This window comes from Dysidea avara, chromosome 3 (assembly GCF_963678975.1).
Source record: "Dysidea avara chromosome 3, odDysAvar1.4, whole genome shotgun sequence".
NCBI classification, from domain to species: domain Eukaryota; kingdom Metazoa; phylum Porifera; class Demospongiae; order Dictyoceratida; family Dysideidae; genus Dysidea; species Dysidea avara.
The window spans coordinates 32,448,469-32,590,589 of NC_089274.1; the positions used below are offsets into that span (position 1 = coordinate 32,448,469).

General features: G+C 37.9%; 4 protein-coding genes and 1 long non-coding RNA gene across 9 annotated transcripts in view; 2 read left to right on the plus strand and 3 right to left on the minus strand.

Moving 5' to 3' along the window:
* Positions 1-11,982: 11,982 nt before the first annotated feature.
* Positions 11,983-16,097, plus strand: LOC136248463 (uncharacterized). The gene is made up of 7 exons (XM_066040243.1): positions 11,983-12,264; positions 13,886-14,009; positions 14,112-14,165; positions 14,223-14,321; positions 14,379-14,477; positions 14,535-14,632; positions 15,966-16,097. Exons 1-7 carry the CDS (start codon positions 11,983-11,985, stop codon positions 16,095-16,097), a joined length of 888 nt encoding a protein of 295 aa, XP_065896315.1.
* A 6,561-nt stretch (positions 16,098-22,658) lies between these two features.
* Positions 22,659-78,746, minus strand: LOC136250747 (G surface protein, allelic form 168-like). Of its 2 annotated transcripts, XM_066043019.1 has the most exons (16): positions 78,456-78,746; positions 65,026-65,133; positions 64,849-64,905; positions 63,437-63,498; positions 59,165-59,264; positions 57,251-57,466; positions 56,599-56,700; positions 56,489-56,548; positions 50,079-50,140; positions 44,041-44,143; positions 43,280-43,525; positions 30,919-31,029; positions 28,915-28,977; positions 28,299-28,360; positions 27,191-27,272; positions 22,659-22,828 (listed from the first exon to the last, which is right to left on the minus strand). In XM_066043019.1, exons 1-16 carry the CDS (start codon positions 78,702-78,704, stop codon positions 22,739-22,741), a joined length of 1,773 nt encoding a protein of 590 aa, XP_065899091.1. In that variant the 5' UTR covers positions 78,705-78,746; the 3' UTR covers positions 22,659-22,738. The 2 variants fall into 2 exon arrangements, with proteins under 2 accessions (XP_065899091.1, XP_065899092.1); XM_066043020.1 differs by lacking the exons at positions 22,659-22,828; positions 27,191-27,272; positions 28,299-28,360; positions 28,915-28,977 and adding an exon at positions 30,024-30,089.
* Positions 78,747-82,354: 3,608 nt separating this feature from the next.
* On the minus strand, positions 82,355-86,104 carry LOC136250733 (uncharacterized). Its single transcript, XM_066042964.1, has 2 exons — positions 85,054-86,104; positions 82,355-84,804 (listed from the first exon to the last, which is right to left on the minus strand). Exons 1-2 carry the CDS (start codon positions 86,061-86,063, stop codon positions 82,584-82,586), a joined length of 3,231 nt encoding a protein of 1,076 aa, XP_065899036.1. The 5' UTR covers positions 86,064-86,104; the 3' UTR covers positions 82,355-82,583.
* Positions 86,105-128,596: 42,492 nt separating this feature from the next.
* On the plus strand, positions 128,597-137,320 carry LOC136250742 (uncharacterized). Of its 3 annotated transcripts, XM_066043017.1 has the most exons (7): positions 128,597-130,298; positions 130,963-131,048; positions 132,335-136,212; positions 136,264-136,325; positions 136,379-136,467; positions 136,514-136,623; positions 136,676-137,320. In XM_066043017.1, exons 3-7 carry the CDS (start codon positions 135,817-135,819, stop codon positions 137,168-137,170), a joined length of 1,152 nt encoding a protein of 383 aa, XP_065899089.1. In that variant the 5' UTR covers positions 128,597-130,298; positions 130,963-131,048; positions 132,335-135,816; the 3' UTR covers positions 137,171-137,320. The 3 variants fall into 3 exon arrangements, with proteins under 3 accessions (XP_065899089.1, XP_065899088.1, XP_065899090.1); XM_066043016.1 differs by lacking the exon at positions 128,597-130,298 and having other exon boundaries at positions 130,478-131,048; XM_066043018.1 differs by lacking the exon at positions 128,597-130,298 and having other exon boundaries at positions 130,479-131,048; positions 135,861-136,212.
* LOC136250744 (uncharacterized) overlaps positions 137,250-142,121 on the minus strand; it is an 18,796-nt gene continuing 13,924 nt past the window's right edge. The window contains exon 5 of one of the 2 annotated variants that reach the window (XR_010698699.1): positions 137,250-137,489. This is a non-coding gene — a long non-coding RNA (uncharacterized lncRNA). The remainder of the gene's footprint in view (positions 137,490-142,121) is intronic. The other variant, XR_010698698.1, reaches the window with a different exon arrangement.

The window sequence follows — 142,121 nt, forward strand, 5'->3', positions numbered from 1 at the left end:
GGGGGATGAATATCTTTAGTACTTTCTCTTCTTAAGTTAGTGGAGTAGTGATTACCAGTGCTCTAATAGAGCATTCAGTTAGTAAAAAGTGAGGATTGTAATCAATGTACTTGAAATTTTATTGCAAGAAAATTTTGTTAGGCTTTAACTAGCAACATTTTCATTGGGTATCTGATATGCAGTATACACTGAAGATTTCAGTTGAAGATTTACAGTAAACTGTACAAGATTTTATGTATTATTTTTCCTAGAGCTCAATTCAATATGATTTGTTATTCCATTACTCTATATGTCACATATCAGTCAGTGTTGATGGTATCAATGTTTAATGGAAATCATGCTATCCCTATTATCACAACACTCCTCACATACATATGTACATCGTATTACAGTTCTATACTGCTGCTTTATGTTAATGTTCTGTGTAATTGTGTTAGTACCGGGTAAATAAGGGTAATGCATAATTATGTATATAAGTTAAATAAGCTAACAGGTTACCAATTATATGCATATAGCCACAAGTTGTAGACTGTAATTTATAGAATTCATTTGACTTGGTGTATATGTTTATCCTCCAGGCAATTACAACCATTCTTCCTTGCCCAGAGGAATATATCACAATACACATGAGTAAACAAAACAACGTAAATACAAAAACAACCAAAACTATAGCTAGTTACTTGCACAAAGCAAAAACTACACACTCATACAATCAATAGAGTCACAGTACTGCTAAGGGAATCCTTATACTCATTCAGTTGACACAGTTGGTTCACATTGTACTTTGTAGCTTTAAGGTGTGAACTCTTGGACAAAATATTAGAATGTGAGAACAAGATTTTGAGTTGCATGCTATCAATTAAAATTTCTTCCAGAGAAAGAAATTATGAAGATTAGCATGAACAAAAACCTAATATTGGGATGATTGTCCAGCTACATGGTTCATGTATTTATAAATAAAAGTACTATTTCCCTTTTGAAAGAACAACATCTTGTACATAATCACATTATTAGGTGGAAATGTATTCATATACTGATTAACAAGCAACAGAAGCTACTACATTGCTGTAAAATTGATTTTTTCTATGACTGTATGGATGACAAATGTCTAAAAGTATATAATGTACATACGTATATTATACATTGCACACTGCGAATGTATTAACACATTTATATATGTACATATATACGTACATGATTTTAATGTAGAGCAGTTTTATGCACAAATATCATATGTGACTGAATTTGACAAAACAAAGCTTCCACACACATCCACTTTTTTGGCTTTTTTTAACATTGTGACTGCTTTATTAGAGTAATTGACTGCTCTATTAGAGTATCTCGATCTTGTACGCAATTTCTTGAAGAAGGGGGGGTGGGCATTTGCCCCAAATGCCCCCATACTGAGTAGTCAAGTTACAGTTTGGAAGCCTTGTTTTGTCAAATTCGGTCACATATATGCTTTCTATTAAGTGGTCTACATTGATTAAGAGTTGTAAGGATCTGTGAGAGTTGTGAGTAACTAATTCAGCAAGAAAGTGACATACAAAAGATTATGTGTATTTTATTTGCAAATGTTCTTAGCAGGTGCACAGATGATGGTGTTGCAGATGCCAACTTTCATATTCAGTAACAGGGAAGTGTTCTAAATGAAATGTGGTGACTGTTCTATTAGAGTATTTGACTGACTGCTCTATTAGAGTATCACAATCTTTTATAATTTTTTGAGGGGAGGACTTACCTTATGTGCCCCCCTTTCATGGATCTGCCACTGTTCCAGTCTGTTTCAACCATTTTTTACCATCTTGTCAATTGCCGGTTAACTATTAGAGAATAACAAATAGTTTAGAGTAGAACTCCCAATATAAGAGGAACCCTGAAATGTGCAGACTCTATACTGCTTCTTTACATAAAAGTTTTTTGGAATGTAACTTGTGGATGAAAAACTAAAGATGCTTATCTTTTCACTTCTTTTACTTGTTTACCATAGCTACATACTGCCTGTTATATGAAGTGTAACTTGTTAAACAACGCTAATGGTTTGTGTGTGCTTGTGTTATAGTTCACAAGTATAGGAGAGTATGGCTATGCACTGTGTATGTATATAGGACACCTGCATTACAGTGTAGTATAGAATTGTAGGTATTAAATAGAAAACATTATGAATGCAGTGCAGGAAAATATCACATGGGTGGGTTGTATTAACCGTATGTGCAGCTGGTGGAATAAAACTTAGTACCCTCCCAAAGCTCATCCCCTAGGATTAGGATACTACATTGGAAAAGAGTACATACAAACTTAATACTTTATAAGAACATAATAAAAATATATATAAATAGGGAAAATTATGTGGAATTATGGGATTAAGTCTATCAGGGGAGAAAATGCCCAGACATTGAAGGGAGTCTTGTGTGGTAGTCCAGTTTTCCTCATTCCTAAGAGTAACTCTTCAATCTCAAGACTAGCTTGGGATGTGATAGCGCAGGGTTTCATTAGGATTGTTAGGTTGGCCTTAGAAATCCCAAATTTGGGAACCTTAGGTATTTCGCCCCCAAGCTTCATGCAATTGGAGGCCAAACTTTGTGGCTGATCATATCACTGGCCCTATTTGCATAATCATACCATGGAAACCTGCACACCTACCAAAACAAATGGTGGTTGACAAATGAACAATATCAGCTTGAGACAAATGGCTGATAATCATTTATCCAACCAACATTAAATAAAACTGATAATTAAGAATTAAAATTTAGAGGACAGTTAAGCAACTGCAAAATCTGCTGTATTCTTCTCCAACTATATGTAATATGGGTGTACTTGACTGATTAATAATCATAAACAAGGATTCTCTAACTGTTGTATAATGCCTATATATCCTTTGGCAAATCTGTCAGATCTTAGCAATACAATGTAGACAGTGATCAAAGGTCATATTATTATGTGCATATATACATGCCCATCCTCTGACATGTATCAGTACTGCAGTTAGTGAAAAAATTCTGTTACTATTATTAGATAAAACATTTTTATTGAAGCAAAGCATTAAAAGGCATGTGCACTTGCCATGACTTTTAAAACTGTTTAAGTGGTGAAAAATAAGAATACTCTAAACGCAACAAAAATTATTACAATCTGGGGTTCACATTCTTATAATGCTTATTGTATCTTGATTGATTATTTAATTCTCCAGTGATTTTGTTAGATTTAATAGGCCACTGTATACAATCAAGAGTTCATATATATTAAGAACCTTTGATACAATCCATACATAATTTTAATACCCAGAATTTCTAAAGTAGGGGTGGATTCAGGGGGGTTCAAAGGGTTCCATGGAACACCCCTTTTGAAAGAGCCTCTCTTACTCGAAATACTCTAATAGAGCAGTCACACTAGTTTTTTGAGGAGCAGTGTAGCAAGCTATTTATCTAGTTATAAGTAGTTGGTGAGGGCATCTATGGTGAGGGGCAACTATTGTCAGCATGTGATGAACATCTTTTTTTTTTTGGTTTTCAACTTAGCTACAGCTAGGCTGAAGTTGCAATTCCAAAGTGGAACCCCCCTTTTTAAAAGTCTGGATCCGCCCCTGTAAAGATCATATATATTTATGCAAAAATGATATTCTACAACAATCTTTTCTCCTGGTATTATTGTTAGTTCTTTACAGGGACCAGCACTGAAGGTCTAATATCTGCAAAAAGTCACTGTTGCTATTATGTATATCAGTAATTCGAATCAAAACTAGCACTACTGTACTGTACAGTAAGGTTAGCATTTCCCCATAAAAACATATTGACCAAAAAACCCGTTTCGTTTTTCCATCGTGATGATTTGGCAGCATTATGCTATTAATCAAATGTATCTTCAGACAAACTATCCACCAAACCAATTAACTGATGTCTTCAGACAAACAATGGCTAACAGAGTTATTATGTTGCTTTAGTCTAACACATTCCTTTTAGAGTACTTGAGTGGCCATGCCTTTGTCCTTCTATGTGTCATTTGCTTGCAGTGCAAAGATGTTGATTTGTGTGTTGTGCGTCAGTGGCTTTGTGTGTTGTCTATCATGTACATAAAATAAAGCACATTGTGTAGTCATACCTAGCTGCACACATCCAACTGCAGCACATGTATAGAAGTTTGACTAATGACAAATAATGTTATATTATACAAAAAAGTTATCAAACAAATATAATGAATTTTATCATCTACATAGTAGATCATTACCATCACCTGATGTGTATATTTAACTCTTACTTTAGTCAATATAAGTCTAGTTAACTAGTATGGGTAAAGTACGAATCAAATTTGAAAGTCAGGTCACAAGTGATGATCTCCCTCATCAAAGCATTTTATATTATAATGATAGTAAAATTCATTATACACTTGTTTTGCTATTATCATGTGTATGTAGATATAAGTGATTACATCATGCAAAACAGCATCCTAAAGTATGTAGCAGCAAAATCCAGACAGGCAGGCAAACACACAGACATAAAATTACACATACACATGCATGTTTGCATGCACACACAGACACACAGACACACAGACACACAGACACACACACACACATACCTACTACACCACATGCACACAAAGCAAAGCAAAAGCAAAGCCCACAGCAGCCATACGAAACACAGCTATTGCCACCCAACGAATCAGCACTGGGATGCCTGTGCACCACTCAGGCTCTTAAGCCTTGTGCAGGCAAATCCTCCTGGGGGAGGGCTAGTAACTCACAGGAGGACTGTCCAGGTCTAATAGGGAGAGGTCACGGAATCCAAAGTTCTACAATGACCTCAACATCACTAAGCAAGACAAGGACAGTTGGGCATTTGCTTCCCCAGTTAATACCAGATACCCATTTATGTTACAGCTGAGCGGGCTGCTTCCCCAGTTGACACCAGGCCACCAAGTCCCCATTTAAACAGCTGGGTAGACTGGAGCAATGTGAGTAAAGTTTCTTGCTCAAGGAAACAACAACAACACCAAAGTGGCATAGCCGGGAATCGAACCTAGGAACTCTCGATCACCAGGCAGATGCCCTAACCACTTAGTTATGCTGCTTATGCTGCCACACACACACACACACACACACACACACACACACACACACACACACACACACACACACACACACACACACACACACACACACACACACACACACACACACACACACACACACACACACACACACACAACACACACAACACACACACACACACACACACAAGTAAAAGTAAAGCCTTCAGCTGATCACACCTACCCAGTAAAACACTGGGACATTTGTGCACTATTCACTTACTAAGAGTCAATACAGACAAATCCTCCTAGAGAGCAGAACCAGTACCCTAGAAGACTGTACCATGTCTTATTGAGGTATCCAAAGACCCACTTGAATCTCACCCATTTTGATAGACATGGACATTTGCATTTGCTGCACCACGTACCCCAATGAACTGGGTACCCAAATGCCATTGATGGCTCAAGTGGGTGGGATGCTTCTCCAGTGAATACAAGGTGTCCATTCACAGATGAGAAAGTTTCTTGTTCAAGGGAAGCAACAGGAACTGGTCATATAGAACATCTAACCTAAAACTTTGCGATTACTAAGATGGTACACTCACTGCTTGTCTTACTGCACACACACATGCACGCACACACACATGCACACAGAAACATACATACATACGCACACATGCACACAACACACATTACATGGTTATATAGCAATTTACTCAAAATAAGAGATAAATTTAAACCTTAAAGCCATATTTAACTTCTTCTGTATTATTGTACTTTATGAGAAAAGAACAAACTAGCACAACTGATGCATCTGTAGCCATATTTTAATTTGAATAGCTCTATTTCCTATATTCTAGACAGCTAAATGTATAGAAATCAATAACAATATTAAATGGAATTTCAGGGGCGGATCCAGAGTTTCGAAAGAGGGGGGGCACCTTTCTGAAAAACAGTTGAAGACCAAAAAAACTTGCTGAAAACCAGTTGAAGACCAAAAAAAAAAAAAAAAAAAGGTCACAACAATAATAGCTAGTTATCCTTACCAACTATATCACGTCTGTTATGTAAAATAAAATCCTATTTGTAGCTTCATAGGTAAGCTACACTGCCTCATGAACATTGTGACTGCTTTATTAGAGTAATTGACTGCTCTATTAGAGTATCTCGATCTTCTATGCAATTTCTTGAAGGGGGGGGGGGGCATTTGCCCCAAATGCCCCATCCTGGATCCGCCACTGGGAATGAACTTGGTCTTTTATTGTCGGTATTTTCTAGGATGTAGACAAGCATCCACTATACACCTGGTGGGCTGTTCTATGACTGTGAGCTTGTATATATTTGATACACGCAAGCACGCGCGCGCGCACGCACGCACGCACGAACGCACGCACGCACGCACGCACGCACGCACGCACGCACGCACGCACGCACACACACACAAAAAGAAAGAAAGAAAGAAGAAAAAAAAGGCAAAGTCTTCAGCTGCCATGCTAGCATGGTAATGCCTAGTGAGCCAGCACTGTAGGATACCTGTGCGTTACTCAAGTGCTAGGAGTCAGCACAGGAAAATCCTTCTAGGGCAGGACTAGTAATCCACAGAAGGTTGTGCCATGTCCCACAGGTGAAGGTGTGGGCACCTGAACTGGACTTTCACCCACTGTGTGAAACATGGACAGTTGGCATTTGCTACCTCAGTTAATACCAGGTCCCCATTGATTTTACAGCTGGGTAGGCTGCTTCCCAGTTGACACAAGGCCACCAGGTCCCCATTTAAATAGCTGGGTAGACTGAAGCAATGTGAGTAAATTTTCTTGTTCAAGGAAACAGCAATGACACCAGTTTGGTGTAACCAAGCACTGAACCAGGAACCTTTTGATTACCAGGCCGATGCTCAAACCATTTGGCTTTATATATATACATATGCTACCTCACTCACTCACTCACTCACTCACTCACTCACTCACTCACTCACTCACTCACTCACTCACTCACTCACTCACTCACTCACTCACTCACTCACTCACTCACTCACTCACTCACTCACCCACCCACCCACCCACCCACCCACCCAAGATATTTCAGAAGGATGTGTACTGTTTTTATTACTAATGTACTTTGCGGCAGTTAAAGAATGTGCGTGATAACGACAATGATTGCAATGATCATTGCTGGGGGTTTACAGCATATATTTTCTAACTAAGGAACAGGATTGTATTGCCATCATCATCGTGAAGATATAGCTAGCAATGAAACATTCAAATAATGATTACTTAAGCATTGCTGGATGATCATGCAATATTTCACCTTTCAGAATGTGTTTACAAAGAGTATAAGCTGTTCATCATTTTATTATGATATAACATCAAATCTTGTTAGGCGCACTATCTTAATAATAAGGCTATGGATCTTTGTGGTCACAGAATATGATCTCGACACCCTCTCACTACTGTAACAGTGGCCTTATAATGAGGTCATGAAGGCACTGAAACCTACTGTATATGTGGGGTGGCCATGATGGATCTTATAACAGAAATAGTATCAAAAGATATGTAACTCAATGCATATAGCATGAGTATCTTGATAAAAGTGGCACTGAATTCATACAAATACCTGCTATCTAAAGAATTATACTACTCTTACCTTATCGCCTATGTAACTACACTGTACTTACCTTGGCTCATCAGCATACGTTTGTTATCATAAATAGCTACTCCTATAGCATACATTTGTTATCAAAATAATGTAGCTAGTGCTAATTCTGTTTCAGAAGTTAGGAAACAATCACACAGTTTATATATATGTCAAAAATTGTTTACTATCTTTACTTTCAGAATGAAACTAAATGCGTATCCAATTACAGGTCAACATCCTGTTGTCATTTTAATAGCCAAAACCTTTTCTGTTAAAGTAATACCCTTGTAAGAAAGGTGATTTTTGAACTCTAGCTATATGAGTGGGGCAATTGCTTTAAAATTACACCACTGGTCATAATGATATAGCTATACACAGCAGAAAAACATTTTTCATGATTTACCTACCAATAATACCAGTACTCTTGTGTGTCATCAACATGAAACAACTTACATAGCTAGTTATAGCTATAGTTAGCCTATGTAAATAATGGTATGAATATAGTCTAACCATACACCGCAATGGCGGATCCAGGATGGGGAATTTGGGGCAAATTTCCCCCTCTTCAAGAAATTGCGTACAAGATCGAGATACTCTAATAGAGCAGTCAATTACTCTAATAAAGCAGTCACAATGTTCATGAGGCAGTGTAGCTTACCTATGAAGCTATAAATAGGATTTTATTTTACATAACAGACGTAATATATTTGGTAAAGGATAACTAGCTATTATTGTTGTGACTTTTTTTTTTTTTTGGTCTTTAACTGTTTTTCAGCAAGGTGCCCCCCATCTTTCCAAACTCTGGATCCTTGGGTGGAGAATTCATGGCTAGAGGAGATTATGAGGAGCAATTTGATGATTTCAATAATGAAGGACTAATCTGTTAAGCAAAATTAATATTGGTCAGCTGGCTTATGATACGTACCTGGTGATCATGACTCAGATCATAACTCCATTACATGGTTATAGCTACTCAACTCGTAAATCATGTGCCGGAACATAGAGCTATATAGCTACTGGCGTAGCTATACGCGTAGCTATACGTAACTTAAAGCTACGGAGTTATATAGACTAGCTATACGCACCTTGGACGGTTTCTGCTGTTGGATGATTGCAAACAGAACACTGACTGGCAGGTGTCAAATCATCATCGGCTCAATTTAAGGCCATCCTAGTACAACTCATTGCAGATTGCGTTGAATCACGCGTGCTTGGCTCCTGAGTCCACCCATCTTGAGACCGGCCTTTTCAGACGTATAATTTTTTTTTTTTTTTTTTTTTTTTTTTTTTTTTGTTTTTACTGTGCAGAAATCACAAATGATTATAATGCACAGATATAATTACTTAAGTTGTTACAAAAATTATCCAGGGAAGGGGAATTAATTATGTAGGGGGGAAGGGGGTTCCAAAGTTTAATTGCAGAGGGGAAAAAGGAAAATTTATACGAGTCAATGTTTGTCGTCAGTTGCCTGTAGTATCCTTTTCTTAATCGCGAATCATTAGGGGTAAAGTACTCTTTGGGGATATCAATAAGATCATTAATAATTTTATACATCATTATAAGTTTAGCTCTCTCTCTTCTTTGTTGTAAAGGGGGTAAGTTAAGTGTGCTTAGCATGTTAGTAACACTAGAGTAACTTGAAAACTCATTTAGGCAAAATCTGGCCGCTCTTCTCTGTACTGCTTCAATTCTATTAATATTATTTAAGGTATGGGGATCCCATACAGATGATGCATATTCAAGCACTGGCCTGACCATACTTCTGTAGCAGTTACATTTCACAGTGCTTGGACAGTGGCGCAGGTTTCTGTAAATAAAGGCATTGATTTGGTTAGCTTTATTGGTGATTGTTTGGATATGGTCATTGAAGGTAAGCTTGTTGTCGATGGTGACCCCTAGATATTTGGTAGATGGAACTTCCTTAATGGGAGAATTTTCAATATAATATGTGTGCAAGATAGGATTGCGCTGGTTTGTTACTCTCAGGAACTCACATTTCAGGATATTGAATGTCATCTTCCATCTGTTGGCCCATTGAGCAAGTAGATCTAAGTCCTGTTGTAAGCTTAAGCAGTCAGCAATTGATGTTATTCGAGAATACAACAATACGTCATCTGCATACAGTTTGATCTTATTGTGGATGGAAAAAGGTAGGTCGTTAATATAAATCAAAAACAATAGAGGGGCAAGAACCGTGCCTTGAGGTACACCAGAAAGGACCTGGGTGGTATCACTTTTGTGGTTATCTAGAATAACGTATTGTGATCTGTGACTCAGAAATGATTTTAGCCAAAATAGTAGTGATCCTTGTACTCCGTAATGTGCTAGCTTGTGATACAGGAGCGAGTGAGAAACTTTATCAAAAGCCTTCCTGAAATCTAGTAGAAGGATGTCGCATTGTCCCCTTTGATTCAGACATTCGGCAAAATCATTCACTGTGGAAATCAATTGGGTTTCGCAACTTCTTCTCTTACGAAATCCATGCTGTTCATCACAAAGTGTTTGGTGGTGTTCTAAGTGTTTGGATATGGCAGAATAAACAATGTGTTCTAGAATTTTGGAACAAATACAAGTAAGGGATACTGGTCTGTAATTGCTTGGCTCAGTTTTACTTCCTTTTTTATATATCGGAACGACTGCAGCAGTTCGCCAAATATTTGGTAAGTGACCTTGGTCTAATGATGCCTGGAATACAATTGATAAAACAGGAGCAATCTCGTAAGCGACTTCCTTGAGGAAACGAGCAGGTAAATATCAAGCAAGTTCCGCCTAATGGACAGTGTTTAGCTAGTTAGCATCATATGTATAGCTCCGCAGGTGGACAACTAGCTACGTACACGTGGTAGACTATAACTAGTTACCACGTAGTTTAGTAGTAGCTTTCGTATCCACCTACTAGTAGCTATACGTACGTACGAACGTAGTACACACTGAGCTAAGACACAGCTAGTTAATCGTGCAGCCCGTATAGGGCCCCACTGGCTTATCCCGGATCTGCTCAGAGGCAGGCCAGTAGCTATACTACTAGATGAATGTCTGGCCGGCAAATCAAAATCACACTGGTCTCCTGAGTTGTTCATTTTTACTGGTATATAGCTCTATTACACCACCGTACTAATGAATTGTGCAATAACCAATATTTAATGGTGTGTAATAAATAGGAAATGTCACTAAAAGCGTAGAGATTGGTATCAGTAGTGTAAACGACCTATTATCGTCATACATATATCATCGTCAGTTTTGACATCAATTATCGTCATGTTGGTTTACGCAATTTTCCGGGGTGGGGTCTATTCTACGGAACCGAACGGAACGGAATGATGGACTAAACTACGGAACGGAATGCTTTCTCAAATTGAAGCTTGCAGCTTACCATTGCTGTACAAGTTATCGGTGGCACTTCCAGCAGGTAACCAAACGCACCTCAAGAAAGATAAAACGAATTTAAGGATCGATTGTGGGTTATTGTTGGTTGTCATTAGTAGTTGGAATAGCTGACTCAATGTGTTCATCTTCGGATGTATCGAGTAGGGAACTTAATGCATGACTTGTTTTTACTAGTATGTGAGTTGTTTTTGCTTACTTTGACTTTAGAATGTACAGTCTGGGGCCCAGCCTTTCTAATCGGCATAAATCAGTAGACTCTATGTAACTACACTACAAAGGAAACAAGTGTGGTGACAAGTCAGTCTAAGCAGAATCTAAAGGAATTTTGTGCAGTGTGTGAGGAGCAAACATTCAGATACCTCAAGGAGGCTATATTGTGTGAACATCAATGATTCATTAACAGTGCAGTGGACAGAGTAGTGGACTAATGCCAGATATCTCAGCCTGAGTAGTGACAGGATGAGGTCTATTTTACAGAATGGAATGCTTTCTGAATCAAAACTTGCAGCTTGGCTAGCCGCTATCATTGCTGAAATTGCATTTTATCAGTGGAGCCTCCAGGAAAATGTAATAGGATATGAATAATAAAGTATTAATAGCTGTCTCATGCAGTGATTGTTCTACTACCTGATATATCAAGCAGGTCTCTTCAATTCATTTATTGCATGACCAAGGCAAGTTTTGTTACTGCAATACAGTAGCTGATTGGATGTCAGTCAGTTGTTTCTGCTGATCTTGACAAGATAAATAGTTTAGAAGACCACTCAATTTCTTCAGTTTCAGAGCACAATATCCACAGAGAAATTAACTAGAAAGTTACTGGTGACAGGAAAAGGCTAGGCGATCATGACTTTATTCAGTCTAATAAACAGAATATATGGTTGATTGAGTGAGGTATCACTTTCAGAATGTTCAGACGACCAACGATGAGATGCATGACGCTTCAGGACAGGATTTCTGGTAGAGTTATACTCGGAACCAAACCTGGACCTCTCCCTTACTTGAACAAGAATGAAGAAGCCAAGTTGGCAGAGTTTTTGGAGGTAGTGTCTGATGTTGGGTATGGCAAAACTAAAAAGCAAATCAAAAGTATGGTTGAGTCTGCAGCTCGTGACAAAGGAGTGTTAAGAAAAAGAAAAATCACTGATGGATGGTTTCGCCGCTTCATGGAAAGACAACCTCAGCTGAGATTGCGTAAAGGAGATAAAACAGCCTTTGTATGTATGGATGCTATGCAGCAAAAAGAAGAGCTAGACAACTATTTTTTAACCTTGAAATACATATTGGTTGAACATGACTTGATGGACTGACCTGAACAAATGCAGGGGCAGATCCAGAGTTTGGAAAGAGGGGGGGCACCTTGCTGAAGAACAGTTGAAGATCAAAAAAAAAAAAAAAGGTCACAACAATAATAGCTAGTTATCCTTTACCAAATATATCACGTCTGTTATGTAAAATAAAATCCTATTTATAGCTTCATAGGTAAGCTACACTGCCTCATGAACATTGTGACTGCTTTATTAGAGTAATTGACTGCTCTATTAGAGTATCTCGATCTTCTATGCAATTTCTTGAAGGGGGGGGATTTGCCCCAAATGCCCCATCCTGGATCCACCATTGAAATATATAGCGCTGATGAGTCTGGGATGCCCCTTGACCACCAATATCCTCGAGTTGTGGCAAGAAAAGGAAAGAAGAAAGTGAGGTACTGCACCTCAGGTAATAAATCACAAATTACAATAGTGGGATGCGTTAATGCTATTGGCCAAGCAATGCCACCATTTATCATTTTTGACTTAATATGGATTGGACGGAGAATGAGGTCCCTGGTACCACCTATGGATTAAGTGAAAATGGATGGATTGATATCATGATGGAGCTTTTTAAACTATGGTTTTTCAATCACTTCCTGTGTCATGCTGGAGCAAGTCAACCCTTACTGCTTCTGCTTGATGGCCATAGCTCCCACTACAATCTAGAAGCTATTACCCTGGCAAGAGAAAATGGTATCATTATATTCACTCTTGTGCCACATACCACACATGAATTGCAACCCCTTGACACTGCTGTTTTTGGACCATTAAAAAAAAACTGGTATGAAGAGTGCCATATGTATGTCCAATCACATCCAGGAAGAATCATAACAAAATACCACTTTAACGTTAACGAGGTCTTTGCTAAAGCATGACTGAAAAGTATGGTGCCAGCTAATATAATTAGTGGTTTTAAAACCTGTGGGATTTGTCCGTCCAATCCAAAGGCAGTTTAGATCATGATCCTACCAAGGAGAAGTCTACGGAAGTTGATACTTTGTCAAGCACCAGTTCACAAGGCGAACACAGCACTAGTGAAGCAGCAACTTATACTGCAGAAGAAGAGACTCTTTTCGTTAGACGGTATAATAATGGATATAACATACTTGATCCTCGCTATGTATGTTGGGTGGAACTAAATCATCCTGAAGATAGATTGATTGACCACTTTGAAAATGTAACACCTTTGGAACCCTGCAATATGGATTCAGGTTTGCCTCCAGTCACAGAAAGTGCTGTTACAACCCCTAATGCCCTGCCTTCAGAAAGTTCAAGCTTAACGTCAAACACTGAATCTTTATCTCCCCATTCAAGTACACCTGCTACTATACCAGACTCTAATCACACTTAAGGAACTTTATCTTGTTCAAGTAAAAGTAGTGAACCAACCATCACTGTTGTTCCAGAGTCACCACCATCCTTTTCTGGTCATACGGTGAAAACTTCTGAATCTATCACATCTACTGTTACACCAGCATCTCGTCATGAATCAGATACACATGTAGTTTTGATTATCATAACCTAGCATTTATATGAGGTTGTTAATACAGAGTCACCACTATCTTGCTCTTCTGGTCGTGCTACTCAAACTTCAGTAACTACTGCATCTACTGTTACACCAGGATCAACACCATCTCGTCATGAATCAGGTACGCTTGTAGTTTTGATTATCATAACCTAGCATTTATATGAGGTTGTTAATCCAGAATCACCACTATCTTGCTCTTCTGGTCGTGCTACTCAAACTTCAGTAACTACTGCATCTACTGTTACACCAGGATCAACACCATCTCGTCATGAATCAGGTACGCTTGTAGTTTTGATTATCATAACCTAGCATTTATATGAGGTTGTTAATACAGAGTCACCACTATCTTGCTCTTCTGGTCGTGCTACTCAAACTTCAGTAACTACTGCATCTACTGTTACACCAGGATCAACACCATCTCGTCATGAATCAGGTACGCTTGTAGTTTTGATTATCATAACCTAGCATTTATATGAGGTTGTTAATCCAGAATCACCACTATCTTGCTCTTCTGGTCGTGCTACTCAAACTTCAGTAACTACTGCATCTACTGTTACACCAGGATCAACACCATCTCGTCATGAATCAGGTACGCTTGTAGTTTTGATTATCATAACCTAGCATTTATATGAGGTTGTTAATCCAGAATCACCACTATCTTGCTCTTCTGGTCGTGCTACTCAAACTTCAGTAACTACTGCATCTACTGTTACACCAGGATCAACACCATCTCGTCATGAATCAGTTACGCTTGTAGTTTTGATTATCATATCCTTGTATTTATATAAGAATTTTCTGCAGTGTGTAGCAATGCACGTTCACCAGTTTCTGACGCTATTTCCAAGTATCTTGTTCAGTACGTGCCTCCTCCCCCAGTTAAAAAAATGCTGTGTCCACCAGAGTAACTGGATCGAGGGTGTTGACTAGTGCAGAAGGTTATGCTATTTTACTAGAGAAAGAAGAGAAGATAAGGAAGGAAAAAGAAGAAAAAGAAAAGAAAAAACAAGAAAGAATAGAAAAAAAAACGTGAAAAGGAAGAAGCTTTTAAGAGGAAGGCTGAAGAAAAGGCTAAGAAATCTGCAACAAAATCTGCAACGAAATCCAATACCGCTACCAGGAATAGGCGTAAGGAAAGGCACAGAGTGGTGATGATACATTGCCCACATCCACCTCTCTTGATGAGATGATACAAGATTCAAGGCCAGAAAACACACAGAATGAGCCCACTACTTCTGCTGTCAATGATCAAGATACTGATCAAGATTACGAGTGCTGTGAATGTTTTGGAACTTGTGAGGACGATGTCAGGATGGGCAATGGCACAGAATGGGCAAAGTGCATGTGTAAAAGGTGGATTCATGTTGACTGCATCAGTAAAACTTCCCTAGATGAATCTGGAGAAGAAAGGATATGTTCTAACTGTGTGGTTTAGTTTTCATATTGTCATTACGCTTTGATAATACGTTCGTTATTGAATTTTATCTCTGTTGTTACGTGTGTTATTAACTTATTAAATGTACGTGGATGATAGACAGTATATCGATATCGTAGTTGTAGTGGTAAAAAAATAGTGATGGGCTTCTCTGATGAAAATTCCAAAGAGGTGACAATAATAAAGCATAGAAGAATGTACAGGGTTACGATAATACGTACTGGGTGACAATATAGGTCTACTGGAAATATGAAGTGAAAAGAAGCAAATAAAAGTACTTTTAAAAATATGCTATTTTGTTCATATCTAGACAGCCTGACTCATGGTAGTGAGTCACATGGCCAAGAAACTATGAAGTACATAACCACAATTAAAGATGTGTGGCCTCTACTGTGAGTTGTTTACATGTAGCAATGGTTTTAGCCCTGGATTAATATGCAACATCTTATCATCAGATATCACATTTTGCACCATTTTTTGATGTTCCATGCCAGGTAAGTTGATGTACAAAAATATGATTTTAGATTTTACAGGTGTCACTTGTATTTGTTCATCATTGTATAATAAGTATTCCAGGTCAGTTTATGTAAAAAATATTTTTGGGGGCATGTCATACATTCTATTCAGTCCCCACTTGTTATTTAGCTAGCAGGCATCCTAATGTTTGAGTTTAGCTATATGTTTATGCGAGATTCTCCACCAGACATTTCAGTTACTTGGGATACTCTTGTATCAGATATCCACTCTGGTTTTGCACCATTTTCCATTCTTGATTAAAGTTGTACTGATAATTCAGAAAAAAAAATTATCAGTTGTAAATGAATGGGCTATGAGTTACTGTTTTTGGAGAGCTAGTGTCAGCTCTGGCATGTACTTGATAATTTGTTTATGATTCATCGTGACCACAAACCCAACTTGTAACAGTGACAATTGCAGTCCTAGCCCAGTTGTCTGATTAGCAGCTGTACAAGCCCACAGTGATAAAACTGTACTTTTATGCCCAAGTGCAATTAAGAGCCCTACAATCAGGTATTGGTTGAAAAATGGAACAAGCAATATATCAGGTACTGGCTTAGCTTAAAAGTAGGAATTGGTACAAGGTGATTTTCCTGTTGTATACTAGCTAAGAAAAATATTTACCATGTCATGCATTATGTTTGGTGGCCACTTGTTGCTTGACTGGTCTTCTCATGTTCCGTTATCTCTAGTACACCAGATTCACTTAGCCTTAAATAAAACAAAAGACAATTCTAATTGCTTGTATGGTGCATGGCACTAAATAGTGGAGTCTTAACTGAAGATTTATGCTTCCCTGGTGACTGTACATTCTTCATGCTATCACATCTTATTTATAAGACATTTGGCAATTATAAATGTTCACATGTAGCGTGGCACTAAATGGAGTCTAAAGATTTATGTTTAAAATGCCTTTCCTAGGGAGCTTACATTCTTCATGCTTTCACAACTTGTTTATCAGACATTTGGGCTTTTGTCCATATTGTGTCTTTAAAAGTTATTGTCTGGGTTAGAGGTTTGAACAGAGAAAATACGCATAGGAGCAAACCAGAATTAGATAACGTCAGTGATGACTGTACTAACACAGGTATGTTGACTGGTATAGGTGTAACACAAGGTAGAGAAATAAAGTGAAATATGTTTAAATACACAATTTTTTAAATTTTAGAGGGGTCCCAAGAAGACACAACAATTGAAGATATTTTAATTACACAAATCTATTGAGGAAGAGTATCCCAAATGTCTGGTGGGGAACCCACATAAAGTTGTAACCTTAAACATCAGGACACCTCCTGCTAAATAACAAGTAGGCATTGAATAGAATGTATGACATACGTATATGGCCCCAAATACATTTCTTACATGTAAGTATGTAAACTGACCTGGAAAATCACAACACCTGATATCAGGAGTTAATAATATCTCTATATTATGAACTCTTGCTAATATATAGCTAATGAACAAACACAAGACCAAGTCGGTGATACCTACAAAATCTAAAATCATTTCTTTGTAGCTGCATCAACTAGCCTGGAACATTGGTCCAATACCAAAGAAACTTGCTTCGATATCTGACAACACACCCTGTAAAGTAGGCACTAAATTACAGTGGAAAAGTAATACAGGATGTCCAGTTATCTGGATGTCAATAATAGACCTCCATTGTCTGGATGGTCAATTGGAGACAGTGGAAATGGAAACTGTAAATGGAAATGGTCAAATCATCATATAAATGTACCCTAGAGTAAAGCCCTTATTTAGTGGCCACCTCTCAAAGACCAAAGTCCATCACATCTCAAAGATGGTTAAGGCATACTTAATGACCCTATAAATAAGACCATTTCATGGTCATCTATTATAAAGACCAAAGACCACCTCTTCGCATTGTAATAATACATCTATTTAGTGTTTTTCCAGTTCTCAGTACTGGAACTAAAATAATTCCAGTTCCAGCCCTTTTTATTCCAGTCCCAGTTTTAGAACTGGAACTGGAACAATAATTTTGCTTTCCTTAAAACTGGAACTGGAACTATAACTATAATTTTTTTTTCCTCAAAACTGGAACTAGAACTATAAAGAAATTTTATCAAGTACTGGAACTACAGGTGTAATATTGGAACTGGAATTGGTCATAACCATACTGCTTTTGTCAATGAGATTTTATGCTCTTACAAAACTAGAATTTACCTGCTGACAAAAACACACAATGCAGTATATAACTTCATAAAATCTGTATGTATTACAACCATGTATGCATCAGTATGCTAAAACACTGCTTGAAACAACTGATTAGCTATAATATTAGAAGAGAATGCCAAATACAATGCTGGCTCAGTCACATTGTTATGTCTGGTTTGTGCAGTGCTTGATAATTAGCTACAGGTCTTTTAGTACCACCCTATATAGTGTTAGTGTTATAGTTGTTTGTGTAATAACGCTGATAACTACAGTATTAGCTGCATACGTTAAACAATTAAACCAGGCAAGACTAGCATATAGTGAGTATCCATAATTCATTATGGGCTTTTGGTTTTGGTAATACTTAAGTTAAAATAAGTGTTGTTCTAGAAATTGAAGAATAATTCTAAATGTCATGGTTCCTGAACTGGAACTAGAACTGTAATTCTAAAGGTTATGGTTCCAGAACTGGAACTAGAACTGTAACTCTAAAGGTTATGGTTCCAGGACTAGAACTGGAACTGTAATTTTAAAGATTATGGTTCCAAAACTGGAAATAGAACTGTAATAACTAGCTGATAGTGGAACAACATTAATTTATTTCACTGCTTTATCAAAATGTGAATCCCTAGAGTGAAACCCTCACTTAGTGGTCACCTCATAATGACCACCTTTTTGCAAAGAACACTTCTGTACAATGACCACATGTAATTAGGTTCTAAAGATAGCTAAGGAATACTTAATGGTCTAATTGACTAGACTACTTCATGGTTACCTTTTATAAGGAATACCTCTTCACAAAGACCATCTTTGTAAATGGTAATAATTTTTTAATTAGCTATTATAGGAAGGGGTTAACAAGGGCGGATTTTAGGGGGGTGGTTGGGGTGCTGAAGCACCCCCTTCCAAAACTTTACCACGTGCAAGCTAGGAAGCTTCTAGAAATTGCAATACAAATGCAATTGCATCTTATACGTACGCATGGGCAATGAAAAGGTGGAAAGAGAAGGGAGAATGGCTGATCTTTTCTGAACTACTAAGAGGGGTTTTGGTGTGAGACTTAACCTAAAAGCTTGCTAAAAATCGAAATACTCTAATAGAACAGTCAACTACTCTAATAGAACATCCATCATAATGTTTTTTCAAAAAGTTGCCAGTGTGTTTTCTTGACCTGTGCACTGCTATCTTACCATTGCTCCAAAATCCTGCCATATACTAATCACATTCTGAGAACAACTTCTGTCAAATGGTTTAATATAGTAGGTATTTTCAGTTGTTGCTACAAACTTGATGCTTGGGTTGACATGCTTAAGTAAACAGTTAATTTCTTAGCATATATACAGTTAAGAAGGCTGTAACATCTGAGAACTGTTTGTTTTTGCTTTATCAGTACCAATGTTCCATGCTGCATTTATCTGAATCTAGCTAGTATCAATTGAAGCTAATAAAATTTAATCTCATACAGGGTTTGCACTCCCAAACCCCTTGAATCTCAACTTTATAAGTTCAAATGATACTGCAGTATTTACACTGTCACATTATAAGGTGGGTAGTTGTAGCCAAAAACTAGTTGTATATGTAAATGACTTTGGACTCATGCTGTAAAACATTAATATGGTGATGCATGGGGCCATAGTTGTAAAAAGTCAGATTGAAATAGCAACAGAACAGTCTGTGGCTACAGGGGTGTACCGAGGGGGGTTTCCCGGGGTTTCAGGAAACCCCTTTGGATTTTACACACTACTTGAAACATTAAGAAATTGAAACTTCAGGTTTCCAGAATCTGAAATCTGTCATGGAACAGGACACATTTAAGTTAAATAATAGTTTGCAACATGATAGCAACACTTATAGCATTGTTCTGAATTATGATTTTGGTGAAAAGATCGAGATACTCTAATAGAGCAGTTAGGTAATATAAAATACTCTAATATAACAGCCACTTAGCTGTAGTGGAAACCCCTTTTCAAAATTTCTGCATAAGCCCCTGGGCTATATTACAAAGTTGAAGTTATTTTTGTGTGCATTTTATATCTCTACTCTACAATGACCTTAAGATCCAATCAACCTGTGTATACTGTCTTTGACAATCTACTATTATGTACTGCCTTATATAATCCAATAGCATTTAAAAGTGTTGCTAGCTTGTTCTGTTTTTCTAAAATTGCTTACAACTGCACTTATCCATCTTGTACCCACAAATTGCCACAATCTTTCAGCACAATAGAGTATTTGGTTAAAAATAGCTTCCAGATTCAATCTTGTTATAGCTATGTTCCAAAAATTTCTAGAGGAAGCATCACTCCAGACCCTGGCCCCCTAGCTGGAAAATTCTACATATGTGTACTCTACATGCACACTGATGGTGAATGTATACTTACCTTCTCAAGCCCTCTCTTCATTGTTACTGTTTGGATGTTATAGTTTGAACCATGAGACTGTAAAGCACACTAGCTATACTAGCCAAGCAATACACTAAATTTAGCTATCTTATATATTGATATGAATTTACAATATAAATTTTATTAATTCGTGAGTTGATGTAATCAATTAGCAAAAAACTAAAATGCTTAAATTGCTAAATTTAATGTACTGCTAAATTAAGGTATTTTAAACACAAAATTAATGATTATGTATAGCTGATATTCATATCCTTCCCCTTCCTGTTCTTTGTGTGAAGAATAGATTTTTAGTTACTGGCTGTGCCCTTATATGACAACTAATATTACTGGAATAATGGTGTCATTTCATCATTATTACACTTAGGTGACTTTACAAGCATTGTGAATCACTTAAACAAAGTGGCATCATTTTTCAGTCAAAAATATTACCAAATTTTAATACTGAATAGGCTAAATTTGCAAAAATTTTCTGTGGGGGCATGCCCCCAGACCCCCCTAGATAGAACATGCTCTGCATGCTGAGTGTGCTTTGCACACTATAGCTATTTGTATTAATCATCTGTCACTTTTCTTAGCCAACCAACCATTCATATGTTAGCACCCCCCCTTCTGAAATCCTAGATCTGCCCCTGGTCAATATCATTTGATCATTTCCATATTTTGGTCCATACTTCACTCAAGATGTCTCATTGTGAAGGTGTTCTTAAACTTCCACTTGGTTGCTAGGTGATAATGCATTTTTACAGCCCTGCGAGTGACCATGAATGCTCTGCAGTGACTCCCCCCCCCCTCTGCCCACTAAACTGCATAGTACTAACTAATGGCAATAACAACATTACATTTAAGTTAGTCACTTTAGCATGATAACATACAATTCTTAGTTATGGATATTTCTAAGATACGCTAATAGCAGAGAACACTTTTCAAAAATTTAAGGTCTTATTCTACCCTAATATGGGTTGTAATTAAATTAAACTTATAATGCCTTGTTTCAGAACTAAATATTTAATGTGTCAAATCTCCCCCTACCCGTAGGGGTGATTTCCAAAGTTTGGTCACCAATATGCCAGGCTTGTGGATCCTCATGGCTTAACTATGGAGTAACATGTGTAAAAAGTGGGCACTAGATAGAATGTATGATGCACATTTTCTTTATCAAATTTATTTCTGATTGTATAACTGAAACATTGGGCAGAATCCGAGTTGTACGAATAATAGGATGGGTAATCGAAACAAGCAAAAATATATATCAGGTTAAATGTATATCTTATGTAACATATCTGATGGGTAAATAAACTTGGAACATGATGAACCCTGTGTAATTAAGTCTGGTGAGGGGACCTGCATGCCTAAACATGTAGACTAGAATATTAGGACACTACTCAAACAAAAAGTATGCTATCACAGTTGCAACCTGGTCATAAGATGGTTTTCCAATTCATTGACAAAAATAAATGTCGTATATACATGCTCATCGGTAACATTGCATGTGACATCAAATATGTTGTCACAGTAGACATCATAATAATCCAAGAGTGAGACACTTGTAATCTTAAATCAACTTAATATGGCAGAGGAGTCTCTTTACTGATAATTTTATCCACCTAAAAGTTTACAAGTAGTTTGAATATTGCACTTGTGTATGTCACATCAAGTTTCCGGTTGTGACAACAAATTGAAAAACCACAGTATTGCATATTGTTAATTAGCCTATGCAGCTGCCACTCTCCTGGAGGGATGGCAATAATGTAATTGTTGATGGTTTATAGTGATGACAAGGAGCCATATCCTAAACAAAAACAGTACTACATGTTTGTAGTATTGCCTACTTGTATTGAGCTGTAAACTCCATTTGATAACTGTTGGTAATTATAATTAGTAGTTTTGACTCCTCATGACACTAATGTTGTCTGTTGAGTTATTTTCATAAGTATTAAAGTATAACATAGCCAAAGGTCCTGATTCAATACAGCAACATATTGCAATAGTTGTAAAGGCAATACACACATATGGTATTTACTCATACTGTTACATCCCTAAAATAAATCCGGCATGGCTAAGATCACAGTAACAGTGCTTCATCAGCTACATCCTTCGTACTACTATTGTGCACATCCATGTATTTATTGTCATTCTCAACTTCTAACAATCCACACTAATAATCATAAGAATAGTTTGAAAACAACTGAACAGTAGGCAGATATGCATGTATACACCTAACTATGATAAGTCCAGTTAGAAGTAAAAAGTTAAGCTAATAAATAAACATACAGCAACACTGAAAACTATTAGTGTCTAAAACAGTGTATATGTAGCACATGATCATGCCATAAAGGTGACAAGTGCTATCATCAGTAGACCCAGTGTACTGATAGCCTTTATTGTGTCAGCACCACCACTACCCCCGACTGCCTGTAGGTCAAAACACACAGAGTATTAGCATGTTAATAGTGCATATGAATAATTATAGCATGCACATTAGTTGTTTGCCTCATTTTGTGTATGAGATGTGCATACACTTTCAAACTTTCACAGTCATTAAAGTATTAATCAAAATGTACATATACATGCATAATTGTTTATAATGAAATATAAAGCATGTCTTTCCATAAAAGTTTATAATTATTAGTTATAAGGCAATGAAAGTACTTGTGAGTGCACTATTCTTCCACTACTCACTGTACTTTGGTTGCATTGATTGCCATTGACAATCACAATGTTATGTTTTAGGTTTTAGTTAGTTATGTTTGTTTTGTTATGTTTTAGTTATAGCATTAAATGCACATACAATTTTACACATATCATCATTGCATCTGAGCTATCTAAATGGAGAGTTTACATCAGTAATGATGTAGGCCTTGCAGAGTGTTAACTGACCAGATGACTGACCCAAACTAAAACAGATGGTATTTCAATGACTTTTCTATTAGAAATGTTGACTAGTATCTTTAATGTTTCAGTTCTTTTGTAGTTACCTGGTTAAGGGTAGAATACCTAGCTATTTACCCTCTACATGTGCCATTATGAAATAAATACTGTAAAGCTTTTCTTTAAATGCTTTGTATGTTAACGTATGTTACATACAATACCCTTAAAGAGCTCCATCTTGAAAGTGCAAAGAGGAGGAGGGACTGGAATTTGCTCCAAATATCCCAAGTTGAATCTGCCATTGATGACACCGTAATGTTAAAGAATTTTATGATTGATATCACTATCAGCTGCAGTATACTAGCTCATGCACAGTGGATTCTAGGAGAGTATAGATAGTCAGTTGGTTAATAGATCCTAGTTTGTGGCTTTGAATTTTAGCCACATGGGATAAGCCTTAAACAATATCTTTATTTGCTACTACGTTACAAATGGAATTGAATCAAATACATGGATCACTTCTTTATTAATGATAAAAAAATTAAATCACAACTAATACTGCTGCATGTGCAAGTGGTTTGAGCATATGAGGAATCAGGGGCGTAGCTAGCCAGAACATGATGGAGGGGCAGGCATGCCCCCACGAAACGCTCAAAATTATTCATGATTGCAAAAAGGGCTAATGACCCAATGGTGGGCTAACCAACATACGGTGTTATATTATTATAGCTTATACAACTAGCTACGTAACTATTTCAGTACTGATTGCTTATCACGTATCAATGATTCAATGGAGGTATAATTCGTCGAGCATCATCACACGTGCCACAACTGTACTCCAACAAATTCATCCACAGTCCGGTAGAGCTATATTGTTAATATTTTAGTGTTAATACAAATTACTTTACGTTAGCCACAGCTTTTGCTGCAGTCCTAGCACACTGCTGACAGGATGACACGTTCACTCACTTCACTCGGCGAAATCAAATGCCACGTATTGCATGAAACTGATCCCACCTGTCTTTCTTGCTAGCAGAACTTGTAAGCTTGTGGCTGATCCGCCTGACTGACTGATAAAGTAAAAAAAATAGACTACACTGCCGTACAAAGATCGATCTAGTGTGATCAACTCGAGAAAATAAACTTGGTAAAATAAACTTGGTACATTTAACACTTTATCACCTGGTAGGCAGTAGGTTCGTAGCGTCATCTGGTCTCTTTTGTCACTTGTGAGTTGCGACTCCTGCCGCGGCGAGGTCCTTAGAGCGGGTCACTCTTCAGATTCGAAAATGTTCTATCACGTGAGTAATCTAGAAGTGTGTCTCTAATATTTTCGTTTGGTGGATTCACGAGCGAGTTGAATGTTGTGCGTGTGCGTTCACTAGCAACCTCTGGTGATACCGCGTAGTAGCGCACATAATTTAGTCTTTTGCGTGTCGGTTTAATACTGGTAAGCTTGTGACGGAGGTTTAAAAAAAAAACCACTACGGTGATGGGGGGGCAGATGCCTCCCCTTGCTCCCCCTTGGCTACGCCTCTGTGAGAAATATAGCAATCTAATTGGTTAACTTCAGTTATCTTTCCTCCACTGGTAACTGTGAAACGTTATTAATCCATGCTTTCTTGGTACAGTCAGTTAAAAGTTGCAGGTGACAACAGACCATAATCTCACACCCAAATACTACTCCCTGATTAGTTTACACAAGACTCACCTGACAGGCACAAACTTATGGCTGGTAATTAAGTGGCTGTTCAAATGTACAGGTAGTTTTAATCATGTGACATGTGACAAGCATACATAGAGTATACCAATTACACTATACTAGGCTACTAGCAGGTACCTAAGCCAGACAGAATCCATCCTATACTTTGTACTGAAGGTTTAGAGTACTAATTAGATAAAAAGCCAGGAAATTTTGCTGCCCCAAAAAAAAACAAATGAAATAACACAACAATAGCCAAAGCTTTTGCCTTCCAAGCTGAATAGCATCCAAATAGTACAGAATTGAGCTTGGGGGTTAACTCTTTACATTTACTAAAGAGAGACTTATCAAGCTATGTATGTAGTGTATCAGTATGATAGAGGATCAGAGATAGCAAGTTGTGAAGCTACATTTTCACCCGTAACACATGCTAACACTGCAAAAGTCAGTTTAAAAATGGATAGCTACCTACCAACAAAATGTTTTGTGCGTAGTGCTATTAACTGGCTGTGAGCATCTTATGCTGGAAATGACAACAAAGCACTAAAGTGTGGTTGTGATGAAAACCACAACAATACTCTTATATTACGAAGAATGTATCTTAAGAGTTTTAAATATACCTGCACTATAGTGATTTAGCAAAAGCTAAAGTGAAAAAAAATTTCAATTACATATGCCCCAAATAGTTATTTCTACTGCAGCAATAATATACTATATTATTAACATGGTATGCATTCATATGTACCATGCTGACAATCAGTAAGTTAAATTGACAATACTACCAACCTCATATACTGTATACATGCACTTGGGTCTTCTCCATGCTGGTTATGTACACCTGCCTCACTATGTGAGGCCTTCAACCACCCAACCACTGACTCGAAATAAAAGTATTTTAATTTGGGTTGCATATGGGCCAACCAAGGTGGGACACCTTGGCAAGTATATATTGTTTTGGGATAAAACATTATAGGTATTATGGTATCATACATCAGCATTTCAACATACACCAGTGATGGATCTAACACATCAACACATCAGCACACACATGTGCCAGAAAGAACTCATCAACACACACCACACACGTGCTGGATGGTTAATTTGTATTTTTAATGTTGACATTTTCTTTGCAAGCTTCAGGACCCATCCCTTCAGGGGTAGGGTGGGCTAGGATAATTGTTTTTGGAGTGTTCTAATTGCTGCATGTTAACTTTAATTTACTGTAAATGATAATACATTTATGACTATAATATAACTACCTGTGTTTATTATATTGCACTCGTGATAATAGTTCTAGTACATTACAGGACACTATACTTGAGTTTAACAGGGAATGCGAAATGCTGACACACTAGGTTTTTAATAAGTACATATACAATTATACACATTTCATGATATACACATTTATTAACCAGGGCCAGAGCCCAGTGATTTTGAGTGGTCAGGCCATGCATGTATGGCAATGGAGGTCATATAGTCATGCACACACTGTACATCTACTGTGGTATTTAAACCAAAGAAAATCTGCTTTCATGTGATAATCAACTTCATGTGCTATGTCATGCCAAACTAAGGGGGTCTGGGGCATGCTCCCCCAGGGAAATATTTGAAAATAGGTGCTCTGAAATGGCACATGGAGTCTATTTTCACATACAAAGCCAAGTCTCTTTCTCAACATCAAGGATCTTTCTTTTGCTACAGTACCAATTAACTAGTAGTAACTACTAGTTAATTAAATTTTTACATTCATGATACAAAATTTAATAATTCTTTGAGATGCAGAAGCAATTTTGATTGCAATTGCTGTATTGCATAGCATACATGATCAACTAGCCCAAAGCAATGCCATGCAAATGACTCACTGAAACTTTTGAACAGTAATAATTTGACAGTTAACATAAATGCTTAGACCAAGCAGTGTCTGTATAGTTATATAATTTATACTGAATGCTCTATTAAAGTATTATGATGACTATTCTGTTGGAGTATATTGTGATGACTGTTCTATTAGGATATCTCAATCTTTTTACAAATTTAAGTAGCTGAAAAGTAGTCTGGCCAATGCCGGGCCAACCGGACTGTGGGATCCAGCCCTGTTATTAACTAAAGATGTGATTTTCCACTGGCTGACTACTAGCTACACTGGCAATTAATCACACTTTCAGTGCTTCAGAAGGAAACAGACATAACAGTTATTTACTTACAGCACATGTTCCAGGATTATCAATTTCACAAGCAGTAAGAAGTTGTGTGGAAGTGCGCATGGTCATTGAAGCCTGGGAAGCACTATAAGAAACACAATTATAAATAAATATTGTTAAATATATAGAATAGAAGTCTCAGTTCAATATACAGTTTATTTTAACACTGTCCTTTAAACACACAGAATACAACCTTTACCATTAAACTCTGTTAGCTATGTGTATCTCAGATATTAGATTTTGCAATTATATGTGCACAGCCCATGGCCATAATTGAACATTTCAGACATGTCTATGAAACAAATCCATTGACTACCATTGGCTTGAGTGATTGTTTGCCTGCTGTGGGCTATGTATTAGCTTGCAATATACATAGTACATATCAATTCTCACATGCCATCATGATGTGTCTATATATCTCTGCAATCAGGTCAGCCACCTCCAGCCTTTGGGTTGGGTGTGCATGCTCTGGTACAATACAAATTTATGCAATATTACTTGTATGTGTGCATGTCTATATGCACATGTGTGTGTGTGTGTGTGTGTGTGTGTGTGTGTTGTGTGTGTGTGTGTGTGTGTGTGTGTGTGTGTGTGTGTGTGTGTGTGTGTGTGTGTGTGTGTGTGTGTGTGTGTGTGTGTGTGTGTGTGTATTACAATTATATGTATACAAGTATTAGTATGTGTCATGGGCCTGAGTGATTTGCGTGATATGTGCATGCACTTAAGCTCGACAACATGGGTGTACATATCAAGTAAATCATGAGGGCATGTAAAACAACAGATATGTACCATGCCAAATGCAGGCTAATAGCCCACAGCAAACGAGCAATCACCCACACCAATATGAGCACAACCACTGGATTCACTGTAGACATCCTTGCAAAATTTGATTTTGGATCAGTAGCAAATAACGCTGTAACTAAGTTTGTTAACAAGAACGTGTAAATCCTACAAATATCATATAGTTAGAGTTTATCTCTATACCCGTGACTGAATTGATGATTAAAAAGTCCACTAGTATATCTTCAGGTGTCCTTGTTTCACTACTTTTTATTTCTATGATCCCTTATTCTTGTTGTCATAGTTTCTATGCTACCTTGTGCCAACTTACATAATTAAAGAATAATATGGATGGTAGCAGCAACCGGCATCATTTACAAAACGAGTAATTTGCTGCGAAAAAGTAGACACTATATCACATATACATACATTTGAACATTATATTGTACAAAATAAAATAAATATTGTGCTACATCAATTACTAGGTGCTTAGTTAACAAATAGTTTTGCTTGATTTAAATGAATAATATATTATGACTATAAATCACAATGTGTGTGTAGCTATGCCATCACATCTCCTTGTGATTATCTTATTGCACACAATACATTTTATATTATGCCTAGAATATGTTTCTACCAGCTTTGCTTGTAAATTGCATAGGTCTCTTATAGAAGTAATTGTTGTCACCAGAATAGAAAGTAGTACATACATATGTGTTTTGTAAGTGTTACTTTGTACTAGGCTACTGAAATATCATGCAATAATAAAACAACACCATGCAAGTACATATGTAGCTATTTCAGTATGAGCTTACAAATCAGACACAATATGGTATGTGATTGTGTAATTTTTTACTTTACAAACAGGTACATGTGCATGTCATGTCATACAAATTGATACACATAAAGATGTTCCATGACTCCAAACACATCACATGTACACTTACTGCTTTACAGAGTTCAGTGCATGTTCCATCACTGATAAAGTCTGAACACTGTCCTCCTGAAGACTATAGAAGTATAATACAAATACAGTGGGATACTCTTTTGAATTAAAATGTCACATATTGATAACAGGTGCAGGTAAAAAATTATAAAGACAAATTAATTTTTTGGTAAAATATTAGTATACAGTTTGCTGGGTGCATTGTGTGTGTGTGTATGTGTGTGTGTGTGTGTGTGTGTGTGTGTGTGTGTGTGTGTGTGTGTGTGTGTGTGTGTGTGTGTGTGTGTGTGTGTGTGTGTGTGTGCTTTATAAACCATTCATTGTCCAACCATAAAAATAAGAGGATAAAATCTTCAAATAAGCAGTGTGAAAGTGTGGCTTGCCATTATTAAAAATTGACTGATATCAACATCAGTAGTATTCATGTTATGGTTTTTGCCTTACCTTTTTAAACTTTTCTTTCGTTTAAATGCTTTTCTAATAGTTTGGCAGTTTTGTTTTATATTACATTTCTTCTTGTATAATCATACAGTATGATAGTACTGTATATTAGGGATTATGGAGAGGGAGGCTTGGGTTTTTCTGGCCAAAAATATCACCCAAATCCAGCTTCACAACACCATCCTGGCACCTTGGCAGTATTGGTTACGTATATAACCAAGCCCAAAAGTGCCTTCAGTATGACCATATAAATACTACAAATATATTGTTACGAAATTTTTAAAACCAGAAAAGTTAACACTCTGTTTGGTTTTAACATTAGTTAAAACAATAGTGAAACATTGTCACAAAAAATGCATTTTAACAAAACACTTGCATAATTTATCATAACAATTTGTGTTGTTTAACAATGTCAATAACAATAATTGACCTATTTTTATCTCTCGCAATTGTTAAAACAATAATTTTAATAATTCATATGATTAAAACAATAGTTTTAACAATTCACGATGTGCTGCTTGGTGAGTATCTTTGGCTTTATTGAAAGGATAGTTGCATTAAATTAATTGTACTTCTATAACAATTTGTACGGTTTAAAACCAAACAGAGCGTAAACATTTTAATGGCCTCTACTATATAGTGCATGCATCATGGACTTACCTTTGTCCTCCTTTGTGTCCCATTCCATTTTGCTGACAGTCCATCAAGGTGTCAATTCTCGGTAGCATTATGTACCTATGTTTGTAAACGGGAATTGTCCGCGCTTTCTGTGGTGACTGGATTGATTGCAGAGGCACTTCTCTTCATTTGTAATGCAGTGAAATGGGCTAAAAATAGGTGAAAGTGAAGCGTAATGGCCACTTCACTTTTAAGTCAGTAATTGATAGTTTTTTTTTGAAGAGGTGCGAGGACTGTATAAAATGATAGCTGATAGTAATTGATAGTTCAGGCACATGATTCATCTGTATTTTTCATGGTGACTGAGTTAATTGTAGAGGTGCTTCTACTGCTGTTATTCATTTGTAGTACTGTGTAATGGGATGAACATAGTTGAAAGCAAAGCATAATGGCCACTTCCCCTGAGTCATTAAAGGATAGCTGGGGCATGTGTTCAGATAACTCTGGTGCTATCCTTTCTTTGATGCGGCATGCGTGGGTTCACTAGTCATAATAGTGTTACAAAAGAGTAAAAAATAAAAAAATATAAGGAAAAATTAGGAATTTTAAGCTCAATTAGGGATCATAAAAAAATTGGGGAAACAAGGGAGGTTTTCCCACACCTGCAGATATACTAGTGAACATTTAATCCCATGGGTATAGACTAAAATGCTCACTAGTATATCTGCAAGTGTAGGCGACTTTCCTTGTTTCCCTACTATTTTTCTATGATCCCCTATAATCAAACTTAAATACTTGTTAAATTAGCACCAAAATTGACTGTGAGCTGGCTGTAGTGCTGTACCTTTCTATATGGGTGATGATCTAGAGAGTGACCATTACATTGTGGTTGTACTTTTAGGTAAAACATATGTAAGTGTGGATACATGTGTATTGCATTGCTTACCATCAAAGCTGCTGCAACAGTTGGAACATTAACATTGACGTTAATGCAACTTGCATTACCATTTGTTCTGCAGACCACATCAAACTGAGCCTCAGAACCCCTCCGTGCAGCCTGTTGCAATAAAATAGAGTTTATGTTTGTAGATTAGTCATGTATATAACACATAATACATATATAAAGTGTACATTGAGATCAACGTAATTGCCACCGATATACTATATGTATGAAGAAATCCATTAAAAGAACTATGGAATGCTCTCACTATCTGTTACACTTCATTCAGATCATTGCTATTTCCCATGCATTGCCAATTTAAAATTGCTGTGTTTACATGCTACGTTGCAAAGGTATGAATGAATGTACCAATGTTCTTTATAATATGTACAACATGTAGTTTATTATAATTTGTGACTTCAGAAATCAATTACAATGTCACATTTGACAGGCAGATCAGGAGAAGGTATGTGCCCCTTCCCCTTGTTATCTTCAAATCAAAGAAATATTTCATTAAGGATTGAGGATCGAGATAATTACTGCACATGCAATACCTCCATTGAGGATATTTCCATCTGTAATTCTGCAATGCAAAAATACTAATGCAGCGACTGTTCTTTCATTACCGTACACACGTATGTCATAATTAATATTTCAGTCATACTTTGAAATCACCACTTGAACTAATCTGCACAACAAAAGCATTATTTATTGCTGTAATATAGACCTGTGCCAAAAACAGCCCAGCTGTAAAAAAAGGCGAGGCCAAGAATGCACAAGCACATGTTCATGGAGTAACTACAACCAAAAGACATGATATCAAAATCTGGCCAAGAAAGCATTTACAGTATAGGCACTTCTATGCATTCTTTTTTATATGCTTCACATTATCACATCCAGCTAGCTGTACATGTGTGCTTGCAATATAAACAATACTACTGAGACGATAAAAGATGATTACACTGCATTGTTACCAAAATTAATTTAACTAAAAATTTACAATTGGTTTCTACTTGGCCATCTTTTTATTTTAGTGCAAAAAGATGGCCAAGTAGAAACCAATTGTAAATTTTTAGTTAAATTAATTTTGGTAACAATGCAGTGTAATCATCTTTTATCGTCTCAGTAGTATTGTTTATATTGCAAGCACACATGTACAGCTAGCTGGATGTGATAATGTGAAGCATATAGAAAAGAATGCATAAAAGTGCCTATACTGTAAATGCTTTCTTGGCCAGATTTTGATATCATGTCTTTTGGTTGTAGTTACTCCATGAACATGTGCTTGTGCATTCTTGGCCTCGCCTTTTTTTACAGCTAGGCTGTTTTTGGCACAGGATATCACTACTTTTTGTTGAATGGAGAACATATAGTTACTGAAGATTGGCTATTATAATATTATTACATAGGAGACACTGCATGCATGCATAATAACAGCTTCAGTATCAGATTAGCTAGCTAAATCAGTAGCAAAAGCTTCAAGTTCAGTGTTTAGAAGCGCTACTAAAAGTGACTTGCTACGAGAAAACTCGTTCAAACCGTTCAATTTTCCCTCAAAGACTCACGTGATATTTTGCGTGATGTTTCACGTGAAAATAAGAACCGGGGATAGTGACAAAGTCGAGGCTACCATCTTAATGGTTCTTCCTGAAGCGGTGGATTGGTGACATAACTAGTCTGTGTGCGTAACAAGTGGAGGCGAATCGGCTGCGAATTGTTGCTGAATGTACGCCTCGGAATGGACATGAAGGTGCTGAATGCATCACGAGTAAGTTCATGTATAAGTCATTGTAAATGGATATATAACTACCGTTGTAATTTTAGACAGGAATCCCCCACGCCATAGTAGCTTCCTGGGATTATATATATATATATGCTTTTGTAGGCTAGATCCTTGTAGCTGGCTTGTTATAGCAGCTGTGTGGGTCACACCACGAACAAGTTGAGCTGAACCCTAGTGAGAAAACAGCTAAAAATGAAAGATTTTTTCTCAATATTTCAACCAACCAGTGATGACAACGAAGTTGTCAAAAGCAGACAATGCCTACATCAACAGTTCAGAAAGGCTATATACTTTTATGGCTTCCTCTAATGTATGGTGAAATCTTTGGCTATAAATAATGTGTCAGGCATTTGAATGATTAGCAAGTAAGTCAATACTACAAAACTAATAAGTTAATATTTTTGAGGGCTCAGCTCAATGCGTACATACAGTATACCATAATTACTATGCATCAATCGATTAATGTGATGATAATATGTGCAGATCTGAGACAACCATGGACCCTACTATATAGTAACTGGGAAGATATATAGAGTTATGTATACTCTGATATAATTGTTGAGTATTGTAGTTTGCCAATGGTCAAAGCTAAATTAACCATTTTAGATAGCTTTTTGTGATGTTGAAGGTGTCAGGCAAACTCCAGTTAGGGGCAGGCAATAAAAGATTGTTTTCAAAACAGGAGAGGAACATGCTTAGGCCCACAAGGTACAGGCTTACCCCAGTAGATGCACCATATTATATATAATGTACATATCAACGTATTGCCCTACTAACCCCCCTCCCTTCGGGCATATATAGGGCTATATTGGGCACAACCGAATGTTAAATGCCCCATGGTAGGACAAACCTATTGTGTTAAATCCCCACCATTGGCTCAGTTGCAACGTGGGGGATTTGACAGCATAGAAAAAATACTTGGGTGCTTAATGAATGATTGTCAAATGCCCCATAGTGAAGCAGCAGTTTCATGTCAATTCGCCTTGTAAAGCCCCACTTACAGGCTTTACATCCAAGGGGGGTGGTGGGGTAACACATTGGTAGGTGCATAATGAGTTTGCATCATAAACCTTGCGCTAAAATTTAGTCTGTCTTGCTTTTTTCAGCTAATGTGCTTATCCTCAAACAATCAGGACTGGAAAAACTACAAATTGTCTTCTACTTTTATCTATCAACTATCCAATCACTGCTAGTTTATTAAAATTTCCTTTGCTGTTGTAACTTGTTTACCATTATGCTATAACCATTAGTCCCTCCTAGTTTATATGTCTCCTAGCAACAAAAATTGTTATGTCAACAATGTAGGTAAGAACCACAAAAGAAGTCAAGTAATATACTCCAAAATTGGTCATCAATTGCTGCAGTATGCTGAATACATCTTGGGATTGACTATGTTGGATGTTCAATTTAACAATAGTCATAATAGTGGAAGTAAGTGTTTGTTGACATGTTAGTCTGGCTATGATTACATGTTTTTAGTTAGCTGTGCCTTACCATACTGTATCCCTTTCTGTATATGCAGGGTGGATACTGATGTTGTGACTGTTGGCGGGTGAGCTTATGCTCAATGGACAAATCACGCAAATGGTGAAGAAAAAATAATATGTGGTACCAAGACCCCACTACTATATTATGAACTCTTTGTGGTACTTCATTGCCAAACACTAGTGTATCTGGCTTCTTGTGCTATTGTAGTCATTTAAAAAAAAAAAAATTTATGGGATCATAATTTAAATGTTTACTATTACAATACATTATGCTATCATTAAAGAGTTTCTATAATTGTGGGTGGTTGCATGAGGGTCTACAAAGTGCTGTGACTGCCGAAAGGTGATGCGCTGATGCTGGCTTTTCAAGTCAACACTGAAGTTTCACAGGCACTGAAGGGCTGGGGCGGGATTAGAGACGTGCACGGGTAATGTAGCAGTAAATTACTTCAATTGTATCACTACAGCAGGTATGAAACAGCTGGCTATAGCTATGTACGGCCCTGCATGGGCCGGAGTCATGCTGATGAGTCAGTGGAGGCATACCGTGGCAAAATTAAAACAAATCAGTGACTGCTCACAATTAAACCAAGAGTTGACAGCACAGTGTCTATCAAATCAGCCAGCTCGCTATGGCTAATGACCTTGCCCACTTCCACACTGTTTGGGTTTGGGAATTGAGGCGGGCGCCTCACACCTCGACGTCATGGTGGCAAGTTTGAATCTTCAAAGAGCACAAAAGCGATCTCATAAACTAACAAACAACTTTTAGCGAAACTAAATGTACAGATACATTGTGTAAAAAGCCCCTGATAGCCGCAGCCTTTTTACAATACGACTTCATGGTTGAAAGAAAATCGCTTCAATGGGATGCGATGATGAAGAAAATGAAAAAAAGAACGATGCACATTTGAATAAATAATGTAATTAACGCATGGTAAATGGGTGGGCGATGGAACAAACTACTCCAACAATTCGCCTGACTTTTCGTGTGGTAGTTACTCATTATACAAAGGTTACATGCCACTGGTTTCGAGGTGGAATCTTTTAGTAAGCCTGAGATTTCGCCATGCGGATTTTAAAAGATTGCATAATCGATCCCTCATGTAAATGACTCACAGTAGTGGTCGCGTGTTTTATTTTGTGGGTGTGCGCTTTGTGCTTCTTGGCCTCGCGACTCACTACCGTGAATCTTGATCTATTCAAACTTGAAATTCGAGTATAACTATATATATACCACTTTCACACCTCACTTCAAAGGGAGGAGAAGGTGTATAAGTGGTATAATAGCACTGCTATCAGTGCTCAGGAATGCATTAATGACCTCCTATTCTCATTAATGCATTCCAAGCATTCTCAGAAATCATTTGATTTCTTTGATGAAACTGTGTCTGATTTAATATAGCGACACTTCACAGGATCGATAGTTGGTTTTAATTTTGTAAAGTGAGCCAAAGCACAGATCATGGACTTCAGGAAGAAGATAGTTCGTTGTTTTACTGAATGAAGAAGGTCACAGGTTAGTTTATATTGCTGGTTTGATTGTATAGTCACCGGTGGTGATGTCCAGACACTAGGCGTAGCGCTTAATTGATTTGGCCATTAGTGTTAACAATATTATTCACTACTTTAGTTTATTCATGGTTAGTAAATAGTAAAGTAAGTATGATTTTAGTGCACTTGAATCGTCACTGTATTGCTGTTTTGACACCTGGCGCGATGTCACACACGCATAGTGACTGGGCGTGGTGCTTAATTGACTAGGCCATTATATAGCACTGTAAACATATTCACTGCTTTAGTTTATTCATGGCTAGTATAGTAAGCACTCTTAAGCTTCATTATGAGCTGTTCAGCTCGCATTTGGGCTTCCTGTGTTTAATTGCGTACACACAATCGAAGCAATCTACATGCTCGTGTCGATACACTTACGTTGGGCCTCTCAGCAGCGTCTTGTCATTGCTCTTACGACGTTATCCACAATCGAAATTCACATGGTTCCATATAAATACACTCGCAAAGTATTCCTGCAGTTTCCCCACACTTGCAGGTGAGTCACACAAGTGGAATATACATGGGCACGAGTGATTTGCCTGAAATATACGCACTCACACGAGGTCGCAAGAGCAATGACAAGACGCTGCTGAGAGGCCCAACGTAAGTGTATCGACACGAGCATGCAGATCGCTTCGATTGTAGGTACGAAATTAAGGCCCCTATTCGGTGATTATTAGTTTCTCATCCAGCCTTTCTAATTATTATGATGCAGGCAGGAGGGTATTACCATTATGCCATTATTGTATAATATTAACACACTGACATAGAGACCTTGTCCAAATTGTCTTTCTTTCTTACTACAAACATTTCCTTCACCAGCTGATTCTACTTTTCGTGATCGCCAACTGTTTTTCGACAGTCAACTGAAAGCCTGCTTTGATGAAGTTGATAGAGCACGATTGCAACTGGCACTGCAGCAATTTGCTAAGGAAAACAATAGTTCTCCTGGTGATATATAGCGAATTGTAGCGTTCATCAACAAAAAATAACGGTTTGGTATCACGTGTTCTTCTGAGCATGCGCATGCAGAGTAAATAATGGCTTACCATGCGGTAGCTTAAGAAGGATGCGGGCAGTGGATGAGAAACTAATAATCACCAAATAGGGGCCTAATGGCCAAATCAATTATGCGGTACGCCCAGTGTCTGGACACCGCCACGTGCAACATGATCAATATAAACTAACCTGTGACCTCCTTCATTCAATAAAACAGCAAACTATCTCAAGTCTATGATCTATGCTTTGGCTCACTTTACAAAACTAAAACCCACTATCGATCCTGTGAAGTGTCACTATATTAAAGCAAAGGAGGTCACACAGTTTCATCAAAGAAATCAGATGATTTTTGAGAATGCTTGGAATGCATTAATGAGAATAGGAGGTAGTATATACAAGTTATATCCCTCCTAGGAGGGATATAACTTGTATATACTACCTCCATTTCTCGTTAATGCATTCCTGAGCACTGATAGCAGTGCTATTATACCACTTGTACACCTTTTCCTCCCTTTGAAGTGAGGTGTGAAAGTGGTATATATATATATATATATATGTCTAAATTTTTGGGACCCTGCTCTACATACCTACTACCCTGGTGCTTTCCACCCCTTGTCAAATCCTTAGTGACTAAACTCAATACCCAGTACCTTGAATTACACGAAATAATTCAACAGATGCATAATTGACTAACAGTGAATTGTAAAAAAAATTGATTACATATTTCAAGTGTGACATTACTGTTAATTACCAAACTTTGATAAAATTATAGTATCTGAATAATTTTTTCCATTTTGCTGTATGCCATTTTTAACATGGAGATACTATACCCAACAATAAATCTGGTTTGTTTCAATAGTCCTCATCACTGCTTAAATTGCCACATCAAAATGTAGCATGTTATATCATTTAAGCTTTCTAAGCATGTTGTTGTAATATTGCAAACATATTCATACATATTATGACCATCATACATTTATTTTGTCAAATTATGAATGCTGTGGTTAATACTGTACGGTGCATAATATGTTTGAAAATTATGTCTCCACCTTAATTTGCGGTATATATGTATGTATTGTGTACAAATATTTCTATGTTGTGACTGAATTTGAAATCTTTTGTGGGAAAGAAGATTATTACACATTGTATTTCTACTTATGTATTTCATTTGAAAGACATAAGTCTGGTGCCACATGGTTTGCAAACTTCTTGGATATTCCACAGGGGCGGATCTAGGATTTATAAAAGGGAGGGGGGGGGGGGGGGGGTGGGGGGGGGGGGGGGCTAACTCAAGGTACTAATCTCTTGGGTGGAGGTGAAAGCATGCTGGAACTAGGGAAGTCTGGGGGCATGCCCCCCCCCCCCCCCCCACAAGGAAAATTTTGAAATATAGACGCTAAAATACTGCAATTTGGAGACATCTCCACATAAAATGCACATTTCTGCCTATAGTTACTTTATATACTGTCTTTAGATATATATGGCTCTCTGCAGCATTTGCTAATGGAAAGGTTTGGGTAGGTTCAGACAACTAAGTACATGATGCACCCTCTCACAATTGCATGCATGATAGAATAATAATTTTGAAACTGGAAAATTTTGAAATTTGAATTGATACAAGATTGAATCTGAGAACATTTTCAATGAAAATTGTGTACCTGAATTAAGTATACTGGTACCAGTTAGACACCGGCCGATTATGCCAGCGTAATTTAAAGCATAATAGGTGACCAAAAGCATCAAGCATAATGCCAGCATAATAGGAACGATGTTTGAAAAATTAATTAAATGTGCAATACGCGTGCCTGAAAGAAAGCAAATATTCACTGCCAATAGTATTATTAGTGAATTTCATATTAAAAAACACGTAATATAACTTATTAAATCGTTTCTTTGTTGGTTATTTACACTTAGCAGAAATAAGATCGAGATACTCTAATAGAGCAGTCACTTACTCTAATAGAGTAGTCAGGAAAGGCTGATATACTCTAATAAAACAGTCAGTTCTAGAGCATAATCTTGATTTTGAAAGCATAATTTTGAGCTTAATAAACTTAATTATTGAGCAATGCTCAAAAGCATAATAGGTAAAATTTTGGGCATAATAGGCCGGTGCCTAGTACTAGTAATAAATACACAAGTAGATGAATCAAGCCTTTTGACCAATGCACTTCATTGTATGTATAGGCACAGGCAGAAAATCCCATAACAGAATCAACTTTTATGCTTACACAGAATGTTCTATTAGAGTAGTTAGATGACTGTTCTATTAGAGTATCTCGATCTTGTACACCTCCAATGCTGATCTGGGTCCTTGTTGCACAACCTTTAGCATAAATCCACTAATAATGCCTTGGAAAGATGTTTATAAGGTGAGTTTATGAGTATTTTTATTATTAGTGATCATATAATTATGCGAAGACAAAATTTCATTATAATCCTCAGCATATTGAAAAAGTGAAGGGGGGAGGGGGCTTCAGCCCCCAAAGCCCACCCCCTAGATCTACCCCTGTGCCAGTCTTAACACAGAAGGGCACAAGGCTATAATAGGCCTACTTTATTGATTGGTTATGCATGAAGGTTCGTCCTTGTATAGTGGAAAGCTCACTTTTTGTTCACTTATACAAATTCTTACATAATAGCAAAAGAAATTGTAGTTATTAGGCAGATTCTGTAAATTTTATCATACAGATCAGTTCTTAAATGCAACATCACTGTGTGTTAGAGTTAAAGCACTGCCGTGCGTGTGTACGGAAAATACAGTACGAAAGAGTGTGTGTTGAGAGGCTAATACAGCACGAGGCGAAGCCGAGTGCTGTATTTGCCTCGAGACACTCCCCGAGAACTGTATTTTTTGTACACACAAGCTAGGCGGTGTTATATTGTACTTCCTGGTCGCGTCTGGCTCGGAGCGATTTTCTCTAGTACTCAAACCGCTGCGATTTTCGGTGACAAGGATATCAGTGAGTGTTTAACTATTCTATTTCTAGTCGTAGAATGAACTAATAGGATTAGTTTAGCTAGTTCTAGCGATTTACAATGTCACTCACGTGATCAGTCGTGCTGTCTTAGTGGAGTCGTGTTTTAAATCCTCCCCGATCTCTAGCTAGAAGTTAAGCCTAATTTAATTTATAAAAGACAAAAAGCAGAAAAAAGCAGCTAAACTTACAGAGCCTACACAGACCTACAAAAACACCACATGGACCACCAGCATACACAGAGCAAAATCCCCAGACAGGGGCCTTAAGTCGTGTTTTAAAAGCTTCGTGATCAGACGATCAGTAAGTGTTTATACGATCTATTCCTAGTCGTAGAACGAACTCGTTGGATTAGTTTGGCTGGTTTTAGCGATTTACAGTGTTGTTTATGTAACATACCACAAATAAATTCTCCGCATAACTGTACTGCATTTGCCCAAGTGTGCTGTATTTGCCCAATTAAGCGCATAACTGTACTGTATTTTCCCAAGTGTGCTGTATTTGCCCAATTAAGCGCATAACTGTACTGTATTTGCCCAATTAGCTGCATAACTGTACTGTATGACTCATACAGTACAGTTATGCAGTTGATTAGTACTGTATGGACAATATGATACGCGGCATCGCTTTGATCCTCCACGCAAAGTACTTTAAGAAAGAAGTACAAGTCTTGTCCTACTGAACACAATCTGCTCCGTATCAAAACAGCTGAAGAAACCCTTCAGGCTAGCATTCAACAAGCTAAGGCCAACTTTGAAGCAAAACTGGTAAGCAATTTTGCTTTTAGCAATGACTCTAAAATATTCCAGTATGTGAGAAACCTGCTTCCATCCCTTCCACAATATTTTATGACAATACTTCTGCCTCTCAAGACTTCGACAAAGCTAATTTATTTAACAAATACTTCTACTCAGTGTTCTCTCGAAGTACTTATTCCCTTCCTAATTTTGAAAATATGCCCCGAGCAAGTGTGTCCCTTGACTCAATTTACATCTCTGAAGAAGACGTTTACGATGTATTATTATCTCTGGATCCTCACAAGGCAACTGGTATCGATGGAATCAGTCCAGCAATTCTAAAACACTGTGCATCTGTTCTAGTCAAACCTCTGCACTATTTGTTTTCATATACTATCCACTACTACTTACTATACCTTCTGAATGGCAAATTCACTGTATTACTCCTATCTTTAAATCTGGTGACAAAAACAGTGCCACCAACTACAGACCTATATCTCTGCTTTGTGTTGCATCAAAAGTACTTGAACGATTAATATACAACAAAGTTATAGCCTCCATTTCCAATGTCATCTCTATGTGTCAATTCGGATTTATGAAAGGCTGTTCAACTTTACAACAACTTCTCATATTTTTAAACAGTATTCATGAACACTGTAAAATTCAAACAGATGTAATATACTTAGACTTTGCAAAAGCATTTGACAGAGTTCCCCACAATGAATTACTTTTAAAACTCTGGAAAATCGGTATCACTGGCAACCTTTGGTGGTGGTTTAGATCTTACCTCAACAACGGACAGCAATGCGTTCGCCTTAATGATTCATATTCCACCTTCTTACCAGTCCTGTCAGGTGTGCCTCAAGGGAGTATTCTAGGACCACTTTTATTTCTTATCTACATCAATGACTTATTTTTATCTGTCCGTTCCTCTAATGCTCTCTCCTTTGCAGATGACACAAAATGCTATAAACAAATTCTTGAACATCTAGGCTCCATACAACTTCCACAAGACCTTGATTCAATGGCAAACTGGTCTAGAGATTGGAACCAATTTTTTAATACCAGCAAGTTTATACATCTATCATTTAATACAAAATTCCCCACATCCTATTTCATAGACGACACTATAATCAAAACTAGTAGTACTCACCGTGACCTCGGTGTCATTTTATCAACTGATTTATCTTGGAAAAATCATTATAACCATATATCAGCTAAAGCCTATAGAACCCTTGGACTACTGAGACGTACCTTCAGCCACTCAGTTGACATTCCAACCAAGAAAACTTTGTATTTAGCATTAGTTCGATCACAATTACTTTACTGTTCTCCTTTATGGCACCCCTACCTTATTTGCGACATCTCTACTTTAGAAAGAATCCAACGCCGGGCAACCAAATTTATTCTAAATGACTATGTAACCGATTACAAAACACGTTTTAACAAACTTAACATACTACCACTGATGTACACCTATGATCTTTATGACATACTCTTCTTCGTAAAATCAATCCAGCATCCATCTAATCATTTCAATATCAATAACTATGTCAACTTTTGCCGCAATCCTACCAGATCCTCCACCAGTAACAAGCTTCAACACAATTTTACATCATCCAACAAACAAAGTAACTTCTACTTTAACAGATTACCAAGAACCTACAATAGTCTACCAGTACTTGACTTAAATCAACCTTTTCCCACCATTAAATCACAGTTACTCAAGATCTTCTGGCAGCATTTTACAAACAATTTTGACTCTGACAATCCTCACAGTCTGCACTTTGTTTGCCCTTGTAGTACCTGCCCCAAGTCTCCTCGCCCACCAAACTTTAGCAGTAATTAATAATTTTTTTTCTTGCTCTCTCTTAAAATAAGTACTTAGCTATATAAGTAAGTTTATTATTAAATACACATGTAAGTTTTAAAATTATAGGATAGTTCAACTATATATCAAATGTAAATGTATGTAATAACTTTAGCCAGCTAACTTAATTTGATTTCTAATTTTATACATTCAATTGTAAATGTAAGTTGTACGTATACTTTTTCTGGCTGTGGGCACCAGTTGCCCACAGACCATTAATGCAGGCCTTGCCTGCATTAAAAAGCGGTTAAAATAAAATAAAAATATGTTAGAGTTAAAGCACCGCCGCGCGTGTGTATGAAAAATACAGTACTTGGGGGGTGTCTTGAGGCAAATACAGCACTCGGCTTGCAAGGCGGTGCTTTAAGTGTTATATTGTACTTCCTGGTCGCGTCTGGCTCGGAGCAATTTTCTCTAGTACTCAAACCGCTGTGATTTTCGGTGATAAGGATATCAGTAAATCTATTTCTAGTCGTAGAACGAACATAGGATTAATTTGGCTAGTTTTAGCGATTTACAATGTTACGCACATGATCAATCATGCTGTCTTAGTGGAGTCATGTTTAAAAGCTTCGTGATCAGACGATCAGTAAGTGTTTATACAATCTATTTCTAGCCGTAGAACGAACTCATAGGATTAGTTTGGCTGGTTTTAGCGATTTACAGTGTGTTGTTTACGTAACATTCCTTAAATAAATTCTCCGCATAACTGTACTGTATTTTCCCAAGTGTACTGTATTTGCCCAATTAAGCACATAACTGTACTGTATTTGCCTAATTAGCTGCATAACTGTACTGTATGACTCATACAGTACAGTTATGCAGTTGATCAGTACTGTATGGAGAATATGATACGCAGCATCGCTTTGATCCTCCCACGCAAAGTACAATATATTACATATAAACATAAATCACATGTATATTGCAATCTACATGCATGCTTTTATGCAGCAACTTACAGCTTCATCGATACACACAGCAGTATTGCGTATGAGATTCCTGCAAGTCCCGCCGCACACTGTAACAACATCACTTTCTGCTAATGGACGGCCACTCTCAAAGTCAACTGCAGAGCTGGCTTGAGCACTTGCACAAGTTGGATTAGCTGCTAGTGCAAGTTGAGCATTTTCACAAGGTGTTCTAGTTGGCATCGGCATTGCAGTTGACATGACTGCTGATCCAGTGGTGGAGGTGGTTGGCATAACCTGATGATCAAGCATAGCAGGTCATGACTTGCTACATCGGTAACCACCTCATATATGTGAACCTTATTTTTGATGACAATTTTTCATAAAAATTACAGTTGGCATATTATATGTAACATATAAAAGTAATCAATAATAGCTAAAACCCTACCAGTCTAAACCATTAAAAGCTGAATGTTGATAATTGAAGTTCTTTTGCCTGATAGAATGAATCTATATTGATTTGTAGGCTAAAATCAAAAAAGGCAATTGTCTTGGGTAATAGTTTAGATTCTGTAGGAAAGTACAATCCATGGATGTACATACCACTTAAAGGATTCAAAATGCTGGCAGTGAAATAGCATGAATGAATATGTTGTATTATCTACATCTGAATCTCAGTGATAAAGCAACCATTAATGTACCCCAACTTCTATGTTGGTGGTTTCTGTCCACTATTTCTACTTTTTCTTTATCATACTGTATGTGTGTATGTATGTATATGTACATAATTATGTACATGGTTATTAACCTACCACTCCACATTGTCCTGGATCTGTAACAGAACAGGCTGAGTATAATTCACTTGCACTTCTAATAGTTGTTATTGACCCGCCACCAAATGTAAGTGCATGTAACCTAAGTGGCAAAGGGCACACATGTAATATACAAGTATAGTAGTTACAAAATTTTAACCAATTAGTCTAATTACATATCACCTTCTGTGTATCATCATCTATAATAATAATATGTGACCGGACTTGTGAAAAGGTACCTTTTCCACACATTTTACATACCAGCAAACAAAATAATGTAACACTTGACTCCTTACACTGATTAACTTGCTCTTAGTATAAAACTGCAGCCAAATACTGTAGCTGCACTCATGGAAAGTTTCAGCCAATTACATGAAATGATCAAAACGTTATGAAGCTTCAAAGTTCAAAAATGGGTCAAATTTTGTGTGTGAAAAAGGTACCTTTTCGCAAATCCAGTCACTATTAATGTAAGTAATTGTTGTCTACAGTTTTTTTGTCATACAGTTTATTCATTTTATTGTTGTTACAGTTGTATTGCCTCATTTTTTGGTTTGCATTTTGTGTAATCTGACTAGCTTGTGCACACCTCAAATTTTTGATGGAAAATTGTACTTATTCAATTAATAACAACTAATAGCTCAAGTTAAATACTGCTATCCCAATTATTAGGGGTTTATTTGAAGAACCATGTACAAAACAGAGAGGTGAAAAGGATGGGGCGAAGTTAGTGTTTCACTTAGTGGTTGTTTCTAGCTTTGATACTATTCATGCAACAGATTTTTACTCTAGTATGTAGTCTATACACTAACACAACCCTGTGGAAGGGAATATCATAAAGTTATGATGCAACACTTCAGAGTTTACCAGTTTGTCATTAACAAAAATCATTTATGTGTATGAGAGGCAACTAAGTAACTTTAGCTCCCAGACTTTTTCACAGAACTGCAAATGTAGATTTAGACAACAGTTTTGAAATGGACCATTTGTGCATATGACAGTACTAGTTGTGTGTTTTGGACAGTATAAACAATTCTTGCATTATATGATTTGTCAAACATCACAAATGACAACACCACCTCATAGTTATGCCATAACTTCACAATACATCTTTTAACAAGGGGTGTGGAAGCAGGATACTCACCTCACCCAAGCCAGTGTAGGCTAATAGCCTGCAACATGCCAGGTGATCAAACACCCCAGTCAGTAAGAGTCCATTGACATTTTGTAGACATATCTAATGACTTTAATAATGGATGGCAGCAGGTATCATTGCTCCTATATTTATTAATATGAATGGACAAGTCCCAAGGATATAAATATGTTTACTAAGTCCATAGTCGATTGTGAACAAACTCAATCGCTAGAAAAAGTAAGAGGAATCCTACAAACAAGTTCACTATGCCAAACTATATAATGAATTATGCAGGAGTTCCTTTAATTTGTTGTGTGCATATGGCGAGTTAGTATTTTGTGTAGTGCATGTTAATTACAAGCCATACCTATATATCATATGAACCATGGCTACTTTGCTGTATTGCACTTAAATATACCCCTCATCCTCATTCATCAAAATTTACTGTTGATAAAACCCTTACTTTTGTCTGGGGATTATCAACAGTAAATTCCCTTGGCTTTGGATTTGGGATGTATGTAAATGTAATACACCTCATAGCCATGACAAACAAGTATAAGAATAAACCGGGAATTTTAAAGTAGATTAACAGCATATCACTAAACACGTCTTTGCCACATTTGTGAGCTAGGTTGCCACATCTTAGTTGACTTCATGCATACCATTCTACAAGCAATCAATTTCCTGGTGGGAGGAGACATCTCGTTTACAATGAGAACAGCTCACTGAACTCTGAAAACACATGTATTCCAATATATTGGTGCAATAATATTGTGTAGCAATGGTATGCCCATAGATGAAAGTTTGACTGATGGCTATAGTAAAGAAGGATAAAAGGTAACACATGCATTGTATGTTTATTAATATATGCCAAATGTTTTTTTTTCCCTTTAAGTCAATTCAAAATGTTTCTGTGAAAGAAGTAGCTATAGAGCTGTAGTTGTAGCCAGTGCTCTGTTATGCTTGACTAAATGCATCAGTTTGATAGGTAGGTAGAAAATTTTTGGAAAAAAATTCTGTATCAACTTGATGGAAATGTTTTGAGTTGGATCAAAAGGTTTTTTGGGCTTGATTTTTACCCCACCAGTACTGTCACATTGGGAAATTGAGGGGCGATATTTTGGTGTGGTCCATACCAAATCTTGCTCATCCCCACTATACAGTACTACTATACTGTATGGTATATATTCAAATTGGTGATTTTATGTATTTGTATGACACATTATGGTTAATCATATGCGGGTCATTCCATGTCAAATCACCAAGAAATAGTAGGGTAACCTCTCGGATTTTGATGAAACTTGGTGTGTTTGTAGTACCTATGGTGCTCATCACCCATACCAATTTTCAGCCTCATATACAACATAGTTTCTGATTTATGACCACAAATATTTTGAATATTTCATGAAAAATTGGTCCGTCTTGAGTTACAAAATCAACTGTAGCTCACCACTGTGTTAATATTTTAAAATAAAATTTTCAGTGATTAAAGGCTGTTAATTTATAAACTATGGGATATAAATTTAATTAAGGTTCCAAAAGGCTCCATTAAAAACTTTAATCTTTAATATTTCAAAAGGCGCTACTTCAAATTCTTTGAATTTTTTTAGTACACAATAATTAGATTGTGGTCTATTGTTGGTAAAACTTTTGTGGTGGGGCCACAATGGGTTCAAGAGATATAATTAAATATGTTGTGGTATGTAGTGGAATTTAGTAGTCTATTATTGCTATATGGGAGTGTACACCTCTAATAACCACTCATGATAAGGCCACGCCAACTTTGTCTTACACAATGAAGGTGTCCAAATACAGTGCAATCTGTATTAGTGACCACCTGTATTTAAAGACCACCTTTGTGCTGCAATTTATTTAGTTGTATAGTTTTCAAATGCAACTTTATAAAGCTTACATAGCTTGCAAAGGCAGTACAATGACCAGCTAATGACACCACGTCAGTTGTTCAATTGAGCATGTAGCAACATAACTGCTGCTTACTTTGGGTATTATAACAATGACGATTATTCAAGACAACAGGAACGTTGCTTTCAACTCTCACGTACAATCCATGCTACGAGAAAACTGCACTCTTTTGTGCCAATCTCAGATAGCAGAGTAGAAATAAAATTTTACTCATAATCTGATGTTTTCAGGAAAGAGAGAGTTGCTCTAGCAAAGAATGAAGCTTCACCAGAATCGATTGCTGGATTTATCACTTGTTTACATGAAGAGAATCGGTAGTTAGCTTGTGTGCTTGAAGTTTGCAGTGACACTAGTAAGGAAGTGAAGCTGACATTTCTGTATCCACACGGTCCATCAAACTCGTTCAAGTACCCAGAGCCCCAGAATATCCACACTATACCAATGGATGACATTCTAACTCTTGTAGACCCAAGGACAAGAAGTGGCTGTGTGTACTCTGACAATAAAGAAATGACTTTTGCTACCAAACAGCATCACACTGTATCACCACAGTAACAAACTTGTATTACATGCCTTCGTCACAGCCTGTTTATATATGCATACATTTAACTTGCAGTTGAATCAAAGAGTCTTGTGTGTCTGCAAACCTAAATCAGCAGAATGGGTTTCAAGGTGTGCAATACTGCATGGGATATCTACTATAATACCATGAACACCGCTAGCTACCTATCTCATAATCCCATAGAGACCCCACACTGAAACTTTTGCAACTAATAGGTGAATGTTTGACAAATATTCACAAAAAATTCTAATTAGCACTTTTTGGTAGAGTAAACGTCAAAGATTAGGAGACATGGTTAATTATCAACTTAATCAAATTAAGCTGCTTAATATACCAAACGAAAGCTTTTTCTTTGAGCTTTAAAGTGGTGCAATTCATTTTAAAAACACCCAAGTCACGATGCTTTGAATGATCACAAGTACAGCGAAAACAGAACACTAAATAAGCCATACACATTAAATAAGCCATACAAGCAATGGATGAAGGGACACATATGACCACATACTTTGGATACCCACATACCAAATTTCACCAAATTCTGAGGGGGCCATGTGCAAAACTTTGGCGAACTGATATAGAATCACCCATACAGTAAATCCAACTAAATAAATTGCAGCACAAAGGTGGTCTTTCAATACAGGTGGTCACTAATAGATTGCACTGTACTTGGACACCTTCATTGTGTAAGACAAAGTTGGCATGGTCTTATCATGAGTGGTTATTAGAGGTGTACACTCCCATATAGCAATAATAGACTACTAAATTCCACTACATATCACAACATATTTAATTATATCTCTTGAACCCATTGTGGCCCCACCACAAAAATTTTACCAACACTAGACCACAATCTAATCATTGCTTACTAAAAATTCAAAGAATTTGATGCAGCACTTTTTGGAATATTAAAGATTAAAGTTTTTAATGGAGCCTTGTGGAACCTTAATTAAATTGATATCCCATAGTTTATGAATTACTTGAAAGATAAATTAACAGTCTTTAATCACTGAAAATTTTATTTTAAAATATTAACACAGTGGTGAGCTACAGTTGATTTTGTAACTCAAGACGGACCAATTTTTCATGAAATATTCAAAATATTTGTGGTCATAAATCAGAAACTATGTGGTGTATGAGGCTAAAAATTGGGGTGGGTGATGAGCACCATAGGTACTACAAACACACCAAGTTTCATCAAAATCCGAGAGGTTACCCTACAATTTCTCGGTGATTTGACATGGAATGACCCATGCGCTTCATGTACTTTTGTCTGAGGTGGTAAACTAAACCTATTTTTGAATATTCGATATTACTAGTTTTGGGGGGCTTAGGTGTACATAAACATATACTAATTATTATATGAAACAAAAACAAATGCTATATATAGTTATATTATAACATGCTTATGAGAGATATGACTGAATTATGTGCATGATCCCTTGAAGTGCTCAAAGGAGAATGCATATAATGTTTTAGTCACTATATGTGTTACCACTGGTATATCCCAGAGCACTTTTTGATGGATTACGCATTTGAGTCTTTAGCAGTTCCATGCCCATCTACTCATGATTACTGAGTTATCCATGAAGAAGACAAGAGTTTGTCAACAATCCTTTCAGCAGTCCAGGTGAATAATCATATAACTGTTAGTTGATTTAGTTATTTACCGGTTAGGTGAGGAGTTTGTGGAATAGGTGAAGTTACACCATAATATATGGTAAGTGTAGCCACAAACTGTGATATATATCATTTAGTTATATACCAAGTGGCATATTGGTTATATAGTACAGCACTTTCGATCTTCACCACAGGTGTGGTATATATAACTGATTGTATAGTTATAACATGCTTATGAGGGATATGACTGAAATATATGCATGATCAGAGTCCCAAGAGTGCACAGCGCTTGAGGTAGAGTGCAAATATTTCAGTCATATCTCGTGGTATAACTGGTATATTCTACACCCCAGTTATAGTAAAACAGTATCTGTTTAAGATCAAAATCAGTGAAAAATGATTAACGGATCAGATATTTCAGAGTCTTTAGTGTTGCCACACCCATCTGCTCATGATTAACAAATTATTCAAGAAGGAGACAAGAGTTCATCGACTATACGCTGAGCTGTTCAGGTAAATAATCGTAGGTAGATTTAGGCACTTGTTATTAGAGACTTGTTTACTGTTAGGTACGGATTTCACAGAATGTGTGATGTTACACAATATATGGTAAGCATAGCCACAAAGCATGGTATATCACTTGTATACCAAGTTTGCCGTGGTATATCAGTTATATATTATAGTGTGGCACTTTTTGTCTCCACCAAAAGTGTAATAATATACAAAGATATATATAATTCATGTTTGACAACCATCATTACAAACTTTATTGCAGCAACAAGATAATTAATAACAACTTACCAAACAACATCAAACAGAGGAGTAAAACAACATCCTAAATTATCACGTTGCATGGTAACGGTCTACAAAGACATTTATAAAAAGTACACTGAAGACATTTATAAAAAGTACACTGATTTATCAAATTAAATATACAAGGTGTTTATAAATTGTGAAGTACAAGTAATCATGTAGTAGTAATGAAGTTTTTTGATATACATGTAAAAAAAACACATTTAAATGTCGTCACTATTACATCAAGACACACGATAGTGTGTCGTGCGGCCCAAGAGGCCGGCGCGCCACACCGTGAGTATATTGACAGGAAGAACGAAAACGTCATTTTCACACCTTTGTATCTCGGTGATCACTTATCTGATTGGAACCAAATTTGCTACACAGTTGTCCGCCAGCCAAGGGAGTCTACATTCCAAATTTGAAGGAAATCGCTCCAGCCATTTCCGAGATACGAGCTGCCAAAGTTTCGTTTTTTTTTCTTCGTTTTTTTTTTTCTTCTTCGTCTTTTCGCACGCTTGCAAAAATTGCTATAACAAGCAAACGCGTACTCCGATCGCCTTGAAATTTGGCACACAGAAAGGGAGTCCAAAGGCGAATCCTAGCATCAAATTTGGTACAAATCCGATGAATGGTTCAGGAGTTATGACCGATTATTCGCGTAAAACAAGATCGATTTGTTGTCACGTTTACAGGGTAAACCGCTTCATGGAATGAGTTGAAAATTGCTATGTAGATGGAGTAACCATCGTAGGAGTGCCTTTTGGTGGTTTGAAAGGAATCGAGATAAAGACCACGGAGATATGACACAAAACCCAACCTGTGTCACAATTACGCGGTCGATTTTTATGAATAAAAAAGTATTAGTTTTCACGCCTACTAGGCAAACCGCTTAGAGCAATGAGCTGAAAATCGGTGTATATCTGGAATAATCTTCATAGAAAGTTCTTGCAGTAGTACAGAAGAATCGGATTACAAACCACTGAGTTATGATTCGAAAGCCAATTCCGTGTAGCAAATGCGAGATCGAGATACTCAAATAATAGAACAGTCACCCTAATAGAGCGTTCGGCTAATTTATTTACTCCATTATAGAATTTTATTGCATCACAAGTTATTCTGTAGGGAGTTCAGCTGCAAACAGTTAATCTTATAGACAATTCAGCAAGAAGACAGTCACCATGTGGAGAGTTAAGCAAATATATCACTATAGAGATTCAGAACATTACAAGTCACACTGAAGAAAGTTCAGCTATAAACAAGTCATGCACTGTGTAGAGAATTCAGCTACAATTAAGTCACTCTCTAGAGAATTCAGTTACACAGAATTCAGCTACACACAAGTCACTGTGGAGAGAGTTCAGCTACAAACAAATTACCCTTTAGAGTGATCAGCTACAAACAAAACACTTTGCAGGGTGTTCAGCTGCAACAAATCAACCTTTAGAGCGATCAGCAATGAACAAATCAACACAAATCTACCTGTAGAGAGATCAGCTAGAAACAAATCACCCTGAAGAGAGTTCAGCTACAAAAAAATCACCCTGTAGAGACATCAGCTAGAAACTAGACACAATGTAAGGAGTTCAGCTACAAGCAATCAACCTGTAGAGAGTTCAGCTAAAACAAATCAACCTGCAGAGAGATCAGCTACAAACAAATCACCATATAGAGAGTTCAGCTACAAACAGATTACCTGTAGATAGATCGGCTACAAACAAATCAACCTGCAGAGAGATCAGCTACACACAAATCACCCTGTAGAGAGATCAGCTAGAAACTACACACAATGTAAGGAGTTCAGCTACAAACAAATCACCCTGTAGAGAGATCAGCTACAAACTAGACACAAAGTAAGGAGTTCAGCTACAGGTAAAATACCCTGTAGAGAGTTCATCTACAAACAAATCAACCTGTAGAGCAATCAGCTAGAAACAAATCACCCTGAAGAGAGGTCAGCTACAAAAAATCACCCTGTAGAGAGATCAGCTAGAAACAAATCACCCTGAAGAGAGGTCAGCTACAAAAAAATCACCCTGTAGAGAGATCAGCTACAAACAAATTGCCCTGTAGAGAGATCAGCTACAAGCAAAACACCCTGTAGAGAGTTCAGCAACAAAGAAACCACCATGTAGAGAGTTCAGCTACCAACAAATTACCCTGTAGAGAGATCGGCTACAAACAAATCAGCCTGTAGAGAGTTCAGCTAAAACAAATCAACCTGCAGAGAGATCAGCTACACACAAATCAACTTATAGAGAGATCAACTACAAACAAATCACCCTGTAGAGAGATCAGCTAGAAACTACACACAATGTAAGGAGTTCAGCTACAAATAAATCACCCTGTAGAGAGTTCAGCTAAAACAAATCAACCTGCAGAGAGATCAGCTACAACCAAATCACCTTTTAGACAGTTCAGCTACAAATAAATTACCTTGTAGAGAGATCGGCTACAAACAAATCAACCTGCAGAGAGATTAGCTACACACAATTCAACTTGTAGAGAGATCAGCTACAAACAAATCACCCTGTAGAGAGATCAGCTAGAAACTAGACACAATGTAAGGAGTTCAGCTACAAGCAAATCACCGTGTAGAGAGTTCAGCTACAAACAAACCAACCTGTAGAGCGATCAGCTAGAAACAAATCACCCTGAAGAGAGGTCAGCTACAAAAAATCACCCTGTAGAGATATCAGCTAGAAACAAATCACCCTGAAGAGAGGTCAGCTACAAAAAAATCACCCTGTAGAGAGATCAACTAGAAACAAATTACCCTATAGAGAGATCGGCTACAAACAAATCAACCTGCAGAGAGATCAGCTACACACAAATCAACTTATAGAGAGATCAACTACAAACAAATCACCCTGTAGAGAGATCAGCTAGAAACTACACACAATGTAAGGAGTTCAGCTACAAATAAATCACCCTGTAGAGAGCTCAGCTAAAACAAATCAACCTGCAGAGAGATCAGCTACAAACAAATCACCTTTTAGACAGTTCAGCTACAAATAAATTACCTTGTGGAGAGATCGGCTACAAACAAATCAACCTCCAGAGAGATTAGCTACACACAATTCAACTTGTAGAGAGATCAGCTACAAACAAATCACCCTGTAGAGAGATCAGCTACAAACTAGACACAATGTAAGGAGTTCAGCTACAAGCAAATCACCGTGTAGAGAGTTCAGCTACAAACAAACCAACCTGTAGAGCAATCAGCTAGAAACAAATCACCCTGAAGAGAGGTCAGCTACAAAAAATCACCCTGTAGAGATATCAGCTAGAAACAAATCACCCTGAAGAGAGGTCAGCTACAAAAAAATCACCCTGTAGAGAGATCAGCTAGAAACAAATCACCCTGAAGAGAGGTCAGCTACAAACAAAACACTTTGCAGAGAATTCAGCTACAAACAAATCAGCTTGTAGAGAGATCAGTTACACACAAATCAACCTGTAGAGAGATAAGCTAGAAACAAATCACCCTGTAGAGAGTAGCTACAAGCAAAACACCCTGTAGAGAGTTCAGCAACAAAGAAACCACCATGTAGAGAGTTCAGCTGCAAACAAATCACCTTATAGAGAGTTCAGCTACAAACAAATCACCCTGTAGAGAGATCAGCTAGAAACTAGACACAATGTAAGGAGTTCAGCTACAAGCAAATCACCCTTTAGTGAGTTCAGCTACAAACAAATCAACCTGCAGTGAAATCACCTACAAAAAAGCACCTTGTACAGAGTTCAGCTACAAACAAATTACCCTGTAGAGAGATCGGCTACAAACAAATCAACCAGTAGAAAGATCAGCTACACACAAATCAACTTGTAAAGAGATCAGCTACAAACAAATCACCCTGTAGAAAGATCAGCTAGAAACCAGACACAATGTAAGGAGTTCAGCTACAAGTAAATTACCCTGTAGAGAGTTCAGCTAAAACAAATCAACCTGCAGAGAGATCAGCTACAAATAAATCACTTTACAGACAGTTCAGCTACAAACAAATTACCTTGTAGAGAGATCGGCTGCAAATTAATCAACCTGCAGAGAGATCAGCTACACACAAATCAACTTGTAGAGAGATCAGCTACAAACAAATCACCCTGTAGAGAGATCAGCTAGAAACTAGATACAATGCAAGGAGTTCAGCTATATACAAGCAAAATCACCCTTTAGTGAGTTCAGCTACAAACAAATCAACCTGCAGTGAGATCACCCACAAAAACGCACTTGTACAGAGTTCAGTTACAAACAAATCACCCTGTAGAGAGATCAGCAACAAAGAAACCACCATGTAGAGAGTTCAGCTGCAAACAAATCACCCAGTAGAAAGATCAGCTAGAAGAAGTTACCTTGTAGAGAGTTCAGTTACAAAGAAACCATCATATAGAGAGTTCAGCTACAAAGAAATTACCCCGTAGAGAGTTCAGCTAGAAGAAGTCACCTTGTAAAGAGTTCAGCTACAAAGAAACTATCATGTACAGAGTTCAGCTACAAAGAAACTACCTGTACAGAATTCAACTACAAACAAATTACCCTGTATAGAGATCAGCTAGAAGAAGTTACCTTGTAGATAGTTCAGCTACAACAATTCACCCTGTAGAAAGATCAGCTAGAAGAAGTCACCTTGTAGAGTGTTCAGTTACAAAGAAACCATCATGTAGAGAGTTCAGCTGCAAACAAATCACTCTGTAGAGAGTTCAGCTACAAAGAAACCGCCATGTAGAGAGTTCAGCCTCATACAAACTACCTTGTAGAGAATTCAACTACAACAAATCACCCTGTAGAGAAGAAGTTACCTTGTTCAGCTACAAAGAAACCATCATGTAGAGAGTTCAGCTACAAGGAAACCACCTAGTAGAGAGTTTAGCTGCAAACAAATCACCTGTAGAGAGTTCAGCTAGAAACAAATCACCCCGTAGAGAGATCAGCTGGACGAAGTCACCTTGTAGAGAGTTCAGCTACAAAGAAACCATCATGTAGAGAGTTCAGCTGCAAACAAATCACCCTACAGAGAGTTCAGCTACAAAAAATCACCCTGTAGAGAGTTCAGCTAGACGAAGTCACCTTATAGAGAGTTCAGCTACAAAGAAACCATCATGTAGAGAGTTCGGCTACAAAGACACCACCATGTAGAGAGTTTAGCTGCAAACAAATCACCTGTAGAGAGTTCAGCTAGAAACAAAATACCCTGTAGAGAGACCAGCTAGAAGAGGTTACCTTGTAGAGAGTTCAGCTACAAAGAAACCATCCTGTATATAGTTCAGCTATATTTCAAGTCACCCAGTAGAGAGATCAGCTGCAAAAAAATATCCTGTGGGGAATAATGGGCATTTAATAAATATATGTATATAATTTGTATAATTACTAATGAAATCAAAAATAATTGAAGTACTAAAAGTCTTCTTTAAGTTCTTTTCTTCTTCCTGTAGTAAAGAAAAAAACACATGGGTTAAAAAAGCCCCAAAGCCAGCCATAGGCCGGCTTTGCAGTATACAAATATAAAAAGAAGTGATATCTAATCAAAAACAGCCAAGCTGTAAAAAAAGGTGCGGCCCCCAAAAGGCCATGGTGAAAAAAGATGTGAAATCCAAGGTGGCGGCCAAGAAATGGCTGTGATGGTAGGTTAATGGTTACATTTTAATAACGACAATTCAGGTGAATTTTGTGCCGCTTGGTCTTGGCACCAAATTCACCTGAATTGTTGTTATTAAAATGTAACCATTAACCTACCATCACAGCCATTTCTTGGCCGCCACCTTGGATTTCACATCTTTTTTCACCATGGCCTTTTTGGGGGCCGCACCTTTTTTTACAGCTTGGCTGTTTTTGATTAGATACAAAATAACATGTAGATCCTCAGTTTCTATAACTGTATAACACATTACATTTTGGTTCCAAAGATCATGCATATATAAATATCAGTATTGTGTATGACCCAAAAAATATGAAATCAATAGAAATAACAGTTGATCTGTAAACTTAATTGTATACGTAATATTAGATACGAGATTGGCTGTTATGACTTGAAAATATTATTGTAATCATGTCTTTGTAACATTGCATAATCATGTCTTTGTAACTTTATACAGTTGTAGCATTGTGCAGAATGTAATATGGTGGTACATATCACTAAAATATTGAGGTTTATATACTCTTTTTAGCATGCTGCCAATTTTATTATATACTTATAAAAACTGGGGCATACTTTTATTGATACTTACAATGATGATAAAATATGTAGTCAGATAGATACATATTTAGACAGTTTAACAAATTGATATGTAAATACATAAATATACATGCATTCACACAAAACCTTAGCACGCATATAAGTAATATTTAGTAGTTTTTTGATTGCGGTTTACTTATTAGCATGCATCCTCATTACGATTAGGTAACCATATACACTTACAGTTGAACAACTTGAAGGACATTGGTTTGCTCCACTAACAAAATCAGCACAGAAAGCTCTCTATAATGATAATAAAAACATGACCACAATGTATAGCACCAGTGACTTACAAACTGAGGAAAGAGGGAAAGAGGGACACTTGTTCCACAGCTGTTTGCTCCATTGTATGTACAAGCTAGTCTACGTGCTGTGTTTTGTACAATAGCAAGATCCTGCATAAAATACACAGACATAAAAATCTTTAATCACATATACACAACCGTACTTTATTTTATATAGGTGTAGTACAAAATAATATAGCTGAAATCATTGCAAATGAATTAGTGGATTGTACATATATTGGATCTGCTATATATCCTGTTACCTACTTGTAAGCCATTTGGATGACTATAATATGACAATTGATGACTTAAATCAGGGAAGAAGTTGTCTGGGTAGGTTCTTTAGATGGATAAAGTGCATCTTTTGTGTGGTGTGATATAGGATTACGTCAGGGTATAGCTATAGGGGTATGAGGGCATGCCCCCTCAGTTGAAGATAGATACTAAAAAGGTTGAATTTGGTGACATTCCAGTCACTAAAGATAACACAAATTTTTAGGTACTGAAACTGTGACAGATATTGTGGACCTTTTTACTAAAATTGTTGAGCATTTTTTGAAGAGGGGGGTCTTCAAAACCCCCTGTTTCAGAAACCCCTGTCTACAGGCCTGCTTAATCAGTAATGTATAAAATACATCTTTACGTAGTTGTTATTACTCACCCCTCTTACGCAGGCATTGATTTGGTTCATGATAAGATTTCTGCATGTATCATTGCATCCATATTCAGCTGCTGCAGCTGTTATGCTTTGTCCATTAGGTATATTGCTAGCAATTTGCTGAGCAACTTGAGTACACATTGTGTCTTGAGACAAGCTTGATATTGCTGCATTACAAACGTTTACATCAATCAGCTCTGCAAGTGGAGGTGGAACATACTACAGAAACAACAACACAAAAGTAAATATGGATAAGAAGTTGATTAGATGGACATTTATATGCATATGCATGTGATTAGTTTGAATAGCACAAGAATTTTTAAAAGCTTACAAGCATAAGGAAAAACTAGGAACTGGAAGTAAGGATTAAAATTTAATGTACACTAGTATTTCTGCAGGTGTAGGCAACCTACCATGTTTCCCTACTTTTTTCCTAATCAAACTTAAATTCCTAATCTTTCCTTGTACTTGTTTGTTCATGGATTTTTTGTAACATTATTGTGACTGGTGAACCCATGCATACTGCATCAAAACAAACGATGTGTTTGCTTGTTTGTTCAGGGCACAGCTGAAAAACAGCTTCGCTGATGCTGTCTCCCCAAAAAAAACAACAACAACAACATGATGGCACCAGAGTCTGAAAGCCTCTCCAGCTATCAATTACTGATTCAAAAGTGAAGCAGCCATTACGCTTTGCTTAAAGCGATGTTTATTCTGTTACACAGTGCTACAAATGAAGAACAGTATTAGAAGCATCTCTGCAATCAATCCAGTTACCACGGAAAACATGGACGATTTCCATTTACAAACATAGGAAAGCCATGCATCGTGCTACCACAAATGACACTTTGGGCTGTCAGCAGAAAGAAATAGGGCACAAAGAAGGACAAAGGTAAGTTCATGATGCATGCACTGTATGTACTGTGGTATGACAAAAGGCACACATCGGGATGAAGTAGCATCGAACAGTAAAAGAATCAAACCCGTAGCCTTAGCTGGCAGGCAGGCAGGCAGGCAGGCAGGCAGGCAGGCAGGCAGGCAGGCAGGCAGGCAGGCAGGCAGGCAGGCAGGCAGGCAGGCAGGCAGGCAGGCAGGCAGGCAGGCAGGCAGGCAGGCAGGCAGGCAGGCAGACAGGCAGGCAGGCAGGCAGGCAGGCAGGCAGGCAGGCAGGCAGGCATTCCATTACATAATTTTTAAAAGAATTTTGTGACAATCTATTGGAATCATTTAGAGTCATACTGAAGAGGCTTGCTAACCATGCTGCCAAGATTCCAGACCGGATGGTATCGTGAAGCTCGTTACCTCCATGATTCCTAATATATTGTACTACTGTACTGTATGATAGTAAGTCATTGACTTAATAACTAATAGGTTTGTATGGAAAAATTGACTTGTTTCATTTATTGTATGCATAGACATGTGTGGAACTATCAAGCAAAATAGATACTGAGTTGTGTTATAGTTGTCAATTTCAATCATATTCAGTAAGTAATGTTGCTCATTGACAAAAATAACAATGGTGCTTGCAAGATCGTCATGTCTGCATGTTTTTAAGACTTTCAAGTAATGTACAAATACGTGGCTATATATATATATATATATATATAGTTGTTATATAGAAGAAACCATCACTGCAAAAAGATATGTTTCCATGACATCTCTTTAACAAAACTTTAATTTTTAGTTGGGTGCCATATTGTCTGGTTGATGTACTAGTAGTAAAACAACCAACACTATTGGATCATCATGTTCCTTTGCATGCACATTTTATGCCTTCCATCAACTCTATTATGTGTTTAAGTCTATTGTCACATATGTACATATTATTGTGTACTTTGCAAAATGTGTGAATGTTTTATGACGATTTCTATGGTCTGTAGTTTCCTTATACTGTAGTGCATTCTATAAGTAACTTACCACATTTGGACATGTTGAAGTACCATCATTTCTACAAGTAGAATACCATTCAGCTGCAGATCTTCTGTTAGTTGTCCCAATAGTTGCTGCAGCTTGTACACTGCAATGCAGATATCCATATACAGAGTTACTATATACAGTGTTACCGTACATGTGTAGTTACATAAAATGGCCACATGCTTGTACAATACAGTGGTGCGGCATAGCACACAAAAAATGGCCATTTCGTGCACTTTGTGATACAATTATGAAACTTTCCACACAATAGCACTCCTTGTGATAACTATTGATTTTTGATATAGAGCCATTGCAGATTTGACCTCTGGTGACCTTTACAGTCATTTTGTCACTGAGAATTCATCATTTTTGTCTTTATCTCTCTGAGGCATTATTTTACACTGTTTAAACATGGTTACAAATTAAAAGTCTTGCTGACAGAAACTACACAATTTTTGAAGTCAATAGGTGGTTTTATCCATAAGTTATGATAACTTATATTAGCCATGAAATTCTATGAGGTATACTGCCCATTGGTAATTTATACCCCAAGGGCAACACATTTTACAACTACTTAAAGCAATCATAACTTTGTGGTGGAATGAGCTATTCACTTCAAACGAAAGTTGCACTGTTTCTTAGATCAACACCTTTATGTGAAACCGTATTTTAACAGTGTAAAATAATGCTTCAGGAAGATAAAGACAAATATGATAAATTTTAAATGCAAAAATGGCTATAAAGATTGCCTAAGGCCAAATATGCAGTGGCACTATATCAAAAAAATAAATATCACAAGGATTACTATTTATGTGGAAAGTTTCATAATTGTATCACAAAGTGCATGAAATGTGCACTATACCGCTCTACTATATGGTGTATACTATTGCAGCAAATCCAATTGCTTAATTATTAATCAAAAGCTTATTTTGCTGGCCTTGTAGGATACAAGCAATAAAAGTGAAGGTGTGGTTAAAAACAAAAAGCAGTCCTATATTTTTCTTTCATGGCAAATGTGGTTAGAAGAAAGCACAATATACTAATCATAATACTTCATCTTAGCAACTTAATATATTTATATGCCAATTTATTATGTACTGGTGAGTTATGTCTTGTTTGCAAATTTCATAACACAGGTACAGTTTGTTTTCATGCCAACCAAACAAATAGCTTACCTAAGGGCCTAAGCACTTTGGTTTAAGGGTAGGGTAGAGAAACAACAAAAGATGGCTATATTAGTGTGTGTGTGTTTATGTGTTAGACAGTAGCACATTAAGTTCATCTTGTGGATAAGAGACCATGTAAACATAGGTATGAGCAGTAGAAATGAGGGAATAGGGAGTCTTGGACCACACACGCACACACGCACGCATGCACACACACGTACATATGCATGCACATAATATTATGCACACACAAATTTCTTTGGGTTTTGCTGCTTGGAATACATAATAGATCAAAATACTCTATCAGAGCAGTCCCAATATCATGTCCTCTAATTGTTACAACATTGTGATAATGGCCTAAACCAACTGAGAGTTTCTAAATTATGATCCCCCAGAATGGCACGTAATGCTTATAGCAAATTATGCACCTCTGTAAGGGAAGAAATTCTTTGTAGTTCCTTTTATTGTACTATACATAGTAATCATGTTTGTGAAGTTCACTGTATACGGAGTTCTGTATATATTTCATACTGTCCAATTTCATTCAATGATTCAATGTTTCTTTGAATTATTGCTTGATTATAAGGTCATACAGAAAATGCAGGACATGACCAAAATTAATGTTTTTTATTTTTTTTTGTAAGAGCGAATAAACAATACTTCAATTATATTCTAGTTACGTATCTTCTTTGTATTGTTCATCTCAATTGTTTTAGTTTTCAAGAATGAGTATAGGTGATCTGTTTCTTGTAGAACAAATAAAGTTAAAAACCCATGCAGATGATAAAATAAAGCAGGTTGCTTTAATTTTATAGCAAACTTGAAGATTAAACAAACTGTATGTCATTTTTCATACAGTAGAGATCTTAACAGCAGTGCTTTATGAAATTTATAGCTTAATTATTATTATTTGTTAATAAAGTCCATGGCCAGCTATGACAGTAACAGATCAACAGCCCCAGACCAGCTAGGAGATGACTAAAACACGGAACGGACTGGGAAAACGGACTAGCAAACGGACTGGGAAGAACTTGCCTGAAAACGTTTTTTGGCCATAGAAATTCATTTTATAGCTGCTAGAAAGAGTATAACACGAAACAACGACCTGAAACAAACCTCTGAACTGCTCTGAACACGATGTCGAAGTGTGCTCAAGCCGATGTTAAGCCCTGCGCTTAAAGATAGTCTGAAATTATATTCATTTTTTGTTTAATTAAAAGCGCACTTTCCATTTCGCATGTGTAAACAAGACAGGACACAAGCTTTAAGCCTGTTAAGATACTATGTTAGACTGGGAATTCGTGGTCTGGTTAATTGCTGCAATTAATTTGACGGCTGATCTTCAGTTTTACAGGTGACAGCTCGTGACAGGTAGGCTTCGTGGTGGAACCACGTCGTTGTATTTAATCAGCTGGCAAAGCACTGCATGGCTACTACAAATACAGTCTGTGTTATTTTGTTCACTTAAACTGTAGCTAACCAACAACTTCGCTGTCACAGGGCTCACACTGGCAGAGTGGCACTTTGTAAATTATCCCAGGGTTTAATGGTGGCTCGAGCACACGTTTAGAGGTTTGTTTAAGGCTGTTGTTACGTGTTATATTCTTTGTAGCAGCGATTTAGTGAGTTTCTATGGCAAAAAAACGTTTTCAGAGAAGTTCCTTCCAGTCCGTTTGTGAGTCCGTTTTCCCAGTCCATTCCGCCATGTTTTAGTCATGTCCGACGAGCTAGGCAGCACTGGAACTCAGTAATCAACAACTTCGTAAATAATTTAAAGCATGCTTACTTGCTCATGCTTTCTGAAATCAATGCTTATTATTATAGCACACAAATTTGCCTTGTACTATATAGTATCTCTGCCATGTGCCTTATGCTTTATTTTCTGTATAGCACTCACGACAGTGCTTTAACATAAACACACTTTCACAAGTGTTTTTATTGTGTTCTTATTTTCCACACAGCTACTTTATGGCAACTTAAAACTTTGATTCTCCCATGCAGAGTACAATATTCAGTACTATTACTGTAGCATGAGTTCCGCATGGCATATGTTAAAACATTGCTGTGAGTGCTATATGGAAAATAAAGCATGAGGCACAAGACCAAGATGCTAATAAATTAAAATGCAATATCAAACTTTCTGAGAAGCTTAGTCCAGTGCTTACAATGTACTAACGTGGCACTAGACAGTGCTAGTCCAAGTGCAAGTTACCTTTTGATTAGCGCAATCTTCATAAACTTAATTCAAAAATTTCTGTTGACATACATAGCTGCTGGTTACTGAATACTGGCTGGTACTGCCTGGCTGTTCTGGGTCTGTTGACACCAAACTGCCAATGCATTACATTTTAAGTACTGCATGCAACAGCTATATATACTATCTATGAAAAGGGGTCATATAGCCTTTCCAAATTTCCACGTTTGACGAGTCATAACTCATCATGTGTTTAAGCTATTGTCTGATAATTACATCTAGGAATAGTGCTATGTTAGGAGTGTAAAGTGACCAAATTTCAGGTTGGTACCATACTCACAAGTGAAGTTATGGATTGCCAAGTACGTGCAATGGGAAAGGTTATAAGACCTCTTTTCACAGATCTGGTCACAGTCATTAACTTTGGCATTAATTTTAACTAGCATACCATTGGTCTGCTTAAGACGAACACTGTGAAAAAGATTACCAGAAAGTACAAATAATGTACTTAAACATTGTTTGCTTAGATTGTATGAAAATTGTGAGGTGAAGTATATTAATACAGCACTCAGCCACTTCATTTTATGCTGTAATAGTGTCGCTTGACCATGCTTTATTTTATATACAACTTTGTCACAATTCTTTAAGTAATAAGCAATGAATGTTTGGTTTTGATTAGAGTATATATTCATCTCAATGAGATGGTTATTAGCGGTTAGATATATTTTGTAAGCATCTAAATTATTTACTTACAGTATACAGAAACCACTAATTTTGCATATCAAGTAATACACATAATCAACAACCATGTTGTATACCCATACAGCAATATTGTTAGCCCTTTTATGGAAAATAAAGTATATTCAGGTATTATCACTTTCACTACATAATTATTACTTAATATAAAGTTTTTACCTGGCAAGATTATAGTATATGTTTACACAGCATCCCATATTACGAATGGCAGTAGATAGACTCTAAACAGTTAGAAATTTACAAGTAATGATAAATTCCTTATGCCATGTGTATGGTTATTGTTATGTATTACATGACACCAAACCACATCATATACAATGTCTTATTTTATACACTTAATATAACTATTAAATTGATGGGCAAGATTCCCTGACGGAAACAAGGCTGCAGGGAACTAGGATGCAGGCTTTCCACAGTGCCCATACTTGATGTTAAAAAAGTATCCACTTTTAAAGACTACGATGGTAGGTACAGGCACAACTAACTAACTTCAGCAAAGCATTCCACATTAACTACAGATTTAAGAAAAGTTACACCATAACTTAATACTTCACATTACAGAGACTAACTAGTTCCTTTCTTACAGTTCCCTTTTAGCATTTATGTAATAGGTTTGAAGTTTGAAATAACACAGGTTATAACTGTACATAATATATGTACTAAACTCAAGATCCTTTATCATGGGGCCAAAGACCCTAACACAGGCATTAAGACTTGATTTCTTTACCAATATATGGAAGAACTCTCTAATTTGTAGTTGCTGTCAAAGAAGCAATAAAATATGCATTAGATCGACCATCTTAATTGTGATTCTCACATGTCTACCTGTCATTGCTACAAGCATAGCATTAATGGGGATATGACAAGCTTTTTGTGGTATCAGTTATCAGATCATCTGTATGCCTGTCTAATAGCAAATTTACATTAGGGCTAGCTGTGTGATAATCATGATCATTGATTGTTACAAAAGTTCACTATCATTCTCATGAAAATTTAGCTATCACATAATCGTGATAATAGTACGTAAATTTCAAGATGCTACTACAAACTACAGGAAGCCATGATAAAGCTATTAAAAGCCATATTGAACCTCCAGGTATAGGAGGGGTCTACTTCCCTGTCCACTCATATTTCCCGTGGATCGCAAGATCAAAACCACAGGATCTAACACAGCAATACCTGGGCCTACCATCTCTTCTACTTGTAGAAATCCAGAAAAGCCACACAAGATGTTGCCCACAGCTTTGCGGTATTTGACCTGCACGGGTTCTTCTTTTATGTTAAGTATGCCAAAAAGCATGTATTAAAAGCAACATCTAATGGTGAAGAAATTAAGCCTGTAGCATTAGTCATTACTGAGTAATGCTATTCTGAAGCAAACAGTCAGCCAGCCAGTCAGTCAGTCAGTTAATCAGCCAGTAAAATTAGGTGGCATATTTGGTACAAAACCAATAATCTATTCAAGTCATCATAAAGTGAGGCTGGTTTCAATCGACAGAAAACACTAACCTAACACAACCATACTATATGATTTTGCTGCTCACTCATGCTATACAAACAAATATACTCACACTGTTACAAGTTGAAGTACAACTGTTCTGGTTGATAAATGCCCGACAATGTTGCACCTGAGTAAAATAGAAAATATTCATTGCAAAATGCATGTAAATGATACAGCAAATTTAAATATGCAGGGTTAATAGAAGTACATACAAAAGTGCATGTTAATTTAAAATATGGCAACTTACAAGATTCATCGTAAAAAATTCATACACATTTAAACCACAAGTATCTCCATTTGCATCTCGTGAGCAGGCTGTTTGAAGTGTTTGATTAGACAGAGTTGTCTCCATTTCCTATATATATATATATATATATATATATATATATTAAAAAGCATCAAGTAACACTGGTGTTAAACTATGGACTCATAGTTTACATGAGCGAATACTGTAATAACTGCACAACAATATAACTACATACACTGCGGTTAGAACTTAGAAACAGTGCATGGAAATTAATTATAATATTCTAATCGCACAATTATCACACATAAGTGCCAAAGTAGGAGTGCAAGCCATTTTACTGTAAATAAAAATAATTTAAAAAAATTAAAACATGGGAATAGAGATCACTGAAAAATAAAGAAACAATAGTCAAACAAGCCAGCATATTAAACACAGAGAGATCTCAATTCAGACTCAGTGGACATGGTAGAAACTAATGAAAAAACAGTACTTTCCATAAATCAGGTCGATTCAGGTGGGTTCATTCAGCAAGTGGACTCTCCTACAAGGAGTAATATTATACATTTATGCTACCAACAGACCATGTCTTTACAGGAATAATCATGAAATGATCAAGGTTACATCAAATTTATCACCTCACTCAAACTAAAGGAACATAAAATTTACTCATGGAACAAAGCTGATTTTAACCAGCTATGATAAAGCATGATCAACTCAACTCCATACTGATTGGATAGCTCATAAAAATCTCAAAAAGCAAGTGCACAGAGAATGCAGACAGGCTCACTATAAATATGTGTCAAATATGATTAACCCTGATAAGAAATAAGAAATTCTGGTCATATATCAAATCTAAAAGAAGCAAACAGTGTAGAATATCTTCATTAGAGAAAAACAAACAAGTTGTTACAGATAATTTGTCTAAGGCCAATATTCTGAATGACCAATTTACATCTGTTGTCATTGTTGACAATGATGGCAGCGAGCAAATACCAGCTCTTGAGGTGCCTCCTTGTCCAACCATTCAGCCCATTCATATTGAGGCACAAAGAATTCACACACTCTTATCTGAACTGTTTTCCCACGAGGCCTGTGGCCCAGATGGCATACCAACAAGATTTTTAAAGGAGTTAGCTTATAATTTTGCACCGGTTCTTGCTCTCATATTTAATGGATCCCTTTACCAAGGTAAATTACCCCTTGATTGAAAGTCTGCCATGGTGGTACCTATGTTTAAGAAGGGCTCTCGTACCAATCCTTTTAATTACAGGCCTATATCTCTAACTTGCATATGTTGTAAAATTTTTGAACACATTATTTCTTCAGCAATATTTAAGTACACAAATTTTCACAACATCATATGCATTGAGCAACAATGTAGGAAACATCGATCTTGCAAAACACAACCATTGGAGACCATTAACGATTTACCTATGACATTGAACAGTGGAATACAAACAAATCTATTACTTCTGGACTTCTCTTTTGACAAGGTGTCTCATCCAAGGCTATTGTACAAACTCCAACATTATAGCATCAATGGATCCTTGTCCACCTATCCCTTGTTTAACTGGATTAAAGATCCAGTTAAACAAGGGATAGGTGGACCCTTATAGGTGGACCCTTATCCTAGATGGTGCTTCCAGTAGTTCCTCACAAGTTTTTTTTCAGGTGTACCTCAGGGTTCCGTTTTAAGGCCTTGTTATTCCTACTATATATAAATGATTTAACAACAAAAATATATTCTACCATCAGGCTGTATATTTATGATGCCATTATTTATAGATCTATTGTTTCTACTGAAGATGTGTTACAGCTTCAACAAGATTTGGAGATATTGTTACATTTGGCTAAGGACTAGTTAATGTTTTTAACTTATCAAAATGTGAGCATTTAACTATAACAAATAAACATTCACCTTATTTATGTGACTATCACATTGATGGCTGTATTATTATAACAAGGTTAGTTCCTGTAAATATCTTTGGGTCCAGGGGCATACACAGGAATTTTGAAAAGGAGTTTCCACTACAACTAAGTGACTGTTATATTAGAGTAGTTTATATTACCTGATTCTTTATTAGAGTGTCTCGATCTCTTCACTAAAATCATAATTAATGCTATAAGTGTTGCTATTAGGTGAGAAACTATTAGCTATTTAACTATGGTAAAAGTTTACATTGTGTCCTGTTCCATGATAGATTCCAGATTCTGGAAACCTGAAGTTTTAATTTCTTAATGTTTTAAGTAGTATGTAAAATCCAAAGGGGTTTCCTAAAACCCCTGGAAACCCCCTTTGGTATTCCCCTGGAGTCACTATCACTAACATAGGCATAGCAAAATATTTTTAGATGAGGGCTCTAGACTCTTGGTTTAGTAGGGCACAGTGTTGAAGAGCAAAAAAAACAAACAAAAAAGGTCAACACCTTCTAAGAATGGCTACCCCTCCAACAAATATAGATTGTATCACTGATAAAGCACATAAAAATCCTTATTTACAATTTCATAGTTTGCTACACTGCCTCTCTGAATACTGTGACTGCTCTATTAGAGCAATTGACTGCTCTATTAGAGTATCTCAATCTTTTTGCAATTTACAATCAGAAAGTTGCAACTTGTCCCCCAGGTTGCTATGCCTATGACTAATAACCTAAGCTGGAGTAAGCACATTGCTAATGTTGTGAATAAAGCACACTCAGTCTGAGGTTTTCTTCAAAGAAATCTAAGGCATATGTTCAATATCAGTGAAATCAAAAGCTTACCTAGCATTTGTTTTTAGCCAGCAGTAGAATATGCATCTGTTAATTTGGTCCCCTTACACAAACTGTGACAAAACTTCCTTGGAAAGGGTACAGCGTAAAGCTGCTTGATTTGTATGCAATGACTTTTCAACCTATTCAAGTATGACATCAATGCTGAATAATCTAAAATGGAAATCTCTGGAAGATAGAAGGACTCAGTCAAGATTTGCTATGTTCTATATACTATGTTCAATAAAATTATTCATAAGATAGTGGAAGTTAACTTTAACTCCTATCTGCACCCATATGGAACAATAACACCAGCTCAACTCAAGCAAGGATAAGCTCACATCATCACTCATTTCTGCCAGCCTCTATACATGAATGGAACTCTCTACTGAGAGAAGTAATTATTTCTTCTAGTTTACATGAATTTTCAAACAATTTGTCCAATTTATACATGCACACATACACTCATATTTGAGTTCTGTGCATTGCAATAAATAAATAAATAAATAATACAGAACTCAAATGGAGTTAGTTTAGCTCTAAAATATTGCACTCTACATGTTTATAAATAATTACCAAAATGCAAATGATTACCAAAAACCACAATCAAAATTTCCAATCATGTAGAGTGCCTAAGAATGGATATTTAGAACTAGACTAACTCCATTTGAGTTCTGTAATATTTCTGCTGGTTTTTTTTTGTTATTCTTGTGTGGAATCAATGAAATAAAATAAGCACTGAGTATATGGTATTATCTATGATTGCGTCCAAATGGCGTGCACTGCATATCAAAACATATGTATGGGATTTGTCAAATCAAGCATATTTAGGTGGTCAACATTAAAAGTTTTCAAAACATTGTAATTGGGTTAAACCCTTAAAATTTAAGAATTATTCATTTAATATATCTAATATTTGCTTAATATCTTTTGTAACCTCAGCTTGGTAAAACAGGCTGATCATAAAATCTCATTACTCTTTGCACGGTCTTTTGTTGTCCAATGCAAAATGCATGTAGCTATTTGCGCTACATGCAAAACACTAATTTACTTTAACTCACAAAATCTCTACAGCACACCATACAACAAAAGAAAGTCCTTCAATTTCTATATCCATGATGAAACGCGCTCCATACATTATATTGGCTTGAAAGTTTAATTATCTTGGCAGTCAATTTATCCTCAACCAAATTTGCTAGATTTGGTATCATTCTACGCAGCGAAGAATAATTAATAAGACTCTGACTGTACAAGTTTACAGAGATATGTTATGTTACGACAGTTAGTTTACAGAGATATGTTGAAAAACATGTGTTTTTACAGGCATTCTTAACACGTAAATTTCACGGTACTCCTTTTTAGTTTCCCCTTCGTTACAACACAAAGAACTTACACATGAATCAAATTGCCTTTCACTGAGGAATCTGATAGACCAAACCTTGTGTCTGTCAATCACAAGTTATGGCACTTTGGTTAGAAGACATTGTTATTTTATATGAATCAGGCATAACCTATTCGGAAATCCGGCTTATAAAAGCTTTATTTTCAAGATAAAAAAAGCTTACAAAGTTTTTGATATGGACTTTTTCCAAGAGACTGAAGAAAGCTGCCTGCACAGATGAATGCGATTGAAGAGTTTCCAGCAAGAATCAGTAGAGAGGCAGACCAACATGTTTGACTTGTAAAACTGGGTAGTGACAATTGGTGGATTATAATTATGGCCTCAATAACAACAGATTCATCCTATGGATGAATACAATCAAACAAGGGTGTAGCATGACTTTAGAGAGGTAAAGCATCACGTTTGGTGTGCAAAGTTTCTTTAACGCGGTGTAAATTGGTTAGCCTATTGACAAAATTCTTCGGCATTGGCATTTGGCAGAGTTTGAGGTTGTTAGAAGAGCTGCCAGACCAACTCTATGAATGAAGGCTACTATACGGACTGACTGACTATGGGGGGTCTAACAAGCTTTTAGAAGTAAACTAGCACATCTGGCTTGCAAAAGTTTCTGTAAATGGATAAAATCGGCATTTTGACGAATTTTTGACAGCCATCAAGCTCAGCCAGATGGCAAACAATTTTGGAATTCGATGATTTGGTGTGGTAGTAATTGGACACATTTGACCTGGGAGGATTACTTTGGCATCGCTGCTGTGTGTTCCGGTGGCATAAAAACTTTATTTCAAGTCGGAAATTTCATTTTCATGATGCTGCAGCTGGAAATTGCTCCAGATAATGCAGCCACTCGTGGTTTTAGTAAGGTTGAGAGTGCGTATTGCAGACATTTCCTTGAAGATATAGCTAGCAAAAATCTCATAATTTGTAGCCAATATCATCATATGCACGACAAGACGTTAATGAAAAATAGCGTGCCAATCTGTAAGTGGTAGTGTAAGTCGCCAATTATCAGCAGGTACCAATTATTGGCACTTTTAAATTATACAGGTTACAACCATTTCTTTGTCAATTTGTCCTTATAACCTTCACAACTGTCTCAGCCATATTATGAATTGCAGTCTTTCTGATCCATCTTGGTGCCAAGCCAGTTTGCCTTTCCGCCTAGGTGGTTTAGGTCTACGAGAATCCACCCAGTCTGCTGCAGCTGCTTTTTTGGGTTCATGCAATAGCATTGATGATTTAGCTTCTAGACGCCTGTTTAGGCCAATGAAACTTGATTAGCAGTTTCACGTCATCGCCCGCATGCTTTTGATACACCCGCATGGAATTTCATTATTGGTATTTCAGATCGAAATACTCTAATAGAACAGTCACTTTTACTCTAATAGAGCAATCAGTTATACTCTAATGGAAAAATCACTTGTTATAGATTAGTAACATACTTTAGCTATTTAATGCAAGAGTAATCAGTGTAGATCTCACTGTTTTTTTGGCAGAAATCTTCATGTTTGGATGTGTGTTGTGCTTTTGGAAAAATAATGAATAATGAATAATAACCCCCCGCCCGCATCAAATTTTCAAAAATCTGAGCGAGAAACTGGTAATCAAGTTTCATTGGCCTTATTGCTTCAGATCAGCTTCATTTCCCTGATGAAGATGCTGCTGCTGCAATGTTCTCTGACATTCCCATTTCTTCAGCTTCGCAGCATGATCTGCAAGCCCTTTTAGATCAGCATCAGTTCAGTCATCATTTTGCTTCTTGCAGTATTCGGGACTGTGCTTGGTTGACTGCCCTTTCTCACTCTGCTGGTACCAGTAGTGGCTGGCTTAAAGCTATTCCTTCAATCTCTCTTGGTTTAGCTATCCCTGGTCCAGAGTTCATTGTTGGATTGCGTCTATGGCTTGGAGTTTCTCTGTTTCCCATTTGCCCATTGTGTACATGCCTCTATTCTATAGATTGCTTTGGTGACCATCTTTTAGGCTGTTCTCATGGTCCTATGCAGTGTTGGGAGTAACGCGCTACTTATGTAACGCGTTACGTAATAGTATTACTTTTGTGGTAACAAAGTAATATGTGACTGTCTCTGGGAAAACCGGTCTTATCGCCCATTTAAAAGTATCGAGAAACGTCGGTTTTAAATATTCTGTGTGTTGTAGCTGGCCAATGGTGGTAGCTACGCATACCAAATTTTCACACGTTTCACAACAATTTCTTACCTTCCTGATCATCCACTGAAGAAGTAGCCAACAGCTAAGTTTCCCGCCATTTTAGATAGTTTTTAAACTGAGGTTGTCTGTATCAAGCGAGCTCCAGAAGGGTGGGCGAGCTCCAGAAGGGTGGGCGAGCTCCAGAAGGGTGGGAGGCGGGGGCCCTGGAAGGCGTGCAAGATGGTGTTCAAAAATTGAAAAGAAACGTGCTGGGATGAATTAGGCCAAGTTATAGGCCATTCAGGGCTCAGAACTAGCTAAAATGAAAGGAAATTTACAGCACAGGTCATTGTCCAACACCACAGAGCTGTACAGCCACACACAGCCATCTCCTGGTTGGCCAGGGCTCCATCAAGACCCCAGACCACTCGTACGGCTCGCCACTGTGCTCTAGAAAAGCAGCCAGCAAAAGCAGACCACTTTACTCTGGTCGACTGTGGCAGTGAAACTTGATAGTGCATTCATTAAGCTTTGTGTTTGTGTGAAAAAATCAAACTTCCTGTCTTGGGCGATAAGAACGGTTTTCGTAGATCCAGTCACATATAACGAAATACGCTATGAAAACAGGTAATATAACACAAGATACTTTACTTACAAACGTAACGCGTTACCTAAGTAATATAATTACTGTAACGAGTCTAATATGATGTAATATTATTATTAAAAGTAACGAAGTTACTAATCTCGTTAGTAATCCTCTGAGTAACGCCTAATCACAACGAAGTAACGAGGCCTACTAAATGAAGCTTATTCACTAGCTTCTTACTTATAACCAAGGTTTGCACATTGTCCAACAACGCAATCATGTCACGTGATAAGGTGGTAGTTTCACACGTGACAGCTTAAGGCTGTGGTCACAAAGTAATATAATATGTAATATTATTACAGTTATTTTATTTTATGGGTAATATGTAACTGTAACTAAATAGTTCTGTTGCAAGTAATATGTAATATGTAACTAGTTACTTTTACCGTCAAAAGTAACTTGCCCAACACTGGTCCTATGAGAATCCGTCACCATGATGCTTTAGTTAACATCCTTCATCACGCCTTTTTACAAGACCATCTGGGAGTTCTTAAAGAGCAACATGCCTCTTTTGATGACAGTTCACATCCAGGAGACATTTTCCATCCTGATTATTAACTCAGTCATCCTGCCTATTTCGATGTCTCTGTCCACAGCACTACTTGGCCTGCTCATATTCTTCCTGTGCTTCCTGTGCTGGGGTGGCTATTGCAGCTGGAGAGGTGGCTAAGGATGCAAAGCACCTTGCTATTGTGGAGAAAGCAGGTGATTTCATTCCACTAGTTGTGGAAAGTTTTGGGATAAGGACACCTTTTGCTTTATCAGTTCTTCATTCTATTGCTGATTGCACCATGCACCACCCGTAGTGGCACCCTTCAGCGAAATACAAGAGAACAGTATATGTAGCGGTAAAGCTGCACTTTTTAACAGGTCTAAGAAGTTTAGGGCTTTGCCAACCAGCAGCAATCAACATTCACCCTGACCTCGACCCTGACTGCAGTGGAACATTACACAGAATTCTTAATGCAGGTGTACCAGACCCTAGTCAGGGGCGTAGGGAGGGGGGGTTCCGGGGGGTTCAGGAACCCCCCTGTAAAATTTAGACTTCTGCAAGCAGGATCCTAACACACCATTTAGTGTGGCAGGACAAAATGAGTAAGCAATATAGTGTAATGGCACAGCACAACAATTGATAAAACTTACATTCATCTCTCAGGGAAGGATTTACATAGGTACCGTAGCATGAGCCCTCTTCAAAACTTGTTTAAAAGATCGATATACTCTAATAGAGCAGTCAGGTATATACTCTAATAGAGCAGTCAGGTATACTCTAATAGAACATGCATGTAAATATCCATGTCCATATGAAGTTTTTCAGACATTCCAACATTAAATGCAAAACTTAGCATGACCTTATACTGCTATAGCTTTGGTGTGCAGTGTTTAAAGATATAGAGCTCCAGTAATTTATCACTTGTGTTACGCAAAATGAATTCATGCTATGCATATTTGTATAGTTATATTGGCCCACTTGACTTATGAAAGCCGTCTTGAAATTCTGGACCTCTATTCTCTGTATTGCAGACGTCAAAGGGGTGATATGATTGAAACATATAAGATACTTAAACGACATTATGATTTGGACCCATCTACATTTTTTACTTTAAATACTGCTACCACCAGGGGCCACTCTCTTAAGCTTTTAAAAGAAAGATCAAGGTTACTTGTTAGGCAGAACTTTTTTACAAATAGAATAGTCAATCTATGGAACTCCTTACCTGACTTTATCATTTCAGCACCAACAGTTGCAACCTTCAAGCTGCACTTGGATAATTTTTGGAAGCAATCTAGATATGGGCACCTTCAAAGGCCTGTGGCCTAGCCTGGCAAGTTAGCTTGCCTTGGCATCTACAAGCCCATTAAATAATAATAATAATAATAATAATAATAATAATTGTTTTGATTGTCATTTGCATCAGTGGATTCATGGCCCCTATACCACAGTGAGATATAACCATCACTTACAGATTACTATATGTGTCTCTATGTGTTATGCTGTCTGTTTCCACTAGGTGACTTTATCTGGTACTACCTTCATCCCATGGGCACTTAATGCATCATAATTAATGTACTTTTTGCATAAAATATAGCAATTTGCTGAGTTTTGATTTATTAAAATACTGAAAGTCTCTCAGCGGCTGGGGGCTGCGCCCCCAGACCCCTGCTTCTAGTAACTCAATGCTGGTGCTGGAACCCCTTCAAAAATCCTGGCTACGCCCCTGCCTAGTCTCGTGGCGCCTGACCCTAAAAAGAGGATCTGGTGAAACTGTACAAAAAGTTTGGTGCTGCCGGAATGTTGGAAGCCCTAATCAGATTGCTCCATTTCAAATTGATTATGCAATGCATACATTTCAATAGATTCGCAGCTTACGGTTAATTACATCCGGTGACTTTGCCGCTTAAAATCGTTGAGAAAACGGCCATACAATTCTGTTGGGTTCGTTTTAATGTTGAACAAATAAAGTAGCACCATTAGTTTGGTGATGCTGTAAGCAGGTCTGGTTGAATGGATGTTGTGACGTAAACATTGCACTTACATAACACGTAAACGTCATCCAATAATCATTCCAGAACTCAAACTTTTTGTACAGAGTTCCACCAGACCTTCTTTTTAGGGTCAAGCGCCGCGAGACTAGCCAGACCCTTTATTCCCGACGCCCACAAAAAGCGGGAAAAAAGCGGTCTGCCGGGCTACTCGAGACTACTCTGCAACAAGGGGGTGTCACGTAGGTACGCACTGTAGGTAGATCTGCGACTGCGGTCAAAGTCTTGACCGGCCAAAATTTCGCTTTGACCTGTGACTAAGAGCCTTTTTCGACCTTTGACCGGCAACTTAGCGATGATATTTCGATTGTGGGTTGGAAGCTTTTACCCTTGACCGTTGAATTGGCACAATTTTGGTGGCCTTGACCTTTGACTTGGGCTTTGACCGCGGTCGCAGATCTACCTACAGTAAGTGCCTGTGTGTCACCCCCTTGTTGCAAGGTGGTGATGATGACTTTCCCCCTTCCCTGTAGTTGTTCTTTCTTTGTTGTTTCCCTTTCCCCGTAGCTAGTTGTATTTTATTTGTTGTGGTTATATACGGTTTGTTTTGTAGATTCTAAAATATATATATAGACCTATATTAAGTTGTATGGAATATAGCTATAATAAGTTATAGCTAGGCCTGTGCCTATTATACCGGCATAATCCTGAGAATAATAGGTCGCGCCAATTCATGAGAATAATTCTGGAATAATAGGATGGTTACAGGCATAATTTTAGAATAATCGGTGGGAAAAGGGGCGTGTCTCTTCTTGATTACCTAGAAGAAAAAGTTAAGCTACTACAAATGATATAAAGCTGACGAGTGCTGGCTGAAAGGAGCTAAAAGATCGATATATTCTAATAGAACGCTCAAATACTCCAATAGGGAAGTCAGATCGTTGCATGTTAACAATCTGCAGCTAGCATCAGAGATTTAACTGCATGATTATCTGCAATTCTGAAACTTGTACATCTTATATACCAGTGTATCTTCTTCAAGTCTTTGAGTATAATTATCTACCTAACTTAGTAGCTATACAGTAGTTACAGCATATTACACTAATAATTAAATACACTTGAATTATCACTATAGATAGCTATTCTGAGTCTGCTGTAACTATTATGGATAGAAAAATGATGAATAAGGTGAAATACTTCATATATGGTTATTAATAATTCGGACAAAACTACTTATAGCAGCATCTTGAAAACTAAACGACTAGCCGCAGATAGCTATATATGAGAATATTTATGGAATAATAGGCTGGATACAAGAATAACAAAAAGAATAATAGGATAATTTTTTGGGAAATTCTGGAAAGAATAGCTAATAGGTAAAATTTTGAGCATAATAGGCTCAGGCCTACGTAAAATATTTTTGTATTCATAAACCAGTATGCTTTTGCGTCTAACCATAGAATATACTATCTACGGTCTAACCTGAATACCTCTTGAACGGCTGGCCTCACCTTCGTAAAACTTCTGTGAAACGTGGCGGATCCCATAAAATTAACCAACAAGGCAGCAGGGAGTTACTTACGAATTCGAAAAATCTGCCGATAAGTGGTCAAACACTGAAGTACAGAGTGCCGTTGCGCTCGGCAATTCAGTGTATTCGTGGGGCACGGTCTTCCATGGGTGTTTACACCAGGACTCCACAGTCAGTGGACTTAGTGACTGTGGAATCCCATTTGTCTGCTTAATTTTGTTCAGTTGACCAGCACTTGCAATCTGTGCTGGGGGTGGTAGGAAAGGGAAAAAAAAAATACGTATCTCATGCCGATAATTGGCACACGATATGCTTTGCGATTTCACTCATAACAGGACGGTCACGTGTAAAGGATCTATGACTCACGTGAGATAATTATAATTTTTTGGTGTACAGAAGTTTGCGGAATGTTTGCAACAAAACCGTAAAGCGATGACCGAAAACGTGATCCATCAACTTTGATAGGTCACGTTTCTGGTGACTTCCTGTATTGCAAAGATTCCGCAATCCTCTGTACTGACTACAGCAACCCTATAGATACAGAGGATTGCGGAATCTTTGCAATACGAGTCACCAGAAACGTGACCTATCAAAGTTGGGTGACGCATTTCAAAGTTAATGGATCACGTTTAAAATTTCTCATTTGGCGCTTTACAGATTTGGTGCAAACATTCCGCAAACCTCTGTATCATACAGTAAGAGACCTTGCGCGACAACAAAAACAAGCGAAATCACGTACACAAGACTTCGTCCAATCAAATCAATTCGTTTTTGAAGTTCAAACCAAGGTCGTAGATTCGCGATTCTTTCTATGTCTTATCTCGGGCCCGAGATAATTAAGTTAAGGCTATTCTTATCCAGAGCCCAGGATAAGCAAATCACGTTCGCTTAAACTGGGCCCGAGATAAGAAAGAATAATGTTACGAACCGCGTGCCATACACCTGCCCGCATGGTAATATTAAAACCGCATGCAAATTTATTATTGCATTTGATAGTCGCGTGAACCAAATCAGTGTATTGCTACTGGCAGGGAGTTGTGTGGTCATGTCATTGGGATGAAGACTAGTGTCATTGGATAGGTGGACTCTGACGCGAGCTTCGGAAGTTATTTAGTACATGGCTCCGCCTAGCAGTGATTATATAGCATGTGTCACCACGAGCATGACAAATGCCTTTCTGGCTGCGCACGCGGAAACACGAGGGGTCTACAACACTTCGAATTTATAACCTTCTAGGGGTTTGAATCTATACAGTAAAATCTTTCAAATCACAACTAACCTTGAATCTAGCTCTCCTGAATCTAAGAAAGAAGTGACTAGGAGTTAGCTAATGCACTGTTAAAAATAAAGAGTAACCACCACTCTGAAGAGTTCCCAGTGTAGGGAGGATTTAACACCCCATGGAGAGTAACCAACACTCTAAAGAGAATAACCATTACTCTAAAGAGTAAGTGACACCACCTTCAGAGCATGTGTTACTCCCCAGTTACTCCTTTAGAGTAATGGTTACTCTCCAGGGGTGTTAAATCCTCCCTACACTGGGAACTCCTTGAGAGTTGTGGTTACTCTTCATTTTAACAGTGTGGGCTCCCTTTAATATCCTAGATTTTATCAATAATAGCCGCCCGCCCCGGTGCATCATGCATGGTGTTGTCTGACTAGGACGGGAAAGTTCAAGGCTGCCCAGGTCCAGTCATGGATTTTTTCTCCTTTCTCCACCTTTTCAAACGCACTTTATGTAACAACTCTGGATAGGCTGTAGGACCAAGTGTCCTACAGACCTTCAGCACTTGTGCTGTAAAGCCTTAATAAATAAACTAATGTCCTGGACTCCATTTGGTTCCACAAGGGGTACTTTGGATAATAAGTCACTCTCTAGAGTTCCTATGGATATACATAGCTACTTGAAATTGACAAGGAGAAAACATCCTGACCGCCTGGCAGACTCCTGTAAGTGTTCGAGCGTTAATCGGATGGCTGCAGGTTCGAGGCTGCCCAGGTCCAGTCATGGATTTTTTTCTCCTTTCTCCACCTTTTCAAACACACTTTATGTAACAACTCTGGATAGGCTGTAGGACCAAGTGTCCTACAGACCTTCAGCACTTGTGTTGTAAAGCCTTAATAAATAAATAAAATAAAAGAAGGAATTAACAATTGTTGGCCTAAAGATACCGTATACGTGACGCCTTGTTGTGGTGCGAGGTCTCCCTAGAACTGCTGTAAAGACTACTTTATTGAATTGTTCAAACCGGAAGTTCGGTATACGTCATTCTGGTACAGAATGTATTCACTAGGCGAAATAGTGCCGATAATTGGTGACTTACGCTATATATACACCTATAGCCTAGCATTCGTGGGTGGTTTGGTAGTTGATTCTCGGAGATTGAAATTTCACGGTGCGGACCCTAGCTATATAGCTATGTGTGTAGCTATGTCTATGCTATATGTACACATATATAAGAACTAGCTTACCCCTACTTCTGAGGCACATCTGTATACCATCTGCAGGACGGTATGAGCGCACGAATCAGCACACAAAGTGGTTGCATCGGCGTTAGAGATGGTCGATGAATCTAAAAGTGCAGCACGCACTCTGGTCCAGGTCGTGTTGCATGTACTCATACTCCCCAATACTGTTCTAGCATCAGCGCATGACATTATTGGGCTTTGGCCATGAGCAATACCAACTAGAATTAATCCAAGAACCAATTGTTGGATCATCCTGGCTAGCTATCTAATAGACGCAATTAGAACAATTTGTAAGCTGCGATTTTAGCATGACTTTTAGATTCGTAGCTACCTCTATATGTAGGTCAATGCGGTTGCATGCATGCATGCATGCATGCCTCTCACATAAAACCTTGGTTGCATAACAGTAATGAGTTAACATTGAAATGAAAAAAATTTTGGTCTGCAATCCGCAGTATTCAGTATGTACATGTTGAGAAATAACTATGTATATATGATTAGTTTGTAGCAGTGTAATTATATAAGACAAAAGCAAATGTTAGCCTCTCACAATATTTTATATTGTGCGCACATATATAATATACATATAGTACATGCAGCAATGTGTTAACTTTACATATACATATACTTCAACTGGTATTCCATTCTTGGATGGCTATAATCTACATGGTTTTGTATGTGCATGCGTGCGTGCACATGTGTGTATGCATGCATGTAGTACTATCCCAGTAAAGGCATACTTCAAAAGAATTTACATGGGCAATATGGTATAGTTATTGTCCAGTAAAATATTAAACACCAAAAAACTATGATGTACAATATTGGCAATTTAAAGGTAATGCGGTATCAGCATAATTATGTTTATGCAAGCTGAATATGAACCATATACATCAAAGTGCCTACAGCATATTACTTGGATATAAGCCAGTTATATTACAGCAGTTATAGATATTAATAGTGGTTAATAGTCACGGAGTCCTTACCACTATATGAAGCCATATACATCATGCAATGTACTAATAGTCTTTACTTGGATATAAGCCAGTTATATCACAGAAGTTGAAGAATATCTTAATTATTAACACTTGTCCTTGGCTTCACCTCAGACTGGTGTCAGTAACAAAGATATTCTGCAATATAACTATAACATCTTGCAGTTTAGAGCATGGATGTTATGTTGCATGGAAGTCATCAGGGCATGGCTAGCAGCATGTATAAACAAACATGCTGAACCTATAGTGACCACAAGAATTAATTGAGCTCTAAATCTATTAATAACTTAATGTTTATTGCTAGGCACATAATGTTGCCATACACCTGTGTACACTCCACAACCACATTCATTAAGTTTTGTGTGGTCTCTTTACACTACACATATATCATCATGAGCAATAAATAAGATCTACTTAATACATAAATAGTTAACATGCATGCACACATGATTTAATTGTTAGTTTGTAAACCACAATAGTAAGTCTAATTCAAAACATACTTTTAAAGGTGGAATTCCATGCTGCTAAACATAAAGAAGGTAGTTATGGCCTGCAATGATCATAAATTTTATTTTCTCAAACAAAATCTAGTGATTGCACAAATAATATGATGTAGAATAGTTGCAGATTGTGAATTGCATGCAATATTAGTAAATATGTAAGAGAAACTACAGTGTAGCTGATGAATTGTGGATGTCAGCAACATCATACCCAAGCTTTTGTCCACAGTGTAAACGGTGCCACCACAATGATATGTTACTATAAATATTCCATACCTTATACAGTGTAACCACAATGAAAGCATCTTATCATTACAGCCACACCCAATCTTTGAGCTAAGTCACACCTTATATTTGGATCCCAGCCACACCCCTATTTGAATATAGTGACACCCTATCTTTAGATTGACTGCACTTTCTATAACATACCACCATAAGAATATCTACATCCCATATTAGTAGCTACATTGCGGGGTATACTCCTGCACCAATTCTCATATATATTGTCAAAAGCTACTAAGCAATTTGCCACAATTCTCCATGGGATATATATGTAATGATACTATACACATGATGTATTATCAGAATACATTACATATAAAAAGTATCATCAACACAATCATGTTGCATTATAGGTGAAAACAACTATTGATGTTGGATAAATCCATTATGTTAACAACCTTAATTATATGGGCACACAATTTACAACACTATACTACTCTTCCTTGGTGCATGAAAAGTATGATTATAGTAGCTACAAGGAAAAATTAGGAATTTTAAGGTATCATAAACCAAAAATAATGAAACGCATGCCTACACCTCAGCCAAAAAAATGGCCGCAATGATGTTATAATTTTAATAATGACTGAATTAAGTAGGAATTAAATTTTCACTAGTATCCGTATCTTCTGCAGGCCACCTTTCTTTCACTGCTTGGCTGTGATTTCTTAAAATGATCAACTACTGTTGCACAAACTATTTCTTGGAGTAGGTTATTTATTCCATGGCTCAACAACTCTTGTAAAAAACATTTCCTGGTACCTGTTCTTGTTAAATAGCTTAAATGTATGACCTCTGGTATTGATAATGGGTGAAAAAGTTAAAAAGTCAGAATAATCTATACTTGTTGTGTATAGCATATTATAGACAGCAATATTGTCACCTTTGTAACGTCTATAATGTATGCAGTGATGGTAAGTTAAGTACTTTCAATTGTTCCTCATAGTCAAGATAAGAAGTCTTGTAGATTTGATCATTCCAGTGGCTTTCTGCTGAATTTTTGGACGTCTGCTTTATAGTAAAAGGTCCCAAGTTACCATATTCCAAAATAGGACATACTAATTAATGATTTGTATAGATATTAGACAAGTAAATGAATCTGCAGAAATATTCAAAAAGGTCCATTTAATAAGGCCAAGAAGCCTATTAGCTTTGTTAACCACTAGCTGTCAAACACTGATTATGAAACTTAAGATTGTAATCAGTCAACACCCCCAAATCCTTTTCCTCTTTTACCTTAAATTAACAATATCCACCCCATCATCTTATAATAATATCTTGGATTAAACTTGGCCTATATGTAGTATTTTACATTTAGAAATATTGAAAGGTATGCTGACCATTCAACGCGAGTGTTAATATCTTCTTGCAGGGAAGATATTGGGTTAGCATGACTAATGTTGGAATAAATTTTTGTGTTGTCTGCAAATAAAAGAACTTCATTCCTTAATAATGATGGCAGATCATTGATGAAAATAGCCAAAGACCCAAGACTGATCCTTGAAGTATTCCACTTATTACTTCACTCCAACCATGCAGACAATGAACTATTCACAGAAACTCTTTGTTTGCATCCTTTCAAAAGGTATTGTATCCAATTAAACAGACCACCTATAAAATCATATGCATAAATCTTTTTGGGTAACCTTTCATGAGGTACAGAGTCAAAAGCCTTCTTAAAAAAAGGTACAAAACATCCTTGAAATTGGGATAATATAGTTGTTAGCTACTTTCCAGTCCTCATTCCAGTCTAAAAGTAGTTTACTCTCACTTAGCTAATAGCTTCTTAAAAATTATAGAGGTAGAGGTATGCTTATATCAGCTGTTGCTTCCTCCAACACTCTGGCTCATCAGGTCCAGTTGCTTTACTATAAAATTAAAATCACACAATTTTTCCCTTACAATGTCTACTACATCAATTGATATGTCATCGAGACAAGTTACAAATTCACGGTCTTGAAACTCAGGGATATTATCTGATGACTCTCTGGTGAGTGTACTAGTAAAAAACTTGCTCAACATTTCTGCTTATCTTCATCAGTTGCTACTTCAATATCATTAGGCCAACATAATAAGATTCCTTGTTTCCCGTCACCTTGAGAACAATCAACTAGTGAGGGCGGGAGGTTATTATTATTAATAACTAAAATTTTATTATTTTGTACATTAATGTTTTAACAGCTATACAGTGTACTTTCAAACCTTTGAAAATGACAAACTTATAAAAACTGTAAAACACAAGTTAGTATCTCTACAATATATTTCCATACAATACACTCAAAAGTAATAATTTACAAGCCTGTTTCAAATACATCTCTACAATACACTTTTTTGCTTACACATAATTCTTTCCACAAGTTTTAAGTGTGTTCCTTAGTCTTGGGTCTCTTGATGGGTGTTTTCCCTTCTTCCTTACAGTCTGTGCACATTGGAAGATTAACAATGCCTTCTGACATGACTTCTATTGCACAGTAACAACATATCAGTTCAAATCCACAAGAATAATAGAGTTTTTCGATATGATCACTGCAAGCATGGTCCTTAACACAAACACCGTTTAGTCTGCCTGGAAGATTTAAATCTGAAAATAAAACACCGCATGTATATGACACATCATCAAGACACTTTGCAAGTGTTGCAACCTCTTGCCGATTCAATTTGTGCCTACAGAACATTAACCGCCATTTATCACACTCTTCACACTGAACTAACATCCCCACATTCTTTACATGTTGCTGGCTAGGGGTAAAGTCAATCTTTCGTCTGACTTGTCTAGTAAGAGAAGGACGATGTTGTTCGGTAGTAGTGGTCTGTCCGTAGATCTCTGAGAAACTTTTATAGTGATCATCATTTTCGGGAATCGGATCTGGCAGGTATGCTAGTGTTTCAAATACCTGTGCATCCATACGCACTGGTTTACATATAGTACATGAAGATTGCCCACACTTTTTGATTTGAAAAGAATAGTGCCTTACTTGACAACAGTGCTCAATAAATTTGCACATTGCAGTTTTTGTTTTCAGCAGTTTTTTAGTAGTGGTATCCATTGTAACAGTTGTATCAATTAGTAGTAGTACAGACCAAAACTCATGAATCTCCTCATCAGTAGCAACTGCATATGAATCAAAAGCTTCTCCTTTTAATTCCAAACGTATAAAAATACTTTTCAGTAAATCAATAGCAGGCTTTAAAGTTGATGCAACATCTTCCTTCCTTGAAGAAGCAGCTTCTCTCAATTGTTGTAAATTATTAGCATTGCTAATAGCTGACTCAAAATCATCCGACAGTTTTGTCCTCATCAACCCCACGCATTGTAATCCGACATTTAGTAATGACATTATCCTTTCAACTGGGTTTTTCCATGAATGATTAGGTGCAGTCCTACAAGCAACTAAAAAATCCAAATTAAGATTCAAAAACAAAGCAATAAGAGATAACTGTACTGAAACGTAAGTAAGCCTGTGATCCGGCCCTCCATCACAGTAAATAAATAGAATAGTTTTAAGACCCAAGGTCTCCGTAAGCACACCATAAAGCTCACTAGCATGACGCAAAGGTGAAGAAGATTGAAAGACAGCATCTTTTAAGCCTATCAACACTTTCCCCCTGTACCATGAGCCCTCAAAATTTTCAGGTATGTTTATCTGTAAGACAACACTAGGGATTAAGGAAAACTTGGTAAAATCATGGTCTCCTACTGCAAATATTTGTGATTGTGATACAATTACTTGCCTGCCCCGTTCTACTGCAGCAACTGGGTATCCTGGTTCTCCTATTTTTATGCGATGTTTATCATCAATAGAAATGAACACAGAGTGACTTCGGTATTTCACAGCAAGTTCACGCTGATACCTGAATAGTGCTGCACAGTAATGCTCATCTGGATGAGACTTTCGAACCAACCTCTTTTGAACAACATGCTTCAACTTTAGTTTTCCATGATAATGCATCGAAACCTTTGCACGGGGATTTTTGGGTGAGAAATTCAACTTGACCCAGGCTTCAGAGGGAATGGGAGCATCTGGGGGGCACTTTTGTTTAACCTGGCTAATCATATCTCGAACAGATATGGCTGTTGCCATGTAACTTATTTCTGAGTCACCATGTCGTCGGTCATGCACTGCTGAGCACTCAGCAATAAATTCATTGCATTTTGTCCAGAAGACATCATACTGTGCAGCACGACCTTCATTTTGATGACGCAAATCAACAAGTACATCGTCATCTTCTAAGGCAAGTGCTTCACTTATCCTCTCATCAATATGTTGCTCATCTAATGTGCGTGATGCACTGCAATCATTAGTCAACTCACGATATACAGTCCTCAACTCATATGGTTTGGCTCCTTGCATGAAGTGACCAAAATGATGTATAAACTCTTGTCTCATTGCTCTGGTATGGTAAACTGGCATATCATCATTCAACTTTGATATAACCTTTTGATTTACTGACAAAGACTCTTGAACAGAAAAATTTTCTGGAACCCGCCACACAAATATTTGATTCATTACAGAGCCTCCAGGGGTGTATGTATAGATCAGAATAGGTACAGAAATTCCCTTTTCCAAAGTTTGAAAATACCTGCATAATGACATAATATTTGAAAACTTAAATTACACATGTAGATATGCAACATTCATTAGATATTAGGTAATTGGATTATCATATAAATACTCGTATCCATTATTTACCCATGGCCATTTCTATGCTATTGTTGAATTATCTCCTAACAACCTAGAGAATACCATCCCATTAAACATAATATTGTTTTAACATGACATCACACTATATTAAACAAGCCCCCATGCACACGCACGCACACACACTTACTTGTAGCGCTGCTTTTGATTTCCAGGAGCAAAGCTTATCATAGCAATAGGCTGATAAGGTTCTTTACTCTGTAGAGCTCTATCAATGGTTATCATTGAGCAAGGTAGCTCTGAGGATATTTTAGGAATATATTCAGTATGTGACGACTCACTAGGAGTTGTAGATGGACAATTCATGGCATGATGAAGCTTTTGAGCCTTGGTTTTCTCTTGTAAATAAGTGGCATACACACTTAACGACGACATTAACTCTGTAGTTGCTGCCTTTAAATCCTTGTATGACTCCTTTTTGAACCAACTAGCTTGCAAGCAGTCTTGTAATGCTAGGGAATGTGCTGAAATTTCAGAGCGGCTCAAGCTATCTTTAGTTCGTTTGCGATGTTTATGCTTTTCAGGGCAGTTGTATCCAACAAAACGGGAAAAAATTTCAGGAATTCCTGGTGCCCTATCATTGATTGTGTCCTGATGCCCGTCAATGTACCAAAGTACATCACAAAGAGTTTCTAAGTACGGAACACCGTATCTTTGAGGGTCTGTCCATTTAATTCCCATTGCTTTCATTAAAGAAATAGCATCATTATACAAACGATCTTTACTACTTTTTATAGCCTTCTGAAATGGCAACCCATTATCTGCAAGTTGGACTCGCCGCTGAGCAGCCATCATCACATCAAATGCATTTGGCCGTCCACTATTAACTGACATCATTTCTTCTGAGGTGCTGGGCGGTATTAGCTCTACAGCAAACTTGACGTAGATACCAAATTGTGAGCAAACTGGTATGACACACTGGTCAATTCCAGACACTATCAGTTCATCTATCTTGTTCCCTACAAACGTTCTTAATAACCTCGCCTTCTTTAATTCCTCTGATACTTCAATATGGTATTTTCCAGCCTTTATACAACAAAAGAACTCACTGAAAGTTAAGTTTTCTTCGTGGAAATCAACAATAGTCCACGGAACTACCACTCTACCCAATACTATGGTAACTTGTACGCTTAGGTACATTTATAGAGTTTCTTGCGTATATACAAGCCACGTGGCAAAGAATATTCTCGAACATAAAGCAAAAATCACCGTAAGAACACGGAAATATTTCGTATTTCTAAATACTAAATTACAATAATAATTACCAATGCGGCAAGTAAAGTGGTATGCGGGCGGGTGACGGGAAACAAGGAATTAATAAATGCTGGCCTTAAGTTACTCATAACAGGGTAGGAATCAGCGTTGAAACCGGGTCGGGTCATCCGGGTCATCTGGGTCATTCGGGTCATCTGGGTCATCCGGGTCACATTTTCTCCGGGTCATCCGGGTCTGACCCGGTTTACAATTTATCCGGGTCTGACCCGGATTGGATCACGTGAGAAACGAAATTGTTCGTTTGACGACGTGGAACTTATAAACGCTATAGCGTAGCTCTTTCGTGAGCCACGCCCACTTATCGCATTACCAACATTATTATTATTATTATTATTATTATTAATGGACAAAAATTGCTTGGCAGTACAAGACTGTCAAGCTAGGCCGCAGGCCTTTGAGAGTGCCCATATCTTGTTGTTCTCCATAAATCATCAAGATTCTTCTTAAACAATGCCACAGTTGGTGCAGAAATAACATCTGCTGGAAGAGAATTCCACAAATTAACTACTCTGTTGGTGAAAAAATTATGCCTCACTAGCAGCCGAGATCGAAATTTAAAGAGTTTACGGTGGTGACCTCTGGTGGTATCCGTATTACTCAAAGTGAAAAATGAGGTAGGGTTGATGTCATAGTAACCATTCAATATCTTGTAGGTCTCAATTAGATCTCCCCTTTGACGTCTACAATACAGTGAATATAAACCAAGTCTCTCTAGACGAGTTTCGTATGATAAATCAAATAAACTAGGTAATAACTTGGTGGCACGTCTCTGTACTTTCTCTAGGAGATCAATACATATGCTCAGCCACGCCTATTTGTTAGTAAGTGCAGTATGTAGCACGAATCTGAGGGTATCTATGGTGAGGGGTAGCTATTGTCAGTAGGTGAAGACCCTTTTTTTTTTTTTTTTTTTTTTTATTTTGGTCTTCAACCTACAGCTAGGCTGAAGTTGCAATATTTACTCAACACGAATCGAACGCTCAAAATGTAGACTCGTTCGCTCACCCGAGACTAGCCGAAACACGTCTCGGCTTTAATTAATCCGGGTCAGTGGGTCATCCGGGTCAGCAGTAGTGGCCCGGTTTCAACGTTGGTAGGAATGGAGGCTTTAACTTTGACCTTAGAGTTTACATATCGCCAAAAAGCTTTAGGGTTGGTCTTCACTTCCTCAACAATTTTCACCTCAAATATAGATCTCAAGTCATGAGTAAGGCTTCTAAGAGAATTTCTTACTGTATAGTAGGACAATGAAGGTGTGCGTGCTACATGCAGGCGTGCCTGGATCCAGACTTTTAGAAGGGGAAGCTCAGCTCATAATGGTGGACTCCCAGCAATGTTTCATTGTTAAATCTTATCATTTAGGCCTGCAACTGAAGCCTTTAACAGTTGCTTTAGAAGATAAAGGCGATAATTATTTTTAGAAGCACTTATCACAGAAAGAGCAGTTTCAAGTGACATTTGAAGTATTATTACTGTAAACAAAGGTAGTTTTGTCTTGTACTGATAATTATAAACTGATTTTAGTATCGAGAAGAAAAATTTGTCAGCAGCTAGACTCAGTCTAGGTGTCTGCCAATTGGGGGTTCTAACCCTTTGAGCCCAGCAGATATGCCCCTGCACTAGCTGCTTCTCTTGTTCGCTTCATCATTATCCAGACTGGTAGCATATTTTCCTTCATGACTTTCTTTGAGTTTCAAGCAAACTGTCACATAGCTAAGTGCTACTATTACCATGTAAACAAAGTTAGTAAGATAACTTGACAAACTTCAAAGTGAATACAGTTTAGCAATAATAATTACGTGGTGTGCTATACATTTAGTTAATTGTCAAAGATTTTTGACTACTTACATATACTCGTATAGTGCTGTCATTAACTATATAATTGTGTAATATTGTGACCGGTTCTATGAAAAGGGGTCTTCCCACGTACACATCTGATTTACCAACTTTATTCATAGCGTCAGACAAATTGAAGGAAATTAATGACATCAAATCTGGTCAATAGTTAGCACCAACATTGCTCAGCCTAAATGGATAAAAAAATTTAGTTCTATATATATAGCTCCTATGGATGAATAGCTCCTATGGATGAGTGTTAAAGACCTGTTTACAAAAGTCAGTTAAATTAATTTGTACTTATTTACTATACAGTGTGTTTAGTGGTCATGAACTTACAGAAAAAGTTCACAAACAATTATAAGAAAAATTAGGAATTTTAAACTATAGAGTAGGGACAATGTAGTACCACGATAAAAAGTACTGAAACAAGCTGGATTGGAGTAGTATGCAATGTCCAATTGCTGTAAACAATTATCCCTACTGTGCTGCGAAGATTGAAACGCAGTGGGAAATTTGCTTCTTATTGTTTTACAGCAATTGGACATTACATACTACTCCAATCCAGCTTGTTTATGTACTTTTTATCGTGGTACTATGTTGTCCCTACTCTAGTTTAAAATTCCCAATTTTTCTTATACTTGTTTGAGTTAACTTAAGATGATCTAAATGATTACCAGTTCTATGGAACCTTTTCCATAGTGTTTTCTTCTTATGTTTAAGATCAATTACTTTATGATTAATGGTAATATTCTGCATTCAGATTTATTGTGCCTTGGGATAGAGCATTCCATAGCAGACTTAAGATGTTGCATAAAAAATCCCAGCACTGACATACATTTCTTGTAATTCTGTTGTCCAGGCAGTTTCATTAAGGGTTTAAGCTTCATATAGTCTCCTCAGGGCGGATCTAGGATTTATAAAAAGTAGGGCTAGCTCAAGGTACTAATCTCTTGGGTAGAGGTGTGCGAAGCACACTTCCCAGCATACAAAGTGGAACTAGGGGGGTCTGGGGGCATGCCCCCCAAGGAAAAATTTGAAAAATAGATGCTAAAATACTGCAATTTGGAGACATTTCCACATAAAATTCATAATATGTGACCAGATTTGCGAAAAGGGGTCTTCCACACGCATCCAATTCTGTGAACTTGGGAGATTATAACTTGGTGTTCAAGTATCATGAAGTCCTGAAATTTCTCCACCCAATCAACCTATGTCGGTGCGTACCACTGACCAAGTTTCAAGTTAATACCCTTTTCCAATCTAAAGTTATGAATTGTCAAAGTTTGTAAATTGAATGTGTGTGGAAGACCCCTTTTTGCAAATCCAGTCACATATTTTCTGCCTGCAGATATTCTATATACTGCCTTTAGATTATAGGTATGGCTCTCTGAAGCATTTTGTTTATGGAAAAGTGTGGGTAGGTACAGCCAACCAAGTACATGATGCACCCCTCTCACAATTGCACAATACTGAATAGATGCATGTTAGAATAATAATGTTGAAAGTGGAAAATTTTGAGATTTGAACAATACAAGATTGAATCTGAGAGCATTCTGAATGGAAATTGTGTACCTGAATTAAGCATTGCCATACATATTAACTACACAAGTAGATGAATGAAGCCCTTTAAACAGACCAATGCACTTCATTGAATGCATAGGTGCAGGCAGATTTGGAAAAATTCCATAACAGAACCAACTACATGTTTCCAGTGAATTTTCTATTAGAGTAGTTAGCTGACTGCTCTATCAAGGCACACGGTAGTGTGTCGTGCGGCCCAAGAAGCCGGCGCGCAACACCCGTGAGTATATTGACAGGAAGAAAGAAAACGCAATTTTCACACCTCCGTAGCTCTGTGCTGCCTTGATGAAACAAGCCGATTTTTGCTGTGAACATGCCCTTCAACTTCAGCACTCCACATTCCAAATTTGAGCGAAATCGCTTCAAGCGTTCCCGAGATATGCAACTTCAAAAATTGGCTTAGTTTCTTCGTTTTTTTCTTCTTCCTCTTCTTCTTCGGTGGGGTCTATGATTATGATTATGATTAGATACTGGAAAGACAGCACTCAGTGCTGGTTACATCCAGGAGGGGGGGGGACCCTCAAAACAAAAAGGGGGTTAATTACAACAAATCTAGTCCAAAAATACAATTATTAAACTGTTCTAGTGACTCTGTATCGATGATGTGATTAGGGAGGTTATTCCATTGCTTGATAGTTCTTGGAAAGTAACTCTGTTGGTAAGCAAGTGTTCTAGTTGGAGGAATTATATATCTGTATTGGTGATGCAATCTAGTTGGATATGAAGTAGGCTTGAAATACTCAGGAAGCTGGATAGATGGCAAAGCGTGATGTAATACTCTATATAGTAAGTTCAAACGATCAATACATCTTCTGCTCTGTAGGCTCTTCCAATGCAGTTGATCCAACAGGTAAGTGACACTGCTCATTGGATTGTAATCCGATGCTACCCATCTTGCAGCACGACGTTGTACCTTCTCTAAAGTATTAATTAAGTATAGCTGGTGAGGGTCCCAGACACAACTAGCATATTCCAGCAGAGGACGTATTGATGTTAAATAGGCTGTTATCTTAACTTCTTTGGAGCATTTACTTATATTACGTTTAAGAAAGTTGAGACTTTTAGTTGCTTTGCCGTAAAGATGATCGATGTGGTGGGACCAAGACATTGATTGGTGGAATATGACCCCTAGATATGGATGCTGACTCTTCAGTTCCAGAGCTTTATTGTCAATGCTGTAGGCGGTGAGCATGGGAGTTTTGCTTCTTGAACAACGTAGAAAAACACACTTTTCAACATTTAGTTTCATTTGCCAAGTTTTATTCTACGGAACGGAACGGAACGGAATGATGGACTAAACTACGGAACGGAATGCTTTCTCAAATTGAAGCTTGCAGCTTACCATTGCTGTACAAGTTATCGGTGGCACTTCCAGCTGGTAAACAAACGTACCCCAAGAAAGATAAAACGAACTTAAGTATCGATTGTGGGTTCTTGCTGTTTATCTTCGGATGTATCAAGTAGGGAACTTAATGCATGACTTGTTTTTGCTAATATGTGAGTTGTTTTTGCTTACTTTGACTTTAGAATGTACAATCTGAGGCTCAGACTTTCTAATAGGCATAAATCCGGAAGTATGTAGCTACACTACAAAGGAAACAAATATGGTGACAAGCTGAATCAACTCTGTCAGGCTAATCAGAATCTAAAGGTATTTTGTGCAGTGTGTGAGGAGCAAACATTCAGATACCTCAAGGAGGCTATATTGTGTGAACATCAATGATTCATTAGCAGAATAGTGGACTACATAATGTCAGATATCTTAGCCTGAGTAGTGAGTTTAATCCGGGATGGGGTCTATTTTACAGAATGGAATGTTTTCTGAATCAAAACTTACAGCTTGTCTAGCCGCTATCATTGCTGAAGTTGCATTCATCAGTGGAACTTCCAGGAAATGGAATAGGATAATAATAAAATATTAATAGCAGTTTCATGCAGTACATTGTTCTATTACCTGATATATCAAGCAGTCTCTTCAATTCGCATTTATTGCATGACCAAGGCAAGTTTTGTTACTACATTACAGTAGCTGATTGGATGTCAGTTGCTTCTGGTGATCTTGACAAGATAAATAGTTTAGAAGACCATTCAATTTCTTCAGTTTCAGAGCGTAATATCCACAGAGAAATTAACTAGAAAGTTACTGGTGACAGGAAAAGTCTAGGTGATCATGACTTTATTCAGTCTAATAAACAGAATATATGGTTGATTGAGTGAGGTATCACTTGCAGAATGTTCAGACAACCAGCGATGAGATGCATGCATGGATTCATTGAATTTTTGTTACAGTTGGAGACATTAAATATCCAAAAGCAAACTGACTGTATAATATTAATTCACTTGCTCTATATTTTCTCAATTTTGAGCCTGTATAGCTACAGATAATTAAATTTTTCTCAGTCCTAGAATAAGATGGGAGAGAAAATTTATCTTTGTTTACCTATACTGTACAACTTCAAAGGAAATGAAGAATAAAATTAGTAAAACCACAACAAGGTGAATTACAGATTTAAATACTAAATATGAATTAGAGCCTTTAGATAATTATTGTTCCAAAGCAAAATTGTAGATGGAAAAGACAAGGACTGGTGAGATCTTGGTTATTTAATGACAGCAGTTGGAGATTAAAAGGGTGGTAACTTCTTGAATATGTTGCAAAGTGGAGGTACAAATCAAAATGGGATATCAATTTCATTATGAAAAATGTGTATACTTAAATAATCTAGCATTACTGTCTTCATTTGTCCTCCACTTTAATATGCTACAGCAGTGTCGGTACATTGGCAGTCTACCTTGAAATCTCAACTCTAGAGTAGATCCAACACAGAGCAGCCCACACTGTAACAAATACATGTGATCCCACTGTAATTTCATGGACCATGCAGCTGGACTGGGAATCACTTGAAAATAGATGAACAAATTTAACCTGTTTTGTTTGAAGTGAAGCATGTGAAATGTTACACTTAAGAAATCCTAGGATTCTTAGGTGGTATGTAATTAATGTGAGTGTTCCATTTCCGGTCTGACTAGATACATTGAAATTACACACACATCTTGGTCCAAATCACATTTGCCTGGTGGCTATGGGCATGGTTTGCATAGCTAGGCTTATAAGTGAGATTTGGTTGATCTTGGAGTTTTGGCATTTGGCCTGATTCAAGGCTAGAAGTCAGACACATCCTTGAATTTGTGCAACAGAAAAAATCAGTTCACTATTGAATACAGCATTAGTACACTGCACCGGCTGTTAATAACTCCATGCATACAATTCAGTGATGTTCGCAGAATATAGCCCCTTTGCGATCTGCCAAAATATTTGCTCCTCTCACACTGCACAAAATTCTTCAAGTTTTAATTCAGCTGGCTCTTTCCTGTTACTAGTGTCTTCCTGCTTGCTTTATTTGTACACTGACATATGACTTGAAAAGCCGGTCCAGACTGTTATCTAAAGTCAAAATGAGCAAACCAGCTCACATAAAGTGCCCTTCTTGGTATATCTGTAGATGAACCAAGGATGAACATCACTGATACAGCTCATCCCACAATTAATACTTCGTTACTAATGACAACCAACAAGAACCCACAATCGATCCTTTAATTCTTTTTATCTTATGTTTAATCACCCACTGAAGGTGCCACTGATAACTCGTAAGGGCAGTTTCAGCAATGGTAAGTTGCAAGCTTCAATTTGAGAAAGCGTTCCGTTCTGTAGTTTAGTCCATCATTCCGTTCCGTTCCGTTCCGTTCCGTAGAATAGTCCCCACCTTCTTATTTTTCTTCCTCTTGTCGCACACTTACAAAAACTGCTATACAACGCGAAGGCCATATCCGATTGCCTTGAAATTTGACACACAGAAGGGGAGTATAAAGGCGCATCTCGGTACCAACTTTGGCTGGAATACGATAAACAGGCAAAGAGTTATGAGCGATTATTCACGAAAAATAACACCAATATGTTGTCACGCCTACAGGGTAAACCGCGTATGGGAAGAAGATGAAAATCGGTAGGTGAATAGGTTAACTATTGAACCTCAAACCTTTTGTGGTTTGAAAGAAATCGAGCTAAAACCAGGAAGATACAACGAAAAAACCAACAGTGTGTAACAATTACGCAATCGAGATTAGCTAATAAAAAAAAGCGACTACTTGTCACGCCTACCAGAAAAACTGCTTGGGGTAATGCTTTGAAAATCACTGTACAGATGGAGTAATCATCTTAGAAAGGCTCTTCACTGGTGTAGAAGAATCAGACTTAAAGCCACGGAGTTATAACACGAAATCCAACTTGGTGTAGCAAGTGCAAGATCGAGATACTCTAATAGTGCAGTCACCCTAATAGAGCAGTCACCCTGTAGAGAATTCAACAGATCAGCTAGAAACAAGTAGCCTGTATAAAGATCAGCTAGAAACAAGTCACCCTGTAGAGGGATCAGCTAGAAAAATTCACCCTGTAGAAAGTTCAGCTAGAAGAAGTTACCTTGTAGGGAGTTCAACTATATACGGAAAGAGATAGTTCAGCTAGAAGAAATCACCTTGTAGAGTTCAGATACAAACAAATCTCCCTGTAGAGAGATCAGCTAGAAGCAGTTTCCTCAGCTACAAGCAAATCACCCTGTAGAAAGATCAGCTAGAAGAAGTAACCTTGTAGAGAGTTCAGTTACAAAGAAACCACCATGTAGAGAGTTCAGCTACAAACTAGTGACCTTGTAGAGACATCATCTAGTAGAAGTTAGCTACCTTGTAGAGAGTTCAGCTACAAACAATTCACCCTGTAGAGACATCAGCTAGAAGAAGTTACCTTGTAGAAAATTCAGCTACAAAGAAACTATTCTGTAAAGAGCTCAGCTGCAAACAAATCACCTATACAGAATTCAGCTACAAACAAATCACCCTGTAGAGAGATCAGCTAGACGAAGTTACCATGTAGATAGTTCAGCTACAAACAAATCACCCTGTAGAAAGATCAGCTAGAAGAAGTCACCTTGTAGAGCGTTCAGCTTCAAAGAAACCACCATGTAGAGAGTTCAGCTGCAAACAAATCACCCTGTAAAAAATTCAGCTACAAACTAATCACCCTGTAGAAAGATCAGCTAGAAGAAGTCACCTTGTAGAGAGTTCAGCTACAAACAAATCACCCTGTAGAAAGATCAGCTAGAAGAAGTTACCTTGTAGAGAGTTCAGTTACAAAGAAACCACCTTGTAGAGAATTCAGCTACAAACTAGTGACCCTGTAGAGACATCAGCTAGAAGAAGGTATCTTGTAGAAAATTCAGCTACAAAGAAACCATTCTGTAAAGAGCTCAGCTGCAAACAAATCACCTATACAGAATTCAGCTACAAACAAATCACCCTGTAGAGAAATCAGCTAGAAGAAGTTACCTTGTAGATCGTTCAGCTACAAACAAATCACCCTGTAGAGAGATCAGCTAGAAGAAGTTACCTTGTAGAGAGTTCAGCTACAAGGAAACCACCATGTAGAGAATTCAGCTGCAAAGAAATCACCCTGTATAAAATTCTGCCACAAACAAATTGCCCTGTAGAAAGATCAGTTAGAAGAAGTTACCTTGTAGAGAGTTCAGCTACAAAGAAACCATTCTGTAAAGAGCCCAGCTGCAAACAAATCGCCTGTACAGAATTCAGCTACAAACAAATCACCCTGTAGAGAGATTAACTAGAAGAAGTTACCTTGTAGATCGTTCAGCTACAAAGAAATCACCCTGTAGAGAGATCAGTAGGGACCCGCCGATTATGCTCATAATTTTACCTATTATGCTATGCTGCACTGCTCAAATATTTACCTATTATGCTTAAATTTATGCTCAATACTTACCTATTATGCTCAAATTATGCCCAATTATTTATGCCTCAGTTCTCATGCTCTGCTAATAATTTCCAGTTTATGGATAAATAACAAGTGGCTGAAGCACAAACTTACTTGTCAAAATGCATATCACAGAAAAGATCGATATATTCTAATAGAACAGTCAGCTATGTGATTGTTCTATTAGAGTTACTGACTGTTCTATTAGAGTATATCGATCTTTCCGTGATAGCTATTTTGATAAGCAAGAATTCATACTATTATACAAATATTCTGCCTATTATGCTAGCATTATGCTCAATGCTTTCAGGCACTTATTATGCTCATAATTATGCCAGCATAATCGGCGGGTCCCTAGATATCAGCTAGAAGAAGTTACCTTGTAAATAGTTCAGCTACAAACAAATCACCCTGTAGAGAGTTCAGCTACAAAGAAACCACCATGTAGAGAGTTCAGCTACAAACAAATCATACTGTAGAGTCAGTAGAGAGATCAGCTAGAAGAAGTTACCTTGTAGAGAGTTCAGCTACAAAGAAACCATTCTGTAAAGAGCCCAGCTGCAAACAAATCACCTGTACAGAATTCAGCTACGAACAAGTGATCCTGTAGAGAGATCAGCTAGAAGAAGTTACCTTGTAGAGAGTTCAGCTACAAACAAATCACCCTGTAGAGTGATCAGCTAGAAGAAGTCACCTTGTAGAGAGTTCAGTTACAAGGAAACCACCATGTGTAGAGTTCAACTAGAAACAATTTACCCTGTAGAGCGATCAGCTAGAAACAGTGATCCTGTAGAGAGATCAGCTAAAAGAAGTTACCTCGCAGAGAATTCAGCTGCAAACGAATCACCCTGTAGAAAGATCAGCTAGAAAAAGTTACCTTGTAGGTCGTTCAGCTACAAACAATTCACCCTGTAGAGAGAGCAGCTAGAAGAAGTCACGTTGTAGAGTGTTCAGTTACAAATAAACCACCATGTAGAGTTCTGTAATAAATATATGCATTATATATATAATTTGTACATTTATTGATAAAATCAGAAATATTTAAAGTATTCATCTGCTTCATCTTTTCTTCTTCCTGTAGAAAAGAAAAAAATAGGTTTAAAAAGCCCCAAAGCTGGCCATAGGCCGGCTTTGGGGTATACAAATACAAAAAGAAGTGAAATCTAATCCAAAACAGCCAAGCTGTAAAAAAAGTGTGCGGCCTTCAAAAAGGCTATGGTGAATAAAGATGTGAAATCCAAGGTGGCGGCCAAGAAATGGCTGTGATGGTAGGTTAATGGTAAAAATTTTAATAACGACAATTCAGGTGAATTTTGTGCCAAGACCAAGCGGCACAGTAATTCACCTGAATTGTCATTATTAAAATTTTTACCATTAACCTACCATCACAGCCATTTCTTGGCCGCCACCTTGGATTTCACATCTTTATTCACCATAGCCTTTTTGAAGGTGGCGGCCAAGAAATGGCTGTGATGGTAGGTTAATGGTAAAAATTTTAATAACGACAATTCAGGTGAATTTTGTGCCAAGACCAAGCGGCACAGTAATTCACCTGAATTGTCATTATTAAAATTTTTACCATTAACCTACCATCACAGCCATTTCTTGGCCGCCACCTTGGATTTCACATCTTTTTTCACCATAGCCTTTTTGAGGGCCGCACACTTTTTTTTACAGCTTGGCTGTTTTGGATTAGATTAGAGTATCTCGATCTTGTACACCTCCAATGCTGATCCGGGTCCTTTTTGCATAAACTTTAGCATAAATTCACTGATAATACATTGGAAAGATGTTTATATGGTGGTTTTATGAGTATTTGTATTATTAGTGATCATATAATTATGCTAAGACAACAATTTCATTATAATACTCAGCATATTGATCAAGTAAAGCCTATATATGAAGGGGGGATCCGCCCCTGCTTACATAGCATTGATTAATTGACTTGGTTGGCTTTGTGTCAATTTTTCTTAACATTATTTTTTGCTATAAATGGCAGCAGAACGTTTAAACAGTGAACTAGACTGGTGCTTTTTTTTGGTTTTTAATTTCATTTTAGTTTTCTAGGATTTGTGTATGTATTTAATAAAAACTTATCCGTCAGGAGTTTTTTTTGTATATTTCATACAGCTTTAGTTTAAAGGTTCTACTAAGAGTAATTAATGGAAGAGAGAGTATCCAACTGCCATATACTGCATCAAAAATGAGCACATCAAGTAGAGAAGCCATCCTGTAGTGCTTTCAAAGAAAGTGTTGAATGAAGTAATCAACGCCTTCTAGCTCAGACTATTCGAAGTGCACATGCATGATTTAAAACTTCATTCAACACTTTCTTTGAAAGCACTACAGGATGGCTTGTCTACTTGACATGCTCATTTTTGATGTAGTATATGGCAGTTGGATACTCTCTCTTCCATTGGTTCTACTAACAGGCTTTATAGCCTTCTCACACGTCCCTAGTGGGATCAAGACACACGGTAGTGTGTCGTGCGGCCCAAGAAGCCGGCGCGCCACACCGTGAGTATACTTACAGGAAGAAAGTAAACGCGATTTTCATACCTTTGTAGCTCCGTGATTCCTTATCCGATTGAAACCAAAGTTGCTACAGAAGTTCTGACTAGGTAGGGGAGTCCACATTCCAAATTTGAAGAAAATCGCTCCATCCATTTCCGAGATACGATCGGCCAAAGCTTGGGTTTTTTCTTCTTCTTAGAGAGTTCAGCTACAAACAAATCACCTTGTAGAGAGTTAAGCTACAAACACATCACTCTGTAGAGAGATCAGCTAGAAACAAATCACATTGCAGTGAGTTCAGCTACAAACAAATTACCCTGTAGAGAGATCAGCTACAAACAAAACACCGTGTAGAGACTTCAGTTACAAACAAATCAACCTGTAGAGATTTCAGTTACAAACAAATCACCCACTGTAGAGAGATCAGCTACAACCAAATCACTCTGTAGAGAGATCAGCTACAACCAAATCACCCTGTAGAGAGATTAGCTACAAACAAATTACCCTGTAGAGAGATCAGGTACAAACAAATCACCCTGTAGAGAGTTCAGCTACAAACAAATCACCCTGTAGAGAGTTCAGCTACAAACAATTCACCCTATAGAGAGTTCAACTACAAACAAATCACCTTGTAGAGAGTTAAGCTACAAACACATCACCCTGTAGAGAGATCAGCTACAAACAAATCACCTTGCAGTGAGTTCAGCTACAAACAAATTACCCTGTAGAGATTTCAGTTACAAAAAAATCACCCACTGTAGAGAGATCAGCTACAACCAAATCACCCTGTAGAGAGATCAGCTACAAACAATCACCCTGTAGAGAGATCAGCTACAAACAAATCACCGTGTAGAGAGTTCAGTTACAAACACATCACCCTGTAGAGAGATCAGCTACAAATAAATCACCTTGCAGTGAGTTCAGCTACAAACAAATTACCCTGTAGAGAGATCAGCTACAAACAAAACACTGTGTAGAGACTTCAGCTACAAACAAATCAACCTGTAGAGATTTCAGTTACAAACACATCACCCTGTAGAGATTTCAGTTACAAACACATCACCCTGTAGAGAGTTCAGCTGCAAACAAATCACCCTGTAGAGAGTTCAGCTGCAAACAAATCACCCTGTAGAGAGTTCAGCTACAAAAAATCAACCTGTAGAGAGATCAGCTATATAGACACTAGATACAATATAGGGAAATCAGTTACAAGCAAATCACCCTGTAGAGACTTCAGTTACAAACACATCACCCTGTAGAGAGATCAGCTACAAACAAATCACCTTGCAGTGAGTTCAGCTACAAACAAATTACCCTGTAGAGAGATCAGCTACAAAAAAAATACCTTGCAGTGAGTTCAGCTACAAACAAATCAACCTGTAGAGATTTCAGTTACAAACAAATCACCCACTGTAGAGAGAGCAGCTACAACCTAAATCACCCTGTAGAAAGATCAGCTACAAACAAATCACCCTGTAGAGAGTTCAGCTACAAACAAATCACCTTGTAGAGAGTTAAGATACAAACAAATTACCCAGTAGAGAAATCAGCTACAAACAAATCACCTTGTAGAGAGTTCACTTACAAACAAATCTACCCGTAGAGATATCAGATACAAACAAATCACCCCCTGTAGAGAGATCAGATCACCCTGTAGAGAGTTCAGCTACAAACAAATCACCCTGTAGAGTGTTCGGCAAGATAACAGTCACCCTACAGAGACATCAGGTTACCCTATAGAGAGGTCAGCTAGAAGAAGTCACCTTGTAGAGAGTTCAGCAACAAAGAACCCACTCTGTAGAGAGTTCAACTAGAAACTAGTTACCCTATACAGAGATCAGCTATATATAGAAACAAGTCATCCTGTAGAGAATTCAGCTACAAACAAATCACCCTGTAGAGATTTCAGCTACAAACAGATCATCATCCTGTAGATAGTCCAGCTATAGATACAAGTCACCCTGTAGTAGAAGTCACCTTGTAGAGAGATCAGCTAGAAACAAGTCACCTTGTAGAGACCAGCTACAAAGAAACCATCCTCTAGAGAGTTCAGCTACAAACAAATCACCCAGAGAGTTCAGCTATGAATAGATCACCCTGTAGAGAGTTCAGCTATACAAGTCACCCTGTAGAGAGATCAGCTAGAAGCAAGTCACCTTGTAGAGAGTTCAGCTACAAAGAAACCATCCTGTAGAGAGTTCAGCTACAAACAAATCATCCTGCTTAGTGTTCAGCTGCAAATAAATTACCCTGTAGAGAGTTCAGCTACAAAGAAACCATCCTGTAGAGAGTTCAGCTACAAACAAATCATCCTGCATAGTGTTCAGCTGCAAATAAATTACCCTGTAGAGAGTTCAGCTACAACAAATCACCCTGTAGAGTGTTCAGCTAGATAAAAGTCACCCTACAGAGAGACCAGGTCACCCTATAGAGAGATCAGCTAGAAGAAGTGATCTTGTAGAGAGTTCAGCTACAAAGAACCCACTCTGTAGAGAGTTCAGCTAGAAATAAGTTACCCTATAGAGAGATCAGCTAGAAACAAGTCACCCTGTATGGATTTCAGTTACAAACAGATCATCCTGTAGATAGTTCAGCTAGATACAAGTCACCTTGTAGAGAAATCAGCTAGAGGAAGTCATCTTGTAGAGAGCCAGCTAGAAACAAGTCACCTTGTAGAGAGTTCAGTGACAAAGAAACTATCCTGTAGAGAGTTCTTCTACAAACAAATCGCCCTGTAGAGAGTTCAGATGCAAACAAATCACCCTGTAGAGAGTGCAGCTACAAACAAATCAACCTGTAGAGAGTTTAGCTACATTTCAAGTCCCTTAGTAGAAAGATCAGCTGCGAACAAGTTATCTAGTAGGGAATACTCCCTTCTAGTAGGGAATATTCCCTACTAGATAACTTGTTCGCAGCTGATCTTTCTTAAATATCTAATCCAAAACAGCCAAGCTGTAAAAAAAGTGTGTGACCCTCAAAAAGGCTAAATTCACCTGAATTGTCGTTATTAAATATTTTTACCATTAACCTACCATCACAGCCATTTCTTGGCCACCACCTTGGATTTCACATCTTTTTTCACCATAGCCTTTTTGAGGGCCGTACTCTTTTTTTACAGCTTGGCTGTTTTGGATTAGATTTCATTTCATTTTGTATTTGTATACCCCAAAGCCAGCCTATGGCTGGCTTTGGGACTTTTTAACCTATCTTTTTTTTTACCACAGGAAGAAGAAAAGATGAAGTAGATGTACTTTAAATATTTTATCAGTAAATGTACAAATTATATATATAATACATATATTGATTACAGAAATCTCCATGGTGGTTTCTTTGTAACTGAACACTCTACAAGGTGACTTTTTCTAGATGCTCTCTCTACAGGGTGAATTGTTTGTAGCTGAACGATCTACAAGGTAACTTCTTCTAGCTGATCTTTCTACAGGGTGATTTGTTTGTAGCTGAACTCTCTACAAGGTAACTTCTTCTAGCTGATCTCTCTACAGGGAGATTTGTTTGTAGCTGAACTCTCTACAGGTGATTTGTTTGAAGCTGAACTCTCTAAATGATGGTTTCTTTATAGCTGAACTCTCTACAAGTTAACTTCTTCTAGCTGATCTTTCTACAGGGTGATTTGTTTGTAGCTGAACTCTCTACATGGTGGTTTCTTTGTAGCTGAACGCTCTACAAGGTAACTTCTTCTAACTGATCTTTCTACAGGGTGATTTGTTTGTAGCTGAACTCTCTACAAGGTAACTTCTTCTAGCTGATCTCTCTACAGGGAGATTTGTTTGTAGCTGAACTCTCTACAGGTGATTTGTTTGAAGCTGAACTCTCTAAATGATGGTTTCTTTATAGCTGAACTCTCTACAAGTTAACTTCTTCTAGCTGATCTCTCTACAGGGTGATTTGTTTGTAACTGAACTATCCACAAGATAACTTCTTCTAGCTGATCTCTCTACATGGTGATTTGTTTGTAGCTGAATTCTGTGTAGGTGATTTGTTTGCAGCTGAGCTCTTTAAATAATGGTTTCTTTGTAGCTGAACTCTCTACAAGGTAACTTCTTCTAGCTGATGTCTTTACAGGGTCACTAGTTTGTAGCTGAATTCTCTACAGGGTGGTTTCTTTGAAACTGAACTCTCTACAAGGTAATATTTTCTAGCTGATCTTTCTACAGGGTGATTTGTTTGTAGCTGAATTCTGTACAGATGATTTGTTTGCAGCTGAGCTCTGTAAAGAATGGTTTCTTTGTAGCTGAACTCTCTACAAGGTAACTTCTTCTAGCTGATGTCTCTACAAGGTCACTAGTTTGTAGCTGAGCTCTCTACATGGTGGTTTCTTTGTAACTGAACTCTCTACAAGGTGACTTCTTCTAGCTGATCTTTCTACAGCGTCATTTGTTTGAAGCTGAACTCTCTACAAGGTAACTTCTTCTAGCTGATCTCTCTACAGGGAGATTTGTTTGTAGCTGAACTCTCTACATGATGGTTTCTTTGTAGCTGAACTCTCTACAAGGTAACTTCTTCTAGCTGATCTCTCTAAATGGAGATTTGTTTGTAGCTGAACTCTCTACATGATGGTTTCTTTGTAGCTGAACTCTCTACAAGGTAACTTCTTCTAGCCAATCTCTCTACAGGGAGATTTGTTTGTAGCTGAACTCTCTACATGATGGTTTCTTTGTAGCTGAACTCTCTGCAAGGTAAATTCTTCTACTGATCTCTCTACAGGGCGATTTGTTTGTAGCTGAACTCTACAAGGTGATTTCTTCTAGCTGAACTATCTCTTTCCATAGTTGCATGAACTCCCTACAAGGTAACTTCTTCTAGCTGATCTCTCTACAGGGTGACTTGTGTGTAGCCGATCTCTATACAGGTTTCTTGTTTCTAGCTGATCTCTTGAATTCTCTTCAGGGTGACTGCTCTATTAGGGTGACTGCTCTATTAGAGTATCTCGATCTCGCACTTATTGCACCAAGTTGGATTTCGTGTTATAACTCCGTGGCTTTAAGTCTGATTCTTCTACACCATTGATGAGCCTTTCTAAGATGATTACTCCATCTGTACAACGATTTTCAAAGCATTAACCCAAGCGGTTTATCTGGTAGGCGTGGCAAGCAGTCGTTTTTTTTTTAAATTAACTAATCTCGATTGCGTAATTGTTACACAATGTTGGATTTTTCGTTGTATCTTCCTGTTTTTTAGCTCGATTTCTTTCAAACCACAAAAGGTTTGAGGATCAATGGTTAACCTATTCACCCACCGATTTTCATCTTCTTCCCATACGCGGTTTACCCTGTAGGCGTGACAACATATTGGCGTTATTTTTCGTGATTTTTTTATTTTATTTTTTTTACAGCTGGGCTGTTTTTTGGCACAGATACTTATTACTACCTACGTACTTAACTTAACCGGGTATCACTCTTTTCACCCTATTTCATAAACCCTATAGAACTTAGAAAAATAACGGTGAACCAAAAAGTCGAAAAAAAAGTTTAGTATTGAAGAAGGATCGAACCCAGAATCCCAGTGTGATGGTCCAGTGTGCTACTGATTATGCTGCCGCTGCTAGCTCCCTTGATTCCCTTCTTTTGTATCTTATAAATGTGACTAACGAAATAAGCTGTATATAGACGGGTTGCCTATTTAGGGCGTGTCCCTTGTGTAACGCGAGAAAACGCGACTTTCCGTTTTACGCATGATTACAATGTTGGTCAAGAAGTCAACAAAAAACCCATTTTTTAAAATAGTTTGACAAACGTTTTTGATTCTTCAAAGGTACAAGGTGAGTTAAAATCAGCCAGTCTATCATTCTAAGTAGTAGCAAAGTCTTACAAAGAATGTTTTCAGCGAGTTTTATCGCTTTCCAAAAACCCGAGATTGAGAGAAAATCATCTTCTCGCTCAGCCTTCACCTTACACGCTGGATATGTTATAGCTCGATCTTTTCTCTATAACATACTTTCTGTTCTGAAGGCTGGCTAACTCTTGCTTGCTAAAGTTAACCGAAACGTTCATTTTCTCCAATAGCCGTAATACATTTTTGACTTAGCAAACTCGGAAAGTATGTGGAAAATTTACGGCAAAACGACCACGCCTTAAAAAGGCAACCCGTCTATAGTAAGAAGAACCTAACCTGAAGGTGAAGAAGAAACCAAAGCTGAACTCTAACCCTAACCCTAACACTACTAGACGCTTCCCCTAAAGTCTACTACTCGTGGCAACTACTGGACGCTTCCCCTAAAGTCTACTACTCGCGGCAACTACTGGACGCATCCGGATGCTTTTGAACTTAATATTACGTAAGGGTTATGAAAGGTGGTGAAAAGAGTAAAACCCTAACTTAACCAATGTAGCTCATGAATAATCGCTCATAACTCTTCAGCTTCTTCAGCTGGGCTGTTTTTGGCGCAGGTACTTATTACTACCTACGTATACTTAACTTAACCAATGTCGTTCGTGAATAATCGCTCATAACTCTTTACCTGTTTATCGTATTTTTTTTTTATTCCGGCCCTAATGGCACTCCCATCCTCCCCAAAGTTGGTACCATTGCGCCTTTATACCCCCTTCTGTGTGCCAAATTTCAAGGCAATCGGATGTGGCGTTCGCGTTTTATAGCAGTTTTTGTAAGTGTGCGACAAGAGGTAGAAAAAAAAACGAAGAAACTGAGCCAATTTTTGAAGTCGCATATCTCGGGAACGCGTGAAGCGATTTCGCTCAAATTTGGAATGTGGAGTGCTGAAGTTGGAGGGAATGTCCACAGCAAAAATCGTCTTGTTTCATCAAGGCAGCACAGAGCTACGGAGGTGTGAAAATTGCGTTTTCTTTCTTCCTGTCAATATACTCACGGGTGTTACGCGCCGGCTTCTTGGGCCGCACGACGCACTACCGTGTGTCTTGATATTTATATAATTACTGATAAAATCAAAAACAGTTGAAGTATTAAAAATCTTCCGTCTTTTTATTCTTCCTGTGGTAAAGAAATAGGATAGGTTAGAAAGCCTCAAAGCCAGCCTATGGTAGGGTCCGCAAACCGAAAAACGATATCTTCAAATCGACTTACAAACTATAGTCATGTGTAGGGGTAGGTATAATCAAGAAAACACTATAGTGGCAGCAAATTTCGTCCATCTCTTCTAGTGAAAATAACGCGAAATACCTTGAACTCGATCGATTTTTCACCGTCGTAATTTGCAATGTTATTCTTTTGGGCCAAAACTCTCTCTCAAGCTTTGAGAGGTTGTCCACTCTTACTATGGAGTATAGATAGTTTAAATAGTATTTGGTGGTGGCGTCGCGCACATAGCCGATCGGCGAAGAAAAAGACGTTTCCTGATCTGGAGCACAGCAGACTTGCAGGAAATACTGCAACATTTACTGCAGTGATCACCTCCGAGTCAAGTACCTGTGTGCAGAATATGGTGTGGATTGAAGTTTGTTGACCATCTGGCTGAGACCAGCCTCACCCGATTTAGCGAAAAATTCCTCCATGATCCAACAAATACTGCAGTCTCGTGCAAATTAACACCTTTAAGTGTGCCGGAGTATGGAAATGATTGCTCAGAGCACGTATAAACTCACATCGATGGCTTGATTACTGACGGTAAATTTTACAGTTAGCTGATAATGCAATTTATTGTGCAAAACTAAAACTCTTGTAATGAAAGTTTTACGGCACTCAGCATAATATTGCTGACTTGATATGATTATAAATCACTGTGAGTACAGTAAGAAGATCATTTCTGTAGCAAGGATCAATGGCGGATCCAGGATGGGGCATTTGGGGCAAATGCCCCCCCCTCTCCACCTTGTGGAGGAGCCAGCCATGCTTCTGATTAAAACAGCTAGTAAATTTTATGTCAGGCCAACCAAGATCAGTTTAAAACTTACGAAAATATGCACATTTTACTAGCATTTATTACAAATTCACCTGAGACCAAAGAGAACCGAAGTCAAACTAACTGTAAAATAGTCACCCTGCACCTTCGTGCGTACTAAGCGCCTCTAAAAATAATTATCGTGTTGCTGTTGTTTAAGACATTCAGAACCTTTAAAACAGTTTTAAGACTTCACAACCATCTGAAAAGGCCAAAATGGCAAATATCAACAGTGAGAAACCACTAAGAGGTGATTATTTTCTGCTTTAAAAAAGCAGCACTGAACTATAGAGAATATGGTTCTCCCCATGCATGCAACCACCTACAACTTACCCTGTTTGTGCCCCTCCCCTAGCCAGCTCCTGGATCCGCCCCTGAGGATGGAGTCCAGAGGTTTGAGTGCAAGCCCAGACCTGTATAGCTATGTACATGCAGGTCATGCAGCATAGTTATAATCATGTACACCTTTTTATAGTTAAATCAGAGCTTATGATTATTGATCATCTATTTTCATGTGATACTCAGATGCAGTAGCATGCAAGGTCAGATGGTATGCTCCCCAGACAAGTTTTTACATGCCTAGATATCACATCTGCATGAAAAACTATATTATACAAAGCCATGATATTTCCTGGTAGCTAATTTTGTACTAAAGTACCAACTTATTCAGTCTCAATCATGTATAGTAGCTATTATCATATCCTGTGCAAGACATTAAAAACATAGCATTACTTCCATGACACAAAATCTTTAAAACTGAAGTTTAGTTATTTGTGATTTGGAAGAAATTTGATTTTAATTGTTATAATGAGATACCAATCAGATGATTTGCTGGAACTTGAAAATTGACATATAGTTATAATGGATTAGATCAAACATTTAATAAGAGCAGTAGTGATATGTCACTGAATTTAGAGTAATTATCACAATGACTTTGTTGTGTTAATATATTAAGATCTTTTCGCAAAATTCAAATAGTTCTATGGAATTGGAGCTACTATAATTATTTCTAATACTGCCCCCATGCATAAGTGGGCTCAGTATATACATACCAAAATAGTACATTGCATATCAAAATGAAAATGCAGATGGTATGTCTAGACTATATACCTTTTAGCCCTGTTGAGTATGAGGAAGAAGATATTTTTCAGAAAAAGTCACAATGATTTTATTATATATAGCAAGCAATATGCCAGCATTAAATTATATAGGTCAATATATACCAATACAACATAGCTATGTATAACTTGAAGGAATCTCTCCAATAAAGCAGTCAGATATTCTTATAGAACAGTAAGAAATTGATTTTTCGTACATAATGTCACTTAAATTGATCAACAATCACAAAAATTATTATTTAACTACACTCAGAGTAGTTGTCTAGTATATTCCACAATATTTTTGTAAAATTATATCTAATCCAAAACAGCTAGCTGTAAAAAAGTGTGCGGCCTTCAAAAAGGCTATGGTGAAAAAAGATGTGAAATCCAAGGTGGCGGCCAAGAAATGGCTGTGATGGTAGGTTAATGGTAAAAATTTTAATAACAACAATTCAGGTGAATTTTTGTGCCGCTTGGTCTTGGCAAAAAATTCATCTAAATTACCGTTATTAAAATTTTTACCATTAACCTACCATCACAGCCATTTCTTGGCCACCACCTTGGATTTCACATCTTTTTTCACCATAGCCTTTTTGAGGGCCGCACACTTTTTTACAGCTGGCTGTTTTGGATTAGATTTCACTTCTTTTTGTATTTGTATACCCCAAAGCCGGCCTATCCGGCCATAGGCCAGCTTTGGGACTTTTTTAACCTGTCTTTTTTTCTTTTCCACAGGAAGAAGAAAAGATGAAGCAGATGTACTTTAAATATTTCTGATTTAATCAGTAAATGTACAAATTATATATATAATACATATATTTATTACAGAACTCTCCATGGTGGTTTCTTTGTAACTGAACACTATACAAAGTGACTTCTTCTTGCTGCTCTCTCTATAGGGTAAATTGTTTGTAGCTGAACAATATACAAGTAACTTCTTCTAGCTGATCTCTCTACAGGGTGGTTTGTTTGTAGCTGAATTCTATGCAGGTGATTTGTTTGCAGCTGAGCTCTTTACAGAATGGTTTCTTTGTAGCTGAACTCTCTACAAGGTAACTTCTTCTAACTAATCTTTCTACAGGGCAATTTGTTTGTGGCTGAATTTTCTACAGGGTGATTTCTTTGCAGCTGAACTCTCTACATGGTGGTTTCTTTGTAACTGAACTCTCTACAAGGTAATTTCTTCTAGCTGATCTCTCTACAGGGAGATTTGTTTGTAGCTGAACTCTCTACAGGTGATTTGGTTGCAGTTGAACTCTCTACATGATGGTTTCTTTGTAGCTGAACTCTCCACAAGGTAACTTCTTCTAGTTGATCTTTCTACAGGGTGATTTGTTGTAGCTGAACTCTCTACAAGGGAACTTCTTCTAGCTGATCTCTCTACAGGGAGATTTGTTTGTAGCTGAACTCTATACAGGTGATTTGTTTGCAGCTGAACTCTCTACATGATGGTTTCTTTGTTGCTGAACTCTCTACAAGGTAACTTCTTCTAGCTGATCTCTCTACAGGGAGATTTGTTTGCAGCTGAACTCTATACAGGTGATTTGTTTGCAGCTGAACTCTCTACATGATGGTTCTTTGTAGCTGAACTCTCTACAAGGTGACTTCTTCTAGCTGACCTTTCTACAGGGAGATTTGTTGGTGGCTGAACTCTCTACAGGTGATTTGTTTGCAGCTGAACTCTCTACATGATGGTTTCTTTGTAGCTGAACTCTCTACAAGGTAACTTCTTCTAGCTGATCTCTCTACAGAGAGATTTGTTTGTAGCTGAACTCTCTACAGGTGATTTGTTTGCACCTTAACTCTCTACATGATGGTTTCTTTGTAGCTGAACTCTCCACAAGGTAACTTCTTCTAGCTGATCTCTCTACAGGGAGATTTGTTTGTAGCTGAACTCTATACAGGTGATTTGTTTGCAGCTGAACTCTCTACATGATGGTTCTTTGTAGCTGAACTCTCTACAAGGTGACTTCTTCTAGCTGACCTTTCTACAGGGAGATTTGTTTGTAGCTGAACTCTCTACAGGTGATTTGTTTGCAGCTGAACTCTCTACATGATGGTTTCTTTATAGCTGAACTCTCTACAAGGTAACTGATGTCTCTACAAGGTCACTAGTTTGTAGCTGAACTCTCTACATGGTGGTTTCTTTGTAACTGAACTCTCTACAGGGTTACTTCTTTTAGCTGATCTTTCTAGAGGGTGATTTGTTTGTAGCTGAACTCTCTACAGGTGATTTGTTTGCAGCTGAACTCTCTACATGATGGTTTCTTTGTAGCTGAACTCTCTACAAGGTAACTTCTTCTAGCTGATCTCTGTACAGGGAGATTTGTTTGTAGCTTACCTCTCTACAGGGTGATTTTTTTTGTAGCTGAACTTTCTACATACAAAGTGACTTGTTCTAGCTGGTCTCTCTACAGGATGACTTGTTTCTAGCTGATCTCTCTGTAGGGTGACTTGTTTCTAGCTGAACTCTACCGGGTGATCTGTTCGTAGCTGAACTCTCTACAGGATGATTTGTTTACAGCTGAACTATCTACATGGTGGTTTCTTTGCAGCTGAATTCTCTACAAGGTGACTTCTTCTAGCTGAACTCTCTATAGGGTGATCTTCTCGTAGCTGAACTCTCTGCAGGATGATTCGTTTGCAGCTGAACTTTCTACATGATGGTTTGTTCATAACTGAACACTCTACAAGGTATCCTCTTCTAGCTTATCTCTTTACAGGATAACTTGTTTCTAGCTGAACTCTCTACATGGTGATTTGTTGGTAGCTAAACTCTCTACAATTCGATTTGTTTGCAGCTGAACTCTCTACATGGTGGTTTCTTTGTAGCTGAACTCTCTACAAGGTAGCTTCTTCTAGCTGATGACTTGTTTCTAGCTGAACTCTCTACAGGGTGATCCTTTCGTAGCTGAACTCTCTACAGGGTGATTTGTTTGCAGCTGAAGTCTCTACATGATGGTTTGTTTGCAGCTGAACTCTCTACAAGATAACTTCTTCTAGTTGATTTCTCTACAGGGTGACTTGTTTCTAGCTGATCTCTCTACAGGGTGATTTGTTTGTAGCTGAACTCTGTACAGTTTGATTTGTTTGCAGTTAAACTTTCTACATGGTTGTTTCTTTGTAGCTGAACTCTCTACAAGGTAACTTCTTCTAGCTGATCTCTCTACAGGATGACTTGTTTCTAGCTGAACTCTCGACAGGATGATCTGTTCATAGCTGAATTGTCTACATGGTAGTTTCTTTGTAGCTAAACTCTTTACAAGGTGACTTCTTCTAGCTGATCTCTCTATAGGGTGATTTGTTTGTAGCTGAACTATCTGCAGGGTGATTTGAACTCTCTACAAGGTGATGTTTTCTAGTTGATCTCTCTACTCAGTCTGGATGACTTGTTTCTAGCTGAACTCTCTACAGTGTGATCTGTTAAGTTTCTACCTGATCTCACTATAGAGTTATATCTTGTTTGTATAGCTGAACTCTTTTACATGGTGGTTTTTTGATTGGTTGCTGAACTCTCTCTCCACGGTGACTTGTTTGTACTACAGAGTGACTTGTTTGTAGCTGAACTCTCTACAGAGTGACTTACTTGTAGCTGAACATTGCATAAAGTAACTTGTTTGTAGCTGATCTAGATGAACTCTCTACTAGGTAGCTTTTTTTGTAGCTGAACCCTTTACGCAGTGACTTGTTTGTAGCTGAATTCTCTACAGAGTGACTTGTTGTAGCTGAGCTCTCTACAAGGTGACTTGTTTATAGTTGAATTCTCTTCAGTGTGACTTATAATGTTCTGAATCTCTACAGCAACATATTTGTAGCTGAACTCTCTACAGGATGACTTGCTTGTAGCTGAATTGTCTATAAGATTAACTGTTTGTAGCTGAACTCCCTACAGAATAACTTGCAATGCCAAAGAAATTCTATAATGGAGTAAGTTATAAACGTAGCTGAATGCTTTATTAGGGTGACTGTTCTATTAGAGTATCTCGATCTCGCATATGCTACACGTAGTTGGCTTTGGAATCATAACTCAGTGGTTTGTAATTCGATTCTTCTGTACTACTGCAAGGACTTTCTATGATAATTATTCCAGCTACACACCGATTTTCAGCTCACTGTTCTAAGCGGTTTGGCTGGTAGGCGTGAAAACTAATAGTTTTTTTTTATTCATAAAAGTCGATCGCGTAATTGTGACATAGGTTGGGTTTTGTGTCATATCTCGATGGCCTTTAACTGGATTCCTTTCAAACCACAAAAAGGCACTCCTATGATAGTTACTCCATCTAAATAGCAATTTTCAGCTCATTCCTTCAAGCGGTTTACCCTGTGGGCGTGACAGACCTTCGACCTTATTTTACGCAGATAATCGGTCATAACTCCGTGAATGTTCATCGGATTCCTACCAAACTTGGTACTGAGATTCGCCTTAATAAGCCCTTTAAGCGTGCCAAATTTTATCCCGATCCAAGCACGCATTCGTGTTTTATTTCGGATTTTGCAAAGTGTGCGAAAAGAAGTAGAAGAAGAAAAAAAACGAAGAAAAAAACCCAAACTTTGGCCGCTCGTATCTCGGAAATGGCTGGAGCGATTTTCTTCAAATTTGGTATGTGGACTCTCCTATCTCGCCGGCATTTCTGTAGCAACTTTGGTTTTAATAGGATAAGGAATCACGGAGCTACAAAGGTGTGAAAATCGCGTTTACTTTCTTCCTGTAAATATACTCACGGTGTGGCGCGCCGGCTACTTGGGCCGCACGACACACTACTGTTTGTCTTGATATTAGCTACGAGAGGCTTGGTGTTATGAATAAATCACGTTTCGCATGCCATATTCGTAATCTAGCCTTCGCTGGAAGTTTGTACTTGTGCTGAGTAATCATTTCCATAATTCAGCACATTTATAGGTGCTTATGTGCACGAGACGGCAGTATTTGCTGAATCGCGGAGGAATTTTCGCTAAATTTGGTGAGACTGGTCTCAGCCAGATGGTCAACAAACTTCAATCCACACCATATTCTGCACACAGGTACTTCACTTGGAGGTGATCACTGCAGTAAATGTTGTAGTATTTCCTGCAAGTCTGCTGTGCTCCAGATCACGAAACGTCTTTTTTTTTCGCCGATCGGCGATGCGTGCGACGCCACTACCAAATATTGATCAATTATTTTAAACTACCTATACTCCATAGTAAGAGTGGGCAATCTCTCAAAGCTTGAGAGAGAGTTTTGGCCCAAAAGAATAACATTGGAAATTACGACATCGAAAAATCGATCAAATTCAAGGTATTTCGCGTTATTTTCACTAGAAGAGATAGACGAAATTTGCTGCCACTCTAGTGTTTTCACTGCGAAAACAAAGGTGTTTTATGGGGTTTTCTAATTTAAAATACTTCAGGTGTCTATAAGCTAATCTGTGTTATTTTGGAGTAAAGATAAACTGTTTCAGAAAACTCCATAACAACAAAGGAAGCCAATAACAGTTTACCAGCTTTGGTTTCCTGCTACAGGTATTTTCATATTATTCATTGAAAACGTAAAAGTGCATCCTGTGTGCAATTTTCTGAAGTAAATGATTGTGCAGATTATCCAGTTGCTTTCTTCCTATGTTATTGGTTATCTTTGTTGTGTAAACAGCTTCTACATTGCTTGATCATCTAGCATGTGGTCATCCAAGTATCAGCCTTTGTACAGTGTATTTCACATGTGTATTGAGTCAGTACATAGCTAGCTAGTTGTTTAGCTTAAGCACGTGCACTGACTTAAATTTTTAACCACACACATTATTATATGTCCTAGAGTAAGCATGTAATAGCTACCTAATATCAAGAATCCATAATAATGCTATAGAGGAGAGAGACCTACTCCCATATATACCTCTGTGTATAGAAGGCATATCGTAAAGTGATGATGTAACAGTTCCGAGTTCGTATGTTTCTCTGTGTATATATTTAATGATGACATTAATTGAACAAGATATCAATTGAACACCTGCCTGGCGATGCCACTAGCAACTGAATAAATTCGAGCTCTAAGTGTTTCTTTCCTAACTAATAGCCCACCATTCGAGAATACGGCTAGCTGTTGCGGACGTCACGAGTGTAATGCAGTGCTACTGATTATTGCACTTATGAGGCTGCCGTTGCATCACAAACCACAGTACCTTGTTGCTGCATCATCACTTTAGTCTTTACAATACACCCTTCTACAGGGGTACATGTCAGACCCGGTTGATAGAAGTCAAAGATAATTACATGCACACATTAGTAGTAACAACAAGATGACAAGAATTACATACTAAATTAAAAGCCATGCTATATTGTTAACGTCATCACCCACTAAGAGTACATTGTCACTACCCAACCTCCTGCACCACAGTCCGACTGTAAGTCAGACCCGGTTGACAGAAGTCAAAGGTAATGACATGCACACATTAGTAGTGACAACAAGATTTTACAGGAAAATTATTATACTAAAAGCCATGCTATATTGTTTACGTCATCACCCACTAAGAGTACATTGTCACTACCCAACCTCCTACAACACAGTCCGACTGTAAGTCAGACCCGGTTGACAAAAGTCAAAGGTAATGACATGCACACATTAGTAGTGACAACAAGATTCTACAAGATTATTATACTAAAAGCCATGCTATATTGTTTACGTCATCACCCACTAAGAGTACATTGCCACTACCCAACCTCCTACACCACAGTCCGACCTTGTAAGTCAGACCCGGTTGACAAAAGTCAAAGATAATGACATGCACACATTAGTAGTGACAACAAGATTCTACAAGAAGATTATGATACTAAAAGCCATACTATATTGTTTATGTCATCACCCACTAAGAGTACATTGCCACTACCCAACCTCCTACACCACAGTCCGACTGTAAGTCAGACCCGGTTGACAAAAGTCAAAGATAATGACATGCACACATTAGTAGTGACAACAAGATTCTACAAGAAGATTATGATACTAAAAGCCATACTATATTGTTTATGTCATCACCCACTAAGAGTACATTGCCACTACCCAACCTCCTACACCACAGTCCGACTGTAAGTCAGACCCGGTTGACAAAAGTCAAAGGTAATGACATGCACACATTAGTAGTGACAACAAGATTCTACAAGAAGATTATTATACTAAAAGCCATGCTATATTGTTTACGTCATCACCCACTAAGAGTACATTGCCACTACCCAACCTCCTACACCACAGTCCGACTGTAAGTCAGACCCGGTTGACAAAAGTCAAAAGTAATGACATGCACACATTAGTAGTGACAACAAGATTCTACAAGATTATTAGACTAAAAGCCATGCTATATTGGTTATGTCATCACCCACTAAGAGTATATTGCCACTACCCAACCTCCTACACCACAGTCCGACTGTAAGTCAGACCCGGTTGACAAAAGTCAAAGGTAATGACATGCACACATTAGTAGTGACAACAAGATTCTACAAGAAGACTAAAAGCCATGCTATATTGTTTACGTCATCACCCACTAAGAGTACATTGCCACTACCCAACCTCCTACACCACAGTCCGACTGTAAGTCAGACCCGGTTGACAAAAGTCAAAGGTAATGACATGCACACATTAGTAGTGACAACAAGATTCTACAAGAAGATTATTATACTAAAAGCCATGCTATATTGTTTACGTCATCACCTACTAAGAGTACATTGCCACTACCCAACCTCCTACACCACAGTCCGACTGTAAGTAAGACCCGGTTGACAAAAGTCAAAAGACATGCACACATTAGTAGTGACAACAAGGTGACAAGATAGTACAAGAATAAGTTAAGCTTTAGTTGTTCAAGTATGTCATACTAATAGCAATTACAACATATTAATTTTTACGTCATCACTCACCAAAGAGTACATTGCTACCATTCAACCACATAACACACAGAAGGGAAACAAGATAGTACAAGAATAAGTTAAGCTTTAGTTGTTCAAGTATGTCATACTAATAGCAATTACAACATATTAATTTTTACGTCATCACTCACCAAAGAGTGCATTGCTACCATTCAACCACGTAACACACAGAAGGGAAATATGTAGCTATACAATCAGTGTGTCTGACAGGGGATAGGCAGACACATGCTAAGGGTCTATGTATGTCAAATGAGCACAAACGTGACAACATACAATTTCATACGTGCAGAAACTGTGCCCTTAGGCAAGCTCAATGAATACACATCCTAACTATAGCTATGTAAATATACACTGCTGTTTATGCAGTAAAGAACTACACCTAATGCTATGTTTACATCATGTGTAAATGATTGTATTGTGGCTATACTTTAACACCACTTAGTTTGTAATTATAATCAGTTATCAGACATAAACATAATGAGCTGGGGTAAAGCATAATTAGTTTGAACAATTGAATTATAATACTTTGCTATAATGTATATGATTGTGGTGCAAAGAATTTGGAGCTATAGCAGTATACCCATACTTTGTTACACATTTGAAAATAAAGATATGCTAATACTGGATTTTACAACTTTCACAATTGTGGATGAGTAGCATCATGATCTGTATATGGAGACCTGAAGAACACATTCGTAATTATGCTATCCACCACTGCATGCAACAATTATGCAAATGCATACAATTATATTTCACTAAACATTGCAGTATCTAGCTTTACCCACAAGCAATTAAAATTAAGACACAATCACTTGGATATTGTACTGTGCATGCCAACTACCGCAAACGTTGCATTTAATTAATATCAAACATTGACATAATACTGGATAACTTCAATTTGAAATGGATAATACCTACTTTAAAGTGCTGCCAACATTATAAAATGCATACAATCCTACAAAACTTGTACGTTCTCCAAGAAGAATTTGTTAAATTAAAATAGCATCAACAATTCTTTCATATCAAAACCCTGGATTTGCTGTGGTATATAGCTATCCTTAATACCAATAAGGCCACAGACTAGATACCAAAATACTTTGAATCTTATTTACAATCACGACAGACCCCAGAAGTCAATAATTCAGTAATTAATAATAAATTGTTATGCCTGCCTGCACTAATACAACTCGATAATACAAAGGAATAATGTGAGTGGATAAAGTATTGAGCATTTCACACTAGCAATTTATAGTCTCATGCCTGACTACTTTATTCCATGTATTGGGTGCGGAAAGAGACACAGGGATATAGCTAGTTCTTATCAACTTTACCAGTTAGGTACTGGAGGGTGTACACAGAAGGCAGAGCCTGTTCGAGGTATTTGCCCATAGCCTAGGAGCCTAAACGAAAATCTTCAAACTAAATATCCTAAAGTGAAACGGGACAAATACCTAGCTAGACATTACGCAGATCGAGGGTTTGGCGTAACTCCAAAATAGCTGTTTTATTCTGAATCCCTCAGATTGCTTGAAGGGCAGCATACAAGCCGCCAAGCAATGATAGCAATTATGGTTTCTCATTTCTTGCACCTGGTTTCAGGAATCACTCAGATTTGCTCAAAACATGCTGATGTAAGCGTCTACTTTGTACTTTGTTTGCTACCCTTCTAACAATCACCAATTGCAAAATCTGGAAATCAGACAGAACGAAACGACTATTTGAGTTACACTTCCTCACCCAATTCATGGAAAAAGTGGTCTGGGTACCAGACTAAGCAATCTATGGAAGCAATTGACCAATTTAAATATAACAGTTTGATGTGTAGCAACCTCGGTACAGTAGCTATATATGCTAAAATTTGACATAACTAAAATGAATTCTAAACAGCAACTGCAAAGCCTAATTGTCCATTTAGCTACTGAAACACTCAGGCTCCACTTTTACGACATAATGCCAAAATGATCCTGGGAGAGAGAACCATTATTATTGAAATGAGAAAACACAATATGTAGAGTTAGCTTACAGTATGTGCGACCACGGTCTCGTGCGACCACAATCAGATCGTGGTAAAAGATCTGTGTGGGCACGGCAAGGTAAATACAAGAATAAAACTGACAAACATACATGCATACCGAAAGCAAAACAAAACAAAAGTGATTAGTAGCTAAAAATTTAAGGGGACCACTCACTACAGCAGATGGCATAGACTGGCTGAACTAAGTTAAGGTTGTTTTGTAGTTAAGGTGCATGTAGCTAATTTTGTAGTTAGAGTAGTTAGTTTGGTAGTTGAGCTAGTTAGAATTTTGTATGGCATAGTTGGGTCCCATTATTAATTGTAGTCGTGTAACTTTTAAGGTTAAGTTGGTTGGCGTCCGGTACATTTTGTACGTAACGGGCGCCATAGATCATAGTAAAAAGATAATATCTATGGTAGCTAACGCCCCATGCAAAACTGTCTTGGTATTAACACTGTTAGGTATCAGCTGATCAGTGGCCAGTACGTATATAGTGGTTATTTAAAGGCTGACCTCCATTTCAGCTCAGCTGGACGGCCCGATGCTCCGCTTTGTGTATATAGCGTTTAGCCAACGCTCACGACTGACATGCTCATTTCAATCACTAAGGAATAAGTACACTCTTCTATCGCATCTTCTCACATTGCACCAGTCAAACGTGTCACCCGCCATGACCCGCGTCTCCCACGCACACGTGATACATACTGTGAATGCATCATGGAACCAAGCACATTGAAGAAAGCTAGGCATAGACGAAAGCGTTGTGGTCACTGCAATGAGGTTTTATCTTACACAGCTTATAGAACACATAGACTGCTGTATTTTGATGAAGCTGAGTGTAAGTGGCGGACAGACGAGAAATCTCCAACCGCGGCTGTACCCGCTCAAGACCTAGTCTGTCGGCGCCCGCCCCTTCGCATAGAGTAAGGGTCTGGTATGCTTAGTATAGTGGAGTTGTACCGGATTACCAAAAAGTGGTGCAACCAATCAGAACGCTCCACGTTTAATCAGCGCATTTTTGTTTATGTTACGTCAAAAGAATGAATCAAATGCCTTAACAGTACTGAAAGAAACAGAAGGAGTTAGCTAATAAAGAACAACGAGAAGAAAGTGTTATTTCGGGAAGGGCTTTTCGCCTTGTTTGATACGCGAAAAACCCGGGTTACGCTCTGATTTCCTAGGTAGGGAGACATGTGTATTCTATAAAAGTAGACCAATCCACTTTCGCCTGTGTAAAGGCAAAGAAAGTTCAATATCACTGCCACAGTTTTGGGTGAAGCACTTCCGTTATGACCATTTTCGTTACGTCATTACATTCAAATTAAATTCCTCCAGAACAACTCGGTGATACTAAGTGTACCAGACCCTTACTCTATGCGAAGGGCGGGCGCCGCCAGACTACTCAAGACGGGGATTTCACCTGTGAAGATATGGATGCTGACTACTCTGACTGTGTGGAGTATAACTTTAGTGTCAACGAAAACACAGAACTAAGCCTTAGTGCCGCAGACAACTACACCAGCTCGCAGGAAACGGTTCAGCGGACTCAGTGAACCCAATGGAGGTAATTGTAATTGTCATGTTTAGACAGGGAGTCCACTCAGTTTCAGTGGAGCACTGATAACAACAGCATACAAAATATAATACAACACACACATTAAACAAAGGTTCGTTAGCTATATCAGCCATATACAGCCGGACATAGCGGCGTATAGCAAGTAGAAACTTTTATATAGATAAGACGAGGGTAAGATAGGTACGTAGTCAGATGCACATACCAGATCTTGTGCACATTATCTATTTCAGTTGTCATAATGATACTGGTATATTATAGATTCTCTCCAAGCAAATGCAAATGATTGTGAAGTCAATTATCCCAGCTCTGAGTCTTCCACAAGTGAAGGTACAATAATAATGTGTGTATTAATAAATTTGTGTTCAATAACTATGGCTATATAGAACTTTACGCGATATAGAGTCATTTATCGATTCCCAGGTGATTTTATATCTGGGCAAGTGTCCTAAATACTCCATAACTATGATTTTTATAGCATAGGAGGATCTTGGTGTTAGCACTTTACATACCAAAGTTTAATGAAATCAGTTGAAACAAGCGGGAATGTGAAGCCTTGCCTGACAATAAAAATGACTACGTTGTGATAATGTCGATCATGATGCAGATCTCCATGTAAGCATGAATTGCTAAAACGGTATTGAATATAATAGTTAACTTCACAAATCATAATGTTAATGTCATGACCGCCAAGAACAAATACCAGTTTCAGAGGCTTTATGTCACAAGTTTCCCAAATAGTTTTCCCATGTAATTGTTACCAGGACTGGCTGAATGGTTTAGTAGGCACTTAGAGAGTGAAAAACGAGTGACCCTCAACAATGAAACCATGCAGTTGGAAAATTTGCAGTTATTTGTATAATATTGACTTTGAGTCAATTAATGCATGTATATTGAATTCTTAAACATGTCTATAAGCAGCTGTAAGTAAAAGGTAAGATCATTTGAAAGTTCTACAGATTGTAATTGCAAACACGTTAATGTTAAGATTTTGCAGTTGCTTTTATTGCTTTTTAGTGTGAGTCAGATTTGCTTGACAATCTGATTGTTGATGATTCAAGCGATGATGAAGACACAACAGATTTGACAACGCTAGCTTCGCTAAATAACAAGCTAGTGGGTTTGGTTGTTGCATTCTGTCTAACATTCAGAATCTTTTACAATATACCAGATCGTGCTATTGTTGTGCTTCTTAGATTTTTCAGGTACATATTTCAACTAGTCGGTAGCATGTTTCAGGTGAACATTGAAATAAATATTCCATTATCTTTGCAAAAATGCTATGCATTGCTAGGACTAAGGAAAACACCATTTACTGAGTATTTATCATGTCCATCCTGTCATTTGCTATTTAATTCTGATGCATTATTGGCTACAAATATCCGACCTGAATTGATCACTTACCCTTTTGTGGAATTCCCTAACCACCCTCAACAACGTTTTAGATTGCCATGCAATGCCACTCTTTTCATTAAAGTACAGAAGAGAGGTGAGATAAAATTTAAACCTTGTAGGGTTTATTACTATTATGGACTGAAATCTGCCTTTTGTGTGTTATTAAATCGTCCTGAGTTTCTCCTGAAATGCAACCTTTGGTCTGAAAGCAGAAATTCCAGGAGAAACTTAAGCAGATATTACAGATGGTAGAATTTGGCAAGATATGATAAAAGACATGTCAAGCCCTATCAATTTTCTTGGTATTCTAATAAATATTGATTTCTTTCAACCCTTTAAACACGTCTCATATTCAGTAGGTGTCATTTATGCTGTAATAATTAATTTGCCAAGGCATATACGCTACAAACAAGAAAACGTGATTATTATCGGAGTTATTCCAGGTCCTCATGAGCCAAAGAAGCACCTCAATTCTTATCTTGGTCCAGTAGTTGCGGAGCTTCAAGAATTATACACCGGACAATGGTTCGACACATCAATCGGCAGGCAGTTTATAAGGTGTGTGCTAGTTGGTCTGTCATCCGACATTCCAGCTTCTAGAAAGGCGGCTGGTTATCTTGGTCATATGGCAAGAAAAGGTTGCTCACGTTGCTTAAAGGAGTTTCCAAAAGTTGGCGATAGCACTAATTATTCTGGGTTTGAAAGAGATGTGTGGCCATTACGCAGTCATGCAGTCCAATATGGCCAGGCCTATCAGACACTTGAAGCTAACACTAAAGAAGCAAAGAAGAATCTAGAAAAAGAATTTGGTTTGAGATATTCCGTTTTTCATGAATTAACATATTATGACTCAGTCAAGTTTTCAGCTATTGATGCAATGCATAACTTGTTTCTTGGCTCAAGCAAACATGTAATGAATATATGGAAAGACAATGAACTCTTAACAAATCATCATTTTGCAGTAATGCATGATAGAATTGGAAAAATAAATGTTCCAATGGATGTAGGACGTATTCCTCATAAAATAGAATCATCAATAATGGCAAAACTGACTGCTGATGAATGGAAAAACTGGACTTGCATATACTCTTTATTTGTTCTTCATGACATCCTTCCAAAAGAGCATATAGAGTGTTGGTGGCTTTTTGTCCAAGCATGTCGTTTACTATGTAAACCAATCATTACTCCTGAAGATATCACAAGAATTGATGAATTTTTATTAAGTTTCTGTAAAAGTTTTCAGCATCTCTATGGTGATAATGCATGTACAATAAATTTACATCTGCATTGCCACTTGGCAGAATGCTTGCATGACTATGGGCCAGCTCACGATACTTGGTGTTTTAGTTTCGAAAGGTATAATGGAATCCTAGGAATGACACCAAATAACAAGCAGTCTTTAAAAATTGAAAAAACTCTAATAAAAAGATTTATTCAGCAAATGGAATCATATAATGCTCATCCACTCTTTTTACAAGAGTTGGAGAATTTTTTCCCAATAAATGCAGCTGGTGCAGTTAATGAAACCAAAATTAGTTCTGAAATTTATTTGAAACGTGCTAGCTTTTCAACCACAATTTACTGATCTACTATTTGATAACACCATTGTTGAACCAGTTGGACCAAAATCACTGTATGTGTTGCCTCTTGATGAACTAAACTATGTAAAAGAAATGTATGAAGCAATGTTATCTAACTCTGAATATCAAGTGTATCATGTAAGTACATTATGCTATCAGTTCAGCAGATTCAGGCTAGGAAGTCACCTTCTTTCATCAACAGTAGCCCGGAGTGATCGCTCAAGCTACATATATGCAAAATGGTTTCGAAATAATTTAAATACCAATATTGAAAATGAATGTAACTACAGAGCCGGATGCATACAATTCTTTTTGAAGCAGGATGTTATAATAAAGAAAGATGAGGAGGACTCTGAGATAATCATTCAACCTACAGTTGCATTAGTGCAGTGGTATAAAATTCATCCAGAGAAAGATTATTTACTATCACCAATTACATTGTGGAGCACCGACTTTGAACCCCTTTGTGCAGCTTCCTTTGTGCCTGTCAATAGAATTGCAGCAAGATGCGCACAAACACAATTACATTTTGATTTCAAAGATAGGCCACACAACAGTGGACAAACAGTTGTAATAATACCTATTGAAAGTACAGAATAGTATATAGTTAACATTGCAAATGGGTTTACATTAAAATTTTTACATGGTATTTCTTTTTAGTTGTAGTTTTATAGCTTCAATGTTGGGACGTTCATTCCTATTATATTGTAAACATTTACTTGATAATTCTTCAAATAAAGCATTCTTTAATTTACGCTCATTAACTGTTGATGTAATTTTGCCAAACGCATAAATGTCAGAAAATACTGACTGCTTGGAAGCACCATCTCTCAAATCTGGAGCAATATGTGAATGGTAAAGCTTATAAATTTCTTTTTCTGTCACTGACAGAGTATAATAGTTTCCTTCTGAGATCTTGCATGCTTTGCCAAAGTCAATAATTACTGGCTGTATTTTGTTAGATGTGCTGAGTCCTAAGACAACATTGTCACTTTTCAGATCACTGTGGAGTACATGTTGCTTTGAGTGTAGATGTTCTAAGCCACACAAGATTCCCTTGATTATGTCAATCCAGGCAATTTCAGCAGTTAATAATATATCTTTCTGAACTTGTGATTTAGGAAAGAGAGCAGAGTGGAGACTAACAGCATGGTTACCAATAGCATGATAGCTGAGTACTAATGCCTTGTACGGGTTGATGCATACTCCGAACAGGTAGGGAAAATTAGGGTGAACGAATTTGGAAGTTATGTTTGCTTCACCCTCAAATGAAGATCTCTTCATTGGATTAACCAGTTTTACGCAAACCTGGAAATGGCAAAAACTTTTTAAATGACATGTACCATATTGTCCAGATCCAATAAACGTGGCATTTGTTTCATCAAGATCATTTGGATGGATAATCTTGATAGTTTTGAGTAAAGGTATATCATTTCCTGAGTGCATCATATGCCCACTAGTTCCAGCAGTGGTATATTTTCGCAGTTGGTATGGTTTCTTTGAACAACTAGTTGAGTTATGGCCTTCTCTCAAAAAGGCATTCTCTAGTTCCACTTCTCCCAGTTTCCTATAAGTACATTATTATATTTTATTATATTTTATAATTGTAAGACTCATATGCATGAGCATAGTACAATGATTAGTTACAAATTAAATTAGAATGTAAGTAAATAAGTAAGTAAATTAATTAAGTATAAGTAATTAAGTAAGTAAATTAATTAAGGATAAGTAATTAAGTAATTGAAGAGATCACTAGTGTACAAGTGTAGAGAATTGTTGTAGAGTTGGTGCATTTACAGTGACACTTGGTAAAGCATTCCACTGAGGGACTACTCGTGGAAAGAAAATGTAGTTTAAAAATACCTTTAAACAAAGTTAATGTTGAACTTGATGGCGGCCTCGAGCATTCACTCTTAGACACGAGACATTAATAAGAATAACGACGCACTAATAAGAATCCTAGCACATGCGCAGTAGCACGTGGCGTTAGTTGTTGTTAGACAAGTGTTATCAATTGTTATTAAGATGCCTACGAAGGCAGTAGGAAAGAAATCGAAATCGTCCGTAAAGAATGGAACAGGAAAAAACGCTCAGCAGAAGAAGAAATCCCCGCCTAAGAAGCCTCCTGTTAAAACTAGATCATCCGCTGTCTCGCCCGCCAACGAATCTTCCGCTAAGGCAGGAACGAAGCGGAGAAGACAAGCTGAAAGTCCCGGAGCCCGACGAGAGAAGAGATCAAAGACGCGTCCCTTAACAACTGCTGACATTCCGGACATCGTGTCGGCGGTGGTCAGGGGCATGCCACAGTCTGCGGAGGCCACCCCAAGTTCCTCTACACGCCAGAAGAGAGCAAGTCGTCACAAGCAGAAGAACACAGACCAGCCTAGCCAATCAACCCGTCGTCACGTTACTCGCACGACGCCTACTCCTGAGACGGACGACAGTTCCAACGAAGGAGACGCCGACCACGAGGATTTTGGTAAGTTATGTAGTAGTGCGTGTTATGTCCGTGTAATGTTTCGTTTTACAAAATAATAAAGTGCACTATGCAAAGCCTTCTGTATAACGCGCACCATGTAAAAGCTTCTTGTAAGGCGCACCATGCACAAGCCTATGCTTTATATGTACACCATACTTTATGTAGCCCGCACCATGTTCTAGCCTTCAGTTAATAGCCATCCTTATTACGCCATGCCTAAGCCTCTTACTGTTCCTCCAAAAAAAAAAAAAAAAAAAAAAAAAAAAGGCCTTCCAATTGTAATATGCACCATGCTCTAGCCTCGTTCAAGGGGTATCTCATAATACCATGCCTAAGCCTCTTACTATGTTTACTTAATGCGGGCCATATAATGTTAAAAAATCAGACGTTATTCAATCCCCACCCCACCCTTCTCATTGTCTTTTGTGTCCTGTTCTGCAGACGAGTCCACTGATGGCTGTGAACTCCCTCATATCCGGCAGTTGGAAGTCCATCCAGATTCCGATGATCTCCTTAGCATTAACAGCCATGATTCGGATGAGACATCCCCTTCAGAGAAGTCACGCCCACCAGTGTTAATAAGTAATGGCCTCCCTCCCATCCCATCCAGACTGATGAAGCGCGTGGAGGATGGATTGTTTGTTGAGATGGCAGAACTTCTGCCAAGCCACCTGGACTCAGCTGACCTCAACGTTAATGAAGGGCATGTCGCATCATGCAAGCGACTTCCTACAGTGACAGATATAATTGATTGGATCCAGTGCTTTGCAGTATATATGGCAATTATTTCCCGCCATAAACCCAAGAGGATTGCTGACCTCCTAGGATACCAGAGCCTAATAATTGGGGCATCAATGGACTGTCGTGAAGGCAAGTGGGTTATTTATGATCGTCGCTTTCGCCTAAAAGCATCGGCCTCTCGGAATGCTCTATGGTCTGTTATAGATGTTACACTCTGGAATATGACTTTCCCAGAAAGGGCTATTCAGAGTCGTCAGCAGGCAGGCTCCACCCCCTATGCTTCAAACCCCTTCCCAACGGTCACAACGCCAATATCAATACCAACCAATTTGCCTGGACTGGAACGAAAATCCTAATGGATGCTCTCGGTCGCCCTGCCGCTTCAAGCATATTTGCTACCGATGTGTTCATAATCCCAGAGCCCAAGACAGGAATCACAAGGCCTCCCAGTGTCCATATAGGCAGAAGGACAGGCAGCACAACCAATCTTGACTTGATTGATTTGTTGTTTTTTCCTTTTTCTTTGTTAACTGACTTTAGGCCAATACTGATAGTAGTTTCTTTTCTTTCCATATGATTTGTTGTGCAATAACACTATTTAGTCAATATAATATTATGCAATATTATGTGTGGTGATAAGTATGCACAATGCTGACAGTCTAATTATCGACACCTTATCCCCTCACAGTGGTGTCGGAACAACATATTATTGGTGTGCACACTAAGGACTTGCGTTGTAACTACAGTGACTGGATCTCATCTTGGACCAATCACCTGAGCCACCAGCTATCTGATGTCAAAGTACCACCTGCGGTCAGGGCAGTCAACACACCACTAGATGCAAGCAACTGGAAAAAATTGCTGGTAGATCACCCTAACAGACCATTGGTCAACTTTTTTATTTCCGGTATCACAGAGGGCTTTCGCATTGGCTTCAAAGAGCAATCAACTCCATTGAAATCTGCCAAGCAAAACCTGAGTTGTGCTCTTCAACACCCTGACACAGTAGAGAACTACCTAACCGAAGAGATTGCACTTGGCCGTGTTGCTGGCCCATTCCAAAAGTCTTCGGTCCCACAAGCACATGTTAGCAGGTTTGGGGTCATCCCCAAGCACCACCAACCAAACAAGTGGAGGCCGATTGTTGACCTCTCCCATCCGACCAGTGGCAGCATCAATGCAGGGATCCCTAAGGAACTGTGTTCGCTGAAGTACATCACAGTGGACTCAGCTATTGACCAAATTAAGTGCACAGGCCGTGGAGCACTGCTAGCCAAAATTGACATCAAAAGTGCATTCCGCCTCCTTCCAGTTCACCCAGCCGATCGCCACCTTTTGTCTATGAGATGGAGGAAGCAGATCTTTGTTGATACTTGCCTACCCTTCGGGCTTAGGTCTGCCCCCAAGTTGTTCAACGTTCTGGCCGACCTACTGTCTTGGGTCCTGGAGCAACAGATGGTGACACCAGTCCTGCACTATCTGAATGATTTCCTTACTATTGGCCCACAGGATTCCCCTTCGTGTGCTAGTAATCTTCAGAGGATTAAAGATACTTGCTCCTTGTTAGGAATACCTCTTGCCCTAGAGAAGGTTGAAGGCCCTTCCCAATCTCTAACCTTTTTGGGAATCTCTCTGAATACTCAACTCATGCTGGCCCGCCTACCTGATGAAAAACTCTCAAGAATCCGGAACCAAGTTTCAGCTTGGCTATCTCGCAGAAAAGCAACAAAAAGGGATATCTTACCCCTGGTAGGCTTGCTGCAGCATGCCACCAAGGTGGTAACACCAGGAAGGACCTTTGTGTCCAGAATGTACAGACTAGCAGCTCGCCTCAAAAAATTATCTCACTTTACGCGTCTCACAAGCGGCTTCCGCTCAGATCTTAGGTGGTGGCACCTCTTCATCACACATTGGAACGGGCTCAGTTTTATCAACGGCTCCACTCCAGACTATATAATTGCCTCAGACGCATCAGGGTCCTGGGGCTGTGGAGCAGTATTTGGATCTCAGTGGCTGCAACTAGCATGGTCAAAAGACTGGGCACAAATCGACATAATGGCGAAGGAGTTAGCACCAATTGTCTTAAGCTGCGCTATTTGGGGACCACTACTATCAGGCAGCAGAGTGGAATTCCACTGTGACAACAGCAGTGTTGTTGACTCCATTACCAAAGGATCCTCAAAGGAAATAATGGTCATGCACCTCTTACGCTGTCTCTGGTTCTTCTCAGCTCATTTTGATATAAAGATCTCAGCTTGCCATATTCCAGGCACGTCGAACACTGCCGCAGACCAGTTATCCAGAAACAGATCAACAGAATTCTTAAAGCTGCATCCTCACACCTACCGCTCCCCTGCATCAATCCCAATGTCACTGTTGAAGCTCATATCACCCCGGAGACAAGACTGGACTTCTCCCTCCTTTCTTCGTCACTTCAAGCGAACCATCAATACACTGCAAGGGTCTCCACCTGCAAGAAATAAAACATCACATACTTAATGAGCTCACATAAAACAATGCTACAACATAATTGACCACACATTTGTTGTTCAATGTAATTTATGCTGTTCATTGTAATTGCTGTATGATTAACTTAGCTGATAATTCATTTGCCATTCTTGTTACAAAATCCCAATAGACACTTGCAAACAAGGCCACACATACATACTTAAATTCCATTTGTAGACCTACCAGGGAGTACTCACCTCAACAAGCTACTGAACAAAGCCCAAAAGCTACTACATCATGGACTGGCCAAATCCAGCAGAAACACCTACACGGCTGGACGAAGACGATATGTTAACTTCTGCAAAATGGCAAGGATTCACCCGATCTCAACATCCGAGTGCACCCTAACTCTGTTCATATCGCACCTAGCTACCTCCAACATCTCGCAGGGAACTATCAAGGTGTATCTATCAGCAGTTAGATACATGCATGTATGCAAGGGGCTTCATAACCACTTCAACCGCCAAATCACTCCTAGGCTCCATCTCATCTTAAGGGGAATCAAAAAGCGCCAAGCAGGCATGCACTCAGGAAAACCCCGACTGCCGATTACCATCCAGATGCTCTATAACATAAAAGCCCTCCTATCAAAGAAACCTCCTTCTTATTATAATACCACACTCTGGGCTATGTGTTGTCTTGCCTTTTTGGGTTCTTAAGAGTCAGCGAGTTTACAATTCCTACAGAAGGCTCCTATGATCCATCACGACACCTATCTCTCAAGGATATTGCAGTTGACAACAGGAAGAAACCCCGTCTCCTGCAACTGTCCCTCAAAGAATCCAAAACAGACCCATTCAGGCAGGGTGTCAAGGTGCACATGGGTGCCACAGATAGCTTGGTATGTCCTATAAAAGCAATGATTTCATACCTTGGCAGAAGGAGTGAACAACCAGGCCCACTCTTCATCACTGAAGAAGGAAATGGCTGGACGGGAGCCATGTTTCGTGCAGGCCTCCAGTCCCTGATGGTCAGCCTTAAACTCGATAAGCGCCACTATAACACACATAGCCTTCGGATTGGGGCAGCAACGTCTGCGTCTCTAGCCAAACTGCCAGACTCTCACATATAAATTCTTGGCCGCTGGAAAAGCAACGCATTTAAAAGGTATATCAGACCTCCTCCCAGTGAGGTAGCAAATATGTCCAAGATCATCGTAGCTGGTCATCACTGACTCCTTTTTGACAACCTCAGCATGTAATTGGTGTATTATATGTACTAAGGACTGTCTAATAGTACTGCATATGTCATATTGATAGTGTTGTACAGTCACTTCATGTTGCTACCGTGCTTGTCTTGACACTACCGCAAAGTGGCTTCACGCTATAACGGTTGACCTACACAATTTGTTGGCATGCACACCTGCCATAAGCGCTGTTCCCAAACAGCCGGTATCTCCAAAACACATAATCTAGATACTTGGGTGAAAGGTCTCTCCCCCCACCCACCTGTGTGCCTGGTGGGGGGGGGGGGGGGGGGGGGGCTCACCTTTCTATGGCTTAAAGGAAGGCCTTTGGTGCGTAGAATGCCTCTGGGCACCAAAGTCCTTCCCTGCCCAAGTATCAGCACATCTGGAAAATAAAAATATAAGACCCGGTAGGCAATTGATCCCAAAAAGAAATCTTAGGACAGAAAATTCTTTAAATCAAACCCAGCAACCGGGACCAGGTACACATACCAAAACCACCACTACCAACAACAGTTGGTCGGTGGCGAAGAGCGACCAGTACTGCACCTCCCTGGACACGTCAAAGGTTAGTCAAGTAATTAATATTAAATGTAGTTTAAAAATACCTTTAAACAAAGTTAATGTTGAACTTGATGGCGGCCTCGAGCATTCACTCTTAGACACGAGACATTAATAAGAATAACGACGCACTAATAAGAATCCTAGCACATGCGCAGTAGCACGTGGCGTTAGTTGTTAGACAAGTGTTACCCTCCCATCCCATCCCTCTTATGCACAAATACCAGTTTTCACAGCAACGTCATGCCTACAACAATAAATTCCAATAAAAATGTACGTGGTCGACCCACATACAGGGTATAGCACACACACATATATACATATACATTGCACTCCACCCTCTATTAATCGCTTCAGTGGTAGCACTCCTTCGAGCAGGCACACTGGTGGTGATACGACTAGCCAGTACTGTGCCTCTGTTGTATTGTCATCACATGATGCTATCATACTTGTGCATTGATGTACTTATTAGCTCCCTGCAGGTGAACCTATTATACTGCCAATGCTAAGTGGTAGTATAGCCTGGAGACTATCATGGGCCATTACCAAGCAGCGATGCCAAACGCAAGGGAGTGCCTGGCAGGAGACTGTATCATGGACCAATACCAGAACTTCCACAGCTCTGCCATGCCAAAGCTGTTGCAGTTATTAGCCAATATTGCATACTGTATTTTCTGTTTGTTGTTACAGCTACTGACACACACGATGCACTCCTTTGCTCACTGCAGGCAGGGAGTGCCTGGCATGTGACTCCCATGGGTCAATGTCACCTCCCCCAACAGATGTAATTCAAGCAAGGGAGCGCCTGGCATGCGACTCTCATGAGTCAATGTCACCTCCCCCAACAGATGTGATACAAGAACGGGAGTGCCTGGCATGTGACCATGAGTCAATGCCACCTCCCCCAACAGGAGTCTTGGCACGCAGCTCTGCCACAGCTGGTCAGTGTCAGCTCCTCGTTGCGAGGAGTGTAGCACACTGCTTCTTAGCAAATGCTGCCTCTTCCACACTTCTCAGAATCCAGATCAGCATTCGGCCGCCCAGTGCCAATGCTGGTCTCGCCATTCTGAAAAAACAGAGCTTTTTAAAAGCTCTAGCTGCATTCGCAGCATCTCCATTCCTGATAGAGGGAATGTGATAGTACCTGGTCTCTAGGATGGTTGTTTTAGTATTCAGACCCAATCATGGCTTAAAGGAAGGCCTTTGGTGCGTAGAATGCCTCTGGGCACCAAAGTCCTTCCCTGCCCAAGTATCAGCACATCTGGAAAATAAAAATATAAGACCCGGTAGGCAATTGATCCCAAAAAGAAATTTTAGGACAGAAAATTCTTTAAATCAAACCCAGCAACCGGGACCAGGTACACATACCAAAACCACCACTACCAACAACAGTTGGTCGGTGGCGAAGAGCGACCAGTACTGCACCTCCCTGGACACGTCAAAGGTTAGTCAAGTAATTAATATTAACTGTACTTATAGCTATTAACTGTAGAAGATATTGTAACAAATCTTTTGTTGTGACCTCTAGTGATAAGAGAGTTTTTAATCATACATTCTGGGAGTGAAACATCTATTAAACCATTTAAGATTTTATAAAGGACACATAGAGACTGAATATCTCGTCTTTTCTTCAAGCTGTCCCACTGTAAAGTTGATAACATTTCACCAACACTGCTGTATCTGTTAAAATCAGACATCACATATCTAGCAGCTCTCCTTTGAACAGATTCTAATTTGTTAATGTTAATGTTGGTATAGGGGGACCAAACAAAAGCTGCGTACTCCAAAATTGGTCTGACATATGTACAATAAGCATCAACTCTAATATTCCTCTGACAGAAATGAGTGTTTCTTCTTATAAATGCTAGGGCAGAGTTAGCTCTTTTACAGATACACTCAATATGCTTGTTGAAAGTAAGTTTACTGTCTAATGTAAGTCCTAAGTATTTAGCTTCCTGTACATGGGCAAGCATTTGATCATACAGTGTGTAGTGTGTGACAGTTGGATGCACTTTGTGAGTAATTGTTAAAACAACACATTTAATTGGGTTAAATTACATAAACCATTTGTTTGCCCAATGTTCCAGACAATGTAAATCATTCTGTAGGACATCGGAGTCATGCTTAGAGTGAATTTGGCGATACAATAGACAGTCATCTGCAAATAGGCGACAAGTAGATTTGATACAGCTGGGTAAGTCATTTATAAAAACAAGGAACAGTAAGGGGCCCAATACAGAGCCCTGAGGTACTCCACTGGTAACACTGACAACTTCTGAAATAGAACCATCACAAACAACTTGCTGTTTACGGTTGGTTAAAAAAGACTGAATCCAGTTAATTGTCTCTCCGGTAATTCCGTAGTACCTTAACTTTAACAGCAAGAGTTTATGGGAAACTTTGTCGAAAGCCTTGCTGAAATCCAGCAGTATGCAATCAGTTTGTGCATTGTCATTTAAACTGGATGCTAAGTCATGGACGGTTAATAGTAGTTGAAGATCAGCAGAGCGTTTTTGGCGGAAGCCAAACTGATTGGTTGAGAGGATATTGTTACGTTCTAAATGACCCATCACATGCGAGTAAATAATGTGCTCTAAAGTTTTACATAATAAAGAAGTGAGTGAAATGGGCCTGTAGTTAGCTGGGTCGGATCATGATCCTTTCTTGAAAATAGGTGATACTGTTGCTTTTTTCCAATCTGTAGGGATTATGCCTTGTTTAAGGGAAGCTGAAAACAAAATGAACAAACATGGAGTCAAATCTTCAGCAAACATCTTCAGAAATTTAGCAGGGATGTGGTCGGGTCCTGCAGCTTTTGATGGATCAAGATCTTTTAGAAGCTTAGTTATTCCAGAGGCCTGTAAATTGATTTTAGAAATACTTGAGAAAGGAGAGTCCGCAATGCTTGGCAGGTCTTCATCATTTCTGTCTGGTGTAAAAACAGTACAGAAGTACTCGTTCAAGATCCTCGCTTTTTCTTGACTTGTTGTATAGGATTGCCCATTTCTTTCTAAGGAGGGTATACCAGTATGATCAGATCTTAAAGATTTGATGTACTTATAGAACATTTTCCGCTTACCATACACATAAGGATTGTGGATAGTCTTATACATATACTGATTGAAAGCACGTCTAGTTTCCCTTTGCATAGTTCTCTTAATATCTTTAAACCTATTCCATTCAGAAATTGAATTTGAGGATCTTGCTTTGTTGTAGTACCTCTGCTTACGCCTCCTTAGCTGTTTGATGTTGCGACTAATCCAGCATTGTTTGTGGTTTATACGGATGGTTTTAGATGGGATGTAATTGTCCATAATATCCAGTAAGTTATAATGTAAAACATTCCAGAGAAGCTCAACGGGGGTATCTTCAGTAAATACAGATGTGTAGTAGTTCTTAAGTGCCAGTAACTTAGTTTTTATGTCATTATGATTCAAGGAATTCCACAGGAATATTTTACGAGCTGTATTTTCTTGGTAGGATGCCTTCATTTGAAATGTTGTGAGAATGATGTCATGGTCACTAATTCCAGGAACTGGACCAGATCGATGTATTAGGGTTGGCCTGTTTGTAAAAAGTATGTCCAATAGGTTTGATCCTCGAGTTGGGAGCTCAACCATTTGAGTAAACCCACAATCAGAAACTAAGTCCAATGTTATATTATTGATCTCCAGAGGATATCTATATCCACAAACGGAGCTGGTGCTCCAACATATATCAGGTAAGTTTAGGTCACCTGCACAAACAATCACTGCCCTTGGATAGGCTAACACAATGCTATAGATAGCATTACAAAGTGAGTGGTAATTAGATACATCTCTATTAGGGGGTCTGTATACACTTATAAGTATCATTATGTCACTAGAGTTTGAAGATGCTTTCACTTTTACTGCGCATATTTCACAGTGGTTGTCACAGTCAATAAGTTCCAATTGGTACTGCCTTTTTATACCAATTAGAGTACCTCCATAGCCATCACTTCGATCTTTCCTATAGATTCTATAATTTTCAGGGAGAACTTCACTGTCAAAAACTGATTGGGATAGCCATGTTTCGCAACCAGTAATGAAATCAGGTTGGTACAAGTCAATAGATTCCCACAAAGCTTGCTTTTTACTAACTACGGATTGTATGTTTACTGAAATCAATGTTAATTTTTTAGAAGGTAGATTAGATGTAGGTGTACTATTAACAAGGTCAGGAACAATTGTTAGAGGGAGGTGGGGTAGCAAAAGTAATGAGTAGCGATTGATCCATGGCTTGAATTTGAGTTGGTGGTGCAGATGTATGGGCAGTAGTAACGGGACCAGGGTTATTATTAACTGGCTTGCTTAACACTACTATTTTGTTATTTCTTATTACCAAGTTAGTTTCTCCACTTAACTTCCTTCTTTTTAATTCATCTCTGAGCATTCTAAATGTATCTCTCTCTTGTCTTGTTCTATCAGGTGAGATAAACATGTTACTGAAGTCTTTGTGGCGGTGAAGATTATGAGCATTTCTTAGGATTAGCAGCTTCTCTTCTAGATCTGTGACTGTTACTAAGAGAGGTCTAGCTTTGTTGCTAGCAGATCTACCTAATCGTAGTACCTTAACTATCTTTATGTTAAGCCTGAGACCCTCTTTACAGACGTGAGCAAAAGCATCACTATCTTCATCTGATTCTGATAAATTGTATACAACAACATTACATTTACGACGTTCCCTTTCTGAATATTCTCTGATGACATTTATGGCTTCTGCAGCACCGGTGGAAGGTGGAGGATGTGAAGGAGGTTTGGTTGTAGGAACACTTTTGTCAGATTTAGACTGATCATGTGCAAGGGCTTCAACCTTTGATGATAGGGCTACTAGACAGGCAGATAACTCTTCTATCTTGGAAGCTGTTTCTTGTAATTTTCTGCTGACTAGCTCATGACCTTGTTGAAGATTAACTGTAATACTGTCAACACTATTAGTAGATACATCTGTATTTCTGACCAACTGCTTAAAACGTGTTTCACAACCATTCAACTTGCAGCAGTAAACAAGGTTAGGAATACTTTTAGTAACCTCTGCAAGCAGTTTGTACTGCTCCTTACTTAGACCCTCACAAGCTGTGTGGACCCAAGAAAAACAAATATCACACTGAGCTGCCTCACTACCTTTACCCTTGGTAGTACACTTCTTTTTACAATGGTTACAAATATCACCTGGCATACTCAGTGCTTTTGGTGGGGTGTTATCTTCTGCGCGTCCCCGCTTGACTGCTGGTGTGGTCATCTTGACAATGAAAGGTGCCAGACGTTGAAACCTGCACAATAACAACAACCACGAATGTTCCTACCAAAAAGATGGCTTGCCTTCACAGGTACCGTTATTTACTAGAGCCACGGTACAACAGCGTGAGCGTTTAGGAGACAGTAAGACTGTCGAACGGCTGTACCAGCCGTCCACGGCGTCACCTTCGAACTCCGACGAAATATGCGGTTTGAGCAAGGCAGTTTAAGGTCAATAGTAGCACTCAAAAGTCCATGAGAAGGAAGGTGAAAGTGGAGAGGATAAAGTAGACGCCATCCACAATCGAAAAATTTTTTTACATGTAGCAACATGCAGTAGTTATCATTACACATGTATGCTATGCATAACTATTCTGAACCAATGGGTAGCCAATGCCTTGGAATTATCATACTGTACACCATGTGATAAATCCAATTAGAAAAACACAGAAATCCTAAAATCAAAACAAATGAAAATGAATCGATCATGAATGGCTAGGACATGAAACAGCATAAGAGCAACTGCACAGGTAGCTAGCAACCTCGCTAAAACAAATCATTGAAATAATTTTAAACACAGGACTTTCATATGTACACCATTGGGTGATTTGCATGGACACTGACTACCCCTTGCTCTGAACCTTTATATTCACTTGCCAAAAGGTGTTACAACACATATCAACATGCATGTGGTGAAGTTAGTGAAGAGAATACTACATCCCAGAGGTGAAACACTGAACCGGCTAACTTTTTAACTCGTTTCTGCTCAGTAATAGCTTTATCCAGACGCTGTTTTAATGCAGCATTGGTTGATTTGAAGCATTCGGCCTCACTAGCCTTTAGTGTTGCAGCATTATATAAACGCTCGATTTTACCAGGTCTTTGGTTTCGACATTTGGTTCGTTTCTTCTTCTTTCGACAACTCTTTCTTCGCAATTTAGCCGTTTCCTTGGTCATATGCATCTCCTTTAGAGAATCTGACTTGTCCATCACACTGATTACGTCCGTAGCTATCAGCTGTCACTAGTGGTTTTATTAACTGCGTAATACCATATAATACCATAGTATTCTTTATGTCTCACGTGATCGCTTTCTGGCGGGATCTTTGAAGTTTGGAAAAGATTGCTCGGTGTTTCTGAAGCCCAATGGCATTTCCGCATTACTCAGATGGTGATAGCATGCCAAGCAGGTAATACTATATACAGCTAGGTTGTTGCAGTTATTACAAGAGCTAGCTAAACGCCATTTGTCCGCACTGCGACACTGGCGAGTAAATGCAAACTGAAAGTTTTTGTATTCACCATAAAGTAGCTTTGTATATATATAGTCTAGTAACGTAGGTGATTGTGATGACTGATGCAATATGCCAGCAGTATACAATAACTAGCTGCCAAGTATTTTTTTTAATATATAGTAGCTATAGCTGTGAGCCTGTGTCTAATGTATCGTGTCGATCTGACGGTTGCTACATACACTGTGTATGAGATACTCTAATGGCTGCGTTGTGTGCATGTAGTTTCATTAAATTTAACTGACTGAGTTCGTCACTTTGTCTAAGGGTCACCATAACTAGACTACAGGAGTAACAAATTTAATTACTCCTTACGGGCTTCAAACTCTATAAGGAAGAGATTCGTGCATGCTGTATTGCTATGAATTTAGATAAATGCTAGGTGATAGCTAAATGCATTTCCTCAGTGTGATATGCACATGCACCATAATTTGAATTTTCTTCTTAACTCATTTAGGTACCTGCATCCGGACTCTAATGGAGTAAATCCTACTAATTTTTATGGCAATAGTGGAGGTACATTTACTAGAGGCGATCAGAGAGTTACACCATCTCGTCATCACACTTCTCCACCATCTCGATTGGAATACAATTCTTCCAATCAAGATCAAGCTGTGTTTATGTCTATGCTTCAATCCATGAGCATGTCTCTCAGTGGCATTCAAGCTCAGTTATCCACCATGGACCAGAAATATGAAAGACAGGAAAAGCAGCTTTCAGAGCTGAAAAGCAGCGTTAAAATTCTAGGAAAGCAAAAGCAAGCTGTCACAGTACAACCCAAATCTCGAAAGAGTCCTCGTGGAATAAGTGTAAGTTGTCAAGTGAATTGTTAAGTTGTTTATTGTCTTGCAATAATATAGGCTTGTGTACGCAGTGTACATGCCACGCTTCTTGAAAGAGAGCAATTCAAGGCTGATGAAAGGTGATACCTCAATTTCATTGCTACTAAATCTTAAAATACATGTATGTTGACAGTGCGAAGTCACCACATAACAAAACAACAATCGAAACCCTTGTTAATAAAATAAAAGGGCAAGATTATCCTGATAGGACAAAGATTGCTTGTGAGTTAAGTATGTGCATAAAAATTGTATTTATTATTTATTCTAGATGCTGCTAAGAAATACCATGAATATTTGGTAAGGCTCCAAAAGCCCATATCAGAGGAAGAAAAACTTGTCAAAGAGAGAAAATCAAGAGTTCTTCAGAGGCAACAGCGGGTATGCATAATAGGTTTAATATAATTTTAGTTTAAATATTATATATTAACAGCTTCATGAAAGACGTAGTCGATATGCTGTTGGTAGTGAAATTAAAATCATGAGCTTGCTAAGTGAGAAGTTTATGTCAGATGAAGAAACTGACCCTGAGGATGATACAACATTCATTAAACGTACACTGTCGTGGAGGTCACCCAAACTTACCAAGATGATAATGAAACTTGATAAAAGATATAACAAAAACAAAGATGATTCTAGGCCACTGAAGCCTCGAAGGAATGGTGAATACTCTGCATGGTCAATTCCCAAAAATGCTCCATCCTGGGCTATCTGTGCAAGTTCAACTGAATTAAGCTTCCCTGACCACGATCTATGCACCACCAGCCCTGAAATGGGACCACTGCCAGTTAGTGAGCCAGAGAACTCTGATACCAGTAACAGAGAAGACCAAACATTATCGTCTGATGAAAGTGATGACAGTTCAGATGAAGAACTGAATGAATGGCTACAGAGTGCTACTGGTGTATGTGGGACAATAAGTGACTGACAACAGAACTGATTCAGAACATTATTTATCTTGCTAACTGGAATTTAGCTGTAGTACTGTGTGTGTTTGTTATCTTATATATTATTCATATTTAATAATTAGCAGTATAACATATTCATTGGCTAACCATTATCAAATTATAATATTATGAACAGTATTCTAGTTCATGCTATTAAAATTAATGGTAAGTAGTCTGAAGTATTATGTGTGATACTATGTAAATTTCAGTTAAATTATGTTCCATAAGTCTGAGATATTCTGTGGTAATTCTGCCCTTAGACTATTTCAGAGTTTGCATGTGAACTTCCTCTGTAGTATTCTGCAAACAATAAAACAGATTATTGTAGCAGAATATCACCAGGTAAACAGATATTTCCTAAGGGTAATCTGGACAGATTACTCCTGGAGTTTTGCAGTGTTTTCTTGATTATACCTACCCCTACACATGACTATAGTTATTATTTTAGGGGGATGAATATCTTTAGTACTTTCTCTTCTTAAGTTAGTGGGGTGGTGAATACCAGTACTCTAATAGAACATTCAGTTAGTAAAAAGTGAGGATTATAATCAATGTACTTGAAATTTTATTGCAAGAAAATTTTGTTAGGCTTTAACTAGCAACATTTTCATTGGGTATCTGATATGCAGCATACACTGAAGATTTCAGTTAAAAATTTACAGTAAACTGTGCAAGATTTTATGTATTATTTTTCCTAGAGCTCAATTCAATATGATTTGTTATTCCATTACTCTATATGTCACATATCAGTCAGTGTTGATGGTATCAATGTTTAATGGAAATCATGCTATCCCTATTATCACAACACTCCTCACATACATATGTACATTGTATTACAGTTCTATACTGCTGCTTTATGTTAATGTTCTGTGTAATTGTGTTAGTACCGGGTAAATAAGGGTAATGCATAATTATGTATATAAGTTAAATAAGCTAACAGGTTACCAATTATATGCATATAGCCACAAGTTGTAGACTGTAATTTATAGAATTCATTTTACTTGGTGTATATGTTTACCCTCCAGGCAATTACAGCCATTCTTCCTTGCCCAGAGGAATACATCACAATACACATGAGTAAACAAAACAACGTAAATACAAAAACAACCAAAACTATAGCTAGTTACCTGCACAAAGCAAAAACTACACACACATACAATCAATAGAGTCACAGTACTGCTAAAGGGAATCCTTATACTCATTCAGTTGACAGTCAGTTCACATTGTACTTTGCAGCTTTAAGGTGTGAACTCTTGGACAAAATATTAGAATGCGAGAACAAGATTTTGAGTTGTGTGCTACCAATTAAAATTTCTTCCAGAGAAAGAAATTATGAAGATTAGCATGAACAAAAATCTAATATTGGGATGATTGCCCAGCTACATGGTTCATGTACTTATAAATAAAAGTATTATTTCCCTTTTGAAAGAACAACATCTTCTACATAATCACATTATTAGGTGGAAATGTATTCATATACTGATTAACAAGCAACAGAAGCTACTACACTGCTGTAAAATTGATTTTTTCTATGACTGTATGGATGACAAATGTCTAAAAGTATATAATGTACATATGTATATACATTGCACACTGCAAATGTATTAATACATTTATGTACGTATATACGTACATGATTTTAATGTAGAGCAGTTTTATGCACAAATATCATATATGCTTTCTATTAAGTGGTCTACATTGATTAAGAGTTGTAAGGATCTGTGATCGAGAGTTGTGAGTAACTAATTCAGCAAGGAAGTGGCATACAAAAGATTATGTGTATTTTATTTGAAAATATTCCTAGCAGGTGCACATTTGATGGTGTTGCAGATGCCAACTTTCATATTCAGTAACAGGGAAGTGTTCTAAATGAAATGTGGTGACTGTTCTATTAGAGTATTTGACTGACTGCTCTATTAGAGTATCCAAATCTTTTATAATTTTTTGAGGGGAGGACTTACCTTATGTGCCCCCCTTTCATGGATCTGCCACTGTTCCAATCTGTTTCAACCATTTTTTAACATCTTGCCAATTGCTGGTTAAGTATTAGAGAATAACAAATAGTTTAGAGGAACTCCCAATATAAAAGGAACCCTGAAATGTGCAGATTCTATACTGCTTCTTTACATGAAAGTTTTTAGGCATGTGACTTGTGGATGAAAAACTAAGGATGCTTATCTTTTCACTTCTTTCACTTGTTTACCATAGCTACATACTGCTGTTATATGAAGTGTGACTTGTTAAACAACGCTAATGGTTTGTGTGTGCTTGTGTTATAGTTCACAAGTATAGGAGAGTATGGCTATGCACTGTGTATGTATATAGGACACCTGCATTACAGTGTAGTATAGAACTGTAGGTATTAAGTAGAAAACATTATGAATGCAGTGCAGGAAAATACCACATGGGTGGGTTGTATTAACCGTATGTGCAGCTGGTGGAATAACACTCAGTACCCTCCCAAAGCTCACCCCCTAGGATTAGGAGACTACATTGAAAAAGAGTACATACAAACTTAATAATTTATAAGAACATAATAAAAATATATATATATATATAAATAGGGAAAATTATGGTGTGGGATTATGGGATTAAGTCTATCAGGGGAGAAAATGCCCAGACATTGAAAGGAGTCTTGTGTGGTAGTCCAGTTTTCCTCATTCTTAAGAGTAACTCTTCCATCTCAAGACTAGCTTGGGGTGAGATAGCACAGGGTTTCATTAGGATTGTTAGGATGGCCTTAGAAATCCCAAATTTGGGAACCTTAGGTATTTCGCCCCCAAGCTTCATGCAATTGGAGGCCAAACTTTGTGGCTGATCATATCACTGGCCCTATTTGCATAATCATACCATGGAAACCTGCACACCTACCAAAACAAATGGTGGTTGACAATTGAACAATATCAGCTTGAGACAAATGGCTGATTATCATTTATCCGACCAACATTAAATAAAACTGATAATTAAGAATTAAAATTTAGAGGACAGTTAAGCAACTGCAAAATCTGCTGTATTCTTCTCCAACTATATGTATGGGTGTACTTGACTGATTAATAATCATAAACAAGGATTCTCTAACTGTTGTATAATGCCTATATATTCTTTGGCAAATCTGTCAGATCTTAGCAATACAATGTAGACAGTGATCAAAGGTCATATTATTATGTGCATATATACATGCCCATACTCTGACATGTATCAGTACTGCGGTTAGTGAAAGCATTCTGTTACTATTATTAGATAAAACTTTTTATTGAAGCAAAGCATTAAAAGGCATGTGCACTTGCCATGACTTTTAAAACTGTTTAAGTGGTGAAAAATAAGAATACTCTAAACACAACAAAAATTATTACAATCTGGGGTTCACATTCTTATAATGCCTGTTGTATCTTGATTGATTATTTAATTCTCCAGTGATTTTGTTAGATTTAATAGGCCACTGTATACAATCAAGAGTTCATATATATTATGAACTCTTGATACAATCCATACATAATTTTAATATCCAGAATTTCTAAAGCAGGGGTGGATCCAGGGGGGTTCAAAGGGTTCCATGGAACAGCCCTTTTGAAAGAGCCACTCTTACTCGAGATACTCTAATAGAGCAGTCACAATAATTTTTTGAGGAGCAGTGTAGCAAGCTATTTATCTAGTTATAAATAGTTGGTGAGGGCATCTATGGTGAGTGGCAACTATTGTCAGCAGGTGATAACCATCTTTTTTTTTTTTTGGTCTTCAACTTAGCTACAGCTAGGCTGAAGTTGCAATTCCAAAGCGGAGCCCCCCTTTTTAAAAGTCTGGATCCGCCCCTGTAAAGATCATATATATTTATGCAACAATCTTTTCTCCTAGTATTATTGTTAGTTCTTTACAGGGACCAGCACTGAAGGTCTAATATCAGCAAAAAGTCACTGTTGCTATTATGTATATCACTAATTCGAATCAAAACTAGCACTACTGTACTGTACAGTAAGGATAGCATTTCCCCATAAAAAACATATCGACCAAAAAACCCATTTCATTTTTCCATCATGATGATTTGGCAGCATTATGTTATTAGCTAATCAAATGTATCTTCAGACAAACTATCCACCAAACCAATTAACTGATGTCTTCAGACAAACAATGGCTAACAGAGTTATTATGTTGCTTTAGTCTAACACATGCCTTTTAGAGTACTTGAGTGGCCATACCTTTGTCTTTCTATGTGTCATTTGCTTGCAGTGCAAAGATGTTGATTTGTGTGTTGTGCGTCAGTGGCTTTGTGTGTTGTCTACCATGTACATAAAATAAAGCACGTTGTGTAGTCATAGCTAGCTGCACACATCCAACTGCAGCACATGTATAGAAGTTTGACTAATGACAAATAATGTTATATTATACAAAAAAGTTATCAAACAAATGTAATGAATTTTATCATCTACATAGTAGATCATTACCATCACCTGATGTGCATATTTAACTCTTACTTTAGTCAATATAAGTCTAGTTAACTAGTATGGCTAAAGTACGAATCAAATTGAAAGTCAGGTCACAAGTGATGATCTCCCTCATCAAAACGTTTTATATTATAATGATAGTAAAATTCATTATACACTTGTTTTGCTATTATCATGTGTATGTAGATATAAGTGATTACATCATGCAAAACAGCATCCTAAAGTATGTAGCAGCAAAATCCAGACAGGCAGGCAAGCACACAGACATAAAATTACACATACACATGCATGTTTGCATGCACACACACACTCACACACACACACACGCACACACACACACACACACCTACTACACCACATGCACACAAAGCAAAGCAAAAGCAAAGCCTACAGCAGCCATACGAAACACAGCTATTGCTGCCTAGCAAACCAGCACTGGGATGCCTATGCACCACTCAGGTTCTTAAGCCTTGTGCAGGCAAATCCTCCTGGG

Bases quoted from the DNA above. Each gene is read 5' to 3' on its own strand.
- LOC136250742 (XM_066043017.1), top strand. From the start codon at position 135,817: ATGCACATGCACCATAATTTGAATTTTCTTCTTAACTCATTTAGGTAC. The intron at 136,326-136,378 runs GTGATACCTCAA...GTATGTTGACAG, and splicing joins CAATTCAAGGCTGATGAAAG to TGCGAAGTCACCACATAACA. The intron at 136,468-136,513 runs GTGAGTTAAGTA...TATTTATTCTAG, and splicing joins TGATAGGACAAAGATTGCTT to ATGCTGCTAAGAAATACCAT.
- LOC136250733 (XM_066042964.1), bottom strand. From the start codon at position 86,063: ATGTACCTAAGCGTACAAGTTACCATAGTATTGGGTAGAGTGGTAGTT. The intron at 84,805-85,053 runs GTAAGTGTGTGT...GTCATTATGCAG, and splicing joins AATCAAAAGCAGCGCTACAA to GTATTTTCAAACTTTGGAAA.
- LOC136250747 (XM_066043019.1), bottom strand. From the start codon at position 78,704: ATGATCCAACAATTGGTTCTTGGATTAATTCTAGTTGGTATTGCTCAT. The intron at 59,265-63,436 runs GTAAAAACTTTA...TCTGCATTGCAG, and splicing joins ATATACTATAATCTTGCCAG to TGTACAAGCTGCAGCAACTA. The intron at 44,144-50,078 runs GTAAGTTGTTAT...TTTGCCACTTAG, and splicing joins CCTCTGTTTGATGTTGTTTG to GTTACATGCACTTACATTTG.
- LOC136248463 (XM_066040243.1), top strand. From the start codon at position 11,983: ATGACGCTTCAGGACAGGATTTCTGGTAGAGTTATACTCGGAACCAAA. The intron at 14,010-14,111 runs GTACGCTTGTAG...CTCAAACTTCAG, and splicing joins ACCATCTCGTCATGAATCAG to TAACTACTGCATCTACTGTT. The intron at 14,478-14,534 runs GTACGCTTGTAG...TTGTTAATCCAG, and splicing joins ACCATCTCGTCATGAATCAG to AATCACCACTATCTTGCTCT.